The sequence below is a fragment of the Triplophysa rosa genome, linkage group LG9, assembly GCF_024868665.1.
Source record: "Triplophysa rosa linkage group LG9, Trosa_1v2, whole genome shotgun sequence".
Classification (NCBI taxonomy): Eukaryota; Metazoa; Chordata; class Actinopteri; order Cypriniformes; family Nemacheilidae; genus Triplophysa; species Triplophysa rosa.
Window position 1 is genome coordinate 11,597,882 of NC_079898.1, and position 121,896 is coordinate 11,719,777.

Consider the following 121,896-nt stretch of genomic DNA (forward strand, 5'->3'; position numbering starts at 1 on the left):
CACCATCAATTCCCTCGAGTGAACGCGTGTGTGTTTGTATTGTGTGTTTGTATGAGGTCACAACGCCAGCCTCAATCTAATCCCACCCCTGCTCTCCTCTGAGAAGCGACAGAACTTCAGAAGAAGACCAGAAGCTTTGGTGGAGAAGAGGAGCCATTTTTAATGAAACTCTATCCCGCAAAAAAAGAAAGTGGAGGGAGAGAATGACAAAAAAAGAGAAAAAAGGCAACTGCAGACTGGAAACCACAGCAGGGCTTGAGTTTTATGGGAAAATACTTCAGAAAGGCTGCTTCCATAAGAGACACACTCTCTTCTCACTCGCAAACTGAGACGACAACACAAAGACATTTGACGTTTTTTAAAACCTCGTGGGTGACACGCACGCTTAGTCATATGCATAAATGTTAATTGAGACACAGATGTTGTTAATTTAGAAATAATTGCAACTATGTTCAGTAACAAACAAACATGATCCGAATCCTGGAATGTTTGTTCTCTGAGGGGAAATGAAATCTGTGAGGATTCACACGTTTGGGATTTTGATGCTGTACATTTGTAATGTCTTCATTAAAAAAAAAACATTTTATTTAATAAAACAATCAAATTATTATTTATTTTAATGTAAATTTTAATCTAACTGTAATTTTCTTAGAGAGTTTTTCAGGGGTGGTCTTTTTTATCTTTAGTATTTTTGTCTATGCTATGTCCTCATGTAACAAATGTGTAAACAGTATGTATGTATTTTGATAATAAGGGCGCGAAAGGGAGAGCAATTCTGTGACAGTGAAGATGGGGGTGTGTATAGCTCGATGTGTGTGGTTTTAATTATCTCAACTGCAGTGCTGTGGGTATGTGACTGTATCTGTGTCAATGTGTGTGCGTGCGTACGTGCCTGTGTGTGTATATGTGCTGTGGGTATGTGACTTTGCCAGGACGTCCCATGAGGCAAAGCGCTGACGCCTCGTAGCCCTGCCAAAGCAGCCACAGACTCCCACCCTCACTTATACACACACACCCACCCACACACTAAAAAACGAGGCATGGCCCAGCCTGCCGAACTTGACTCTTTGTAACGAAGGGCAACAAGGGGCCGCATCACATCTGACAAAACAATTACTTAAGTTCATTCAAAAACATGTAGAATTGCAGATCTGACTTCAATACATCTTTACAGAGTAATTATAAAGGAGGGAAATGTGTTTATAGTGATGTCACTTTCTCTCCTGCTTTCTCACAGAGGCGGGGAGTAAAGCAGACTAAACACAGGGAGAAATACTGTATGTGCAGTATCATTAAATCTGCTGTAAATGAGGTCATTTTGAGAGATGGCCTAAGATGTAACACTCACTGGTCTTGAACTTTAACTACAGAGCATATCAGAGCAGACACACATGAGCTCTGTTCTAAAATCCAGTAAGCTAACTTCGTTCAAAGCTACATACAGTTGTAAAGCTTGAATGGGTCAACTAACAAACCAGCTAAAACAAAGCTTTACCATGTAAAGTGATATTGTTTGAAACAATCAGCTTCAGATAAATAAAATAGCCTTACAAAAAATAAGTTCGGAATACTTCAACTTTTATTTTATTACATACAGTAAGTTCCAACTTGATATCACGGGAATTCGTAACTATTTTACGAGCTGGCTTATTCGTATACGTTGTGAATCGTACAAAAACGTACGATTACTAGAAAAAAAGCCATACTGAAGCCCCACCCCTAACTCCGCCCCCAACCCTTACGCAACTGGCTCGAAAGCAAATCGTACTAAACTGTACGAATCAGATCGTACAAATTGATACAAATTAGCCAAATTTAGCCACATCGTAATGTTTTTGCTGTGAGTTGTAAGTTCAAGAATATTCTCAAGTACAGTAAATATCAATGTACTACTGTAGTAGTATACTTGTAAGTGTACTATATCAATACTACTTGGGACTAAACTGGCTCCCTTTTTGTTTAAAGTTGTATACCTTGAAGTATACTTTACGTGTAACAGTTGAGTACACAACCCCAATTTAAATTTGTACTGGAACTATACTACTAGTGAACTAAAATGCAGGCCTACTGATAATTTACTAGTACATTTATTAGTTGAATAGAAGTATTTGTATGAAAGTGCACTATGAAGGATACTGTCAGAATACCACACATTTAGTAGTTTTTATGTTTCTTTAAGTGAACTTAACATCATACTACTTGGGACTAAACTGGCTCACTTTTTTAGATTATAGAAGTATACTTAGAAGTATACTTTACATGTAACAGAAGTCAAATTTGAGCACACAACCACATTTTGAGTTTATAACAGTGTATACTGATAGTTTACTAGCTCAATACTTGTACATTTATTAGTTGAACAAAAGTATGATTAATATGCACTCTGAAGGATACTTTCAGTATACCACACATTTTGTAGTATGTATACTTGTATTAATGAACTTAAAGTCATACTTAAAGTTTATTATTATTTATGCATATTAAGCATAAAATTGTGTCCATATATTTAAGGTATTCATTTTGTTACTTAAAATATCTTTAAATGTACTAAAACTAGATTTGAAGTATATTGCAATCAAGATTGAGTACAAGTATAGGCCTGTCTAAGTTAAGTATAATAAATGTAATAATGTTTGTATAAAACGCATAATATTTCTAAGAAGTAAATAAAAGACTAAAACTATACTTTCTTATTTTTAGTTTAATAGAAATATACTAATAGCACACTTTTTCGTATATCATGCAAACACATGTTAGTTTATTTTTCGCTGCTATTTAATATGGGCTTAATTCAATTCATGGATCATCTAATCCAAGTTTTATGACACAGACCCATCCACAGAAAAAGGCAAGTTCCACCACAGCTTCTAAAACAGCTAGCCATCAGGTAACTGATTTGAAACACTCTACAGGATCCATACCATACGCATAAAAACAGAATACACATAAAATTGGGTGTTAAAGTTACTTTGCATTATCAAAAGCTATGTTTATAATAAAGTACATTTATAGCAGACATTCATCTCACCTTATCTGCCACCTTGGATCATTTTTCTCAATGAGCTTTTCTCAATGCATTGCGGGACTGCCTTATCTGTGGTGAAAACATTGCAATTGGTTATCTCAGGAGGCAGCATGAATAAGTTGCTCCAACAATGTCTTAAAACACCGTCTCTGCAGTACTGGATTGTGGAACAGACCATGATGTCCATGATATGCAATGTTAGAAGCTGTTATACATTAGGCATCTAAATGTACTGGTAAATCTATAGTAGCACCCGCCATAATTACACTTAGAGCCAAAATAAAGTTATTTTCGCACTCGCTTTGATCCCATGACGTGACTGTGTGCGTGTGTGTGGTGTTGAGTGTTCACTAATGAAAACGCTGGAGACTTTGCTATTGGAGAAGAGCGGAAAAGTATCATGCTGCAAAATGACAGTCACGTATCCCTTTATGTGTGTAAAGTTTCTCTCCATACGCACCACACGCACGCATTACAAAGAGAGAGAAATGGAATGAAGAAAAGGCCACACAAACGCATCCTTCCTGTTTGATTATATGTTTGGACAAAACGGTTTCGCAGCGCAAAGTTAATCCAGACAGTTGTGCCGTGCCGTTTCAAGTTCCTTGTACATCATTTCTGTTCGTGAGTAGCTAATCTAAACTTGGTTGTTGTTTACTTATGGTGAGTTCCAAATAAAGCCCGAAGCCGTTCGTTTGAAGTTTGCGTGTGTATAAGTGTAAATGTGTGTTTGTGCGTGAACAATTGTTTCAAGTCACTACCCAGGACGAAATACTATGTTGAGAATGTTGCTTTTGTCAACAGATACAGTGAAAAACAGTTTCTTGTCAAATGCATGAGGGTGGTCTGGGACCATGTCTGGCGGGCAGTGTGCGTGCTCCAGAGATGGACTGGAACTGAAAAAACAGCCCGGGAACTATGCGGGCCTAAGACAAATTATTGGCTGCTGTGTTACCCAGCTCATTTATATTGTTTTTCACTTTGAATACGTCTGAAATAGACATTTTAACATCGAAAGTGCAGCACAGTTAAAGTGAAAAATGGACAGTAAATCTTTATTAATGCAGAAGATGTTTAGATGGTTAAGACGAATATCACTAGCAATGCGGTTATAAAGACACGTCTTCAGATCCCCCAAAATGAAACGTACATTTACAGAAGCACATTTGATTGTGTTAAATTTGCTCTTTATCTCCGTTTGTCAACTTCATCAGAGTTAAATAAGGTAGTTTTGAAAAATATAAGGGTGTCTCCCCATTTGTTTACATTTTCTCTACACTTCATTGGTTTACCTACTTTATCGCCATCATCACAATAAACTAACTTTAATGTCATAATAAAGTGGCATACCGCACACAGACACGCATCAGTTTAGCCTCTACTTTTAAATACTTTGTATTTCATAAATTTTAATGAACAGAGAACAACTCCAGTAAAAAATGGGCAACAATAAAGTGTGTGCTGATGTTATTGTGCTCCATCATGCAGAATTTTCACATTCAGCTAGCACAGCCAATTGGAAACTTCCCACATCACACCTGGTTAGCACACGTGTGCAGGTGGGCAACCGAGAACAGGGAAAGATGGAAAGAGATGTAGAAGAGAGATGGGAATAAATGGTTTAATAGACTACAGGAGAGACTGACGGTGGGAAAGGAAGGAGAGGAGAAGAGTGAGATTGTGAAAAGAAGCAGGAGCAGAGACTGTGTTTCTCAAAAATGAGGGAACGTGGTGGGGGGAAAAGGAGCTTCCTTTGAGACGATAGTAACGTATGAAGGACAAGAATAAAGAGCTGCTATTTTATTCAGACAAGCATTAATAATTAACATCTGCCTGACAAGTCAAACACAAAGATAGAGAAGAATAAGTTGTTTCGCAAAATCTATTGAGCTGCCTCACTGTCTATTGTTTACATAGGCAACTGGTTTTTAAAACCACATCTAATTAAAATGGAAACCCATAAGTGCACAATTGGGAATGTTCTTCATAGTCAACAGTTCACAACTGATTTAAATAGATTTTGCCCTAGCCTAGCATGGTGCTAAGATAACAATACTCTAATAAAGTGTAAAATGTTACATTTTAAATGATGCTGAACTTTTTTAACATTACTTTGACAAATAAAGTAAGGGCGGAAAATGAAAAGTTGCGATTTTCTAGGCCGATATGATTAGGAACTATACTCCCATTCCGGCGTAATAATCAAGAAAGTTTGCTGCCGTAACATGGCCGCATCAGGCGCAGCGTATGTGGAAATAGAGGGTATGCATTGACGTCACGTGAACATGCTGGAACACGCTCTCTTGAGTGGTAAAACTAATGCAAAATGGCTGCATTCAATAGGAGAAACAAAAAACGCGACTAAAACACGCAATTATTTGCTGAAACTACAAGCAGTTGGACTACCTTATAACTTAAAAAGGAGTCAGGTGTTCTTAGACACTCAAATGTTGCACGGAATTGCGTTTCCTGATATTGTAGCCATTCATTTTGCCCAGTGTTTTACCACTCCAGCAGGTGCGTACTGGCGTGTTCACGTGGGAAAGTGACGACACGTGCATACCCTCTACAGGCTAACTTCCGTCAACATATCCAACGTGACCAACTGCTTGCACAAGGAGCGTGCCTTGCAACCACGGAGACATTTCAGGCGATTGCATGATATCACTGCATCTCGCGGACATGTTACGGCAGCAAACTTCCTTGATTATTACGCAGTAATTGGAGTATAGTTCCTAATCATAACAGCCTAGAAAATCACAACTTTTCATTTTCCGCCAGTCTTAGCACACGATAAAAGTACAGAAGAGTCAAGTTTTAAATAGGAAAAATATTGAAACTCTTTGGTCATTTTTGAACGCGATGCTACTGGTCTAATTGGATTCAATGATCTATGCTAAGCTATGCTAAAAGTGCTATCGCCAGACCCGGAGATCGGCTGAATAGATTCCAAAACCGTAAAACTCAAATTATTAACTCTGGAGGAGTTGGAGAATGAGCGTTTCTTTAAGTTATTTGTTTAGCCATGCGAGACTAATGACAAGTACTATGGTTAGCAAACTTAACGCTGTCAACATATTAATAGCTTAACTTAGCAACATGTTAATTCTGTTATCCATGTGCATAATAAAAAAGAAGCGCGTTTGGAAACGTTATGTCTAAATGTTAGAATACCGAGACCATACTCAATAACAAGAACTCGAACTCAAACAAACCAGCGAAAATAAAGTGTATTAATGCTGCACTATGTTGCAAACATAACTAAATGAATTAATAAGAAAGCATTTAGTGACTTACCATAGTTTAAAAGAAAATGTTCAATTGGGCAAGCTTTCCTCAGGCTCTGTGGGCCATACAGTGTAGTAGTGTTTACTAAAGTAAACTGCAGTATATATATATATATATATGTGTGTGTGTGTGTGTGTGTGTGTGTGTGTGTGTGTGTGTGTGTGAGTGTGTGTGTGTGCTTGTATTCATGGTTTACGAGGACACAAACCTGTGTAATGACGTGTATAACAAGGTAAACATGGTTTACGGGGACACTTCCTGTGCCTGTGATGATTTTTTAAAAGAAAAAAATGCCAAAGGTTTTCTGTAAGGGTTAGGTTTAGGGGAAGGGAATAGAATACAGTTTGTACCGTATAAAAACCATTACGTCTATGGAGAGTCCTCGTAAACCACATGTACAAGTACACTGTAAAAAATGATTTGTTGTTTTTTGTTGTTTCAACTTAAAAAAATAAGTTACCTTGTTGCCTTAAAATTTTAAGCTAGTTCAACTTAAATATATTAGTCAACACAACGAGTTTGCAACAAATTCATTAAGTGAACTAATATTTTTAAGTTGAACTAACTTAAAATTTTAAGGCAACAAGGTAACTTATTGTTTTAAATTGAAACAACAAAAAACAACAAATCATTTTTTACAGTGTATGTGTGTGGGTGTGTGTGTCCTGGTTCTGCCAGGACATTATCAGTTAATTTTATAGACATTTCCGTTAACACAAAAACAGCACAATGCAGTGTAAATTTTAAAATACAGGTGAAACAGCAACTTCAAATATTAATGCAGTATATTGCATATTAATGCAGTGTATTGTGTAATACGGTATATTAATACAGTATATTTTACTGATTATTTTACAGTGTGCAGTAATTTGACAAAAATGTAGTAAAACTGTCACGGAATGCGGAGGTAGAACCCAATAGCAGGCAAGGTGGGGTTGAAGGGGTTAACAGATAAGACTTTATTTTAAATAAACAAAACAAAAACCCATGAGGGGGTGTAGAACAAGAACATAACTAAGATACAAACATAAAACAAAAGACTTCCCACGTGGGGGAAAAAAACAGCAGGACAGAAATAAACTAAGAAACTAAACACGGTCAGGTAAGGCAAGGCAAGGCAAGGCAAGGCAAAACACAAGGCAGGGTAATACTAACAAGTTACAAAAACATACATACACAACGTAATCCACGAGCAACAAGACAATGACACATGAGGACTATTTAAAGGGAAGACAAACGAAGGATAACGACACACGGCAGGTGAGGGTAATCAAAAACGGCCGGGAAACAATACAGGAAATGAGAGGGGCGGGGCCAATGACGAGACACTGGAGAGAATGCATAATTATTGTCAAAAGGACAATAATATGTTTCTCTCCACACATAAGTGAAGTCAGATCTATTAGTCAGATATGGTGACCCATACCCTAAATGTGACCTCTGCATTTAACCCATCCAGTGAGTAGTGAACACACGCACAGCAAGTGGTGAACACACGTACACCCGGAGCAGTGGGCAGCTATCACTGCAGCTGCCCGGGGAGCAAGTAGGGGTAAGGTGCCTTGCTCAAGGGCACCTCAGTTGTTACCCGCCGGCCCTGGAAATCGAACCGGCAACCTTCTAGTCACGAGTCCAAGCCACTAACCATTAGGCCACGACTGCCCCCATAACCAAAGGCTTTGTCATGACTCTGCCACAGGACCAAGAAAAACATGACTAAGTGAGGCAGAGCCATGACAAAAACGTGTCATAGAGCCTACTTTAATGTTTAGTAAGCTTTAAAAACACTACAGTAGTATCTATGATTTACTGCAGTTTATTCTACACTCTTAAAAAGGATGTAACACATTACGTGTTACTTCAAACACAATTTGTGTTGAATTTGTGTGAAATAAATGAAAGGGACAACAAGTTGTGTTAAAAACAAATTGTGATGTCCTTAACTTAACACAAAATGTGTTGTTTTTAACACAACTGTTCTAAGAGCGTAGTAAATCTTATAGGCCCGGTTTCACAGACAAGGCTTAAGGCTAGTCCCAGACTAAAATGAATGTGTGACCTGTCTTAACTGAATATAACCTGCCCAGAAATATCTTAAAATATATCAGTGCCATTGTTTTGTCTCGATATGCACACCAGTAATGTATTCTTCTAAGGCACTTTTATAAAAGCGACATAAATATCTTAATTCAACTAAGGCATAGTCCTGGCTTAAGCTAAGCCGTGTGTGTGAAACTGGGCCATAGTGTTTTTTCATGTGGTACTTTTGTAAAGGACACAAGCTGCTGCCCCTGAAACTGGTCAAAATGAGGAATCTTACAGGCAGCATGATTACAAAGTCTTCTATTGGTAGAGTCTTCTCTTGATAGTAGGAGGACTGCTTCTTCACTAACTGACTACAGAAGCTTTCAGAACACAGCCATTATTTCACATTCCCTTTGTTCTTTACCAACTCCAAAGTAAGAAATAACTAAAAACCAACTGTGGGTAATTGCACAACCCACCCGGCTTCAGGTCAATGTTTTTCTCACGTTCTAGATTATTCTATGAAAAACACTTTGAATTGAAGAGGAGACCTTGGGGGGGGGGTGTGAAACTGAAGGTCAAACGGATCCTTAAATCTCAGCTAAGCACCCCAAGAAAAAAGGAGTTTTCCGAGCGGAGGCCTTTTCTCTTTCATTTCATTTCTTTTATTTTTCATATCCCCCTCACACCTGTGTACTACAGGAAACAGGATGATGTCAGCCTCTCAACCCTCCGGCAATTGGCAGTGAGGCGAGAGCGTGCGATGTGTGTGCGGAGGGTTTATTTATCAGCGATCGGGTTTTTTCCACGTCCTCCACATTCAGACAATTCCATTCGACTGTGGAAGTTTGTGCTCTCCTCTATAACATTCACCGTCTCTCTCTCTCTCTCTCTCTCTCTTCCTCCACTGCTCTCCTTTTTTTCCTCAAAGAAATGAATTTCTCCTCTTTACAATCTCTGTCTAATTACTTTGGAGAGGAAGGAGGAATAAAAGAGCCGAGTCGAGGAGAGACATTTCATACAAAAAGAGCTCGAAAAAAGAATACGCTTTACTTCTCTACACAAACGCAATAAAGAAATGGGGGGTGGGGGGGCACGCTGCTGTATAAAAAGAGTCTCATTCCATCAGGAGGGCCAGGGGAGGGGCCTCTGAATAAATTAATCAGCATGATTGGCTTTTTGGAGGCTGAAATCGAGAGCCGTGATTGGCCGAAGGGCAGGGAGTGCAAGGAGGGGCTCTGATTGGTTGGAGCAGCTGTGAGAAAGGGGAGACCCTGACTCGCCTGTGTTACTCGGAGGCTACGTGAGATGACCTTCAACACACACAAAGGCACATACTAACCACACCTCTCTCTATATGGAGAAGGGTAATTAAAACTTTAGGGGAGTGTGTGTGCGTGTGTGTGTGTGTGTGTGTGTGTGTGTGTGTGTGTGTGTGTGTGTGTGTGTGTGTGTGTGTGTGTGAGTGTGCGTGCGTGCGTGCGTGCGTGTGTGTGTGTGTGTGTCCCTGCTGTGTCAGCCCTACAGACAGACATCTGCCTCATTATCAACAGCACTTCGCTGCATGAGCTCCATTATCCTACTCTCAAGTGTCTGTGTGTGTAGTGGCTGTAAGCAAGAGAATGTTCCAGATAAATGAAAATATTTCATGCTGATTTTCATTCATAAATCTTGTGAGGGGGTCGTAATGTATTCGAAAATGTTCACGTACGGAAATAAAATCACCCAGTTCCCTGGAGCAGTTTTGTTTTATGAGGCCTTTTTGTTGAAGATTTTTTTAAATAATTAAAGTTTGACTTTATAATTGATTTACAGTAATGCATGCAGTGCACTTCTTCAATTGGAAATTACTAGAAATACAGAGATCATTTTACAGAAAAAAATAAGGAATCATTTTATTTAATAGATTTAATATTACTGAAACAAAACAAAGCACATTGGGTTACACCAATAAAGGTTATTTGTGTAAAACTACTAAGGTTGTATTGGTTAACAATGAGTTAATGCATTAGTTAACATGAACAATGAACAATATTTCTACAGCATTTATTAATTTTAGGTCATGTAAATTTCAGCATTTACTAATACAAGTTGTTCCAAATCTGTATAAATGTCTTTGATCTGATGCACACAGAGAAAGAGGAATGCTTAGAACGGTTTGCTTTCCTACATTCTTCAAAATATCTTATTTTGTGTTCAGAACAAATGCATTTATGAAGTATTTTTGCTACTATGGTAGTCAATGGTGGCCAAGAACTGTTTGGTTACAAGCATTCTTCCAAATATCTTTCTTTGTGTTTATCAAAACAAAGAAATCTATACAGATTTGAAACAACTCGAGGGTGAGTAAATGACAGAATTTTCATTTTTGGGTGAACTGTTCCTTTAATGCACCATAACATAATGCACAATTGAATGCACCAATGTTAGTTAATGCATTTAGTAATGTAAATAAATACAACCTTATTGTAAAGTGTTACCATTATTTTTAAAAGTAATTTGTAAAGGTACAGCTCGCGCAAGAATTTCAATTGTTAAACTCTATCAAGGTTAAGTAAAAAAGACAATAAAGAACATAGCTCTATCGATCACTTAAAAAAATCTGTTTTTGAAAAAGATTTGTCATCACAATTCTCCTTTTGTGTTGTGGAGAAGAAAGACTCTTGTACACGTCTGGAATAAAACGAAGGTGAGTGAATGACGTCAGTTTCATTGTTTGGAAAACAATTCCCCTAGGCATCGCATCCGTATTGAATTTGCTTCTTAAAGATATGAACAGCCCATTCACATTGTATTGTAGTATAAGGGAAGTTTAACTTCAAACCTGCAATGTAGCTTTTCTCATAGTTTTCTAATAATACGATTTATACTTATATCTCAAAAGTTAATCAAATATCGACTTCAGCCAGACAATGTGCAACAGCAACACAGAAGTAATAATCATAAAAAGAGCAAGGTTAAATTAAACTCATCTTGTGATGTTTTTCAGATCAATACCTCAGAGTCGTACCATTAAAATCAAATCGAATATATAGAATTGGATGATAGTTCTTTTTGCTCTAGCAGGTCACATTATATCTCATATAAGTGTATTGACTTTTTTAATTGCATTTCTTTGTAATGTCATTAGCATCACTGAGATTAATACAGCAGAAAGTCTGAGTAGTAGTCCGTTAGCGAGTTGTATTTTATATAATCTGCCATAAATATAACCAGAACTGAACAAATTCAGAGCCACTCAGAGAAAATAATGAATGTTTAAATGAATCTGATTTCTGGTGTCAGCAGCAACACTTTAAACGTCTGAGATCAAAGTTACTTCTTCCATTCATAGGCCTTGAAGATGCAACTAATTCAGACATCTCATCTCAAGCTGACGTCAAGGCTGCCCAACTCCTACAAAAGGCAGATTTTACGTGACCCATCAAACCGAGTGAGTGTGAACGTGTCAAGGTACACTGGGCTGCAGAATAGAAAGAGGTTTTTGTAAATATGAGCATGTGAGCGTGTGTGGTGGAATTCTTTGCCGTCAGTTGAAAAGGAGCACTGTGAAGGTAAACTGGGGAGGGGACCAATGAAAACACCCCTTTCCACATACACACATACACACACACACGCTCGGTAGTTGAGTGTCAGTAGTGTAGTGGACTCTCAGTAAGGTTCTCTGTCGAGGACTGAGTTAGTCAAAGGAACATTTCAGCGAAAAATGGAAAAAAGGAAATAGGAAAACCATGCCAAACTTCCCCTGTGGCGTCAGCTACCTTTAAAGGTGAAGTCTAGTGGCTGAAAGAGGCCAACCGTTCTTCTCTCTCAGGAACAAAATACACAAACAAATCATTTTAGATTCGTAAATCATGCCTTTTAAAAAAATGAGATACTTCGCAATAAAAGACCTGATTGTAACAACATACGGTGGCGCCACAATTGCTAGACACTTGAGCCACAGTTAAAAATGTATGAATGTCTTTGCATTGTGGAGGAAAATATCATAAAAACTGCATTTCATTAGAGCACTATAATACAGTTTTCAAGCAAAGCATTTTCCACAAGTTTGTTAGGTTTTATACGATAAAATAAGATATGTTGCTCACATTCAAGATAAACTGTGAAAATGTGTAGGGTCTAGCAAGATTTATTTGAATATTTTGTTATTTCATACAATGCAGCCACTGTAATTACTGTTTAATTTAAATCAGTTTCTCGTTTTCCTTTGAGAAAATTGATAACAGCATGAAATGCTGACCAGTGATATAATTTTTAGTGGTTGGCGATTGAAACTTATATGAGTTTGGGTTCATTTGGGAAATTCCATCTGGACCCTCTTCATACTCCTGCAGTGCTCACAGCCTGAGAGAGAGAGAGAGAGAGAGAGAGAGAGAGAGAGAGAGAGAGAGAGATGGAGCCAACACAGTACCATTAAATTCCTACCTCACAGCTTTACTTTATATTTCTGCTTTTTTGTTCTATAACACTAAAGTGTTTACTTTGAAATACGGAGTGAAAGAGGTGCAGTATAGTTTCAATTTGTCAAGGCACTAAAAATACAGCAGAGGACACTACAAATACATATTTGAAGGTGTAGTAAAGAATCTGCAGTATATACAGTATACTCTGTAATATATAACAGTACATGGGTTTTAAGTTGAGGATGGAGAATGATAGGTAATTGCTAGTAAAAGCTATGAGAAACATCTAAATTACATTTCCAGAACATTTAATTTAAAGAGCACAATGTCACTGGATAAGAACAGTGATTTATTAGTGAGAACATGATTTTGCTGTTTCCATGGTTACACGTTTATTTAACCTTCAGTAAAGGACATCACAAACAAAAACAAATAGCAAGCAAAAAAATGTAATTTAACATTTAATTTCATTAAATGTTTTTGTTACATTGAATAAACAGGAACATACATCTAGGATATATTCTTTTAAACCAAAATGTATTTCTAATTAATAATCATTCTAGATTTGGTTGGCTCATATCTGTCAGTTATCAATTAAGCCATCTATGGAATCATGATGTTGTCTATGGTATTTGCAAAGCAAATTCAATGTGTTAAATGTCTATTTCACCACAAATCATTGACATTGTTGACTCAATCTAGGTATCTGGGTCTCAACACTTTCTTGCCTAGAAGGCATCAAGCACCCCACAAGCTGTTTGTGGGGTATTGCTCAATTCTGATCAAAGCATTTGTTGTAGTGTGAGACAAGCTTCTGCCTCAGTGGTATAAACTCGTTCTCTTTCTCTCCTAACAGAGATGTATTAGAGCATCGGCGTTTTTTAGATTTATGCTTAGAGTATAATTTAAAAAAACATGTTAAACAGCCATTGTAGACTGCAAATACACAGTTTCTTTGTGATTAGAAATAGTTGTAAGTTTAGTTGTCATGGGGACAGATGTCAGTGACAATATGAACATGCAGTCTGGCTGGGATGGCTTGATGGATGATTTAATGTAATGGGGTACTGGGGCAGTGACAGATGTAGAAGCAATGAACTATCAGAAATAAACATTTTGTGGATGTATGTTGAGCAGTGTCATACTGTTTTGTCTGTTTGATATTTATTCTTCTTGCCTGGATGTCTACCCTCAGAAAATCTCTACTTGATTTAAAAAGTCAAAAAAAGATTTATATTATTTTCCACTATTATTTTGTTATGGTGTCATTGCGTTGTAACTTGTTGCCATTTGTTTCATCAATGCAATCCAAATCATAACCATTACAAATAATAAATAACATGCAGTAGATATAAACACGTCACCGTGTTCTAACCCTTGGTTCTTTTATATTGAGATGGGAGGAGCCCTTCTACACACAGAAACACACAGTAAATGGTAAAAACAGCACATTTTCACTTGTGTGGTAACTAAGTGAAAGTGTGGTTTTCTTTGGGAGGATTTCTCCAGATCTTATATTGTAGATCTAAGAGTGATACTGTGAGAACCAGAGAGACAGAAAACAGACAGCGATGGGTGTCAAGAAATAGGATCTTATTTAGATATGAGCTTACAGGAACAGTTAACACCCTAAAATAAAAATTCTGTCATCATTTACTCACCCACGAGTTCTTCCAAATCTACATATATTACTTTGTTCTGTTGAACACAGAGAAAGATATTTGGAAGAATCCTAACAGTTCTTGGCCACCATTGACTACCATAGTAGTCTTCACAATATCTTCTTTTGTGTTCAACAGAACAAAGAAATGTATAAAGTAATTATTCCTACTATGGTAGTCAATGGTGGCCAAAAACAAAACACAAAGAAATGTATACAAATTTTAACAACTTGAGGGTGAGTAAATGAACACAGAATTTTCACATTTGGGTAAACTGTCTGTCCCTTTAATGTAAACTCAAAAATTCCTCATCAAAATTTCCCTCAACCAAATTATCTGAGCTTTGCCTAAGTTTATCTGAACCCCATTCCTCCTAGAAACCATGTCATTACCACCTTTATCATCTAAGTTCAATAGTAAAAATTATTATTATATTACTCTACTCCTACTCTAATTGACTGTATTTATTGACAATTTTTGTTTGTGGGTATGCTTCCATCAGAGACAAAGCTCATCTTATAATGGGAGCGGCAGTGGGCCTCTTTCTAGATTCTCCTACACCAACAGTTTACCCCATTTTAGAGTGGACGTGGAAAAAAACAAGAGAATGAATGAGAGAGAAACAATAGATGCACACAAACCTAAAAGTGGACAACACACATGCATACATAATTCACCAACATTCCAAGCAAAAAATGCAGATTTATAACACCCTTGGGTTACCACTACGCCAGAAATGCTTCCACTGGGCGACTGGCACTGCCAGCGTGTCAACACGTACACACACACTCCCTCCTACACAATAACACAAAATGAGTACTCTTGTTTACGAGTGCGCATCTATATCTTTCTAAAATCTGTTTGCATGTGTGTCTATATATTTTTAACTCTATTTATGTGTGTGTATCTATATTTGTGTGTGTAAAATGATATCCAAAATGTATGTACCAAATTTGCCTTTGGATGTAAAAGTGTATGAGTGTGTGTCTTTGCCTTGTTAAAGTTAATGAGCTTAAGCTGAACAGCAGCCCATCCAAAGGAACAGCTGTAAAATGGAGCAAATTACATCACACAGGAGCCATAACAGCTACACTCACACTCGCTCAACACAATGGGGTTACATCTATTGCTTAGATATCTGATATATCACATATGCTGAAATGCATGATCAGCATGTCGGGTTCCAAAACGCACCAGTGCAATTCAACAAGGAACAAGGAGTGAGATGAACGTTACAATGAACCGTTACACTTCATAAGGAAAACATTAAAAACTACCATTGCGCTTCATTTTTACAGCACTTGCACTTACAGTGTACTTACCAAACAAAATAGTGTTATCTTATGTACTTACGTAATATGGTTTAGGGTTAGAGTTTATCATACAATACTTAGTACATAAATGTAGAACAGGGCTGGAAAATAAATTACAATAAAAAATACTACAAAATCATAGTAGTCTGTAAGGGTTTAAGTTTGGTATATTAGACAGAGACACTCAGATAATCTTAAAAAAAGCGCAATTCAAAGATAAAAGAAAGGCAACATTTGCTTTGCCCAGTCTACACACACACACGCACACACACACATAACTGGGCACTTCTTGTTCCAACCACTGTAAATATTTAGAGGTCAGCAGCAGTCACTGAGTGGAAAATCAAAGCACACGGTCATGTGTGTGTGTGTGTGTGTGTGCGTGTGTGTGTGTGTGTAGACTGAGTACTGCTCTCACTTTCAAAGAGTTCTCTTTAACTCACTACACTGACAGGGAAAGAAAGCAGTTATCTGTCTGGTGTGTGTGCGTGCGTGTGTGCGTGCGTGCGTGTGTGCGTGTGGTGTGTGTGTGTGTGTGTGTGTGTGCGTGCCGTTGGTGTGGCGTGGTGGTGGTAGTGTCGTTGTTGTGTGTTGTGCGTGTCGTGTGTGTGTTGTGTGTGTGTGTGTGTGTTGTGTCGTGTTGTGTGTGTGCGTGCGTGCGTGCGTGCGTGCGTGCGTGCGTGCGTGTGTGTGCGTGTGTGTGTGTGTGTGTGTGTGTGCAGTTATCTATGTGGTGCCACAGCACTCAGGGCAGCACATTAATCAAAATGTTAGAAAAACGTTTCCAGTTTAAATAAACAACACAACCCAGAGCATGACTAAGTGCACCAACGCGGACAGACACACACACACATTCACAAAGCACTAATCTCTTTAGTGTAGCCCTATCTCAGCTTGTAAGGCAGAGACAGTGTTCATACATAAGTGGCCGACATCTGCATCACCAGAAGATAGGGTGACAGCATCTGAATTCAAAAAATGTATTAGTGGTGCTTGCTAAGACTACAAAAACCTGTTACTCTAAGTTTTAAACCATATCTACTGTAGGGACTTTGTACAGGGGTTGGCTCTTTAGATTTGGCAAACCAGTTAGAGTACCATAACTTAGCAATCAGCCATTACTCAAGCAACTGCACAGGAACAGCAGGACAATTACTCATAACATCCATAACACCTTAGAAACCGCCTTGCTCCTCCTTGAATTTCAAAGTCTAAAAATTACAGCATGTAACAGCTATAGAGTACCACAGAGATGACATATTTTTATATGCAAAACCAAGAAGCGAGTTAGCATTTTTGCACTTCCAGTTCCATCGCCCCAAAGTCTATGGGTTTCTTTTATGTTTTTTTTTGTTAAATGCCTAAAATAAGGTTTGTGGTTAACAAAACCTCTTAATATTTTCATGGTTTATTGTGTGACATAAAACACCAGTTATAACCCACACATTTTTTAAGGCTTTATTATGTCTTAAAAACAGCTGTCTGTATCCTTTAACGAGGACGTTAGACGTCATTGCATATAAATCTCACAAATAATGCAAAATGGACACAAAACTCTAAAAACATGGATGGAGATTCATTCACAGAGAAATTTACTTACCAGGGAACACGTTTTTAATAAAGTTTGAAAAAAGTTGTCGGAGGTTTGGTGGTGGTGACATTGATATCGAGCAACCGTAGTGTATTCTGTTTATAGCCTCATGTTAGCTTTTTACTTCTGCCGATTGTATTTAGGCTTCAAAATGAGCAAATATTGCTATATTGTGTTCTTTTGTAAAGATCCACAGGAGCAAGCGCTGCTGTGGCAGTTAGGAAGGAAGGTAAGGCTCTTGTGGAGCAGGGTACTACTGCGGCAGTGCGGAGTATAGAAAAGGCTCCTGTGACACTACTGCGGTAGAGGTGAATAAAGATAAGGCTCTTGCGGGAGAGATGCGGTTGTGCCCTCTGACGAGAGGATTGGGCTCCTGGGGGAGCGGGTGCTGCAGCGGCAGTGGAAAATGGATGGAAAGACTCCTGCTGGAGCGGGCACTACTGCAGCAGTGCAGAGTATAGGAAAGGCCCCTGCGGGAGCGACATTACTGCGGTAGTGCTGAGTAAAGAAGAAGGCTCCTGGCCTCGGAGGAAGAGGACTAGGCTCCACTGGAGCGAGCGCTGCTGCAGCAGTTAAGAAGGACAATAGAAGGCTCCTGTGGGAGCGGGCACTACTGCGGCAATGCAGAGTATATAAAAGGCTCCTGCAGGAGCAACACTACTGCGGTAGTGCAGAGTAAAATAAGTCACCTGCGGGAGCAGGGGTAGGGGAAGCTGCAGCGGGCTCAGCGAAGAGGACTGGACTCCTGTAGGAGCGAGCGCTGCTGCCTGAGTGCGGAGTAAAGAAAAGGCTCCTGCGGGAGCAACACTACTGTGGCATTGCTGAGTAAAGACTTAAGCTCCTGAGGGGGTGAAGGTAAGAGGAGCTGCAGCATCCTCGGAGGAGATGGCTGAGCTCCTGCGGGAGCGAGCACTACTGCGGCAGTAGGGAAGGAAGATAGAAGGCTCCTGTGGGAGCGGGTACTACTGCAGCAGTGCGGAGTGAAGAAAAGGTTCCTGCGGGAGCAGGCACTACTGCGGCAGTGTGGAGTAAAGATTAACGCTCCTGAGGGAGTGAAGGTAGAGACTGCAGTCGCCTCGGAGGAGAGGACTGGGCTGATGCGGAGTGGAGCAGTAGGATAAGGCTCCTGGGGAGTGGGCACTGCTGTGGCAGAGAGAGATGGAAGCACAGGAAGGAAGGTGGCTGCTGGAGCCGTGTGCGGAGGCAGCCTCGCGCTTGGTTCGGCTTCTTGGGCGAAGACAGATGGAAAGTCAGGAGGGGAGGCTGCCAAGGCACGTGCCGCAAATGGAGGTAGCCTCATGTTTGGGTTGGCTTCTGGGGCAAAGCTGAAAGAAAAGTCAGGAGGCAAAGAAGCCAGGGCCTGCACGGCTAGCGGAGGCAGCCTCATGCTAGAGTTCAACGGAGGGGCAGTGGGCCATTGACAGGGCAAAGGATTAAAAGAGGAAGAGCTAAAGATAGGTCTGTGCCACCAGTGGAGGCATGCTCGCGCTGCTGAGGCGGCTTGAGGAGGTGTGGGCCAGCATGGCGCTGGGAAAGTTGCGGTCGGGGGCATGGCTGAGTGGAGAAGCAGTCAGGGGCTAGCAGCGGCGCAGTCTGAGGTGCGGCCTGGGCTTGCCTGGCGACCAGAGGCCCTTTCTCATGAGGGCAGGATCAGGGGTTTGATCGGGACGTGGTTGTGATCAAATGTGGTCTCATGTAGCCGGACCTTTATATTGAAGATGTGGGAATTTTGTCCGCTTTTCTGGCCAGGGACCGCCCAAGAGCTCGTATGACTTACAGGTATGCAATGATGTTTCGTTCGCACGGCAAAATGTTTATGAGTGTAGAAATGTCACTGCAATAACAAACGCTTGTGCGTTCACTAAGGTTTCAAAAGTTTACAACAACCATTTTGAGTTTATGTCGTGAACGTTGCACACTTTTAAGAATCCAGCGTTTAGTCGATCGTGATGAATTCTCATTGTCACTGATATGAACACGACAGCTTTTTTATTCAGTTGGACGGCTTTGTGTTGTTTCCGGGCGGTCCGTTAAAGAACGCAACATGAATGCCGCCCAGAAGCCTTGTTAAATTCAACCACTTACGGGAAGACTTATTTGAGTTAGCTGAAGTGTTTCCGGAAAAAATGTGCCAAATGCATCAGACATTTAACCGATGATTCGTGGGCGTGACGTCTGATGCTGAGACTAGGTCAAATGTAATTCTTGTGTAGGTGGTACCTGAGCTTTGCAGACAGAGTGCAACCAGCATGCGCATAATGCCTGACTGTATGCATCGAGCAGTGAGACGCGGAGAGTGAGCATGTCACCGTCACTCAAACGTTCTCAAGTATGCAATACAATGCTGTTGTATCTTCAAATTGCTGTGCATGTCTGAATGTGTAAAACACAGTTTACATTCAGGGAGTTGTCATTTACGTCTGGGGTCGTATGCCCGAGATGCAGTTGTGTCCGTGTTGTGCAGACAAGAGACGAAGGAGATCTTGCGCTTAAAGCACTGGTCAGATATAGGCTACTGATACTCTCCGCTGTTAACCTTCACTTAGATGTAACGACTGCGTGAGTTATTTTGAGCAAGACGTGAGTGGGAACGACACGCTATGTAGAAAACTTTTGCATGCTGAATACATGATACAGACAGGTTGTAGTTAATGAGCAGTCACTCTTGGAAGCGCCGTTTATATTTACTATTCTCCAGTAAACTTATGATCGGCTCACTGCCGCTCACTGAACAGTACAGATGCTGAGAAAAGTGTGCCCGTGCTGGAAAGAGATATCTCATGCTCGAGTGCAGGAGTGGCGATGTGGAGTGAACAGAGGATAGAGCTAAAGATACTTTCCAAAAATAGAGAGATACTCACCCGGCTTCTGCTCCTGCAGTTAATATGAATGCTTTCATATACGAAAACATTATCAGCACCCGAGTTTCACTTCACAGAACAATATATATACAGCCATTTCGTGCGAACTAACATTTACGCTACAAGTGAAAATTTATAACATGACGTTCCGCTTGCCAAATTGGGACGAATACTGCGATCTTGCGACCAGTACCAGCATTATTGTTTAGGCCAGGGGTTCCCAAAGTGGGGGTCGCAACCCCGCAGGGGGTCGCAAGGCCGCGAGGGTGGGGTCGCAAGATGATTTCCAGATTTTTTTTTTGGAATAGCGCATGTAATCATTAAGTGTAACAAAATATAAGAATATTAGTTACGTTAAAAATAAAACCAGGCAAATAAAAAGGGACCATCGTCCTCAGGTAGCCTACGAAAAGAGACACGTCCATCAGCACTCGAATCAGTTTGATGAAATTAGACCATCTGTAGTAATAGTTCATATTTTATGTATCATAACAATAAGTAAAGAGTAAATGACTATAAAATAATATTATGTTAGACTTAGGCTGACCACCCATCCCACTTTGCGTTACACCACACAGGATTTTCACCCCTTGTTCCGCACGTCGCATATTGAGAAAATCTCCTGCATTTTCATCAGGCTGTTGTTTTTAGTTGTCACATTAAAAAACACGTTCTTTAACCCGAAACGCACATGAGACGCTTGTTTGCGCCATTGTTTATTTAACTATTTAGCGCCGTGTCAAAAGCAGCAAACCGGTGCACTCCAGTGCACACCACACTCATACAAACTATTTTTTAAAGCCTGACTTTTAATCAATGTATGAGAAGACGGCAGTGATTTCAGTCATCAAGAGGCTGTGACGTCTGTCAGTAGATCGGGTGTGATCCTCACATGTCAACTTGCCGAATAAAACTTCACTAAAACATCGTAAACTGTGTGGCTTTGAAACTGTGTTTAGCCTATAGGTTGTGGTTAGCGTATTAAAATTATTTGCAAATCATTAAATTCATAATTAAAAATTATAAATTTTAAAATAGTTTGTTGGGTGGTGGTCAGTCACCCTAGTTAGACTGTGCTCTTTTGTGTTGTCATTATGCGCGTTTGGGTTGAATAGGTGCATGTGCGAGGAACATTTGTATACTTTAACCACCTCTGAGGATAGTGGGGGTCTCGAGTCACTGGCACTGTTATTTTGGGGGTCGCGGGCTGAAAAGTTTGGGAACCCCTGGTTTAGGCTACAGATGCTAGCATCTGAACACTTGTGTCCCATTCACAGTGAGCTAGCGTGCAGGCAGCAATTGCATCCAGGAACACAGGTATGCGGAAAACTCCCCGAATCTGTGGGGAAGATAAATGTGAAAATATTTAGCCTACTTTTTCGGATCGGACCTGCGGCCCTGCTGCATGGCTGCAGCACTTTAAAGTTTTCTCCCAAGCTGGTAGGATGACTGGTGAGATTAGTTATTGAAAGCCAGCCGGGTTGATTATCTGATTGGTGAGGTTAGTCATGGAAAGCCAGAAGGGTTAATTATCTGGTTGGTGAGATTAGTCATTGCAAGCCAGCCGGGTTAGTTATACGCACATTAATAACTTTGTTAATAAAACATCATGAAAAATGCATCTGCTTTTGGTCAAGGGAACCAGTGCGGCTGGGTTAGCCTACAAAAATACTTCATCCCAGCACTAGTCTATAGATATAGATTTCCCTGAAACTTCTGTATGTACACTCTTAGTTTTGGGTCATGGCATGTGATTGAAAGTGTGTGTGTGCTCTCAATTCACCAACATACCCTAGATTTAACCACACACAGTGTTGGGTGTAACTAGTTACTAAGTAATTAGTTACTGTAATTTAATTACTTTTCCCTCAAAAAAGTAAAGCAAGGGATTACTCTAATTTTTCTGTAATTTAATTACAGTTACTTCAGATGAACTAAATACTGTGTAAAATATTCAATAGTGGAAACGACATCAAAATTATACATCTAACTTTAAAATGTATGCTTTAACACTAAGCTCCTGTCACCAAGCCAAATTCCTTGTGTGTGTAAACATACTTGGCAATAAAGCTCCTTCTGATTCTGATTCTGATTAATGTATCCCTCTCACATTTGTAATACTTTGGTCCGTTAATAAGAATAATTTGTAGTTGTTTATTATTCATTTAAATGAATTAAATAAGACGCTTCATGTCTATCCTTGAATCAATTCTAATCAAGGTTGAAATAGGATATAGAAAGTAATTAGTAATAAGTAATTAAATACTTTTTGGAGACAGTAATTTTTACAGTAATCTAACTACACTATTTAATATGTAATCAGTACTAGTAATTAATTACTTTTACTTATTACTTTTACTTATTAATTAACTTACCCAACACTGACCACACATACATGTGAGTGCCAGAACCCATGCAAATCTAAATGTGGTGTGTACGTTCGTGGAGAAGAAATCAAAGCACAGTTTTATATAGGTATATGTGATGATGTTTCAGTGTGTATATATACTGTATATATATAAATCTGTGTCTTTTTTTCCTTTGCGGCGGGTCATCCTCTCTCTCGCTGGCCCACTGTCTGGAAGCCTACCATATAATTTCGTTTAAGCCAACCAGTCGCTATTTTTTTCCAACCACTAATTAATTATAATTCTGCACAGTTTCATACAGTCAGTAAAATGGCATGCAAGAACCTACCAAACGGGTTCAGAGAGAGAAAGAGAGCGGACGAGAGAGAAAGAGCTCTTGTGGTTTTGTGTTAAAGCATTTACCCTGCCTGTCGTTTTTGTGCCCCTAACACAAACTCTCTTTCAAGACTCTTCACATACTGCAAAAAGGGCTCAAAGCACATGCAAGATAACCAACTGAGACAGCAAAGAAATCAAGCAGAGAGGAGCTAAAAAAAAAGTCTGCGCTTCACTACATAGAATATATAAACAAACTGTGCCGACAAACACACAAGCAAACACTATAGTCTCAATGAAAGGGGAAGTTGTGTCAGTTTTTTTTTTAATACGCTGTTGGATTTTTTACAAAACAAACTGGTACGGATACAAGCTGACAACATTTTTAGGTGTTATTCATCTCACACCAGTTTCAGACAATATGCAGTATGTCTTCATATGATTGTCCAATGGATATACATTACAAATCTGAAATCCACAAATCTGGTTGTTGTTAATGAGATTATTAAATGGGCTTTATATTTGTGCAAGAAATGGTTCCTTCAGTGGTGTTCTTAAGTTTTCTGTCCAATGTTATAAGCACAGATTTGTTATTGAAAGACTGAAACCAAATTGAAGGCTTTCGTGGTTTTTAGGCTGTGAGCTTTGAGGTACTTACAAATAAAATAGTAAAAAAAGCAAATATATGCATTAAATATGTTAACATACATATTAACATAACAAATAACATTATAAATAATCTTGTACATAACATCTACAAAGTTGATAATGTCTTCTCATCCCAAATGATAAATACCACCCGCCTGCAGCTGTCAACTATTCATTGTTGAGCTAACACTTATATTTTATTTCCTCACTAACCGTCAGTTGTTTCTGATGGAAGTGTTCAGAATTTATGTACGCTTTAAGAGTGTTTTGTTCACTTTCATCCATGGTACAAGCTGTGGTTTTGTTGGGCTGTGTGATGTAAACCAAAGACTGTTGGCTATTTAAAAACAAGGGACAACCGTTCAATATGTCACATCCTGATTTTCTGTTTCAACACGAAATACGTCAACACAAATGAGCAGGTAAAACCGTGTTAAAACAGTTCCACGAGACTGCAGAAAAGAACTGGACGTGAGCTTAATAGGTTTCGTCATCATCAGTTTACGTAACACCCTGTGTTTTAGGTGTCACCGAAGAACCACCTCCCGAAACGAATTTACTCAGTTGCTTCCCTAAACTTTGTTTTGTCTCATTTGTCAAAGCATAGGCTGACAGATGAGACTTGGCCTAAATATTTAATATTACTGGTAAGCTGTCGTGACAAACGCCAGTGATGTTTAGATGTGAAATCGGTTGACCAAACAAATACTTGATTGGAACTGAGATTCCAAATGAAGTTGAAAAGCAAACAGCCTTCTTACGCACACAGAAAATCTCTTTACTATCCATGGACACGCATTACCTGGAGTATGAGAAAGAGTTTGTGAGATCTTCATGGTGTTGATACTATGAATTAATTTGTGTTAAAAAGAAAAACAAGGTTGTTTGGATGTTATTTTTTTACAATGGTTAAGCTACAAAGCACACTGGTATACAACTCATCATTCTATTATTGCCCAAACCCTGTCCAGATATTGTATGTTGTTCGGCTATGAGGTGTCTAAAGAAAAATAAATGACATATTGCTCGTGTCCTAGTTTGCATGTTAGAACACATTTTTTATTTGGAAGAGCAAACAGAAAACAGGGTAAACCACCCACAGATGCACCTCTGAATGCTCTCAATATTCCATGAGTGCACAAAAACCTTCAAAGTACCCAAACTCATGGGAATAAATCAAAGCGAGTACACAGAGTTTTGAGGCGGTTCAGCTGTTCTGAATACTGCCTTCAGCTTCATCACACTGCGGAGAACTGCCTGAAAACATGGAGAAGCCACACCACAAACGCACAGTCTGCGTTAACAGTCACTTCCATTTGTACCTGAGACTGGGCCGGAGGGACAGCCTGACAGGTAAGACCTGAAAAGCCCATTTCTCTATGAAGACATGACGCTCGTACATGGTTTCAACTGGTAATCTCCCAAAACGCATCTGTGCAAGGCTGTGCCTTTTTAATGGTTATAAATACACAGACCATTACACCTCAGTTAAGCACTTTTTATGGTGACATTTAACTACTCTCCATATAGCACATGAGAGAGAGAGCGAGAGAGAGGCATTTAAAACATTTATTCAGTAAATCTCTTTCCCTGACAAGCTCACATTCCCACACTGTAATCCCATATATCAGCCTGTACACACACAAAATACAATTGAACATACAGTGTGTATGCTTGTCTTCATTTTGTTACCTATGCCAACACTTCACACCATTTATTTTGACCCTATGTCTTTTTCTCTCAAGTGCTCATACTCAGACATTCTCTCCCTCCCTCAGGTCTCATACATCGCCAGTGTGTGTCTTTGTTAATGCTGCTATAAAGTAAATATGTGTTGCTGTTCTTAGAATTGTTGGGGCATATAAAGAGTGACTCATGGACTGAGGGTAGAGCTAGTGAAGGAAAGAAAGTTTTATTTGTTTGTTCAGTTTCCATTTGTTTGTTGCCAGAATGTTTAAATATAACTTAGTTGCTTCCTCAAATCTCTTATGGAAACAAAAAAGTAGTCCTTTACCATTAAGTTCTAGCAGTAGACAGTGGTATCCGAGTCTAAACTGAAAATGAATGATTCAAAAACCTATTTAATGATGGAAAAAATATAAATTAATTAAAAGGTAATGTTATATTTCGTCTATAAGTATATTTCATTATATTTCGTCTATAAGTATGATTATATAAGTCATACAGGTTTAAAGGGGTCATATGGCGCGAACACGTTTTTCTGTGTCTTTGGTGTGTTATAATTTGCCCATGCATGTGTTAGACACGTAAAATTGGATGCATTCTATCTAAAATACTCACCCAGACCTGCCTGAAACGCCTCGTGTAACCACACCCCCACAAATCTACATCAGTTGGTGGTATGATTTGACTAAGACCGCCCAAATGTATACAGGTGACATGTGCGTACCTGTCAGTACATTTGCTTTGGAACCTGATGTTCCAAATATGGTAAGAGGCGTTACATTTCTGTCACACGCTTGCAGTATTCGACCAATCACTACGCACTGGTTAACTGGCCAATCATAGCACACCTCGCTTTTCAGAGCGATGAGCTTTGTTAAAAATCTGCGCGTTTCAGAGAGGCGGGGCAAAGAGGAGATACAAACATGCACGGTATGTGGAAAATACACAGTTTTTTTACCTTAAATCGTGTATACACATTGCATTACATCTAAAACAAACGATAATATTCGTTTTAGCCATGTCATATGACCCCTTTAAAATGACGAGAAGTTGAGTAAATGATGAAAGAATCTAGATTTTTAGGTGCACTATCCCTTTAACTGCATAATAATGTTATGTCCATTTTATTTCTCCTTTCAGATCCAGAAAGCATCACAAAAACCTCCTCATGACTTTAGTTCACCCTTCATAACATTGCACAACATAACTTTGGACGTCATAAGATTACAGAGAACATTTCTGCGTTCACCAGTGAACTTTCACCTGACCTTTAACCTCTCATTTGACAGAATAGGCCATGGTTAACAGCGGAGGGTTTCTTTATGCTCTCTTGATTATTTTGAAGTGGTGAGTTATCATGTCACTGCTAATCCTTGGAGCACAGGTTTTAAAATAGTGCTTGGCACTGGATAAAAAAACCTATCAAACCGTCATCTAGTCCCCCAAAGCAAATGGAAACACCCCTTGAAAGTGTGTTTTCACCTATATTTCATTTATATATAGCTGTAATTGCCTGAAGGACAGCCGTGTTGATGTCTTTTAAATACTGCAACCTCTCACCTCTGAAAACTGCTGCTGTAATCATAATGGAATCTGTTCACCGTCATTAGTTGAGACAGTAATGTTGGGTATGAAGAGGCAGGGCTTGAGCAAAATGTTTGCGCAAGAAAAACTCAAGGAAACTATAATGTTTCAACCACCCTTAATCCTTAGAGAACATCAATTTTCACATGCATACTAAGTTTCTCTAATTGTTTTTTCCAGGGGTCAAACCGACCCTAAACAGACATTTCTAAAGATAACAGTCTCTTTATGAAAAGTCCATGTTTACTTTGTTAAAGACATATTTTACCCAAAAATGAAAATTCTGTCATCATTTACTCAGCCTCAAGTTGATTCAAATCTGTTCACATTTTATTGTTCCACTGAACACAAAAAAGATTTGTAAGAATGTTTGTAACCGAACAGTTCTAGGGCACCATTGACTTCAATAGTAGGAAACAACATTTTTCAAAATATCTTCTTATGTGTTTATCAGAATAATTTTTTTTAAAACAACATGAGAGTGAGTAAATGATGACAGAATTTTCGTTTTTGGGTGAACTGTCTTTAAGCAACACACAAATTAGCTTCAAAAATATCTGCCTGTGAATGAATTCCACATAACATTACATAAACAAATGCACATTTTAATGCATTTTAATTTTGCATGTGGCAGCACTTGAAATCCTTTGTTTTCTTTCTAACTCAAACATGCATTGCGGTGTTAACAAATACTACATAAAAGTGCTCCGTTCAGAGAATCCCAATTTAAGAGATTGCGTGGAATGGATGTTCCGATATTAAATTGCGCTCGCAGCTGCATTAAAATTGCATGCTATAAACTGTCGCGCCACACTTTTTTGCCTTTTCCAACCTCCTTTCTATTCGCTCTTCTGTGTCAAAGCGAGAGATATATGTGCCAGGCAGACATAATAAAAGTAAGGCCGGGGAGAGCTGGAAAAATGTGAGCAGGACACACTTTGACGTTCTGTTACACATTTCGACTTTCGGTATTCATGAATAAAATCCTTATTGAAGGGGCTGTCACACAAGCCAAACAGACAGGAACGTTGTCTTACCTCTGCCCTTGCAGGAAACAAACTCAGAAGTTAACACGTTTATGTTTTATAAGCAGGATTTTTAATAACGTGGTTTCAAAATCCATTTGGTACAATTATTGTTATAACTAATGGCCCAGCGACTGGATTGTATTAGTGTATTTAAGGGAATGGGTTAATATGAGTTACATGTAAACAAAGGAAGCTAATGGGGCACACTCAAGGGTGATTAGAAGGAGTGGGAGGGGGTTTGTGAACAGGAATTGAGGGCATGTTTAATTTGTCTTGGTCTACATGTTTCTTCGCATAGCGTGTTAATCGCCCAGACGCCATGCTAACCATTTTACAACAATAATGGGCCAGTTTAATTGAAATAAATTGCCATCATTACAGGGTGAACAGTGCCAATTTGATGGTGTTTGGGTCAGTCTGAGACGCTCGCTTTACCTTCACACAACAACTCTCTCACTTTCGCTCTCGTCAGAGCTATTGTTCTTGTCTTCCTCGTTTCCTTCTCTCGCCCTATTTTCTTAACAAATCCTCATCTTACCCTGTTCTCTTGGCTTATTTTCTTCCCACATGCTCTTTTTTCTTTCCTGAGGTTTGATGCGAGTTAATGCTATTTGGTATTCATTTGGTATCCATTTTCCTATTTATTGCAGTTATAAATCCTCTTTATTTAAAAAAGTCACTTCTGTTATGAAGAACCCTGCTGTAATTTAAAAATGTATTTCAATAAAAATGTACAGAATAGATTTTCATAAATATGCTCAGGTCAAAATGCATTAATGTAGTTATGGTATGACAGTGTAATGATCTTAAATGGATAGTTCACACAAAACCAATGTAAGTCAATGAGTACAGCCATTGTTCCGTTCCCAACATTCTTCAAAATATCTTCTTTTGTGTTCTGCAGAAGAAAGAAAGTCGTACAGGTTTGAAATGACAACAGGGTGAGTTAATGGTGACAGAATTTTCATTTTTGGGTGAACTATTAATGTAATGATTTTATAACGTTTTTAGCTCCTGGATGAGCAACACGTTATTGTTAGTTAAAAACTTTTAACTTGAAAGAAGAAATAAAAACATCAAAAACAAATGTGTGTTTTTTATCTTTCCTAACAGCTATAAAGATGGCAGAACTGTTTTTGTTGCCATTCAGGTATTTACCTCATTGGAACGGGCTTCTTCATCTCGTCTGTTTTGGTTTTATATGTATCAGACAAGACACAGTCTCTCACTTTGAACTAATGAACTGACAGCTAAGACTTTTCAGTAGACTGAACGACAGAAAGCTGTTAAAGAATAATTACTGTGAATACAAGCTCGTGCACGCACACACTCAGTCACGTCTCACAAAATAACAATAAACCATTTCAGCTATACGAATATGAATTCCAATTTAATTTGCAGTGAGCAGCATTCATGCTTGTCTTCAATGGTATGGAAACATCATGTCGGCAAGTGAAGTCAAGGTCAGATCTTAATAAGGCAGTAATGCAGACTGGCCTGCCAAATTCCTCAGAAAACAACGCTCGGTTTCTACTCAGCTCTTAATAAACTATGACTGCTAAAATAGAGTTTTTAGCTTTTTTATTACAAAAAAAGTACTGCTGCCTTATGGCATACAGCGATGGTATATGATGGTCCATATTATATCTCCATATTTCGTGGTTTATATTTTTGACCATAAATCATAATTATTAGTCACCCTTTATGTTTGTCACTGGGTTTTGCAAATATCCAACCAATAAAAAGTATTAAAAAGTGCTTGTACAACACAGTATTTGATCATTTAAAAAGTACAAGGTTTTTTCCAATTCCTGAAAACCAGTGAACTCGGACACCCAAAGTTTTGGATAGACAGCGACGATATATTAGACTGTATTTGCTCCATAATACTTAAAGAATTATATGGAATTACAACAGATTAAAAAATACTATGATAATTCCACATATTTTGTAACAGGGGTGTCATAAAATAACCATATTGGCAATAATCTTGTTATTAGATATCACAATTATCGAAATCGTGTTAATTATGCACATAATGTAACATCGTAAACTATTCAGCACCCGTTAAAAAATTTGTCATAACAATGGTTACAATGGTTATAAACTCTCTCTCTGCCTTCATACACTTGTGATTCTTTGACCAAATAACAGATAAACACAAAATAAAAAATAATTTCACTGATGGCATCTTTTTTTATAAACATTTGGATAAATATCTAGATAATGTGTTATCAAGATTTTTTTGCGGCGCAATAATTGTGTAGTGAAAATTGGATATTGTGACAGCCCTATTTTGTAACATTTTACTTGTATAATTTACTTAAATTATCATTATATGCTGCTCTACCTTTGGCATTAAGCCACCCCTTATATGATATTAACAGTTTATGCAGAAGAAAACAGAAAGAAGTTGCAACATTGGTTTTGTAGTATCCCCACACCTCCACCCGTGATTAGTAAGATGGTGTAATTTCTTTACAATTACGTTGGTAAATTACCCTTCCAGTTCTATACAAAGCTATAGATATTATGCAAAACAGCCCTGGGTGGGTCATCTATTAAACATACCCACTCCGTGTCCTACTTAGCTCCCTTCTCTGTGAAAAATGCACGCCGCCTCTGCTGTGATTTGTCTTGTCCTTCCGTCTCCGTGATGAATCTTGCAAGATAGAAATCTCCGCAGGCAACAAACTTATTTGCAACAAATTACCAACGAAAGTGGTCGGAATGTCATATTGTTTCTGAGACAAATTGCAAGTGTAATAAACCTCGAGAGAAAAACATGTCCATTTACAGCTCACTGAAGTGTTTAATATGTGAAACAACAGGTTATGGCAGGTTCATGAAGGCGTATAATGATACATGTCATGTCAGTGCTTTGACCAGCACTGTAGGTGGATGAATTTCAGGAATGAAGACTCTACTTTTTCACACTTATTTCCCCAGAGATATCTCTTATAAAAGGGCTTTAGTTCAGTGTAGTGCAAGGAAAGACACCCAGACTCTTCTGCGAAGCAACAAAAACACTACCGTAAAGAAAATATTGAAAAGAGAAAACAAATCACACTTTAATTAGCGAAGAGGTGAAAAGTGCAACATAAGGATCAAACAAATCCACCAGCTTATACCTCACACACAAACAACAGGCACAAGCTTGTGGCTTCATGTATTTTTATATTTTAGCTCAAAGAGAACCAACACCAAACAACAAAGAAACTGCTATTTTAATTTCTCTAGGCCATAATCTTCTCATTTTCTTGGGAAATTGTGTTTTTTATTTTAGCATAGCTTTGTGTTGTTTTAGCATTGGTGTGTTTCCCTTTTCACCCCATCCCTCCCTCAGGTGACAGGAATAGTACCAGACTAACAGTTTATCCAAAAAAGGAATAGTTTATCGTAAAATAAAAAATCTTTAATAACTCAACCTGATTTTGTAGTTTCTCATTTGGATCTTTGCATGTTAAGATATCATGATCAATCGTGAGAACTGATGGCATTTGTCATACTGAGTCACTTAAAAATGAACACAAAGCTATCATATGCATAAAAAAACGCAACGAAAGTAAAGTTCTCAAAACTGCATCAAATAAGTTCAGACAACTAACGTGGTGTTTTTCAAAACCTGCAGCAGTACCAAAACATTTTAATTACTAGTAGAACATTAATTTGTCAAATAAATTTTTTTTTTTTTACAAAAATTAACTTTCCAATACAACATTTATTGCAACTCCTTGCAAAATAACCACACAAAATTGTGTTTTACAACTGTCTTAATGTATATATCTGTTACATAACATAAAACAAGTACTAATCCATACTTTACCAACTCAATTTTGGTTGTTCTCCGACACTGCAGTTATCAGCTCAAATGTTCATGAACAACTTCTGAATGACATTAAAATAGTATTTGAAGTCTTTGGGTAGCCTATAATAAGTGCATAAAGCAATCCCATTTAATTGACAAACTCATTTAGTAGTCCATTAAGATGTCAAAGAATGATGACTTTTCAACAAGGGCCACATCACTCCAGTCACAAGAAATAGGGTCCATCCTTGATTAACATTTCTTCAGAATCTGTGTGCTGTATTAAAAACAAAGACACACTTTAAAATGTGCATTGACACATACAACCTTCACAGATTAAAAAGCAATAGTAAACTGATCTTATAACTGGGTACATCACAAAATAAACGATGTTAACAAGGAAAACTTAATTTCATTGTCTCTCATCCACTCACAATCCACGCTTTAACTGTGGGAACATGACACCTAAAGGGCTGTGTCTACCGAGGCGCTTTTACGCGCCTGAAAATGGCAGGAGCTCAGCTGAAAACGCTGTTGTGGGCGCAGCGTTCTCCATCAATTTGAGCATTTTTCAAATCTGGGTGCCCGGTCTAACGCCGGAAAACGCAGAGCGCCGGTGCTGAGCGCAGAAAAAAAACTTGATTGTGCTCTTGTAACCCATCCTACTTGTACCGCTCTGCAAGGGACTCGAACCGGCGACGGTTCGAATGGGAGACGGGCGCTCTAACGAGGAGGCTAAAGACCGCAGTCTCTAGAGTCTGTCGCTAGAGCGTCTCTGTTGGTCAGGGAGTGAGGTTTACACACTGCACAGCTCTTCACTAGCTGGCCTCCGTTACACTCTGACATCACTGTAATTCTGCGTTCGAGACATGTCGGGATTAGAATATTTTCTATCTTAAAACCAGAAATAACGCACGAGTTGTGACTTTAGTGTTATGCAAGCGCTTCTCACAGAGCTCACATCCACACACATACAGTGCACCGGTAAAGTTACCTCACGTCGCGCACGCGCTTCCCGCTGTTGTTTCAACCCTCTTTTTCATTTCTCACATAAAACACAAAATGCAGTGCATTTTTCCACATACATTTACATATTGTGATGAAATAATATAGCAAAATCGCATACGATAGCTTACATCACTGCTTGTGAAGCTATTTAGGCTAACTTTACCCACACTCAACACACACCCAAAAATCACGTAAAAAACGGATAAAGTTGGCAGAAAATTACCAGTACATTTTCCATTTGTTTTACGGGCATTTCCGTTAATGCTGAAATGTTATTTAATGCAGTGCAAAATGTAAAATACAGGTAAAACAAATGTAAAAAATGAATACGGAGAATTCCTTCATATTAATACTGTATATTGTGCCCTGTTTTTACGGATTTTTTTGAGTGCAGCCACCTGCCTTTTGAACCCCACTGAGGTAATTATGTTAAATAAATCACGATATGGATGACGCAGTAAATAAACATTTTGTTTTTAAATCAGATTTTACAAATTATTACACCAATATAAACAAATGTTCACTTACAAAATTTGATGATAGTTAAGTTCAAATCCACCTTCCGCTTGTGACCAGCTTCAGTCTGCTTGATTGTTTTTCGCTCCACAAGATCTCGCGATAAATGTTGAGATTAAGAATGTGATTTCGCAATTAAATTGACTCAACAAACCCTTTTAAGTTGAGACAACAAATTCACTGGTTAAGTCAACTTACAAACTAGTTAAAGCAGTAAAAACGTAAGATTTTAAGATGAGTGAACAAATTTAGATATTGCAAGTTGTGTCAACTTAAAAAATTACGTTGGAAGTGGAACAACTAAATGGCAAAACTTTTTTACAGTGTACCTTTAGAAGTACACAATAGGTCCTTAGGGTACAATTGTGTACTCAAAAAGGTGCAACATTGTATGTTTTGTACCTGTAGAGGTGCAAAAAGGAACCTTTAATGTTACCACGGCTATTGCACCTTAAAAGGTCCAGTTTTTTACTTTTTATGAGAGTGTACAGTATATTTAACTGGTCCCTGTCTTTTGACATTCTGCAATGTCATAACACATAAAACTGAGAGTTTTCCTTTAAGACTCAAGTTTGAGGACTTACGACAAACATAATACTTTATCAAGGCTTTGTCTCTTTTGCAATTACATGTGATTCTGACCTAACCCGATGACAGAAGAAGTTTTGCCCTGGGCGCTTTAAACTTCAACAGGTGCAGTGTTTGTGTAAATGTGTGTGAGGGGGCGAAACAGTCTGTGTCTGTGATATGACTTAAAACAACTCACATACTACCTACTCTGTCTGAAGGTCACATGCTGTATTCCAACCAGAAAATAAATCATGTCTGGAATTGTTTGATAGCAACTATTGCTACCATTTAGAAACTTTGTAGATACACCAAGCAATATTTTTTCTCACAGTTAAAACAAATCTTAACTATTGTTGATCTAAAATGTGTAATCAGCAAAATCACACTGTTAAATGTGCAGTATATGTTAAGTGTAATATTTTTTATTTATGTCAATATTTATAAACTTTTTAGGGTATATTTATGTTTATCCTTTATTCTCTATCTAGCCAGAACATCACAGACCCTAGAAGTGGAAATGGTCTTATAGCTATATTCAAGCAGTTTACATGACAGTATACTCTAACACCATTGTCCTACGTGAGACATGCTGTTGCATATCCATATAGACCTATGTACATGTTTTATGACCATTTAAACAAAAACCAAACCTTTTTTATCTTAAGCTTATACATCTTAATGCCACAGATTCTCTTGATACAGTTTATCTTGTAAATAACCTACCATATTATTTTAAACTCTGCGTTAAATTAAAATCAATCATATTCGCTTAAAATTAATCCTGATAGACAATCCTGGTGTAATGGTGCATGTTATTAGAAGAAAATTGGTTACACTTTATTTTAAGTGTCTTGTGTTACAGTGTAATTATGTTATATATTTAAGTACTGAGTAATAGTAATTAAAGGGATAGATCACCTTCAAAATGAAAATGTTCTCATCATTTACTCACCCTGTTGTCATTTTAAACCTGCGTGATTTTCTCTCTTCTGCAAAACACAAAAGTTATTTGGAAAAATGTTGGTCCCCATTGACTTATATTGTATGAACACAAAACCAATGCAAGTCAATGGGGACCAAGGGTTTTCTGTTATCGACATTTTTCAAAATATCTTCTTTTGTGTTCTGCAGAAGTAAGAAAGTCATTCAGGTCTGAAATGACAAGATGGTGGTAAATGATGACAGAATTTTCATTTGAAGGTGAACTATCCCTTTAACTACATGTTACGATAGGGTTAGTTACATCAACTTACATGTAATTATGCAAAATTTATAGTAAATACTATAGTAAATACATGTAACGTGTAACTGTCTAATAAAGTGTTACCAAATATATTTTTACACTGTAACAAAAAGTTTGAGCTTTTAACTACAAGAATAGTGCATGTTAATATTGCACTTAACCACACACCTGCAGAACACATAATATATCAAGAAACTGTTTTATTGATTTCCGATTCACATCATTTAAAAACTTTAGATCCCACTAAGGCCTACTAATTGTGTACACACACAGTGTGTGTGTTCTCTGTGGAGACCCATTTCAGGAGTAACTGGCAGACGCATATGCTACTGTATGTTACGGCCTTGGTCACGTTATACTCCCAAAGTGACATTAATCCAAGAGCACGCGCACACACAGACACACAAACCCCCGCTTCGCTAAAACAGCTCGGTAACAAGACACTCCCACAGGGACGCAAATACAGCACACACAGGTAGACACACACAAACACGCATGCAGATGCTGACAGAGGAGCTCTTTGCTGAAACCAACCCTTGAGAGATCAACCACTTCAGCGAGCTTTGTAGAAGAGTGCTTTAAGTGCGACTGCCTCCCTCTGCAGATCGGCGTACGAGGGGTTGAGTTGAGCAGTGAAAGATGGGGGGAGACCGGAGGTGTGGAAAGGGAGTAAGTGGATCTGAATTCAGCGGGACAGCAATTATTTCTCACCGCTGGTATTTGACACCTTCCAGGGAACGTCTGTTACCCAGCAGCAAGCAGAACCGGGAGATAGAGGGAGAGATAGACAGAAAGAGAGAGTCCTAGTGCTTAGGGTTTGATTGATAACTGTACTTATTCATCTCGACCCCGTACCCTCAAGCGCTGAACGAAACAATGAAACCGTTCTTCTGAGCCTGTACAAGTATCTGTGAGAAAAGGCGACAGAATCCACACATGCACGTTTGGGTAGATGTTTGCTTTTGGGACCGTAAATCACTATTACACACTGCTGTTGCAACTTTATAGCGTTACCTCGCAAATCCAACCCAGGCATTCAGTATAGTCCCATTGTGTTCTGACCGGTTATGCTGAGAATGCGATATTCACAGCCAGCGCAACACTTCTGTCCAGTGTTGCCAGATTGGGCGGGTTCGGGTTCCCGCCCAATTGGGTGGTTTTGAATTTGATTGTCCGGGTAATAATTGGCTTGGGCGGGTGGTCAAAATTTGGGCGGATTTGGGATCAGTATGGCGGGTTTGAAACATGTACATTGTATAGGCTTATTATTGAACAAAACCCAAGTGCACGTGTACTCCATCCAATTAGTAATCGTGACGTTACTAAACAGGCCCACTGACGAGGTGGCAGGCAGCTCGCAGGCTAGCCCGCGGCTTTTAGCCAATCACGAGTGATAGTTTGCCACCGCCAAAGACAGTTTTGCAACCGCCAAAAAAGAAGAAGCAGCCAGCACTCAGCGGGAAATATAAACAGTCAATATGATTCTGAAAAGTTGCGTTCAGCTGTGTTCTTCAGCATCCTGTCAAGTTACAACCGACACCCTGTTACTGTTCTGCATTTAAAGGTGGGCTTAAGATCTCCCTCTCTCTGCCTCGCTCTTACTTACACACCTGTTTATAATGTGTAAAATGTAGTAATAATAATAGTTAAAATAATAATATTTGAAGTATAAAGTATAATTTCAATACACATTGTTGAACTCGTTATTAACAAATTGGGTATGTGAATGATGTTTAAACTAAATCTACACTGTAAAAGTGCATTGTGTGTGGTGTGAGGGCGGGGCCATGGGCCATAGATGTGAACGTCTTATGTTGTCATTTTGTTACTGTGGTTCCGTTGCTGCTGGTGTATGTCGCTAGCCATAGCATGGTACATTAATTGTGGCATTTAAAATAGCAAATTTAACCAAATATTAATCAATTATTTTGGGAGGTTTTGTGTGCATTTGGGCGGGTTTTGCACCGTTTTTGGGCTGGAAACCTTCAACTCTATCTGGCAACACTGCTTCTGTCTCGTAAAGATGAGAAAGAAAACATCGCTCTTCATGTAGGAATGGTGCAGCACACTTTATGACCCAAAGAAAAAAAGCAACACTCAATTAAAGTTATTTTAAACCACATAATCCTGGTTATAATGACTATGCATGCAATTTTTCGGCATCCCAATAATTTAGATTGTTTTAATATTCTTACCACAGAACCTTTCAAATGAAATTCAAAAAAGTTAGGAAGGCAAACTTGGTGTTGGGTGTTTTGGGTGTTAAAAACATTAAAATTGTTTAACATATAGGCATGCAAAAGTATACTATTTAAAATGTTCTTAAAGTCACGTACATGTCATGTAATTTTAAACAACATGATTCAAATGATCTCCAAATCCAGTGTTAACATTCCTCACAGAAAAGCAGTGAACAAACAAACTTTCTTTTTACAATTTTTTTATTTCTCCCACTCTCCCTGGTTGATGCGTGGGCGTGCTTTTCAGGGAGAACAGTCCAATAAGGGACTAAGAAAAGTTGTTACGTAACAGATTTTCATGTTCGGAAAAAACTTTCCGAAACCTATACGGCCATTGTAAAAAAATCAGTTGTAATCTTGAAATCATGTTTTAACATAGTAAAGAAATCAGAATGCATTAAAACACCGTTGCACCACCCCTTTAATAACTCACTATTGCCAGAATATGTCAAAAGAACGTTTAATTAAACTATCTGAAAATTTCAAATGTCCCAAATGGGACATTTTCAACAACAAAAAATACACTTAAATGGACGTTACGTGAGGAATGAGGACGGGGCGGACTGAGACAAAAAAGTGGCCCTGGACTTCTACACCAGGAGCAGCCCACAACACCAGGCTGTCAACATAATACACCAGCTTATTGATGCACAAATCATTCTATAACACCACAATTTAGAAACAAGTGTTTCTAAGGACCTTTTAAAGACACATTGCAAAGCCAGTAAAACAACAAAAATGAAACAGTAGGCCAGTGCAGTCTAAGCAACAAACAGACATCAGAAATACACAAAAGCCTGCCTAAACATGTCAGTGTAATGTGGGGTAATGTATTTGAACTGTTTGTAAATGACACTTTACTGACCATGACAATGTAACACACCTGAGTCAAAGATTCAAGTTTTACCTGCGATGACTTCCTAATTACAGTATGAATAATTTCCTAGACAAGAGAATTTACTTTATTGCTGCCAAAAAGATGTGACTAGACTTTGCTAAAAACTCTTGTTTTGTTACATCAAATATAAAGTCCAAATTCAACATACAAGTCAAAACAAAAGTGAGCATTTAGAATTATAAACCGAGAAGAGAGGAGAGAAAGATTCAAGCTTTGTGCTTAATAACTTAGTAGCTTCAATAAGCATTATACAACTGAACATTAAATAGAAATTTGACCAAAAATAGTCATTTCATTACCTTCAATCTATTGAATTCTTCAATGTTAATTAAGTCCACCATATAACATACACAGTCGTATTTTATGGCTTGAATGGTACAAACCAGCAATTTTTAATCCTGGTCCTCGAGACCCCCGGCTCTGCATATTTTGCGGAGCACACCTGATTTAAAATATGAAATATTACAAAATATGCAGAGCGGGGGGTCGCTAGGACCAGGATTACGAACCGCTGCTATAAAAGGTATGTTGTCGGTTATGTTTTTAGGCATGTTAAGTCAAATGCACGTTAAACATCTAACATTATACGGAAAAAAACACCTAAGTTTTCATTTAAAACAGCAGAATTCACGAAAGTTAAGTAGTTTGCATCTATAAAATCTTAACTGGCTGAAACGTCTGTCTTCTTCAGTTTGATTGGTTTAAGTTCTGCTTGGCCTCTGTAATTTGATTGGCTAGAATCCTCTAAACCCTGTTTTGATTGGCCAACCTTTTGACATCGACGAGCGCTGTTACCGCTGTGGCTAGGGCATAGAAATCACAACTAAACTATAACAAGTGAGGAAAAGAAAATATTATTATTATTTCTTTATATTCTTACAGTGGATTGGCCCACAATGAGCAGCGGCCCATCGGGAAAACTCCCGGTGCTCCAGACAGCCAGTCCACCACTGAATGAGGATGTGGAGGGTGATAAAATAAAAGTTCGTCATATCGATTTACATGTGGCTTCGATGCATCGACGCCATATCGATGCACTGTGTTACGTTCCTATTATTGTGATTTTTTTTGCCTTGCGACTTGGAAAAAATACATACATCTTACAAGATACAAGTAAGATGTATATTTTTTCTACCTTCTGGTATTTTATTTAACATATGTGTTGTAAATATATGTTTTATTGCAATGCATTAAAAAATACATTTAGTTTGTCTGAAAGGTGCTTTTGTCTGGAGCTAAATTGGCATTTGCACACATAAACACAGACACAAAGACGTGTGTTTTCCAGACAGATTTATGTATGTACCGTATACTTAATATTCATAAATGTTTTGCTTTTACTACAGTAAATTTACTTAAGCTTCTGTCTTATATATGCTTCTCTCTCTGTGCAACATGCTTACAGTAAATCTATATTTGAGTTTTCTTGGCGTTTAGCCGTGCAGAGACGGCCGAAACAACCTCAAGTGATTTTTGATGGCTTGAGATGAAAGACATTAGTTGAAAATTAAAGGCTTTTACATTTACCCGAACAATGTTTTTCTCTTGTTGTCGTTCTATTAACGCGGCCGCACTGCAAAAAGGTCCTTTAGAAGCATATAAGCTCGTGTTTGTTTTTTCAATCAGAGTCTGTTCTGTGGCTTATTGGTTTAGTGTAATTTGGGAGTAGCGCTATTAAAAGAGATGCCTCTGTTTACACAATATTTTGACAGGCTTCTCCGGCCCCTCCCTGAACATTATGGTTACAGTGTGGGACAGAGTCTCCATATAGCTGCATGAAGACAGACTTGAGGAAACCGACCACACGACCATACCTCTGACCATACTTAGACAACCTAACAGAGAATTTATTGCAACAGAGAGTTGGTGTGTGTGTGTGTGTGTGTGTGTGTGCGTGTGTGCGTGTGTGTGTGTATACAGTAGCAGTAGTAGATTTCTTGCTTGGGTTGGCATAGACCTAGGTGAGCAAGTATTAAACATAGCACTGCTGACAGAGAGAAATGCCTTATACAAACAAGATCCACTGACAGAGACATGGGGCGAGGGAAAAAATGAAAGGGGAGAGAGAGATTAAGATGAAAAAGGACAGTAAAATTAGCGGAAACTATGGGATGTAGATATTCTCACTGTTTCTCTGCAAAAGCCTATATGCAGGCCCACATGGAGTCTGTGCCCACAGAAGACTTCCACAGTATTTAAAGTGAAAGTTCAACAAAAAAATCTGTCATCATTTACTCACTGTCTTGTCATTTTAAACCTGCATGTCTTTTTTCTGAACAACACAAAAGAAGAACCTGCTTTAGTTGTGTGTTCATTCATACAATGGAAGTCAATGGGTACCGCCGTTGTTCGGTTACCAACATTCTTCAAAATATCTTATTTTGTGTTCTGCAGAAGACAGAAAGTCATACAAGTTTGAAATGACAAGAGGGTCAGCAAATGATTACAGAAGTTTCATTTTTGGGTGAATTATCCCTTTAAAACCATTCACAACATTTGTGAATTCTCGTCTGTCCCTTTTGTGCTTGTTTATGAAATATTTTGCCTTTAATTACTAACACTACTCCTGGCATAACTGAACACACTTATGTTTAAATCGCTTTGTGTGTGTATGTGCGTGTGTGTGTGTGTGTGTGTGTGTGTGTGTGTGTGTACACACACTGAACTCAAGGAAGACACGTCTCATACACACTTACATAGCAATCATTCCTACCAACAGATCAAGTATATACTCACTTAAGCTCTGTGCCTTCTCACTCTCACTCTCTGTCACACACATATTCAAGCACATAGTCACACCTGGTTTTCATCAGTGTGTGTGCTCTACAAGGAGTGTCTAATGCCCAAGACCAGGAGAGAAAAACACAGACCTAGACAATCTGGCAACCAACAGCTTTCTCTCAGGTTGGCATAGAGGTGAAAGGTTTACGGAGGCTCAGACAGCTTCTCCCCACTGCACCTCTGGCTGTCTGTGCGTGTGCATTCCTATATATCTTGTGTGTGTGTGCATGTGTGTGTGCGTGTGAGATATAGTATGTGTATTAGGACCATGCTGTCACAGACACCAAACCAAAATATGCTGATTTAAGGTCATATTTAACTGGATATTGTTAAAATGGAATGTCTTTAGGTGTTCACTATAAAAATCATGAGATTATGTGCTAATGATTATTTTAACCTTTCAATGGCCATAATATTGTTATTCTAGTGGTCATTTCTGGCCCCGGGGAGCACATAATCCTGTTGCGAAGCATTATGTTATTCAACACGGTATGTGACTGTCTGTCCTCATTTAAGATGAGGATGCACATGCCCGCTCCGAGAGGATGTAAATTTGGTCAGTCCGATCAAATCGCTCTCTTAATCATATTGCAACCCTCATGTTATCTGAAACTTTGTTGCAGTGGAAAACAAAAGGGAGTTATTACTAAAATATCAAAAGTGCTCAAATCCTGAGTGTGAAGCCCAGCTGCAATTCAGCAATTCAGTTTATTAAAAAAGTTACAATGTACAAGGTTATGAACCGTAATTCCCCTCCTTGTTTACCAGAAGGCTGTACTAGTAGACCCATATGTCATATGGTATATAACTATTTTTGTCCAGTACTGTAACATCTTTTGTATTTAAATGCAGTTATTCAAGAAAGTCTGCTTCCCTCAGTCTTATCCACAGTACATGTAATTGAATTTCCTGTTTTCCTTATAACCTATACATAGTATATATTGTACCTTCTATAGGTGTGACCGCAATATGTATATAGTAGGTTTAAACCGATTATAATGGTGAGCTAATTGTGCGTGTTAAAACGATTAAAAGCTTAAAGAGTAAGAAAAGATGCCAGCAAGTACTTCCACAGTATATCTTGTTCATCTAATTACAATCGATTTGGCTGAAGTGTAATCGGTCCGTTGTCCACCTCTTTCCACCTCTTTCTATCAAACTCTCCTCCTTTTTTCCCTAGAGGAGGCATGCAAGATAGATGAAGAGTGAAAGAGGGTGATTTGAAGCGAACCGCTGGGAGAAGCTCCATAGGGATGAAAAAGACGTCAGCGAGGACGAGGAGAGAGGGAGCACTGGGAGATGTATAATTTGTATTTTGCCAACAAAGGCTCTAATCTCTATACAGTCCATCCACATCAAGCCTGCAGCATTCGCACCTCCTACTATTGTTGGCCTGAAAGCAAAATCCAGCTTGAGGGTGGGAGTGAGACGGCGTTAAACAGAAAGAGAGATTTGGGACTGAGGTTTCTTCAGCCTCCTACCGTTTTCTGCCTGACAGAGTTTATTTAGAGCTAATCTCTGCTCTTTCTTTCCCTCCCAACTGTCTTATTTTTTTCCTTGTCTGGCTTTCTCACACACTCTCGGCCTCGCTCTTTCTCTCGTGGTGTGGGGTTAGAGGTCGGCGGGAGGGTCTCAACGGTTGTTGGACCCGTTTAGAGTGAGCTGCTGTGAAGCTTTGTGACATTGGGCGGTCAGAATAAAGTTGCCAAAATGTGACACAAACATGTGCACCCAACAAACGGGTTCGAACAGGTTTCGAATTAATGGAGACGGTTTTCTGCACTCGGACTCGTGGCTTTGTTGACACAGGAGCAGATTATGGTGGTATATACATGGCTGTATGCATAAACTGTAGGGTGCTAGCCATTCGAATCGATTCACAAATTTCAAAATTCGTTTTTTTAAACGTTACTAAATATAATATTGTGACGTCTTTGGAACAAATAAGGCGGAAGTCAACTGCAAGACTCGGGCCTTTTACAGAGTGCACACCTCACGCGCAAACAAAGCGGAACATACAGGAGCAGTAGAAAAAGAGAGAAAACCAAATACATTCAGCCCTGTAGGACTAAACTCCAAGATAAAATAAATTAATTTTTAGGATGGTCTTTCTCTGCATCTGCTCTGTGCAGTGCAGTGCGTGAGCGGCAGGGAGAAACAGCGAATTCAATTTATTATACCGCAGCTGACTTGTCAGTAAATAGCGTTTCCCAAAACCTGTCACTGTTTAGACTTAAAGGTGTGATGAACTGGGCTTGTTTATTGTTTTATACTGTTGTATGAGGTCTACGTATGACGTTCGCATGGTTTTTACCTGGTTACGAGGTTACACATTAGCACCATTCGCAGTTTTCGCACGGTATTAGTATTACTATATCTGGAGACCTCCTGTGATTTATAAATTACCTCCCCACATCTGTATTTCATGTGACGCATTCGCACGGGATAAGTGAAGTAAAAATAGTCAAAACTGGTAAACGTCAGTGTCAAATTATAAGATTACATTAACACATGTTATACTGACCAAATGAAATTAATAAATGTGTCCTTTAATGGCTGAAAATAATAAACTAGTTAAGCTAAATGAAAATACAATCATATAAATCCATGTGTATTTCTTTAATGTGGTTGTCTGCGCCCTTCATTTAAAAATTAACGGTCGTTTCATTTTACCTCACCCACTAACACATTAGTTTAGAGGTTTATTTATTTTAATTTTTTATTTAAAAACGTACAGATTTTAGAGTAAACTTTGGATTGATTTGAAACATCTAAATCAACAGACCATGATGTAAGGACTGAAACTCAGGACTTTTGATTGTTATATGTGGTGAGACTAAAGAATATTGTTAGCCTGAAGATAATTAAATGTTTATTCTTCTGTCAATAAAAATCTGCTTTAAATATTGTGTTGAAGTCATTGGTTATTTTATTTCAATATCTATAATGTCTGATGTTGAGGTAGGCCTACACACACTGGTTTTATTAGAAATGATATCCTGTGCTGTTTAAATCGAACTTAGTTAGGGTTAGTTTATCATTGTTTATCTGGAACCGCTTTAATATTGTACTAGTTGGCGCTAAAACTGTAGAGAGAGCGCGTTTTACTCTCTTACTCAATGATGAATAAACTTACAGTTAATCAGCGGGTCACATGCGTTCCGAACCGTAGAGTACGATCCGTACGGATCATCTGCGATCCGTTTCACCACTATACCGCAGGGGAGAGGGAGAGGAAACGCGCATTGTAGAGTTGTTTGTCCGTTTAAGGCTGCTGTACAAAACATGGCGGCGAATTCAATGTAGGCCCGCTCTGTATGTAGATATAAATTGCTTATTCTAAGGTATTAGAAACATAACGGTTCATTATGTAAGGTCTTTATACACCTCTGAAGAAATAGTTTTGTATATTATATTGCATTTCTGTCAATAGATCCTCCTAAAAACCCTGTATTGTTCCTTTAATGTATGTGTGCATGATGATTTTTTCATACGATGTGGCATTCGTGGAAGTGACTGTTGTTTAACACACATCACTAATGAGTCGCGTTTAATTACTATTATGTACTTGTTTTAATGTTTTAATTCTAATAAAACAGAAATATTACTTATCAGACCAAAGACACGTGAGCAGAATATTTCGGATTATAACCTGCAAATTGAAGGCTGCACTGTTACTCCAACAAATACAGTTAAAGACCTAGGCGTTATATTAGACAGCAACCTGTCATTTAAAAATCACATCTCAAATGTCACAAAAACAGCCTTCTTCCACCTTAGTACTTTTAATTACTAATTAGTACTAATAAAGCCTTAAACGGTGTAGCCCCTACCTACATAACAGAGCTTCTACCACACTACAACCCATCACGCTCTCTAAGATCTCAAAACTAAACTAACACCTAGAATAACTAAATCCACCAAAAGGGGGAAGAGCTTTCTCATACGTAGCACCTAAACTCTGGAATAGCCTTCCTGATACTATTCGAGGGTCAGACACACTCTCCCAATTTAAATCTAGATTAAAGACACATCTTTTCAGCCAAGCATTCACTTAATGCAAAATATGCAAAATAAACCACCGGGAGACTGCTTTTATTAGATATTATTTACTAGAATAATCTTGATTGTTCTATAAACACCATGCACTGTGCTGTGTTTTACCTTTTTTGTGTTTTTCAGTTTTTCTTATTTTCTCCTGTAAAGCTGCTTTGGAACAATGCACATTGTGAAAAGCGCTATATAAATAAAATTGAATTGAATTGACTTAAATTAGTGTCTGACAGCAGAATAGGTCAATGAGAATGGCTTTACTGGGCAAATTAAAGAGTACATATAACGAGATCATGTAAATTATATTTCATGCAGTGTGTAATGTTGCTGTGTGTGAATGTAAGCAGTCTGCCAAGTTGTAAATCCGAAGGTGAATGAATAACAAAGTTATTGGCTCGGAAAAAAAAGGAGTCGACTCAGAATCACGCAAACGAGTCGTGCCCTAGTCCGATTCGCCGCGGATTTACGTCACTACATATAGTCCCCGCCTACATTTTGCTAGGACTGCCCGCAAAAACTTAACACTTCTTAACACTGTAGCTCGTGAGCCTCATTCGCGGTAGACAAATCACAGCAGACTAGACCATCTGACCAATCAGATCAGAAACATTATTCCCCCCACACTACCCCAATCCCCCAAGACAATATATATATATATATATATATATGTATATAAAGAGGAAAAAAGAGAAGAAAAAAATATATAAGATAAAATAAAATAAAAACCCTCAATACATAATTATATTTTGTCTAAACAAAGTTTAGAAAAAATCAACACATAAAAGTCATCACCTTTGTACACACTTACATCAACAAACGTGACAATACAAGTATAAAGTATGTACTTACAGTGCACATACTTGTACTATATTTTGATCAAAATCAAGTCACAATCATAATGACATCTTAAAGATCAGATTGACCGACAACAGAAGAAGAATTTACATCATCAGAAATATAACTAATAAAAGGGTCAAAGGTTTCAGAAAATATGTTGGTATTGCCCTTTATAGTGTACCTTTATAGTGTATAGTGCATTTGCATAACATCCGGGTAATCCTGTGACATTTGGAGAATGTCCAAAAAGTGCAACCAAAGGACAAGGTTCGATCTGTTTCTTTGCCACAGAAGAAAAACATTTAAAAATAGGACCAGAATAGGCTGGCGGAAAGGATGGCATTTGCAGTCAAGAAGTAAGTTAAGAAAAACTGCCTATTACAGTATAACAAAATAATAGTGTTTTTACACCTTGTATATACGTAAACTTGTTGTTGGACACTACATAAACCAAAATAGGACCCTAAAAATGAAGGAATATTTACTCTTTAAAATACATCATGTGAAAGTTCTTAGAGTAGAAGCCAAAGTACTAACAATTGTCTGACTCTAAACGCAAAAGTGATGAGATGACATCTTCAATCTTAAATATGCTAATTAGTACATCAAGAATCGATTCTGAATCAAATCGTGATCCTAAGAATCGATTTTGAATCGAATCGTGAGGGACCAAAACGATTCCCATCCCTAATAAACTGGTTATGCTTCAAGTTGTCGAATGACTGACTACCCAGCTAACAAGGAACATTCTCAAAACATTGGCTAACGTTCTCTAAAAGTTCTCGCAAAAACGTTCTTTCAGTAATGTTAAAACAGCATTTTATCATGTCAATCCTAAAGGTTAGGAACATTATAAAAATGTTATTTATTCATTACTTTAAAAACAAGTAATATTTTTATGACTTAAAGGTAAAGTTTGCTATATGTTTTAGAACATTTTTGTTCATATGTAAGATTTGAATTTTTCCTTTTGTGACATCAGTATGCTTTTGTATGAATGGGACAATCTGATAGACCTAAACTGAATGGGGGGGCTGGGACACATTGCATTACCTAAATCACATGACGTCTCAACCAATAACATCAATTAAACTCTCAGCAACATAATAGCTCCTCTTTATTACATCTTCATACGTGTGTAGGTGTGTGTGTGTGTGTGCGTGTGTGTGTGTATGTAATTGGTGCATAAATGGGAGGCAATGGAGTGATGGTAACTTTATAAGTGAAAAACCAGCGCGCAGCAGAAATGGGATATGACTCTCTGTCCGCCCGCTCAGTCATTAGTAGTAAGAGAGGAGTCCACTCTGAGCCTCTTCATTTTAATGAGTTTCATCTAACTCTCTCTTCTTTGCATCCTCTATATCTCCCTCTCCCCCGAATGCGGCAGATTGCATGTCACTTTCAAAGTCCTTCTCTCTCTCTCTCTCTCTCTCTCTCTCTCTATCTCTCCCTCTCTCATCTGTCACTGTTTCTTTCTGATGTTGGCCTGATCAGTAGAGTTTAAACTGAAAACCCAACAGCTAAAAATAGAGCTTGAACAGGCTGAAAAATGGCTTTAATCTGCTACTGTTTCATAAAGGATGTGTGTACTGTATTTGTATGTACGTGTGTGCGTGTGTATTAGGATACATTAAAAATCCTAGTGTGTAAACATGCATAATAATCATAGATTCATTCTGACTGAGAAGCAAGAACGAGGTTATGAGTTTACATAAACCTCAATAACGTTTCTCATGCCTCTGGAAGATTCTCTTTCATAACCATGAATCACTCAACATAAGCAACAGCAGAATATGTGCTACAACTAGAACCTGCATTCATAAGAATGGTATGCGGTAAGTGACATCAGAGGTGTGGAGATTTATCAGCAGAAATGTATATTCAAGAAGAATACATTAATATAAGATCAGCATACAGTATTACTGTAACAGCAGTACAAGAATGCTTTAAAGAAATTGTAAAAGAGCAGTACAACATACGACTGCACAACACTGCATTTATATTTAACTGCAGTTGGGTATTCTGTAATAAGAACAGTGTGTGCATGGGCCTAAAAGATAAAAGAAAAAACTCAATTGAACAGCTGGTAGACACACTAAGGGACAACCTAAATCAAATTCTCCACTCCTCCGCCATCCAAGCGTTTGTCATTGAAAATCACTGTGTAGTAACAGAAATGATTAAATGCTGAATTAACTGTTTAATGACAAACTGGTTCATGCATTTAGCGTATTCGCTTAGCGCAAAATTTGTTTGACAGCTTGTATGGTGTTTAGACTGTAGACACCACATTGGTCACTGAAAAGTGAGCGAACGACGCCGCCATATTGGACCGGACAAGACTGCCCGATAAAAGTGAACAAGGGAGCTTTGGTTTTCTGAATAAAAAGTACGATGACGTTTCTCGTCCGATTTCAATTGTGATTATATATTTAAGTACACGTGTGACCTGCTTAGTCTGTTTATTTATTTATTGTCAGAAATTAGTTTTTGTCATGCAAATTTAGAAAACATTAGTAATGCTGCCATCACGTATTCTCGGAAATAGTATAGTTCCCATTTCAACCAGGAAATAATGTATGGAACGGTGCTCTTTTAATGTTAACAACAGATATACTTGTAATGTTTTAATGCTACTAAATCATTAGTAACATGAATGTTTTAATGTTACTGAATACTTTTATTGTTACTGAATCCAGACGTTACTTCCGGTTGAAGTGGGTATTATCGAATTTCCGAGAGCAGCATAAATCTATAAATGTCATGGGTTTTTTCCCTAAAAAGAGACTCCCCGTTCACTAGTATGCATCAGAAGTTCACAGTCTTGCCTTTCCCATATTTTGCTCACCTGGCTGGTGATGTCACGCACCCTCCAGCGCCCCCAATGTGTCAACTTTCTGCGTTTAAACATCCATACTTGAACGTTTGTGTAAACAGACGTAAGATGATTAAATAAATAAATAGTCTAATTCAATGTGTACACAAGTCTTTTTAAGGGGTTGTTGTAAATAATGTTTGGTCAGTTGAGCATCTGATCTGAATAGGTTTAAATTGTGTTGCGTAGTGCAGTCTATCCAGTGCTATTAACCTGGATATACAAAAACTTTATGCTTGCATAAAGAAAACGTCTGCCACCCCAGAGTGGTCATTGGCGCCTCACTGTCCACCACTCTGAAATATTCCTGGCCTCACTACTGCATAACATATTGGATGTGCTTTATACTAGGGCTAGGATGGTATATTGTGTAATTTTTATGCTCAGTTTCGCAACGACTTTGTACACACCTGAACAATAATTGAGCTTGTTTATTACCAGTGTTTAACGCCTCATGACTAAACAAAGGGCGCCAATGTGAGTGTGCACACTGACGTGCAAAACGGCAGGCGTAAAAGTGTAATTAAAAAAAAAAATTCAGTATATATTGATGCGCCGCGTTAAAAACTGGCCGACCAATGAGATTGGCACTTTTGTGCACGTGCCTGGAGCTGCTGAAGTTACAGTAAAACACGACTTGGTGGTGCTCAAGCTCAAAACAATCTTACCGAGCACACATTGATACCATAGACGAAGAGGAAGTAAACAAGATTAATTCTTATGTGTGACAAGCGAGTGTCAGAAGCATAAAGTTGCGCAGCGCCACCTTGTGTACCGGGGTATTTTTGTTTTTCATTAAGTGCCATCTATGTCAGGGAGTGAATTTGCACGTTCACTCAGCTCATCGCCAGTGAAAATCGCTTGGGTACAAACGTCGAAAAGCGTCTCGAAATACGCTGGCGATAAGTGCATGTGATTATCGTTCTGGTGTGTATAAGCCTTTACGCTTAAATGCCCCCATATCCGAAAGCCAGAGGGCGCTCTCACGCAGAAACTCCGAATATGGGACACAGAAATGACAATGGGCATATTATATCGCTGTTCTTCAAACCTTTTCAGGTATTTTCATGATAATAAAGTATATTTATAATGATGATGTTTGACGAGTGTTGCTTTTTCAAATGCACGTTATAAACGATTCAATCTCGTAGTGATTTTAGATCAAGCAGTACTTCCTACTGATCAAAGAGCTGTAGTTCACAGAAGAGCTGTGCATGAAAAACAGAATCAATGCGATTCTGAACCGATTCTAGGCAGGTATAATTAGTGTGAATCGCGATACATCGTCGCCAGCCCTACTTTATACATATTGAATGTTAACATGAACATTTATCTCCTTTAAGAAGTTTTTATCTTTATCTTGACAGTCTCAATTTTTTGTTGGTTTAGTGAAAAAAGTAAATCTTCACTAAATGTTTCCATTTAATGTTACATTGGTTCAGAATCTTTGGGGTTTTGTTTTAGATTTGGATTAGTGATGTAAAAACTAAATTTGGAGCAGCTTGGTGGAAAGAGAATTTTCATAAAAGATCAGATAGAACTGAAATAACTTCAGAGAGCTGTGAAATATTTAAAAGAGTGATGTCATTGGCTTATTGGATTGGCTGTAAATTCTCACATGGCTGGCTCTTCTTCAAAGACAATCACACATACAAAAGGACATAACTATACCGCCCAGTGATTCAGCACATGATTAAAAACAGTAGTCTTGTCTTTGCTAAAATGGTTAATTATGTACTGCATTCTAGCTTTTAAAGGGATACGTAACCCAAAAATGAAAATTCTGTCATCATTTACTCACCTTCGAGTTGTTCCAAATCTGTATAAATTTCTTTTTTTCTGATGAGCAAAGAAAAATATGTTTGGAAGAATGCTTATAACCAGACAGATTTTGCCCCCCATTGACTACCATAGTAGGAAAAAATACAATGGTAGTTAAAAGTGCTCCAGAACTGTTTGCTGTCCTACATTCTTCAAAATGTCTTTGTTTGTGTTCAACAGAACAAAAAAAAAATGATAAAGTAATTTTTCCTACTATGGGAGTATAAATATAAAATTTTCATTTTTGGGTGAAGTATCCCTTTAAAAACAGAGACCTTAAATTTGTAATGCTTTGGATAGTCACACAATTTAGTATTATTTGAAGCACTAGAGACACACTTTATTGTCTGTTTAAGACATTTGCACAAGGTCATTAGAAAATAACATTGAATCTTGAATGTATGATATTTAGAACAATGACTTTAAAGTGATAGCTCACTCCAAAGTAAAAATGTTGTTTACATTTACTTATCCTTATGTTGTTTTACACCTATGTCTTTTTGTCTTTAGTGGAGCATGAAGAGAAAGTTTGAAGAATATTAAAGCTGCGCTCTTAGTCTTCTTCCAGTTATATGTGACTGACAGTCACTAACATTCTCCTTAACATCTTTGTGTCCTGTGGAAGAGGGCCATACAGGTTTGGAACAACATGAGGGTGAGTAAATGATGACAGAATTGTCATTTTGGGGGGAAAACTATTCCTATAATCTCTCTCTCTCTGTTGTGGCAGGTTTTGTGTTTGGGTCTTTTAAAGCTGAGCACTGTGTACAGTGGGATCTATAGAGACTGGGCAGTAATCCGGCTTTCTCTCAAGGCTCAGTCTGAATCTCAATAGGAATGTAGGGTGCAGATTTACTCCCAAATCCGTTAGTAAACATATCACCAGCGCTGTTCTCTGAGTACCAACAGGTCTCCTATAATTGTTCTTTGTGTATGTCGGTGTTATGTGTGTGTATACAGCGGAGGGTGTTACTTTGTTTGTTCTGGTGACTCACAGTTCTTGGCCCACTTGTATATTGAGTTAGATGCTAGGCTAAGCTAAACTCTGCTGTGCAAGAGGATCTCATGGTGAAATGGGTTATTCTAAGTTAAGGGGCAGTCGTGGCCTAATGGTTAGAGAGTTTGTACTCGTGACCAGAAGGTTGCCGGTTTGAATCCCAGGGCCGGCGGGTAACGACTGAGGTGCCCCTGAGCAAGGCACCTTACCCCTACTTGCTCCCTGGGCGCTGCAGTGATAGCCCACTGCTCCGGGTGTACGTGTGTTCACCACTTGCTGTGTGTGTGTGTGTGTGTGTGTGTGTGTGTGTTCACTACTCTCTGGATGGGTTAAAAGCAGAGGTCACATTTCTAATGTGGTCACCTAATGTTTCACTTTCTGCTTTTAACCCAATTAATGCAAAAAAGCAGCACTTTGGCAATGCCATGATACAATGATGGGAATAAATAGTACATAGTAGATAGTAATACAATGGTACTTTTATATTTGGAAAAAAATATTATATTGGAAAAAATGAAAGATCCAATATGTAATTTTTAGGAGGATCTATCGACAGAAATGCAATATAATATAGGCTACATAACTACTGTATGTCTTCAGAGGTGTATAAAGACCTTACATAATGAAGCATTATGTTTTTATTATCTTAGAATGAGCTATTTCTATTTACATACACCATGGGTCCCCTTGCATGGAATTCTCCATGTTGTTTCTACAGTAGCCCTAAACAGACAAACTGCTCTACAGAGCACGTTTCGTAAATACGTTATCTCCTTCAGCAAAGAAACGAAAACGTGACCACATCTTAGTCCTGTGTCAGCCACAATAGGGCTGTGGAGTGAGCCATTTGTTGCAATTCGCAACCTCACCGCTAGATGCCGCTAAATTTGCTGCACTGGCCCTTTAAGAGACCACTTCAAAATTATGTTCAGTTTCTATGAATTTACTATTTACTAATATATAAAAAATTAAAATGATAATGTAATGATAAATGTTAAATTTTGTTTCATTCTGTAAACAAGTGACAACATTTCTCCCAAATTCAAATAGAAAATAATAGGGGGGTTTGCATGTATTTGCAGAAAACTGAAACGGGACAAACTGGTCAATATAACGTCTTGGTTACGGATGTAACCTTCTCTAAATGGCGAGAAGCCGCCCGGCACCGTACGGGCCACTCGGTAAGCATTATTCCCCCTGGGGGAAAAATGCTGCAGAGGCCACTACCTACCGTAGGGAGGAATTAGTGGAGACACCACATGGTCTCACCATCAGGGCGAACTCATGGGAAGAAGTGCGGACAGGAGTTAACCACAAGGTGGGAGTCCACCTGGGGAGGTCATGGGTTGCCAAGGTGGGAACCATTCATGAGGATACATCAGACGGAACAGCCCACGGAGGGGGTGTTACCACGTCTGGAGCACTAGGTCCGGTTAGAGCTATGACGGAGATAACTCAACTGTTCCCCGGCCTAAGGGGGCAGGGCTGCTCTGCCCAGCCTGTCCCCTGGAAGGGTGCTTAGTGATGGATGGAATGCCTGTTCTTTACCCAAGGGGAAAGAAGTGAGGCGGGATCGCCACTGCTCCCCCCGGAGGGGGAAGGGCTTCCGCAGGCGTATGCCCTACCGGCTGCCGGTCCCACACCTTGCCACCTTGCCAGGATGCGGGCTGACACCGGTTCCGCGCATAGGTATTAGAACCTCACGGAGTTGTTAGGCATAGCCCAACCCGCAGCTCCGCAGATGTCTGCCAGAGAGGCGCCCTGAGCCAGCCACGAGGGGTGTGCCTCACCCCCAACGGGCAGGAAAAAAGATCGGTATGCCCTAACGAGGGCATCCACGATCCAGTGCGCCAGCCTCTGTTTGGAGACAGCCCTCCTGCTGACCTCCGAAACAGACAAAGAACTGCTCAGAGCTTCTGGGCTCTGCGTGCGGTCCAAGTAGAGGCGCCATGCGCGTACTGGACACAGCACAGATAGGTTGGGTCTTCCTCCCCGGTGGGGAGCACCTGCAGGTTCACCACCTGGTCTCTCGGGAGAGTGGTGGGAACCCTGGGCATGTAGCCGGGGCGGGGTCTCAAGATAACGTGAGAATCCCGGCCCCGAGTTCTAGGCAATCTGTGGACACGGAGGGTGCTTGTAGATCCCCTACCCTCTTGGAGGTGAGCGCCATGCGGAAAGCCGTCTTTATCAAGACTGAGAAAGAGCGGCAACCCCGAGAGGCTCGAAGGGGGCGGGGCCTCTTGAGGCCCGCCACCTAGGTCGCAAGAGGGTACGGAGCGCGGGTAAGGTGGTCACCCTCTCGCGCCCCTTAGGAACCTAATGACCAGGTCGTGCTGTCCCAGAGGCTACCCAGCACTTGGGTCATGATGAGCGGCCGTAGCGGCTACATACATTCCCAGTGTGGAGGGGGAGAGGTTACTCCCCCGTCTCTCTTGAGGACGGGACAGCTCGTACCCGACCGAGCAACTCCGCGGGTCTTCTCGCCGAGAAGAGCACCAGGACGAGAAGAGGCGCCACCTATGGGCGTATAGCCGCCCAGTGGCCGAAGCCCTAGCCTGAGTGACGTCCCAACCGGACTGGGGGTGGGTCACTCAGGATCTCCTCGTCCCGTCCAGACATGGAGACCAGGTTTTGCCTGGGATGCCGTAACGTGCCCCTTCCCCTGGGGAAGCTGTTCGCCAGGGGGAGCGGCCAGGGGGGAGTTGTTGTCAGAGCCTCAGCTCCGAGAACCAAGTCCTGGTTAGGCCGAAGGGGCGTAACTAGTACCACTTGATGCTCCTCTTCCCTGGCCTTGCACAGGCCCTGTGCAATGAGGCTCACTGGGGGGAAGCGTACTTCCGCTTGTCCCGCGGCCAGCTGTGCGCAAGGGCATCCGTGCCGAGGGTACCTCGGACAGGGAGTACCCAAGCGGACAATGGGAGGAGTTCGGGGAGGCAACAGGACCACCTGTGCCTGGCCAAACTGCCCCCAAATGAGCCGGCTGCGCGGGGAGGGAGTCGCCACTCTCCGCGAGGCGTCAACTGACGAGAGAGCGCATCGGCTGTCTGGTTCAGGACGCCTGGGATGTGTGTGGCTCGCAGGGAGCTGATCACCTGCTGACTCCAGAGGAGGAGGCGTCGGGCGAGTCATGTTAGCTGCTGTGAGTGAAGAATACGCCACAGCAGCTGTGCTGTCCGACCGGACCAGCACGTGCTTCCCTGCACGAGAGGAAGTCCCTCAATGCAAGTAGCACAACCCACAACTCTAGGCAGTTGAATGCCAACGCAGGCGGGGGCCCGTCCACCGCCCCGACACTGCTTGCCCGTTGCACACGGCACCCCTTAGGGTGTGTCGGCAGAAAAGCGTGTGACCAACGCCTGCTGCCGGTGTGCCACGCTCTCCAAGGAACTTGACTCTGCCGCCAGTGTTGGAGCGGTCGTATATGCATCGACCCGAGGGGGGGCCACCCCCGCCGAGGATGCCATGAATCCCAGGAGCCTCTTGTTACAGGGGGACCGCTGACTGTCTGATCTCAGGCAGTTCAACACTGACCGGGCGCGCTAGTCCTCGCGCCCCCCCCCTGGGGGTGAGCGGGGCCGCTCGTGAGGACAGAGTCGAGTTCCATACCGAGAAAGAGGATGCTCTGCACCGGGGAGAGCTTGCTCTTTTCTCAGTTGACCTGTAGCCCCACCGATCTAGGTGCCGGAGCACCAGGTCCCTGTGTGTACACCACAGATCTCGAGAGTGTGCCCAAACTTGAGCCAGTCGTCGAGATAGTTAGTACCCGTACACCTCCTTCCCAACGGGGAAGGAGGGCGGCTTCCACGACCTTCGTAAAGACTCGTGGAGACAGGGACAGACCGAAGGGGAGGACCCTGTACTGATATGCCCGTCCCTCGAACGCGAACCGTCGGAACGGCCGATGTCGAGGGAGGATCGAGACATGAAGTACGCATCCTAGGTCGATTGCCACGAACCAGTCCTGACGCCTGACGGATGCCAGGATGCGCTTCTGCGTGACCATCCTGAAAGGCAGCTAGTGTAGGTGCCTGTTCAGAACACGCAGATCCAAGATAGGGCGCAACCCTCCGCCTTTCTTGGGGACAATGAAGTACGGGCTGTAAAACCCGCTGAACACCTCGGCCGGTGGGACGGGCTCGATCGCTCCCTTCACCAGAAGGGAGGCGACCTCTGCCCGAAGTACGGGGGCATCCCTGCCTCTGACTGAGGTAAAAAAAGGGGGCCCCGGAACTTGGGCGGACGTGTAGCGAACTGAATCGCGTAGCCGAGACGGATCGTCTTCCTCAGCCAGCCTGACAGTCTGGGCAGGCTCCCAGAACTGTGACAGGGGGACTAGAGGTTGATCTGCTTCATTGCCCCCGCGGAGGGTGGTTCAATGGCTAGCAGTACGGATTCCTTGCCGGGGGAGGTCCCCCGGGGAGGAGATCGGCTCTGCCATATTTCCTGCCTGGTGACTGCGCAGCTCAACGCACTGTCTGACTGAGAGTGCTGAGGGCTGGTGTTTATACTCGACATTGCGCTTTGCCATGACGCAACGTCGAGTTTGCCGTTCACCGTCGTGCAGAGGGTGAGAGCGGCTGTGGTAACCCAGAGAGAGAGGAAACTCTCCTTTTTGAGAGTAAGTGGGCGCCAGCCCCCCGGAGGGGGCCAGCAGATGGAGAGACGGGGCAGGAACCGTCCCTATCCGACCTCCCAGTGCTGTGGCTGGGGTCGGGCCCAATGGTAGCCTCGATCCCCCTGAGGTGTTCCCATGACAGCCGCAGCCCACGGCTGCTGATGGGGCAATGGTCTCCTCTTCGCTGTCTCCGCCAGGGCCACTGGAGGGCGTTGAAGAGGACCAGGGCTGCTGGGAAGCAGACAGTGCACGGGACTCGACGGCCGAGGCGGCCGAGTTGCGGCACGGAGGACTGCTTCTTACTGTCGAGAACCCTCCGGGGAGGCCGCGTGAGGGCCTCGCACCCCCCCCGACGGGCGGGGGGTGAGCGGGGCCGCTGCGGCTCGACAGTAACACCAACCAGCCCCCCCTTGCGAGACGGGTACGTCGAGAAAGCGGACCTTCTCAGCGTTACTCATCTGCGCAAGTGTGTGGCATGAGAAACGTACGTGTGGCATGCAAATTTCATTCGCCAATTTTCATTGGGCTTTTCTAAATACTCAGAAGATGATAGGTTCTCAAGACAAACCCCATTCTGTCGGTTCGACACAACGTCGAGAGACCGACAGAAAGGGAACTTAATGATTAATATGACTTAATGAACTTAATGATAAATCCTAAAACAAAAGCTGGCAGAACTGCAGACACATTTCCCACTGTTTTTATCTTACATGCTAGTGAAAATAAAGGAATAGCAGTTAAGACATCAAATCGATGTTGCATCATAAAACCACTGTGGCTTCCGACAAAGCGTTCTAATGGTATCCAAGATGTTGATCTACAACACAAGTCACAGACACAACATAAAACACGTCTGTTACCCATCACCGCTGTGGACGTCTGATTCTTCAGAGACATGTATTAAACTCTTATCAGTGGAGAATGTGGCGTTAATTCGGGGTGTCTGAGCGGGAGATTAGAGGGGCGATGGAGCAGGGCTTTAGGGTTAGGGAGAGGAGGGGAGGAGTGCAGAGGGCAGAAATTCCAGGCATGCCTGCTGGATCAGGGATGAGAGCTGCTGTGTTTGGATATGGATCCGCAGCAATTGCACAGGCTTGGGATCAGTGTTCATGTGACTCAGTTTCAGACTACAAATCCTGCAATAGCCTTTAATTGCGACGCATCAGTGGGCATGATGTCGCACTTCTCGTGAATCCGGGGAAAATGGAATATAATTAAATCATTTGTAATTAGAGCCTTCTCTGTGACTCTTAAGAGTCATGTTGATGGGTTGGATTTTAGTCAAAGTGAAGGTGACATCATCACAATCTCCTCCCTGCATTGTGTAGACAGATTTATAGGACATCCTTGCACAAATGCATCCTTTGGAAAGACTTGAATACATACATACAAATTGACAGTGAGATGAGAGTGGTCTCTGTCGCACTGAAGGATAATGGAAAACATAGAGAAAGATGGGTGAAAAGATGCTGATGGGAAAGATGGGGGACGATGGAATGTATAGCTTAAATTGAAGGTCAGGTACACTGAAACTTATTTGTACTCATCTCAAAGTCGCTCTGAATGTTCTGAAAATTGTGATTGTTTAAGGGGATGTGCAACAGTGTTTCATGCATTCTGACTTCTTTACAATGTTAAACGTGCTGTCTTCTCATGCTTGACATGGTAAACTTGTCAAAAAATGAGTTGGGCTTATGATGCAGTATTTCTGTGCTCGATACACTCCCCCAGCGTTCGCATAGGTTTCGGAAAGTTTTTTTAGAACATGAAAATCCGTTTCAAAACAACTTTTCTTAGTCCCTTATTGGCCAATTCTCCCAGAAAAGCACGCCCACGGCAAGGTGAAAGAAATAGCCCGCCCACGCGTCAACCGACAAGCAATGGGAAGACCCGTTTACCATCAAGATTGGCTGTGCTGTGGGCCTGCAGCTGCAGCTCGTTACTCTTGCGATAGTGAGAGAAGGTGAGGTGTGTTTGTTTGTTCACGGCATTTTAGTGATGGATGTTATATAAACGGTGGATATAATGCTGGATTTGGAGATCGTTTGAAACAGATAGATTCCGCGGTCCCAGCATAAAAGATGCCGGACATGAACCGCACGCGGTAAGTGAAACTGAGTCATATGTCTGTGTTTTGTTGGCAATGGGTGCGCACGAGCTTTAGTTCTGCCCCCCATCCCCCCAACACGCATCCTATGTTTTCGGAAATAATCATACAGCTGTATCTGTCTTTTATAAATGTGATCAAAATAAAGACTCGATATTTGAAGGGTGCGATACTATTCTGTAAATTCTCAAGATTAACATGAGATATGCAGAAACTGTCTGAGTTATGGCCACTTTAATGTTCAGTATACTGTATATGATCTGCTGAAAGGCTGACAATGATAAATAGGCGATAGCTATGGTAGGACAGCCATTTACCGCTTGCATACAGCTAGCATTTTTAATGGTGGTGGTTTATGTTGCCAGTTACATTTTTCCTTTTTGCTGCAAACAAACTGTAAAAAATACAGTATTACTTCCCAAAAAGTTGGAGGAAGAGAGAGCACTCTAAAATTTGCTAGAAGTTGTGTTGGTGCTATGCCCTGCTCGTTTCTCACATCTCAGTGATAAAGCATGTATTTGATTGTTCATTACAGTACCGGCACACAGAAATAGAACCAGTGACACAGATGTGCCACTTCCCTCTCTGTATCAAACCGAAAATCAATCCAAACGGAATACCTTTACTGAGGGACATAGAGACCATTGCACACAGATCCGGGTGTGTAGGTGTGTGTGTTTGACTTTGTGTGTGTCTATAGGTCATGGTTTTAGCGAAGAAGGATATACAGTGTATCCCTTGCTGTGGGACACGCCTCATTGTACGTTCGGGAAGGTTGACACAATGTACTTCATTCTGTAGAACTGGTGTGCAGTGAACAATTAGGACAAGAATAGAAAGAAGCATGAGGTCACTGAAGTCTTCATCATCACCGCTGTTGTTAATGTATATCTGATCTTAAAGGTGTAATTTTTGGAGGATCTATTGATAGAAATGCAATATAATATACCACTACATGTATATACAGCTATGTATTCAGAGGTGTATAAAGACCTTACATAGTGAAGTGTTATGTTTTTATTACCTTAGAATGAGCTATTTCTATTTACATACTCCACGGGTCCCCCTGCATGGAATTCTCCGTGCTGTTTCTATGGTAGCCCTAATCGGACAAACTGCTCTACAGAGCGTTTCGTAAATACGTTATCTACTTCGACAAAGAAGCAAAAATGTGACGATATCTCAGTCCTGTGTCAGCCACCGTAGTGCTTCGGGAGGGTGGGTGGAGTGAACCATTGGATGCAATTCGTAACCATACCGCTAGATGGCGCTAAATTCATAAACTGGACCTTTCAAGCAAATGTCAATTTGTGAATCAAATGTGTCTACATTTCTATTAACCATGATAAAATTAAATCACTATAATACTTGGCCCTAAGTTAATTTTTTTAAAAGGTGGTGGCAATATAATAAAAGATTAACCAATAATCGATTTATTAATATTAAATATTAAAACAGTTATGCATAGGAAAATAAATCATTAGAGAAATAGCAGGCTATTAAAGTAACTTATACATGTGTTGTCATCCAATCAAAATTTGTTTTCTAGCAAAAGATTTTGCACAGGTGCTTTATAAATGGCCCATGAAGAACTCATACATTTTCAGAACTGAGTTTATCACCATTACGCACACACACTTTCAAATACTTACGGTCAATATGCGAAGGAACAAAAGAAAACAAACAAGAATGCTATCAGCTTCTTAGGTTATCAGTAGAGGTATGCACACTGACAAGAGCTCAACTGCCAAAAAGATCCAACAAACACACACTTTCTTTTTCTCTCTCCACAATTCGCACACTTTAAAAGCCCATGTGGTGAACCGATGCTTTAAATCTCCGGCTCATCCCGTGTTGCTTTAGGGATTCATCCACATCTGTAATCAATGAGAGAGTTATTGATTTGCCATTATCTCCAGCTGTTCACAAAATCACAACTCTCTGATGGTGTAAACATGGCTAGGAGGCACTCACAAAGGACCTTGTGGATCAGAGTCATCCATGAAAATTATTTTTGGGGGATAATTGTTACCCAGTTTAATATTCAACCGCTTTTGAAGGGAAGCCCTCGCCCTCACCTCTGCTCTATTGTGTGTAGTAGCCAGAGGCTGGGATAGACTGTTAATAGGGTGAAGCTGGGCAGAGAGTTCAGAGTTTGAAGGTGGGTCATCCTGTCTTTCTGTGTATCGGGTCCTGACTCTGCAGTCTGCGTGGCCCGTGGGCCTGATTCTCTTATACTGTGTGCTCCATATTCAAACTCTCTTTCTCACACACGCACACTCATTTTACTTAATCATCAATCTCTGTCCTCGGTTCCACAATGAAGTGCTGTTGGGGAGAGGTCACATGATCATACACGCCAGTCTTGAAAGACTCAGAATTAGAGTTTAGTGGATTTTAAGCAGTTATGTTCACAGGGAAGTGAACTGATTTTTATTGAAAGATCTGTAGAATGATCCTTTCTTTCTTTCTTTTTCTTTCTTTCTTTCTTTCTCTTTCTTTCTTTCTTTCTTTCTTTCTGTCAATTAATCTGTAATCTATATGTAAACTAATAAAAAAATTATAGATCTGCCACTGAAAAATAAAACTAAATTTTAACATGTAAAAATATATTGCCAAGATACATATCTTAATTTTTGTTTCACGATTTACAGCATGATACTTTGATATATTGTTACACCCCAACTCATAATATTTCGTTTCCTCTCTCACCTTCTGTATGTTGCAGCAATCATGAAGTTTTACAGTTTTAAAACTTCCAGTTTTACTGCAAATTAACCACAAAATTTCCCAATAAACACCCATTCTGGGATCGGAGGTCAGATGTCCAACTTGTCAATCAATACAATCAATCGTCTTTCCAAAGTGTCTAACAGATATGATGTAAGTAGCACTGCACTAATGTTAACATAGTTTTGTAAATAGCAGGGGTTATTATTGAATAGAGGATGTTTGTGTGTGTTTTACCCAACGTCTTTAACCCTGGTGTCAGAAGAGAGTGCTGATGTGACCGAGGGCCCGTCTCTTCGCTCCTTGTGTTTGCATGCTGATTTTACCACTCACGGGCTAACAGCCCTTAAAAGCAAACACAGATGGACAGCTACTGAAGAGGCCTCTGTCTCTCACCGTCCCTCCTCGTACACACACACGCACACACACACACACACACACACACACACACACACACACTCGTCTGGTGATTAAGAAGAGGTTTCTTCTCTTTATGGTCTCATAAAGTTCTCTCTGCAAACACGTTTGCAGCTTTAACAGTAATTGACTCTTTGTTTTACTGCGTAATCGACAGAGTTACGGCTCTCGTCGACACTTGGCAATCGTCTAATAAGCCTTCAGGCGACATGGATGACAGCTTTATGAGATGGAACAATCACAACACACACTGACAGAAGCACACATATTCACAGTACATATTCACACAGACCTGCACAAATACACAACCTGTAATTATACACACACTTGTATTTCTGGTTTGTGCTGATGAAATGAAAGCAGATTTTAGACTTGCAGGTCTGAGGAGAGAACAATCAAAGCATAAAAGAAGAAAAAAGACCTAAAGGGCTTTGTATTATAAAATGTAATAAACTGAGCAATTCCAAAACAGATATTGGGCTTTTGTAGAAATCCTCAGCTTCATATGTCTCTCAGCAGGGTGTGATTTGTAGTTCAATTATAGGCAGTGTAACTTCTGAAATGACTTACAACAAGATGAAACATTTTGTGTACATCAGATTTTTTACGTTTACTTTGACCGGCCTTGAATGCTAAATCGTTTACTGTACAATAACAGCTGAGTGGCATTCTTTGTCATAGTTTATGTTCATATGTACAAACCCCATTCAACGAAAGAAAGCGTTTAAAGGGTATGTATGAACAGCAGATTTTTGCTATTTTTAATTGTTTTTCTGCTGACTCTCTAGTTCCAAAGCGTGGTTTGGGTTCGCTGAGCGCAGCTCATTTGACAGTGAGTAAGTTGATTGAATATTCGGGTTCAGTGTGGGAGGTGCCTGCGGCTCCATCTCTCTCTCTCTCGTTCTGCCCTGAACTCGCGAGGGGGGCGGCAGGCGGCGAGCACTGCACTCGCAGCGGGGACGCGGTTTGAAATCCGATCCTGGTTAATTTTTTTCCCTCTCTCCGGAGCCCGTTGCTCCAAACTGTTAGTGGGAGTCTGTGAGCCAAGCTTTCACACACAGCACCCGCACTCCACAAGCAACCCAGCGGCGCAGCGGAGCAGTTGTGCCCGGACAGCGCAGCACAGAAGAGGGCAGCTGCTTCTTATAGAGTCCCTCTTACGACCCAAAACTACGATACGCTGCCGCATCATTATTTGATACACTTTAGTGTGATTTTTAAGCGATTGAGGACTGGACAGAGTTGGTCAGCTCACGGCTGTGTGGTGAATACCGCTTTCTTCTGAAACAGTCTGTCAGGTCAAGCTTTCCTTGACGAAGCCCGACGTTTGGATTTGGAAACTTTAAGCGTCTGGAGGATTTCAACGTAAATTACGGAACATCTGGAGGGACCTCGCAGACCAATCTTTCTCAAAGAGTCAATCACAATATTTTATTGTCATCTCGAAAGGGATTACTGTGAAGAAATAAATATTTGGTGAGATGTATTGTTTATTATTACTATTATGAGACTATATGAGATGATAAGCTCGTTGTTTCCTTGTTTCAGTTGCTACACAGTTTGTTTGGTTTTAGATTAAGGTTTGTGTTTTACCTTAAATTGGGCTAGTGATTCAATCAAAGCAATCTGCATTCTGCAGTGAAACAAAGTTTTAGTTGAGAAGTGAGCTGCGGTTTTCGGTGACATGTGGTGTGTGTCCGTATCACTTACAGGCGGACAGGTGTTGCGCGCTGTTCGTGCGTGTGTGTGTGTGTGTGTGTGTGTTTGTGTGCGTACGGATGGCTACACCGCGTGCTCGAAAGCTGCTCTACCAGTCGTGAAGAGCCGCACCTGTGTTGAAAATACATTTCAATAACACTCGATTTAAAATATTTGGCGTGTATAATTGAGCTTGTTGAGGTTTGTTTAAAAACAGCAGTAGGATGGGGACCGTCAATCTAAGATGAGAAATAAATGAGATGAGAATAAACAATTATCATTCGTTGGCATCACTTTGTTTCGTGTAGGTGTAAGGTGTTGTAAATGTGCTGAAACGTACTGTGTGATGCGAGGTGACGATGAGAAACTAGGGCGTTTTTCATCCAGTCCATTCGATGTTTTAGCGCTTTTTGTGATGCGCATCATCCATAAACTGCACAGCTGGATTTATAACATTTTAGTTTTTATATCTGTTGTAAACTCACTAACTCAGCTGGCGTGTCTTTCCGATGAGAAACTTCAAGATCACTTTACAGCTTGACGCATTTTAAAACCAAAATTACATCCATTTATTCTGTGGCCACCTTAGCAGGGCTTCATCTGTGTTATTTTTAGCTCACACTTGAACAGAACCTTGCTCGTTTTTCCTTCAATGTACCCAAAGGCCATCTGAAACCAATTGTAGCTATCAGAGTGAATTAGAGTCTCTGGAGGTGTTAACGGGGCTACTGGGGGCAATTAGCCACCTCATGTACTACTAGAGTCATTCAAACCTGACAGAACGAGGTTTAAATAATAGTTTTTCATTTAATCTGTATTGAAATAATTGATTTTGGTGTGCTATTATTTATCTAGGCACTTTTTAGGATTTTAGCGTATATGTGGCAGATGGTGGAGCTTTTAAAAACCTTGGCCATGAAAGTCAGCGGCATAGCAATAATTTCCCCCAACTTTTTGAAATTTCTGAATCCGTCTTAAAACTTTTTAGTTTTCTAGTAATGCATCCCCTGCGTCACTTTAAGTGACTTTTTAAATATTTGTTACAGCCCTGGTGTACAGTAGGAAAGATCTCTACATATCTATATACCTGATGGAGAAACTCTTCTCTCTTTTCTTTATTTTTTATTTAGATTCTGTTGATAATAATTAGCTGTTGATAATAATGAATTGAAATAATGTGCGCTCCAAAAACATTTAACTTCTTTGAACAAACAATAAACAATGAACAACAGGCAACACAACCCTGCTCTTCCTCTCTCATACTTTAAATTACTCTCATTTCTCTCTTCTCTCAAACCTTTATTAATATTTTCTCTATTTTGTGTGCATGTGTTTAAGATAAGAGCTTATTAAAAAGTATGGCTTACTCAGTTTCATTCTCACTTCTGTGCAATTGTCAATGCTAAAGCAATGCATTAACCTGCACACACACACACACTGACAGAGCTCCGAGAGAGCCACAGGAGGGCGAGTGAAGCCCTCAGAAGAGGATTACCGCCAAACTCTAATAGAGACACCTCGGGCTTCAGCTTTTCATCTGCTGTCTGGCTCTCCATCTCTGTCTTTCTAAGCATTTCTCCTTTCTTTATCGCTCTTACTCTTGTCTCCTTCCTAATCCCTGTTTTCATTGGCAGGTTAAGGCTGGGCCTGCTATTTACATGGTTGCTCAATTGCTGGAGATTACAGATATTTTTTGAGTCACAGATTTGTTGCAAGGTGTGACTAGCATGTGATATGATTCCATTAAAACCTTTCACAAACTTTATGATATTACACATATAACGCCCATGATAGAGTATGTCAGCATATTCTCATGCACGGCCTTGTTCAGCTCTGTGGATGTTTTGTTGCCATTGATACAGCTTTGGAACGGCATGATGTTCTTAATATGTGATTTTGAAAATGACAATGTGAACACAACAGTGTAAAAATGACAAGAGTAGCAGCACTGCTGAAGGTCAGTCATGTAACACACAATCCCAGTTGTATCCAAGCCCAAAACCGCATATTGTGTTACAGTTGCTTAAGCCCATCGCTTAAATACAAACAGTTACGTTAGCACAGTGGATAATCTAAAGTAAACTAGATCCAGGACATGATCATAGCAGGTTTGCCTCAGTTTAATATTCGAGACGAGTTACACCATGCATTATGTACAGTACAATCAGTCAGGGATTATCAGAAAACAGAACCCAGACAGGGCTGTCTCTCGGGTCAAGTATTATCATAAAGGGGTTATTTTGCGATAATGACTGGCAGACTATACATATTGGTTTCAAACAGTTGCCTGCCAATTAAATACATTTATGCATATACAATATTAATAAAATTGGTTGTAAGTTAGAAGTGAAGTGATATGAGAGATATGAAACAAGTACTATCTAGGAGGTAATATCTGTCAATACAGTTTTTTTGTTATTATACAAAAGTATTTTTCTCAGTTGACCAGAATCAGCTATTCCATAACATAAGATAATGTACGTTTATCTGTAAGATTATGGTAGCAGGCCCAGTGTTTGTTTCTGTTTGAGTCCTCCCCCACTTATAATACTGTTACTATAAGATAGTAAAGCTCCAGAAACATGCTCTTAAAAACACGCCAACAATACAAACTCCAGAAATACACCTCACTGATACACTCCACCAATATACCCCACAACCAGCACTGATACACTATCAGTCCACACCACAGTGGACACACTCCCGCGCTGTGCCAGCCAGAGAAAACACTGTCTTACCCAATGCACTGAGACGGCTTCACAGTTCACTCTCACTTCACTATGTGCTGACCTAGAACTGATCGTCGGGGGAAAGAAAAACACAACCGCGCAGAGTCCTTTCTTTTTCTGTGGCCGTCCCAGAAGAACGCCACCGTTTAAAGTGAACCCAAACATTTTGTGTGTCTGCGCTTGCTAAACCAAGGCTGTTCTGAAATAACAAGAAGTTCAAGATTAAAGTAACATTGTGTTCTCTCATATTCGTTTGGTGAAAATTGCTCAGTAGGGTGTCGGACCGTACAGCCTTCTGGTCTGGTCTGTACGTATGGGTGTGTGTAAATTTAAACCTCTTTACATTCCTTTTATTGTGTCTAATGTAAACTCACTATGTGGCTGGGCGCAGACACACACATAGTGTATGAGGGGAGCATATGTTTTCTTTAGAGAGATAAGTGTGTTTGCGTTAGCTTAGTGAAAGACGTGTTTCAGAGGAGCCCGATGAGAGCGAGAGAGAGAGAGAGAGAGCGAGCGCTAAAAAGAGTTTACAACAAATCCCAGCCTCATCTAAACTAGCACAAGACACATTTTATGAAATAACATTTTATGTGCCCGAGGCAGTTGTGTGTGGTCGTCTCACTTTATTTTTCAATATACTGTATACAGACGTTTGCACATCAGCACAGTTTCAGTAGACTTGGCTGAATGTTCAATTCCACGTCAGAACAACAAGTAACAGAGCTAAAATTTATTGAATATTTGTGACAGTTTTTACTCTTCACCTCTTAAAACTATATATATATTTAAAAAAGTTGCTCTTCTCTTGAACCTCTTTAGGTATGAATATTAAATGTTTTATTCTTCCTGTTATATTTCAGGTGGGGGACCAGACAGTGTTTTGGACAGGACTTGTGTTTTTGTGTGCGTGTGGCTGCGCTACATTGACAGCATGTGTGCAACGGTGGAAGATGTCTGAATCTGGTCAGTGTGGTGAGGACACTAGTCCCCGCGTCGCTCCGCACGGGATGGTGCAGCTCTCGCTCCTCTTGTACCTTACGGCCCTCATCCTTTCTCCAGTGTACAGCGCCCGTCTGCTGCCTCCAGAGCCCACAGGTCAGACATCACACCATTGATTTGTCTGTTTCTTTCTGTTTTACTGTCTAAAGTCACGTACATACTGGAAATATCAGAGATTTGTTTCATATCGTGTTTAATAATAATCTCACAAATTGCAATTACGCAAAGTCACGAATGATTGTAAAAATCATGTAAATGTATTGATCGATAAGTGTGGGAACCGTGTATCTGAGTCTCACGTTGCGCTTAAAAAATGCGATTTGTCAGCGTTTCTGTGCCTTTAAGTGTCTCTGGTTTCTCTTTCATTTGGACTGTACGAAACATGCTGAGTTTGTACAGTGGCACAGAGTGAGTATTGTTGCAGTGAACACTTGTGTAGTTGATATTATGTAAACACACTTTGTCCTTGCCATTGATTTGGAGCCCTGCGGAGTGGATTACATGACAGTTAAGTGTGTGTGTGAGAGTATTACAAGTGAATAATAGCTTATCTCTTCAGGCAGAATCCAGTGTCTGAATTTCATGCGTATGTGGGCACATATGAGAGCCCATGGCTCTGTGTTGATAGAGGTGTGGGTTGTTTCTTAACACACGTTTCTTGGACGAGTTCACCTGAGTGTCTGTTTTGTTTTGTTTGGATTGGAGATGCGTCTGCTAAACAGGCTACAGTCACTTAGAAAACAGAACGAAGCTTGATGCTTTCTTGGCTCATTGCTTGTGTGTGTGTGTGTGTGTGTGTGTGTGTGTTGGGAGAGATTGCAGAAGGATTTGATTTCTCATACTGATAGCTGGTAAATATTAGGAGACAATAAGTGTATTACACTTTGTGTTTACACATGGTCCGAAAGAAATGCAGAAAGTCTTTGGCAAAACCACAGCATAAACAAAGAGAAACTGTTATGAGAAAAGAACTTGTAATAACTTTACCACCCAGCCTTTTTTACTCTTAATCTTAACTACCAAAAACCCTATCTTTCTTTCTCTCTTTATATTTGTACTTATGTTATTTTACCATTCTAAGTCTGTGTATCCAGATGAAGGGAGTGACAGTGAGTTTAAACAGGGATTTTCACAGGTTAAATTTAGTAAAGTGGCTTAAAGCTAGAGTTCACCTAAAAAGACAATTTATGTCATTTATTCAACACAATGTTGTTTAAAACCTGTATATGACTCTTTCTTCTGTGGAACACAAATGAAGATATTTTGAGAAATGTTTTGTGTCCGTACAGTTGAAGTCAATGGGTGCCCAATGTAGTTTGGTTACCAAAAATCTTCGAAATATCTTCTTTTGTGTTCTGCTAAATAAAGAAAGTCATACAGGTTTGTAGTGACATGAGGGTTAGAAAATGATTTTTATGTTTGGGCGTTTTTTATATTACAGCAGTGACGGCTATACGGCACACTTCATCAACATTCATCATCATTAAAAAAGGTGTGTATTTATCCTTACTTCGCAACGGTTTCAAACACATTTCATCCAGCAAGGGCGTGGATGTGTAAAATTGGCATTTCGTAAATGTCACTGGAATTACGGCCTTCATTATGCTTTAAATATCCATCCCATACCAATGCCCTCTGATTACACACTGTCTATGGACTACACACATTTAGATCCTGTGCGTGCGTGCGTGCATGTGCGTGTGTGTGTGTCAGTTATATGTTATTAGTCGGGGGCCAGTCCCTACATTAATGCTCTTTGAAAGCCACTGCAGGTCAGCTGATGAGTTATTAATAAGCAAAGAAACACTTTCTACAGGAGCCACCTGTTCTCAAACACACACACACTCAAACACATACAGACATACCTAAAAATACTGTACCTGCACAGTAATGCATGCAGACAAAGGCAGAGATGTGTGAAGCACGTACACACTTGCTGACCTGTCAGCCTGTAGGATGGGTGTCTTAAATGTAATTATTAGTTCCCCTGAAGGAAATTACTTAGATACTTAGAGCATTTAAGTCAGAATGCTAGAACAAACTGAGCTGTGTGTGCGTATAGGTTTGACTAGACTTGTGAGGGCCAAATTTTGGTAAATGTGTCGAAAACCGGCTTGCGATGACATTTGGACTTAACTATTTGAAATCCTCATAAATCATACGAATCTTGTTTTGTTTCAATTTTTCATGTCAGCAGGTTTTTGTGAGGGTAGGTTTAGGGATAGGTTAAAGTAAAGATCATTATCTTCGTCTGAAAACCATTGCGTCTCTGAGAAAACCTCACTAGTCAAATAAATGTTTTTTTCACCCTAAAGGTTTTCTTTTAGGGTGTGGCTTAGGGTTAGCTTTATATAAAAATAATGGAAGTCTATTGTGTGGCCCCATTTAATAAACTTGTGTGTGTGTGTGTGTTTGCACTAGCTCTCCTATACCACTTCTGGCAGTCATGAACAGATGGCAGAAGTTATGTGTTGTAAGAAATCCAACACACACACTCACACAGACATGTACACTTCTCCTTTACCACCCATGGAATGAACCTCTGCCCTGGCAGTATTCCTGGGTCTAGCACACACACACACATACACGTATCAACAATAAACCAGTGCTTAGTGTGTCACGATCTGTCCAATCTATTCATCACATTCCTTTAGTTAGGTTAGGTCAGGTATATGTTTAAGTTAGTATCTTGTGTTCTCAGGAGCACAGTGTCCTTGTTGACGGCTGCTTTCTCTCCAGAGATGGTTATGAATACTTTATATAGCATTAATAACGCATTTATAACAGTGTAACTATGCTTATACTACAGACTGATCGATTTGCGACTGAAAGTGACCAAATGTTGGCTTTGTTTGTCATTGCGAGGGCATTATAAACTGTTATAATGTTACACAAGGACATTAGGCATCTACTTTTAGCTGTTCATTCCGTATAGTAGACTAAACAGTGTGTCAAATTTTTAGGGGGATTTGTTTTTGTTTATAATTTTGTGTTATAAATGGTATTGTTTATGCGTGATGATACACTCAGAATGTGTGTGTGTGTGTGTGCGTGTGTGTGTGTGTGTGTGTGTGTGTGTGCGTGCGTGCGTGTGTGTGTGTGTGTGTGTGTGTGTGTGCGTGCGTGCGTGCGTGCGTGCGTGCGTGTGTGTGTGCGTGTGTGTGTGATTGGGGATATTTGAAAGCAGCTGTTGCCAGTTGCTTTAGGGTATCATTGGCTAGAAGGAAGCAAGGCAGAGGATTAAGACTTTTCCTGACCAGTAATACCCATCTCCTTCTCTCTCTTTCTCTCTGTCTCTCTATTTATCTCTATCGCTCTCCCTGCTATGTTTCTATTCTCACTTAAAGACAGAGGGGGTTAGGGGGAAGGGCAGAGGCCATGCAGAGATGATGTGTTTGTGTGTGTATTTGTTAGATCAGTTGTGTTTTTCTGGAGGGCAATCTGAGGTCACAGATTTGAATGAGCAATGTCTCCTACTCATGTCTTATTCTGTCCATCTTCACGATGACGATATTCAACTTTGTTCAGAAAGGTAAGACACCTCATTTGGGCCGAAGCTGTGGACGTCTATCAATTCAGAATAGTAATAGAATATTAATTGAAATTGAAATGAAATTTTATAGTTATAATCTGCTAGTTATGCCTGCTTGGCTATTCTGCTTTTTCAAGTAATATTTTGTAGAATTTTAAGTAAAACTGAGTAAAATAGTTACAATTGCAGTCATTTTCATTCATCTAATCTACAAGCAATGTTGAATTGCAAGGATATAACCAAAAGATTGCGGTGACCAGATGTAAACGTTAAACTTTAAAAAGGCTATATTATTCACAGACTGTAAATAACATGAATGTGAAAGCCATGAAACTCCACAATTTCTTGGAAGTGATCCATTCTAATGATATTGTTAGAATAATGAATGATATCATCAGCAGTAGGCTTTTAGCCTCACTTACTTCCTCAGAAAATGACTTAAGAGAAGAAAAAGGTTCCGATAAAGACCTGTGTAACTTTAGCAAAATATTCGAATGGTCTCATTGACACAATGTAAATGTGTTTCTACAAATTAAACCGTGTTGTAATTCATTTTGCGAGCCCCTTCACTGTGTGTTTTTCAGTGTGTGTGTGTGTGTGTACAGTGTGTAGAGTTTGAAACTAGGCCAGTTCGTCTATTGAATGACAATTAAGATTGCCCAGTCCCTCCCTTATCAGAACCTGTGTGTTTTTTTCAGTGTGTGTGTGTGTGTGTGTGTGTGTGTGTGTGTGTGTGTGTGCGTGCGCGTGCGTGCGTGCGTGCGTGTGTATGCATCTGAACTATTCAAATCATTTTTACCACAAATATGTACAGATATATAAGTGTGTGTGTTTGTGTGCTGAAAGAGTTTGGCTCACACTCTGGATGGGGTCTGATTGTTCTAAACATCTTGCATCCGTTACTAATTAGTTCAGTGAGGCGGCAGTGTGTGTGTGTGTGCGTGTGTGTATACAAGGCTTTTTGGATGCAGCGGTTTTCTTAAACTTTCCTCAGGGGCATGCCGTTATACACATTCTCTCTCTCACACACACACGCTTCAACAGGACAGAATAAAAGGGGTAACACGCTGCGGACTCCCCGCCCACCTCTCTTTCTGCCTTAATCTTAATCATGGCTCTCGTCCTTTCCTCTCTGACTCACCCTCACTTTTGCTCGGCAGAGGATCCAGATTATGTTATCTAGTGGTGTTTACGTCCAACATGCCACCTACACTACAGCACACTTACTTTAGCAGCACTCAACGCAAGTATACAATGCATACGCACATGAACTACACAACTATAAATAAACCATTAATGCAACATATGGAACATAATGATTGGAGGATGATGAGGATCTGGACTGTGTGTTATATAGTCTGAAGGTCAGGTGACGGTAGGGGTTGTTGACTGAGTGTATCATGCCAAACGGCTAAAAGCAGCAGGTAACGGGAAAGAGCAGACTGGCGGAGCTCACGCTGTGTGTTTGTATGTGTGTGAGTAGATACAGGTGCAGACGAATTATCATCTATAAATCACTGAATGTTCTGTATTGATTACATGATGTCACAATAGATAATCTGCCTTCTGTCTCTCCCTTTCATTCTCCTGTTTTAACCTGTCGCTTTGTTGCGACACACAAAACAAGTGGAACTAGATCCTGTTATTTGTACACACATTTATCACATGCTGTCAGCCGTGTGTGTGGATGGTGGGGCTAACAGCACAGTAACTCACGTTTGTAGTAAACAACTCAATAAATCAAGAGGCCAAATTAACCCCCCACTCCAAACACAACACACACGTTTATCTGGCCATCTGAATGATGTCATAGATCTTGTTTTAATATAAATGTAGTTAATATTACTAGTACAAAGTACAGTACAAACTTGTACCCTCAAAGAAATCGTTTTTCATTTGTTTAATTAAAATAAGTTTCCAGCTATACCGGTTTTATTGAAATGAACAATTCCAAAATACTTAGATTAAACATTAAAATGACTGCTGTATTCTGACTTTTCCTATTAACATCCTCACACACACAAACAGTGTTGATCTGTATACACTGTGTATTTATTAACACTGAATGACTATATTCCAGTAACACTGCTTTGGTGCCTGTGGCAGTCGGCTTTAAATCACAGCTCAAATATTAGCCCGCACAACTCTGGCAAAACACAAAAAAGCTTTCATCCTTTCCGCCTGATCAAAGGAACACTGTCCTCAATACATGCGCGTGTGCTCGCTGAATATAAAATAGTCCTTGAATCCACAGGGATTATGAAAATACATGAAGCTGATTATAGACTGAATGTATGATTACAAGCATTGGAGGACGGCTGGGTCGACTGTGGTCACGAATAGCAAAAATTGATGTTCTTTTAAAACTCAACCATTGAATGCTTGACCTGTACTTAAAGGAACAGTTCACCCAAAAATGAAAATTCGTTCATCCTTTACTCACCCTGTAGTTGATTCAAACTTGTATGAATTTTGTTGTTCTGCTGAATGCAAAAAAAAGGTATTTGTAAGAATGTTTGTAATCAAACCGTTCTGGGGCACTATTGACTACCATAGTAGAAAAAAATCTGCTATGGTAGTCAATAGTGCCCCAGAACTGTGCAGTTTCCCACATTCTTCATAATATCAACTTTTGTCTTCTACAGAACAAAGACATTTATAAAGGTTTGAAACAACTTTGAGGGTGAGTAAATGATGACTTTATGATTTTATTTTTGGGTGAACTGTTCCTTTAAATCTAGTGATCAAGTTTTGTGGCATCACAACGCTTAAAGGGATAGTTCAACCAAAAAATGAAAATTCTGTGATCAATTACTCAAAATGATGACAGAATTTTCATTTTTGGGTGAACTATCACATGTCGACTTTAACTGACTTTTACTGTTTCTCCATCATGACCGTAAGACCCAACCTGACACTATAGCGCTCTCACAGCAACTCTGAGAATGAAACGTGTGCTTGGACTGCGTAAATGAACGAGCTCGCGTAGACTTACGACGTAGACGGGGTCGTAAATTTTCATAAAAGGCTAAATCTCGCCTGAGCTACAGTTCTCAGGAGGTTCCTATATCAGCTCTGTAAAACGTCAGCTTACACTGGCTCTATTCTCCACACACCTCCCGGGACGCCAGGAAATATGGAAACACAGTAGCCATTTACGATATTTATTTATAACCCATCCCCCCCGCACACATTAGTGTCTTTCACTGGGCCAAGCATACGTTACACAAACACACGCATACACTCGCTCTCTTTCACAGGTTCAAGAATAGACAGACACACAGAGGCATTGATTCAGTGCCCGGTTTGAGGAGAGGTAAAGAAATGACAAGATGAAAGGTAAGAGATGAAGGTAGAAAAGGTGGACGGAGAATCACACGGTACAAAAACATAACTCTAAAAAAAGATGATCAAAGATATATTAATTAACACTTCATGTGGACTTGGAGATGGTCTCAGATGGACTGGTGTGTTTTAACAGCGTGTGTGTGTGTGTGTGTGTGTGTGTGTGTGTGTGTGTGTGTGTGTGTGTGTGTGTGTGTGTGTGTGTGTGTGTGTGTGCATGTGTTCACATGTAGATCTATAATTCATACGGCTGATTTTGTATTCCACTCCAGAGCAGTCGCGTCTGCTAGCCGTCTGCCAACACGCTTCTGACCTCATACACACAAACGCAGCATATATCAGATACATCAGTCATTTTTAAATGACTGCTGACGCCTTTTCTTAGAGATGAATGTCACTTTATGTTGAAAGAGCCTTATAGCGTTAGACAGGGTTTGAGGGCACTGAAGGAAAAGAGAGATGGAGAAATCAAGCAAACTCTGCGAGGTGGAATATTTATTTCAGAATGTTACATTTCTTCATGTCGGTTTCCATGACGTCCAGCGTGGCTCTTGGTAAACAACATATTTGGGTGTTTATTTTTCCTGGTGCACTTCTTAGACCCATCTTTGGAAGAATGTAATCATTTATAATAAATAAATCATTTGTTACAATTAAGTAAAGTCTTTTCAATGTAGATTGCACACGTTTATAATAGATTCTAACAATAATAGTCACTGTGTTGATATTTCCTATTGAAAGAGTTTAGGCGGGATGCAACAAATAGCCCGTTACATTCTTTAAATAGCCAATGTACTTTTCGCATCACAGCATTGAATTGGATACATTTGGTAAAAGTTTGTTTTTGGTTAATTTTTGTTTATTAGATGGCATCTAAACATAGATAATGCTAAAAGACATGAACCTAAAGGGTTTAATGTGATCAGTACTTTTATCACAAAATAAGATGTTTTAAAGAATGTTGGTAACTGAACAACGGCGGTCCCCATTGACTTGCATAGGTTTTGTGTCCATACAATAGAAGTCAATGGGTACCGGCGTTGTTCAGTTACCAACGTTTGTGTTCTGCAGAAGAAAGTCTTTGAATAAAGGTTTGAAATGACATGAGAGTGAGTAAATGATGACAGAATTTTCATTTTTGAGTGAACTATCCCTTTAACATAAGTATCTCTCTATCAATATCTCTTAGACTGGGTATCTAGTGAGGTGGAGGTGTTTCTGGAGGACTACGTGGCAGGAGTCGGGGACACCGTGGATCTCGCTTGCTCCCCGCACGACTTCCTAATCCCCATCGTGTGGCAGAAAGACGGGGACGCCGTGTCTCCTAGCAACCGTACCCGGGTGGGGCAGAAAGTGCTTCGCATCATCAATGTCTCCTATGAAGACTCGGGCATATACTCCTGTAGACACGCCCACAGCAGTATGCTGCTAAGCAACTACACTGTCAGAATCACCGGTCAGTAGACATCTCTCTGTTTTGTAATGTCTTTAAGTGCAAATGTTGTTGCTCTTCTCGTAAAGTAGACGTGTGAGCGCGAGCACAGGCACGCAGGGCATTGATTGGCCGCTCGCCAGTCAAACTTGTTCCCAACAGACAAACAGGTCTTGAGACATATTCTGGCACACACCTACTGGCAAACTTCACATCATACAAGCCGAATAACATGCTCAAGTGCAGATTCACAAACTGTTTGGTTGTTTTAGAAAGCGACGAGGGCCTTACCTGAATGAAAAAAGAGCAAATTGCAAAACTCTTTGGAGAGTAGAATGGAATGTTTTGGTCACCAGTTTCAGTTTTGTGTACAAATTAACATTAAACAGTGTGATCAAATAATAAGAGAGGTTGAAAATTGTAAATGTAATTGTTTACGGTTTATTCGTCACACGGGAAATGTAATGTCAAGTCGATCACTTTGAATTGTGGGATACAATAGTGCACACAGTGTCTAATGTATTAGTTATTGTTTTGGTGGTCACTACACTTAAGAAATAGTAACTGTAGTATTTAAGTATGTTATACCAAACATATTCGCAAACATAGGCATGTTCATGCTATAGGAAGAAATATAAACTGTTAAAGTGCACCCAAAAATATCAATTCTGTCATCATTTACTCACCCTCTTGTCATTTCAAACCTGTATAACTTTTTGTCTTCCGCAGAACACAAAAGAAGATATTTTAAAGAAGGTTGCTAACCGAACAGCACTGGAACACATTCGCTTCTATTGTATAGACACAAAACCAATGCAAGTGAATGGGGTCCAGTTAACAACATTCTTCAAAATATCTTCTTTTGTGTTCTGCGGAAGAAAGAAAGTTATACAGGTTTGAAATGACAAGAAAAACGAAAATTAAAAAATCACTTTTTTTAATAGGTGTTTGAACAGTAGTGTGGGGTGATCTTTAGTCCTGTAAACTCGGGGACACAAGCTGAGTTGCTCATTGACAACTCATTAGAATGTAATGATCTGGAATCACCTCATCATTTAAAGCAGATGGACGAGGGAACATGGAGGGGAAAGGTTTCTTCTACCCACATGTGTTTGGCGTTAGGCCAGCTCAGATCAGCTCTCCTCCCTGCGTGAGTCTGGATAAAGAAAGAAAAAAAACTGAAATGGGCACATGATCTGCACCAATTACCGCATGCCGATAAAGAGTTCAGAAGACAGCAATATCCTGTTCGGCACACTTTAACACAGAACACATCTCACAGACGCACTGATAGACAGCAACATATAACACTTGAAAATGACTTCAATGAAAAATGTTTGCTAGAAAGTATTTGTGACGTGACACATCTTCAGAATATACGTTTTGGGTGTACTATTCCTTGAATAAAAACATGGACCGCCACAGGACAACAACACGCCTGAAAAAAGTCTCCACATCTCCAAAACATATAAAAGTTAAACCACAGCATCCAATGACGACCGTTAAGCCACATAAAGTGAAACTATAACAGAAAACTGTCTGCACACTCACACAGAAACCTTCAGTGTCTCAGGAACAGCGTATCTTTAGCACTAAATAGGCCCAGTGTTGGATTTCACGCTCCGCTGGTATTTTAGGAGCGTGTGCCCTACACTTGTACCTGTGTAAATGTGCACTGAGGAGGAGCTGAGGACAGAATCATCTCTTTTTCAGTGCCGTAGTGTTTTTTTCTCCTCCTGAATGAGTTCATTTAGAAGCAGGATACGGGAGTGTGTGTTTGTGTATGTGTATTTCAGGGCATGTGTGGGATTGTGCGTAAAAATACAGCTGTTGTTAGAAATCTCCAAGACTGCTAACATCTGTCATCCATTAACCGCCGTGTGTTTGTGACCGTTTGAGAGAGTGTGTGTGCCGTAATTGGTTTTGATTTGTTATCAGTTTATTTTTTTCCTTCATATGAATAGGTTCATTGTTAATAAAGAAAGGCCATAGTGTGGTGTAGTAATATAACCTCTCGCTCTCTCTCTCGCTTTCTCTCTGTCACACTGTGTCTTTTAGATTCCCTGTCCTCGGGTGATGATGAGGACTATGATGAAGATTCGGACGATGCAGGTAATGGAAATGGTGTGTTTCACCCTCTCATTTTTCATTTCAGTCATTTTTTTCATACAAACATGTCTATTGTGTAATAAGTGCTGTTTTTCCTTTAGCTGGGGTTATAGGTTGCATCTCATTTCATCAGCTACTGTCTTCCACTTGATACCGCTATGCAAATTGTCAAGAGAGGGAGAGAAGGAGAACATGAGAAATAATTTAAGTCAAGTGAAATGTGATAAAAATAATAGAGAAATCGAAAGAAAGAAAGAAAGAAAGAAAGAAAGAAAGAAAGAAAGAAAGAAAGAAAGAAAGAAAGAAAGAAAGAAAGAAAGAAAGAAAGAAAGAAAGAAAAGGAACGTCTGTCTGTTGTGGTGGGCTGGGGGAGGGCTCAGGGTTGAGGGGAGGGCATGAAACAAGGGATTAAGCAAAAACCCTTTAGAGTTTAATGACCAGTAATCCAGCTCTAATTAAGAGACAGACAGAGAGAGAGAGAGAGAGAGAGCTGAACGCTGTGAGGTCTGGGCTCTTTGGATCATTCGAGAAGAGCTGAGGTTGTGTGTGTGACATCTGATGACATCATTCTGTAATATCTTAATGATGCAGAGCTTGTTACGGCTCTCAGCTCGGCTGACTGAAGCAAGCTGTGTGTAATATCAGCTGTGTGGTGTTCTGCTTTACTTTGATGGCTTATTTTGGCTGTGGAATAAAAGTAAATGGAAATAAAGTTAGGTCATTGTAGATTTGTGGTCCTCACTTCAAAGCTCTGATTGTCTGTGTTGAACTCCATAAAGCGTGTTAGCAAGGGCAAAACACACACACAAATGCATGTATGCGCCAGGTGGACTTGATAGTTTGACTGTACAGCATCTAGTATCTGAGAATCTATTGCAAACGGGACAAATATTTGTGTGTGCGTTCGCGTGTGTGTATAGAGGCATTAGTGTATGCCAAAGGAAATGCCAGCTTGCCAATCATCCTTCACACTCATATCTGATAGCATCTATACAGCAGGCAGAGAAACAGAATTATATTGCTGCTGTGTGTTTTTTTTTTCAGCGATGGATTTTCAGCTAAATTTAGATTGCAAAATTACTGCAGCAATGGGTTTATTGTGTGTCTAATTGTATTAGATGCAGTCTTGGGGGAATGCTGTCTCCAAAAGTAAGCTAAATCTGGAACTCTTGAACTCTTAAAAATATTCATAAACGCAGTACATAGCGTTTTAATGGGTTGATTTTTAGAAATCGTATGGTCTAGGGATTTATAATTAACGTCACATAAAACTCGTGTTACTCGTTTTATGGTATGTCTCTATATAGGCAGCTAGGTTAATGTGTTTGTGCTCACAGATGTCTGGAGAGGAATGGCGTCTGTGGGTTTAATCTGCCAGTTCTCGGGTTAAAGTGATCTGGAGTTGATTGTTTGACGTAGGATAAAAGCATCCATCTCTTAAAGCCACACACACACACAAATGACTATTGTTTTAGCTGAGCGAGGTTAATGTTAGAATTTATTAACTACTATGAATGTATAAACATAGACCTGACCACGTGACAGACTTATAAACTAATTTTGTATGCGGATTAGATGAGAAATTCATCTTGTATTGTGATAGTTAATTATTATAAGGAATTCGCATTGTGCGATTATAGTTCTGTGAAGGATTAAACACTGGCATCTTTCAGACTTTTGTCTCCTTCGAGCGTAAACGCCTCACATTGGGTTTAATGTGTGTGTGTTTGCTTTTCCAAACAAGTTTTAATTCAGTCTGGGAATTAGGCAGCCACTCTGACGCTACCACAGAGCGCACGAGAAAAATCTTTCCATAAACATTCACCCACACGAAGGGAACACCCTAACCCCTAAAAAATGCTACATTTGCTACCATACTACACTATACTTTACTATAACCACAATAACACTTTATTTAATTAATTTATCAAACTTTCATAACAAAATGTTTTGTATTTTCACCATCTAATTCTTATCTCATTTTGATCTCCCTACAGAAGCGCCGTTCTGGAACCGGCCCGACCGAATGGAGAAGAAGCTATTGGCCGTCCCTGCCGCCAATACGGTGAAGTTCCGCTGTCCCGCTGGTGGCAACCCCACACCCACCATTCACTGGCTGAAAAATGGGAAGGAATTCAAGGGAGAGCAGAGAATGGGCGGCATTAAAGTAAGGAAATAGGAATATTAATTATACTTACATTTTAGATTATGCAAATGTTTTGGTTTGTGTTTGGATGGATGGCACATAACTCAAGTCTGCAGTTGTTTATAGTATACACAGATTCTCAACATCTGCTTCTTTAGGAGCTCTCTCTCTCTTTCTCTCTCTCTGGATGTGATTTGCTTGTAGTCTCTAGAGAAAACTTCCACCTGTTGCTGTTCTTCAGAAAGAGCAGAGGAGCAAAATGTTGTGTGTGTGGTCTTGATGTTATTTTTCTGTTTGTAAATTTGTGTTCTATGTGGAGTTTTCACTGATTCTTAAGTTTATGTCTTTCTTATTTGTTTAATTCCAAGAGTTACTGTATGTGAACTTTGTATGTGTTATTTGTTTCAATAATTTCTGTCACATAGTTCACTCTTTAAAAAGCGTAACTGAGAACTCTTGAGACGTGAAAGAGCAATTCTTCATTGCATTCGTGCACAATCTGCTTTTATATCTCACCCTTGCTTTAACATGTTGGCATATAACCAGTGTCCCCTAAGAGAGACATTTAGAAACAAAACATTGACCTCTCCACGGCCATAGTGACCACCCTGCCTTCACAAACACACACACACACACACATATACACACCAGGGGTCCGCACCGACCCCAGGTCATCCTTTATATCAAACCTGCACTCTGAGTCAACACAGTCGCTGCTGGCATAGAGATGTCTGACAGCATCATAATAGCTCTATTTAACGCACACATACACCGAGGCTTGACAGCTCACACCGAATGGCTTCTGTCTCTATTAAGATCAAGGCTAAAAGTCAGGGGTCTCACATTTATGCATAGGGATGTGTGTGAAATTGCGTTTGTGCAGATGACAGTCCTGATGGCTTGATAACAAACGTGGTGAAAGTGCAAAGTGCACTGACTTGAAATGATTTCCTGGGAAATCAGTGTTTTTAAATAGTTTTTCTGTGTGGCGTGAGGAACAATATGTTATTGTGTTTCTGTTGGCACCGGAGCCAGTTGCGCGTTTGACTACTTCTCTGGCCGACGCTGAAGAGCTTGTTTAATTGCAGATTAAGATGACAGAATGAGATTTAAATGCAGAAAATCAGTCACATGCTGTACTCTCGCTATCCATGGCTTTGTTTAGACGGTTGACTTTCTCACAGCTTTCCCTTTAAATGGCCACAAACATTAACACAAACATACTCACACAGTCACTTTTGCTCCCTGACTGCCAGGGTTCTAAGGTCAAAGTTCATCTCTCTATTGAGTCATCGGAAGGGGGTGGTTCCGGGAGGGTGTTGCCGTGGCGATTTGGAGAGCTTGATTGACGGAGGGGGCGTGCCTTTTGTCATGCTCACATATGGCAGCCGAAGTCGCATTGTTAGAATGCTAATCTGCGGCGCTGTGGGTTAGTCACACCTCGCGCACACATACACACCGATGCTTTTGTGAAAGCAGAGCGTGTGAGTGTTTGTGATATTGCTCAATTGACAAGTGAGCGCAGGAACGTTGTTACGTCCTCCGGAGAGATGACTCAATTTGAGGGTGCATTCTCGGCGGGGAGTACCCTCGTTTTAAATTCTGCATGCTTTGAGCGCTTTGCTAGTCACTGATGAAATGTTGAATCCCTAATCCACCGACAAATGTGCCTTTTGTCTGTATGCCACTGCGGTAGATGTCTTTATTAAAGTGATAGTTCACCCAAAAATAACATCATTTACTCACCCTTGTCATTTCAAACCTGTATGACTTTCTTTCTTCTGCAGAACAGAAAAAAAAATATTTTGAAGAATGTTGTTAAAGCAACAACAAGCCGTTTTTCGACCTTAAAATAATCTCTCTAAAATTATTTTAGTGGTAGGACCATTCTTAACTGGTCGAATTTTACTGCCGCTGTTACCTGAGGAGCCCTCTAGCAGCTGAAATCACACTTGTAACTTTGGTTTGCGGGTAGGTTTCCAAGCCCTGCCCATCACCTGCTTTACGGCACACGTCACGTTTTACTCATAGCCTGGGTGAAGTCAGCCAACATCTAACAATAAGACGAAACGATCTTGTTCAACGCAAGTCTCCAAACCATCACCATGGCAGAGCCAGCAAATAAAACAAAGAGGAAACGAGAGAGAGTGATCGGACTCGAGCCCGAACACGAATCAATATCTGACGGACTTACACTCGGTGCGGCGAGCTGCAAGAGGCAACGGGTTGCAAAACAGATGGAGACCTAACGTTAGCCTTCCTGCTACTGGGTTTGAAAGTCTTATATGTAAAAAAAATCTTACTGTTCTGTACTTTTGAGCATATTAGTAATTTGGCTGTGCTCAGGTTGTTTATTGGCGCACTAAGGTTTCTGGTTCACAATTTATAACTGTAAGGTAGACTAGAGATAATGCAATGTTGCCGGGTCTCAATAGCTTACGTAGCATGATCTTGCCTGGTCACAAATTTAGTGTTATGCTTGTAAACGATGACTACCAAACCACAATAAATGTTTTATGGTCCAAAGTTGCTGATTCCTTAGTTCATGCACGTAGACTAATGTTATCGGTATCTATAGTTACTATGCTAGGCACTATTCCCATAGCGAGTTAAGTGTAAGTTATTGATTGCACCTAGTACACAAAGCACAAGGCCTGGTCGCAAGTGTATTTCCGAAAATATAACTACAGAAAATTATTTGCATTGGTTACTAAACACATTCACGTCCATGCGTTGTGTTTTGGGTGACTGCAAATGTGTTATGTAGCTAACGTTAGCAAGTTAGCTGCTATGGAGCTAGCACGCTATGTGCTAACGGCTAACAACCAGCTGCTACCTCAGAATCTAGTTTGAGCTATTAGTATAGCCAAGTAGTATACCCCACGGGAGCCAAAATAGTGCTTTAATACATGCACAGTTTATGAAGTGAGTCGTGACATGTAACAGCGGTTTCTGCTTAGTCAACAAATTCACGTGTATTGCGCTGCCCACGTGGAAGCTTATACAGTGACAGTTTTTACGACATTGATAACAGACAATTGCGCTTATCGACCACATGGGGGAACCATACCCCAAAACGGCTCGTTGTTGCTTTAACTCACATAGAACCCACTTAGACATGTGACCAATCAAGGTTGATTTGTTTGTATTGCTATTTAAGGATGGGCTTATATGAAAAACTTTATATTGCAATAAAAGACCAATGTGAAAAACACTCCAAATAATTGTACAGCCGTGTCGGCCCTCAAACTTGAAACAGCAACGCAGAAATTACACACTTCAACTTTAGTAGTAATAGCTGTTTAGAAATGAATCCTGAATTTGTAAAAGGCAATTTTATATGCCGGTTGGCCTGAAGTAGGCTCTCTAGAGCTCTTAACAGAGTTTCATGTAAGGGTGCGTGTGTTGTGTATGATAATGGGCCATCTGTACAATATTGATGGGTTCTTTAAATAGTAAAACACAGCATTTCCAGTCAGACTTCCAGTGAGAGAAAGGGAAACGGTTTTGTCGTTTTAATGACTAGCCCTGGGGTCAGTTGTTTTTGCTTCCTGTCTCTGTGGGTCATATTAAACAGCACCACTGACAGAAAGAGACTACACCATTTTGACACAACTATAAATCGCGGACACACTCGAGAGAGACCCAAGTTTCCTCACACACATTCCAGTCTCTTTACTCTTAATATTCCCGCACTGAAATCACAACGTAGTAATGAATGAATCTGTTCTTATCTCTTAACCCCAGTATCGTGTTAAAGAGGATTTATATGGTTTATGTTATGAAGAATATCAGCTGATTATCAAAGCCCTGCTTTGGTGTCAGAATCTGCTGGTGCAGGTTGACATCACACTTTCTGCTCCTGTCTTTTAAGAAGTGATGGATAAGTACACTATCTCTTTATGTCCTCCCATTCCTAAATAAGGGCTCATGTAGATTGAAGAGCAGCTGCGAAATCTACAGGGCTTTTTCTCAGGCGACACATTGAGATAAATGTCTTACACAAAATGGCAGTGTCAAGTTAGCCCTGATTTAACTCTCTTAAAGTCCCAGTGAAATAAAAAATTACAATGCCTATTTTTCATGAAATATTGCAGCGTTTATTGTACATAGTTTATCAATGTGGGTCATTCTCTTTTTAAAAACAATAAACTTCAGTTAAAATCTGAAAAAGCACTTCCATCCTGTAATGACTATCCATCTTAAATGATGTATGTTAGATGGCTTGGGCAGAGCATCCGTTAACTCCTTCCCTTCAGCTGTCAGTCTGCTGCCGGTTCCATTTCAAAATGCAACGGCTGTTTTTATACATCCAATCAAATCGCAGAGAAAAACGAAAGCCACCCCCACTATTTTTATCATTAGAAATTCCATTTCACTTGGAAATGCGTCAAAATACGGAAGTAAAAACGATCGCAACTTCCGGTTCACGGGAATTTCAACCTTTTTACACACACTCTACACTTTCAAACATTTTACATGTGGTTTTTAAAACTTAAAACAGTTTAAAGCTATTTATCCAGCACTATTATTTTTATATATATATAGCAGAATTTGTATAAATTTACAGTAATTTAATATTAACTTGCTAATTCAAGTACATATCATTGCTGTCCTTCCAAAACCTTGGATGTCCAGATTTGCTGTTTTTCATGAAATGGAAAAACAATGTACTTTTTAAATAATTAAATATTTTATGTAAATAAATAAGTTGACAAGCACTTTTAATACTTTTTATTGGTTAGATATTTGCTAAACCATGCGACAAACATGAAGGGTGACTACCAATAATAATTTATGTCAAAAAATAAAAATCACGAAATATGGAGATATGGAGATACGAGGTTTCAGAAGGACAGCAGCGATATGATAAATATATTTGTACTGCAAGTACAGTTGATGTTTTTAAATAAGCAGCTTGTGGTGTTTGGCTCATTTAAATGTAACAACAGTTTATCGATATTATAAAAATATATTTTTGCCTTCGCCTGTACTAACAAAATATAATGAGACACCAAACTGTACAGTATTCATGGAAAGTGGCACATAGAGACTCACACACATTTCTCATGCCATGCAGCGTGTCAGTCAGCAAACCCCAAAGATTCATTGACAAGAGAGTCGAGGTGAGGAACCAGAGGACGTGGGGCGGGGGTGCAGGAGGCACAGACTCCTGTGCCAACTTTCGTAGGCATGTGTGTTTGTCTGTATGCGTGTTGCCCGCTCAGGCGGTGTTACCAAGCAACTGTTCAAAAACATGGGTCATAATATTTACACAGTTACATTTTTTTCCACTCAGACCTCCAGAGTGCGGAGAGAGTGAAAGGGGGACAGTGAGAGAGAGAGATTGAAATAGGCAGAGAGAGAGAGACATACATGTAATTAGTGTATGTGAATGAGTGTGTGTGAGAAGGTGAAGAGTTTGTGTAAACAGAAAGAGGTTTTGTGACCCATTGGCACATTTCATATGTCTGATGATGTTAAAGGTATAGTTCATCCAAGAACGAAAAGTCTGGCGTTATTAATGGCCCTCATGTCAATCTTCAGCCCATATGCTTTTATATTTTCCGTGCAAGAAAAAGTAGAAGTTTCATTGCCGATTTGGAATGCAGCACTTGACATAGAGGGACAGTTCATAAGGACCAGAAAGTGTCTAGCTCAAAAAAAACTGTGGTCCATATGACTCGTGCAATGTATTCTATAACTTTTGGTGACAATCAAACCACAATTTAACACATTTTTATGAAACTTTTATGTAAAAGCAGCAGTTAAAGGGATAATTTACCCCCCCTAAAAAATTCTGTCATCATTTTACTCACCCTCAGATTGTACCTGTATAAATGTCTTTATTCTGCTAAACACAAATGAAGATATTTGGAAGATCTCATCCCCCATTGACTCCCATAGTATTTATTTTCCCTACTATACTGTAACAGTAAATGGGGGATGAGATCTGTTTGGTTACTGGCATTCTTCCAAATATCTTTCTATTTGTGTTCATCAGAGGACAATTATACAAGTTTGCAACAATCTGAGGGTGAGTAAATGATGACAGAATTTCCTCAAACCAGATCAATGTATATTCTTTTAAATGTACTTTTTTGTATTCTATGGAAAAATACCAAAATATTCAGAAGTTTCATTTGTTGGATGAATTATCTCAGTCTTTACATATGAGTGTTGTTGGCATGGCATTCATGTGTGGTGTACATGGGTAACTATTCCATCACCAGCAAGCCAAGCCCACTGGATCTTACTCATAACATTATACTGACATGGGGAATTTAGCACCTAAGACCTGTGGAAGAACACACATTCACTCCTTGTATAATATCCCACTTCATGAATAACCCTCTCTCTGTCTGTCTCTCTCTGAAGTTGCGGCACCAGCAGTGGAGTTTGGTAATGGAGAGTGCCGTTCCATCCGACCGAGGCAACTACACGTGTGTGGTACAGAACAAATACGGGACTATCAGACACACTTACCAACTCGATGTGCTCGGTATGAACACACAACTCACACGCAGACTTTTTTGACCTATCTTTTTCTGAGTTTAACATTGATCACCTCTCTCGTCCAATCAGAGCGCTCGCCTCACCGGCCCATCCTACAGGCTGGACTCCCGGCCAATCAGACGGTGGTGGTGGGCAGTGATGTTGAGTTTCATTGTAAGGTGTACAGTGATGCTCAGCCACACATCCAGTGGCTCAAACACATCGAGGTGAATGGAAGCCAGTATGGGCCCAATGACACCCCATACGTCCACATCCTCAAGGTACAACTTACGCTCCCACTTCTTTCTGTTTTACATCAAATGCGTTATTGTACAAAAACTTATTTAGGACCGTCAAGGGGAGCACATGATCCAACTACAGCTTAAATAAATCCTCACATTAAGTCTCATTTGAGTTTTTAGTAGCTTTCAGAGCACCTCCCTCCAACTCCCAATCCCACCCATGTTAGCATCTCACTACAGACTTGAGCGACAGGAGATTTAGGGGTCTCTCGCTTTCTTTTTCCTCTGAGGAGAGAGAGAGAGGAGGCATACATCTGTTTTGGGCTAAGCTAACCGCTGCGGTGGCGTCGCGCAGGGAGACAGCCATTAGCTCTGCTGCCCCACTCACTCTTCATAGGAGAAAGAGGGAGGGAATGAGGGAAGAGGCTCCCGAAAAAGCCATGGAAAAAGTGAGTGCGGAAAGCGAGGGAAGGGCCGAGTCAGCAGGCAGAGGAGGGGAGAGCGTCGGCTGGCCAGACCGCCACGCTATTTTAGACTCCCACATAATTGAAACAGTATTTTACTGGGAGCCGCGCGACGGCTTTTCCCTTCTCCACAGTCTCATCTGCACACCCTCTGAAGCCTTCCCCTGATCCCCCCCCCCACACACACACACACACACACAGAGAATGCTGAGCGACGGATCATGTGTGGTGCAAAGGCTGCGATCAAGGAAGAGATCGGAAACAGAGAATAAAGCCAATGAGCATCTGAAAACCATTCAGAGAAGGTTGAAATTGAGTATTTGCACATTTCATTTAAAGGGATGGCTCACCCAAAAAAATAAAAATTCTGTCATTTACTCACTCATAAAAAATGTCTTCTTTTGTGTTCTGCAGAATAAAGAAAGCCATACAGTTTTGAAATGACAAGAGGGATGATGACAGAATTTTCGTTTTTGGTTGAACTATCCCTTTAAAGCGACAGTGACGCTTTACGCTTATAAAGGAATCTTTGACAAAAATTTACATAATTTCATAACGTACTTAATCTTATGTCATTCCAAACTTGTATGACTTTTATATGTGGAAGGCAAAAAGAGAAAATTTGATCCATGTATTAATGGCACTGTTTAAATACAGTGAATGGGGAGTGGAGGCTTTTAAAGGGATAGTTCACCCCAAAATGAAAATTCTGTCATCATTTACGGTGAGTAAATGAAATTTTAAACCTGTATGGCTTTCTCTTTCCTGCAGAGCACAAAAGAAGATATTCTGAAGAATGTTGGTAACCAAAAACCATTTGTCCCCATTGACTTGCATTGGTTTTGTGTCCACACAATAGACGTGAATGGGGACCAACAGTTTTTGGTTACCAACATTCTTCAAAATATCTTCTTTTGTGTTTTGCTAAAGAAATAAAGTCATACAGGTTAAAAATGACAAGAAGGTTAGTAAATGATGACAGAATTTTCATATGGAGGTGAACTACTCCTTTAAGATATAAAAGTGACAACACCACCATAAAAGTGTAGAAAAATAAAAAATAACAACAAGACATTCTTTAAAAATTCTCAATTAATCTTCCAGTTTAAAACAACTTGAGGATGAGTAAATGATAAATATACAGTATGTGCACTGTCCCTTTAGGATACAAACGCACCACACTCTTCAACATGCTAAAACAAGGTGGAGGCATCATTTAAAATCATCAGTTGTCTGTATTCATGTGTCAACGTGCTTCGCTCTGACTAAGTGTGTGTGTGTCTCTGCAGAGTTTTGTCAGTAAGGTTAAAGAGGCCTTCGATACTCTGACTCTGTGTAATGTGTCAGAGAAAGACGCAGGCCAGTACTGGTGCAGAGCCCGCAACTTTTTAGGCATGTCAGAGAATGTGTTCTGGCTCACAGTGTCCCAGCCAGGTAAAGCTCTCTCCAAACAGCCGCTGTCAGTCAAGACTTTGGTGGTGGTGTCGAGACAAACTCTCCGTTTCTCTCTGCTTTTCCCTCACAAACAGCCTGCTCTTCTCACACATTAAAAAAGGTGACCTGATCCAAGGACTTGTTATGTAAGCCGAGCATGTGTCCGCTTCATTTAAATCCTCGCTTTCTCTTCTTCTCCAATCAATGCAACAATGGCCTGTTTAATAGAAACGGAGACAGCGCCGCACACACATACGTATCGATTTCCCATATAACGTACACCGCTAGCCACAATTTAACCGCAGCTCTTTTGAGCGTTTGAACACACACGTATGCACACCACTTGGGTGAGAAACAAGGTTGAATAGGTTTATCTCATGAGATTTGAAATAAAGTTTGCTGGTAATAGTTTTCTCACCTCGGGGTGCATTTTTATGTTTTCTTTGAACCTCACACAGACATTCTGGATGAAGAGTCTAACACGACCCGCCGCCGCTGACAGACTTCACATTTTCCAAAAGGGTTTAGGGTTTTATTTTGCTCTTACGCCACGAAAATCAGTTCCCTAATCAGTCGGTCTTGTTTTCCAGTAAAAATATCTGTAATTTACTTATAAAGCTCAATTCTGTGAGACATTGAGACTAGTTTTCAGAGTATGTATGGTGAATTAACTTCATGACCTTCTTGATGCTTAAGAAACCGTAAGAAAAATATGCTTAAATCCAAGAATTGAATTCAAATGATATTCTTTGGAATCAAGTCTTTTTGTGTCACAGAATTTTGCTTCTGAAGTAAATGGGTTTTTTAGACATTTTTACTGACTAAAGTACTGAATGCTGAATTGGTTTTTGCCATGTAGGTTATCTCTCTCTTTCAGCCAGGATTGTATTTCTGGCATATTGGTGATGGGTCTAACTGATCTTTCTCTCCGGATCTAGGTGTGGTTCTCCCCTGTTCTCTTCTTAAGGCTTTTGGTTTATGGATCTGTCTCTCTCTCTTTCTCTCTGCTTTCTCAGACTGCGGGTATAAACACTACGGATAAAGAGCTGGAGATTCTCTACCTGACCAATGTGTCTTTTGAGGATGCGGGGCAGTACACTTGTCTTGCAGGAAACTCCATTGGCTATAACCATCACTCTGCCTGGCTTACAGTATTACCAGGTATACTTGTCTCTCTCTCTCTTGGGTGTCCTACGCTGCCGTTCTTCTCGTGTGTCTGTTTCCGTCCATCTTTTATTCATGGATTTGTGATTTATTGTTGTGAATTGTTTATTGTGTTTTATATTTTATAAATGTTATTCTCTTTGGATTTTTTTTACAATAATGAAAACAAGGTCTGTGAGGTGTAGCAGTGAACTGTGAATATCATACCGTGCCATGCTCAGAAAGTCAGAAACGTAAAATCCATTAAGACTAAGATAGCATGCGGTTTGTATTCATCAGGGATTATCGACTTAGATCATTTGATTTAGATGATGCAAGATGGGTAAAATCGATTTTGTCTCAATTTATAAGTCATACATTTGTTCATCTCACCTCTGTATGATTAGGCAGTGGTGCCCACTTCAAAACATGCATGAAAGGGTACTTGAAGACCCCGTCTTCAGTTTTTACACTGCAAAAAATGGCTTTCTTACTTAGTCTTTTTTTCTTAGTCACTCAATTCAAGATTAGTTTTCTTACCCCATTGGCAGATTTTTTTTTTTTGCTTGTTTTAAGCACAAATTCACTGAAATTTCATATTTTTTGACTAAAACAAGACTTCTTTTCTTAGGTCAGTTTGCTCATCAAGAAAATGCTTCTTGATTCAAGAATGTTTAGACATTTTTACTGAAAAACAAGAAAAAAAGACTAAGTAAGAAAGTCATTTTTTGCAGTGTATATAATTTTCACAATTCATCTGGTCGGGCCACTGAATATTTTCTAGAAAAATTACACTTCAATGTTTTGTCATCTTAACAAATCAACACCGAGGTACGCAATACAACCCAGACTGAATCGGAACGTAACTGACTAAGCTAATATTTTGCGTCAAATAAAATATGCCATCTGCTCTCACTGAGGTCCATTTCCTGGGAACACGAGTCCGGCAGTTAATAAGTGTTTTTAGATTTAAACATGACATATTCAGAAAACAGCATTACTCAGACATCGGAAGAACAATGAGATTTTCCCGTTGACTGTTTCCGCTGGATAACACAATTGCTCATAATGGAAGTGTTTGTCAGAGGTGTTTACTGAAGTATTTGCTGATGGTACACAGTTCCTGTAGCTGGTAGACTGGATTCATTAATTCTTATATCCTCACTGCTTAACAACGAGATAAACGACGGCAGGCTCATCCTGTTATCCCGCTCTGCATTCTGCTGGCGTAATTAAAAATCTCCTGCGCAGCCCTGTGTGCGGAGCTCATTACAGTAATGCCAAATAAGCCTCCCGGAGAGAGGGGCATTATGGGATGTTTGTACCTGCGTAGGGGTGTGATAGCATGCTAATTCGATTGTAAGGTGGCTGTAAATTAACTACAGGCTTTTCGCTTAACGAACTTCGAACAAATAAACAGCAACAACCCATTGACTTAAGATCATCTGCAATAAAATCAATTAGTGGGGTTAGTTCTTCTAAACAACCTGTAACTAAAGATATTCTCAGTTTTATTCTCGCACTAGTTTGTAAATTAAATTCTTATGGCCCTACTGAGCAGCAGGCCATTATTGGGTTCTGTGGCGATAAGCAGTTTTCATAATTAGCCAGAACATTGGGTGAATTGTGAAAATATATTAGCCGAGAATATTTTTGATAATATTTTGTTCATATATTAGCAATAATTTTTATAAATAAAAAATAAAAATATATACTACAAAATATATACAGCCACAGAAAAAAATTAAGAGACCATTTCAAAATTATTTTAAGTTATTCTGACTTTACTATTTATATCTGTTTAGATCAAATTATCATTTTTATTTCATTCTGTGAACCACTAACAATATTTCTATCAAATTAAAAAATATATATCTATTTGCATTTATTCACAGAAAATGAAAACTGTAGAAGCAGGTCAAAATAACAGTTGGGGAGAAGATAACAGGTAATTGGGGATAACAGAAAAGATGCTCCGTATTTTTGCAGACCTCAAATACTGCAAAGAAGACAAGTTCATATTCATTTTTAAGCAATACAACAGTAATATTTCTACATGTATTTAAGTCAAATTCAACAATATATTTTTTATGTGATTAAAAAACACTTTTCTCCCCAACTTTCACATTGCATATATTCATATACAGTATACAGTAACAAATAAAATGTATTATATTAATTCAAATTAACAGTTTCACTTGGCTAATCATACGCAAAACTGCACTAAACGGTTCAAAAACTCGACAACCCATCGTGATTCAGTTCTTTATACTTGTGTTGTTTTGCAAGGGGAATTCCATATATGTGTCGGCACATGGAAACCCTTTAGTGATTCTAGATAAACCTCTGAGGACAAATTTTTCCACTGAGAAAAACGTTAGAAGACGCGTGAGTTGTGACAGATGTGTGCTTTAGTCGGCGGTTTGTGTGTTTTTAAATCACTTCTGTCACTTCCAGAGAGGGTCAAGAATATCAGTGTCACAATTCGATTTAAGCCATGTATTATGTTGCAGGTCCTTATAAAAAATGTAATTACAAGCCAACTGGCACGTACAGTATTGTTTGCCCGTCAATGCAAAGCTTGCCAAATTTTGGCACTTTTGGCACTTAGTGAGTGTTCATTTGGGACCCTGCCGATAAGGAAACACAAGTGTAGGAAACTGAACTTCTCAGTCAAAGATTTATTACAGATCACGGTCTGTAGTATACAGTATAACAGCAGCACACGTGGTGACATAATCACAGTGCACATATCTAATCTTTGATCTGTTTGATCTGTCAGCGGTGGAGATGGAGAGAGAAGACGATTACGCTGACATCCTCATCTACGTGACAGGCTGCGTGCTCTTCATCCTCACCATGGTCATCATCATCCTGTGTCGCATGCGAATGAACACGCAGAAGACCCTCCCCGCCCCACCTGTGCAAAAACTGTCCAAATTCCCTCTCAAGAGACAGGTAACAGAAAGTAGATACAAGATTTGATCAATCTGTTTTCTTTTTTCTCTCATTCTGTCTCTTCTCCTCATTACTATGAATGCATCATTTACATGGTTAGAGTTTATACAACTTGTGTTAATTCAATTTGTTTATATTCTAAAAACATATAACATATAACCACAAAACTCAAAGGTTGTTTAATAGAGAGGTTTTGGGGCTGTATGCTTTTGTGAACACATCAGTAAGAAGTGTCTCATAAAGAAGAAATAGTTCTTCTCTCCTCTGATGGACAGAGTTTAGATCACGTTTCACTCCTGGTGAAACTTACTCTCAAGTTGTTTAAACATTTTAAAGCACAGCAGCTGTCACACACTCAGATTCTGTCAGTGTCTGTAATCTTTATCCCATTCTCAATCTCTCTTCTTCTTTTACACGTTTTTTCCAGCAACCAAAGTCTGACATTGTTTCATCTTACACAGGAATCTCTTTTCTTCTCATTTTCAAAAGCTTGAAGCTTGATTATGCGTGTGGATATTTTCAGCTCAGCACTGCGGGTTGATCTAATTTTAGAAAATATTGAGATATCATTGTCAGACGTTTTGATTTTCCTAACGCTGCTGACATACTTTTCTCTGCGGCTCATGAAAGACAAGATCTGTGTTTCTGAGTTGAAAAAGCAGCGTTTGCAAGAGAGAACTGTGTTGACGGTTTAGATAAGAGTAGATTTTAAGCTTTGCTTCTGCTTTGATGCTGTCACAATCACACCATATTTGCAGCGATAGACATCTGCATGGTTACATATTGTAGATGTGATGGACCATTCACAATTTAGAATGCAAATGAACTCAAAGTTATTTACAATTTACTATGCGTTTTGAAAGCTGAACATTCTATTGATACATTTCCAAACAAATAATAAAGGACCAGTGTGTAAGATTAAGGATGAACTATTGACAGAAATATAATATACATAACTATGTGTTCAGAGGTGTATAAAGACCTTACATAATAAAGCATTATGTTTTTATTACCTTAGAATGAGCTATTTCTATCTACGTACATCCTCTTACATGGAATTCACCATGTTGTTTCTACAGTAGCCCTAAACGGACAAACTGCTCTACAGAGCGCGATTTGTAAATACGTCTCCTTCAGCAAAGCAGCGAAAACGTGACGACATCTTAGTCCTGTGACAGCCACCGTAGTGCTCCGAAAGGGAGGGGTGGAGTGAGCCGTTGGTTGCAGTTCACAACCTCACCACTAGATGCTGCTAAAATGTTCACTGACTGGTCCTTTAAAGGGGTCGTATGACACGGCTAAAAAGAATATTATAGTTTGTTTTAGATGTAATGCAATGTGTATACACGATTTAAGGTTAAAAAACACTGTATTTTCCACATACCGTGCATGTTTGTATCTCCTCTTTGCCCCGCCTCTCTGAAAAGCGCAGGATTTTTAACAAAGCTAATCGCTCTGAAAAGCGAGGTGTGCTATGATTGGCCAGTTAACCAGTGCGTAGTGAATGGTAGAATACTGCAAGCGTGTGAAGGAAATGTAACACTTCTTACCATATTTGGAACATCAGGTTCCAAAGCAATTGTACTGACAGGTACGCCCACCTTACTTGCGTATACATTTGGGCGGTCTTAGTCAAATCAAACCACAAACTGAAGTAGATTTGTGGGGGTGTGGTTACACGAGGCGTTTCAGGCAGGTCTGGGTGAGCATTCGCTTTTAGATAGAATGCATCTTTTGGCCCGACACTTTAATTTTTGCAATTTTACATGTCTAAAACATGCACGGGCAACTTATAACACACCAAAGACACAGAAAAACATGTATTCGCGCCATATGACCCCTTTATAACGGGAGTAGTTGATTTTATTGTAGAATCGAGATGAAGCATAAGTAATATATGTGTACTGTAAGTAAGTAAAGATGAAAGATGAGCAAGAAGTCAGCTGGTGGCCTCTTGAACATCCCTAAAGGATACAAAACCACTCCAGATAAGAGCTGTTTGTTTGGCAGCAGTGCAATGTTGCTTTACACCCTTTTGTTTTCCATTACTCTGAGATCTGACAGATACAAACCCAGCAAACAGCCCTCAGAGGAACAGACAACATGTTTTAGTCTGTAACTCAACACATGAGAGTAGATGTTCTTCTCAAAATATTGATTCCTGTCTGTGATATTTACTGTTTCAATTCTCTCTCTCTTACTCTCTCTCTCTTTCGCTGTTACAATGGCTCTCTCGCTCTCATTGTCTTGCAGGGACAATAACATGCTCTCTTTATTTTTTACCCAAGCAGGTATCCTTAGAATCGAACTCTTCCATGAATTCAAACACCCCCTTGGTTAGGATTGCACGCCTGTCATCCAGCGATGGACCGATGCTGCCCAACGTCTCTGAGCTCGAACTGCCCTCAGACCCTAAATGGGAGTTTCCCCGTACAAAGTAAGTCGACACCAAAATAATGCGATTGCCTGTTTATCATTTTTTTAATAACTTGACAATTTCAGTTAAATGATTTGTTCATTTTATTTGTTGATTTGTTTGCAGACTGACGCTGGGTAAGCCGCTGGGAGAGGGCTGCTTTGGTCAGGTGGTGATGGCTGAAGCTATGGGGATTGATAAGGAGAAACCCAACAAACCTCTCACTGTTGCTGTAAAGATGCTCAAAGGTGTGTGTTCATATTTAATTGAATGATATTTTGCATAAAGAAAATGAGGGTCATTTTTCTGACCATTACTTGACGTTTATTTTTACGCAATGTCTCAGATGACGGCACAGATAAGGATTTGTCAGATCTTGTGTCTGAGATGGAGATGATGAAGATGATTGGAAAACACAAGAACATCATCAATCTGCTGGGAGCATGCACACAAGATGGTCAGCACACACAAATGATCGCACAGCATTATGGATTAAGACTTGAAAATAGCTTTTTTTACTTAAGTGAACCTTTGTGAATGCAGGTCCTCTGTACGTGCTGGTGGAATATGCTTCCAAAGGGAATCTTAGGGAGTATCTGCGTGCCAGAAGACCTCCTGGAATGGACTACTCATTTGACACCTGTAAGATCCCAAACGAAACGCTGACTTTTAAAGAACTGGTGTCCTGTGCCTATCAAGTCGCCAGGGGTATGGAGTACCTTGCCTCAAAGAAGGTAACATATTTTAGCACATACAGTACAGCCGCAGAAAATATTAAGAGACCATTTCAGAATTACTCTGTTTTATTGTCCAACCATTTATAGGTATGTGTTTAGGTAAAAGAATCATTTTTGTTTTCGTCTGTGAACAACTAAAGACATTTCTCCAAAATTTCAAATTAAAATATTACTTATATTTGCACATATTTGCAGAAGATGAAAACTGGTCCAAATAACAGAAAAGATGCTGTGCATTTTTTCAGACCTCAAATACCGCAAAGAAAACAAGTTCATATTCACTTTTAAGCAGTACAACAGTAATATTTGAAAAGGAAAAGTTCAAACATTTTTTATGTGATAACCTTGATTTTTATCAGAGTTTACATGTGTCTTGTCATGCTGTCAGTCTTTCACATTGCTGTTGGATGACATTATGTCACTCCTGAGGTTTGACTTTGTTGAAATTCAACAGACACTGGACTGGAATAACAACAATACATCTAGAAATGCTGATTAAATGAAACTTTAGAATGGTCTCTTCATTTTTTTCCACTTCTGTATATATGAGATGTCATGTTTGTCCACATTTATCAATGAAAGATGACCCTCTTTACGTTTGCATCCCCAGTGTATCCATAGAGACCTTGCGGCTCGGAATGTTCTGGTTACCGAGGACAACGTGATGAAGATCGCAGACTTCGGCCTGGCTAGAGACGTGCACAATATTGACTACTACAAGAAGACCACCAACGTAAGTCGACACTTACGGTCAGTCTCAGAATGCTTGAAGGATAGCCCTCCTGGGTGGCACTGGACCAAAGCAGAGAGGATGTGGTCAGATACTATATTTTTAAACGTCAGATTGGGAGGTGTTGAATGAGTATGCGTTGTTGAAGGGACGTTTATGAGTAGACTGTTATAAATAAATTGACTGTTGAATGAAACCTGGAGTCTGTAATTAGAGCATGTGAGTAATGACGCAAATTGGACAGGATCTGAGAGTACATTAGTGTACACTTGACCTGCGTTATGACATAGAATTCACTAAACTACAAACTATGCTCGTAACGTACGGGGATAGCTCACCCCGCTATTACAGTTCTGACTATTTTCACAAAAGAAGATATTTTGAGAAATGTCTCAGTGGTTTTGTGTGCATACAATGGAAGTCAATGGGGGCCAGCGTGGTTTGGTTACCAACGTTCTTCAAAATATCTTCTTTTGTGTTCTGCAGAAGAAAGAAAGTCAAACAGGTTTGGAATGACATGAAAGTGCACCTTTTTCTTAGTAGCTTCTAATGTAGCAAAACACGAACGAGTAGCTTGGCAAAATACAGTTTCACTAGATTCTCCAACACTTCTAGCATGTGTCCGTTGGAACAGTAAGGTGTAGTGACGGCATGTTTTGGGTGTGGGGTGAGGTTGGCGAACTACATGGCTATTCGATGGGACAGTTCGAGATTAAAGTGCATTAGAGAGTGGAATGCTGTTGGGTTTGTACTGACATGGGCTACTGAAGTGTATTTGTATTCGATAGGACAGTAGGAGGTTAAGCCGCAGGCCTGTTGATGTTCTCCGGCCGTCTGCTGGCTCAGCGTTATTGTTGTTCTGACTGATCTGTGTCTTTTAGGGTCGTCTGCCCGTCAAATGGATGGCACCAGAAGCACTGTTCGACCGCATCTACACGCACCAGAGCGACGTGTGAGTTTACATTGCCGTGCATATCACCTCTTTACTCCTGTCACTTCATCTTTTCACTCCTTCATACCGTCTGTTCATCGAGCGGTAAAGGAATGCGAGTGAACTGTACGATAACATCGAAGCCGGTTGAGTGAATGTGTGTGTGAAAGTTTATGAATGCTCTCGGCAGACCAAATATTTGTCACGCACACTGTACATTTCAATACACTTCAATACAATTTAATCACAGTTCGGCTGTGACTGCAATAATAAAATAATTTCATCTGTCTCGGTCTATAGGCGGTACTTATGCTATGATATATGAGTCAATAATCTCTTAATTCAGTTTGCTTGTTTTTGTGTGCGCGCACCACGCAAGTTTGCTGATGTCCGTAAATGAGATTTGACTCTGACACAAAGCTAATGAACGGATAGTGATATAATGACCAGCCAATTCAGCCCCATAAGGCTTCTAGCCGTGTATGTGTGTGCATGTGTGTGTGTTCGGCCAGCTAGCGTTAGCTGGCTCGTAGCTCCTGTTGTCTCTTAGCGTGGCTAATTTGATTAGCACTGCTCAGTGGTGGCGTGGGAGGAGCGGGTCCAAACAAAAGAGCCCTGAGTTAACAGTGCGCAGCCTGCGATAACACGCACACATATGTGCGCGCACACACTCTTTCTAGTTTAATAGACTCGCGTCTCATATCGCAGACATGTATTATAAGCTTGACTGAGAACCAACAAAACTGCTCTCTTACATCTGCCAAGTATCAACACCCCAGAGAGAAACAGGAAGAGCGAGACAGATAGATGGAGTGGGCGAGTGAGGGATTGACAGAGTATTGTTACTACACATTGGATTATTTTGAGCATAGCTGTATCGGTTTCATTTCCTGTGATTGATGTATCATATTGGCTCTGAAGTTTGACCTCTCTTGCATCTCAGGTGGTCTTACGGGGTGTTGTTGTGGGAGATTTTCACGCTGGGCGGCTCACCGTACCCGGGCATCCCAGTGGAGGAGCTGTTTAAACTGCTGAAGGAGGGCCATCGGATGGATAAACCCGCCAACTGCACGCATGAACTGTACGCCCATGATTTTTTTTGATGTTCAGAAGAAAAAAGCTTTTAAAATGTTATTAATGCATCTCTTTAAGTATAGGGAATGATGGTGTTAGATTACATAGTACATGCACAGCTTGTATAAATATGAATAATATTTTTAATTATAAATGATGTAATGTTTTTTATTGTATGAAAATATTTTAATTAATATAGAAATCATATTTAAATATAGAAATATATATTTTTTGCGCAGGTACATGATAATGCGAGAGTGTTGGCACGCTGTTCCTTCTCAAAGACCCACCTTCAGACAGCTGGTGGAGGATCATGACAGAGTTCTCTCCATGACTTCAACCGATGTAAGAGATGTTATTCAATCAAACACCTTCATGCTTATATACTTACCAGTTGCATGCAATTCTAATGTGTTTCTTTGCTCACTTTAGGAGTATTTGGACCTGTCAGTGCCGTTCGAGCAGTATTCACCTACCTGTCCAGACTCCAACAGCACTTGTTCATCCGGTGATGACTCTGTGTTTGCTCACGATTCTTTACCGGATGAGCCCTGCCTCCCCAAACATCACCACAGCAATGGGGTCATACGAACATAAGCACTCCAATAAAGAGTTCCGGTTTAGTGCCGTGAGGGTTCTGCTCTGAGACCTTCGGTGGACTGGAGAAGCGTAGCACACGAGACTCTCGGAAATCATGATGAAGCAGCTTCAGACTTTCAGCTGTTTGTGTTCCACAGCTCCACATTTTCTTCCAAATCATTATTCAGCTTTTTGAAAAGAGAATATTCCTATTTTTGTATTCGGCCAGTTTTGTTTTCCTTTACGCTACACAGTCAAGAAGGGTGAAACCATTCCGTGCCTACCAAAAAGCAAACAGACGTTGAAGAGGAAAAATGAATAAACACTGTTTGCTGCGTAACAGTGACAGTATCATCCTGACACACAAGTGAATTCTCTCTGTGCTTAAAGAGAGGACGCCAACAGGACGTTTTTTCACAGCAATATCTGACTGGAGTGAAAACTAAACCCATGGCCAGTTTCTCCTCTCCGCTCCATTGTTTTCTCACGAGGAACTTCTATCATCCCTCTCTAGATGAGAAACGAGAGTGAATTGTCTCCTAGATGTGAGATTGAATTAGAATATAACTGTGTGCTTCGTATGTATCTAAAAAAAGTTTTTATTGTAAATATATAGATTTAAATATGTATCATATTGCAGTCAGTAGCTGTATGTTAAGAAAAATCATGAAATAATAACATTTTAAGAACAATGCATTGCTAGCGAGCGTACACTGTTGAGATCATGTAAACATTTAATCTAAAAAACAAAACAAAAGTTTTATTTGAATTAACATGTATATTTGTAAAGCTATTTATAGACATAAGGTTTTTAAAGGGGTTGAGGTCTAAAATTATAGTCTGGGTTTTGGTACTGTAAACTAAAAAGTTGTTTTTTTCTTGAGATTTCAATTTTTTTAAGTTATTGACAACAAAAGTACAAGATTATTTTATTTTTGCTTTTCTTCCATCTCTTAGTTTACGGGGACGAAAATGTACGAAAATCGGCAATATCAGGACAGCGTAACGCTGAAACGTTAAAAAAATGAAATAAGGTTGCCAAATGTTGCTTTGCCCATTATCTCAGTATTGAATTTTATTGTAAAGGACCACAAGTGCTTTTTCTCGTGAGGAGGAGAGTGTGCCGGTGTTTTAAGACTCACACTTACAGCACTTTTCATAACTACACATTTTTGTATATTGTTAAATTGTCATTTCGCCATATTTTGGCTTCCATGCATGCAATTTCTATACACACACATAAATATATATGTAGACCGTTTCCCATAGTATTAGAAAAGTGGTGATCCTCGGCGAGGGCAGGCACTGTGGTCCTTTCTTCCCACCGTATTATATGAAGGAACTAAATGGTGAAACCATATTAAGAACGTTTGTTTTAAGAATGCTCTTATTTGCTCTTTTACTTAAACTAAAAAGTGTTTCTGAGGTAATCCTCTGAGTCGGTATGTTCGCAAAGTGCCAAAATCTTCAACTTCCTCTCTGCTTTGAGTCCTATGTTAATGAGTACAGAACCTTTATTGCTATTCAATTCTAGCATGCACGGCTGTCAGATGACTGTCTCTGGCCCCGCAAATCTAAGCGAAGCATTCTGGGATAGCTTGGTCGTGTCTCAGGGTGTCCTCAGACAATTGCAATCAAGCAGAAAGCTGGCAATAATATATAATGGGAGAGAAAAGGAGATTGGGATGATTCGCTTGCTGCTAAAATACGAAACTGTAGATTTGATACGAGATGGCTGTGAGAGTGTGACGTGAGTGTTTCCCTCCTCCAGCAAACCATTTAATTTTTGTACTTGTTAATAAGTGCCTGAGAGGGAGTTAAGCGGCTGAATATTGTGACGTATGGTCTGAATATACAGCCACGTTGAGTATAAGCAGGGTGTTCCTTAAAAATATTTCTAAGGCACTTCGTTACCTTAATTCTCCGAATGGATTTTCATAAATGTGGATGAAATCATTCTGTCATTTCTTTTTCCGGCTGAGGGACATCATGTTCTGTAAGGGGCCGTTCACACAGGGCGGGTTCTTGCGTTTAGGAACAAAACAGAATTTGATGCATTGCACATGCACTTGTACCACAAGCTGCTGAGACAAAGACATCCGTCTAGTGTGCATTTACATAGAAACACAACTGCGCAAGTGGACGCAAGACGACGCCATGTGTGAACAAGCCCTAAAGGTACGGTGTTTTGATGTTTGTCCGTTATGGAGTCTGTTTACCGTTTGTTGTTGGATGGCAGACTTTGGGATCTATTTGTACAACCTGTAACCTCTGGCTCACCTCTTGATGCTCTTTGCATCCTCTGCTCTACTACTGACGGCCCTTTCGCATTGTTTCAAACATAGCAAACAATGTTGCTGGTCCTTACCCCTCCTTATAAAAAAACATCAGTATTTATTTCCTCGTATTTATGTTTTATTTTGATTTTTTTGCTTATCCTTTCCTTTTTGTTTTATGACCTTCATGTTATTCAAAAGGACAGCATTCCTTAATGCTTTGTATTATAGAATGGAGGTAGAGCCAAGATGCGTTCAGCGGTTGAAGAAGGTTTTCTTTAATGTTTACATGAACTTCCGAACAGATTTATGTTACTTTCCAGCACTTTTGAAGTGGTTGGATGATTAGCAATACTAGTCTGATGTCGCCTCTTTATTTGACACACATGCATCCTCTCTTAAGCTCTATTTGATAGTGCCATTCAGCTCTTATTAGAATTAAGATATTAAATTAAGTTATAGATTTAAATTTGCAAATGATCGTTATATGTCCAGTAGATTTTATCTAGGTGTGTTTTTTCGTTTCAAAGCTTCAGTATTTTCTTATGAACGAATCGCATTGCATTCCAGGTACTTCTTTCTTAATGCAGTGAGGTCATTTATCATTCAGCCTTCATCTGCATCCCTCTCGGTTTAACAAGCCAATGGAATAGTTGACTAACAGTGTTGTTGTGTTTTGTTTTTCATTATTCTTTTCATATCGCTGTATCTCTGGAACATTCCCTTCTATTTCAGTTGTGCCCCTTACGAGCTGTTAAACCTCTTTACACTCTTATCAGTCTGTGCCTGACGGATTTATGCTGTCAATCAAAATGTTTTCAATAAACACAACAAAATGAGCACTCGCTTGTCACGTTCTCCTAAAATATGCAATGCTCGCTGCGTTCAGCTCAATTTTATATTGCAGGCATTCAGTAATTATTAGGAATTTTTGATAAGCATATTTCAAATTAAAATGAAATTGTTTTACTGTAAGATAAACACAGGGAAATGCATAACTTATGCAGAATACATCAATGACAATATACAGTCAGTACAGACTTGTGAGCCAGGGGCTTTTATCATTCTGAAGGTGCTAATTTGAATAAACATTATTTTCATTTTATGAACATTATTTCGCAATATGAGTTAATGAGTAAATATATCATATATAAGTAAATGTGTGAATATAAAATATTGATTTGAGAATAGATGATTTTATAAATTAGCATTCAGCATAGAAAACAATGTGCCAAGCAACAAGACAAACATTGCAATATTACAATTTTAAAGGGATAGGTTACCCCAACAAATATAGCATTTACTCAAGCCACCCTTTTGTATTTGCTACATTACAACCAAGAAAAAGTAGCTGGATACACTTAAAGGGACAGTTCACCCATAAATAACTTATTCCAAATCAGTTTCTTTTTATATATATATTTTGAAGAATGTTGGTAACCAAACAAACCATTTGGCACCCATTGAATTCTATTGCGTGTACACAAAACCACACAGACATTTCTCAAAAAATCTTCTTTAGTGTTCAACAGAAGAAAGAAAATCACACAGGATTTAAATGAAATGAGACACGTTTTTATTTTTGGGTAAGCTATACCTTTAATGTATCTACAATACAAGGTACATTTTAACTAGTTGTTATATAATGTGTCATGTTTTCTAAGTTTTTCTTTTGTTTTTCACTAAGAGCTCTTTTGAGCTTTTATTAAAGGTGATATGCTTACATAATGAAATAAATACTCAAGTCATTTACACCATACTGTGCATTAAATTTTAATGCATTCGGCATACAATTTTCATGTGATCCTACAATGCAATCCTCTCCCAAAACTTCTGAAATAAGAAAGTGTCACAAAAAAACTGCACTGTGGATGTTTGTTTGCTGGTGTCTTGTCGGCTCTTCAGACTCAAACATGTCCTGATGGGGAACATCCTTCCCCAGAGCTCTGAACAAACTCATTCACTCACACTTTATGTGTGTGTGTGTGTGTGAGTGTGTGTGTGCGTGTGTGTGTGCGTGTGTGTGCGTGCGTGCGTGGACATTACTTTGCAGCTGAAGAGGTCCTTTCACCAGTGTGTTTGTAAGAGCCAATTCTAAATTGGTGTGTCTGATTCAGAGCTGTGTTTGCTCATGGGGAGGCTTTGAAAACCTCATTCCTTTGCACCTCTTATTTAATTCTCTCTCTCACTCTCTCGGGGTTGATGTCTGCCATAGGCCTCGATTCTCTCATTTGGCTTCCCTCATGTCATCTTTTGCTGTCACCGTATTACCAGCTTGTCCCAATGGGCTGAGGTTTGTGTGTAATTGCACAATTCATTAAAAGCCAGTCACTTTATATTTGAGTCACACTCTTCAAAATCAGAAAGTCAGTGGCATGTGTCCGATTCGGAATATTTACAGAGTAAAATTTGTATGTTATAACGCACTTCACACACAATTTTAAGTCCTATTTGCAGCATAATTACTCTTGCTGAAGGCAAGTTCAATGAGAACCTCTGTTTATTTACAAACGCATAATATGTTCTGTCATGTAATTGATGCCAGTGATGCTGAAGTCATTTTGAAGAGTAATAAGAACAGAAAACCGTAAGGTAAAGTTTGAAAAGGCAAAGGAAAATGTGTTTACAGAACAAAATACACTGACAATAGAAGCCTATGGTGCAAGTGTCACCGAATGTTTAAAAATCAGCAACGTGAGGTTTTTGAAGACTACATTCCATTATAAAGATTCAAAAAATGAGATTCGTTTAGCCTGTGTGCGGCCATTTTGAGTGAGAAAAGTAATAATGTTATTTATATCCAAACATGACTAAATTAGCTCAAAATATTAATCGTCCTGCTCACAAATGTATGCTCACAAAAGCAAGATGTTCTTTCATAAAAACACTTTTTAAATGGCAAAAGTTCTACTTAAAAACCAGATTAGGGTACGACTACTTTTCTAGGCAAATTGAATCTCATTGGTTGTCTCGTGACCACAAGCACCAATCGTTGAGAACATTGCTGCTTCACAGCGCTACAAATCTCAAGGTTTGAATCTCATTGGTTGTCGTGTGTCTTGTAACCACTGGAACCAATGAGATTCAAAAGATGAGATTCATTAAGCCTTTGTGCAGCCATTTTGAGTGAATGAAAGAAGACAGTGGTCATATACACCTGGGATGGCTTGAGAGTGAGTAAAATAAAGGCATTTTATTTTTTGTGTGAAACGTCTTTTTAAAGAAACACTTCAACACACCACATATAGAGAAGCTCTGAAATACAGTCAAACCAAAATTTATTCAGATACCAGATATATATTTTGAATTTTTTACTAGTGGGTGCAGGACGCTGTAGTTCATTTATGTAAGTGAGGATAGCAAAATAAAAGTAAACTGTGACAAATTATAAACAAAAATTCTTCATACAGTGGAAAACAAGTAAAATTGATCAAACCTGACCATGTTTTGCTTAAGTGTTTTATTTATTTAATTAGTGATGCTTTGAAAAAGCATAACTATTGTTATTCGAACATACATACTTCTTATAATTATTCTTGTTCCGCCAAAAGTTTGGCACGCTACATGTCCCACAGCTTTTGACGTAGACCCATGAATGAATACATCACATCGACGGGCCTATTTGGGAATGGTGTGCTATGACTTTTATAAGCGATCGGGTGGGGGGGGGTTGCGATAGGGGGGCGAAAAACCACCCGAAAAATACCATTGACTTAACATTGCGCCCAACTTTGAGGGATCGTAGCTCCGAGCGAGGATATCGTAGAAACATGAAAATAATACACGATTTGAAGGGGTTATCAGGCTCTGTAAGAACATCACTCACAATGGGGTGTAAGTTGCACCCCTGGGGTGTGAGAGCCTCCCAAAATTTCCCATTCACAGGAAGCATGCCCATATAAGGCGTAAAACGTCCCGTGTTGAATATCTTAGCAGTACAACCACTTAGAGACAAGGGGGTGGGCTCATTGGACTCTCATTTGTCACATGATCATTATGAAGATATTAAGCCACGCCCATAGCAACCATTTACAGCAACCTGCAACCGATCCCATAGACTACCATTATAAAAAGTCCATATGGATATCTTTTCAGAACAGTGTCGTAGAGACGAGGGGGTGGGCTCATTTCACTCAGACAACCAATCAGTGTCACAGGATCATCTTAAATATATTAAGCCACGTCCATAGCAACCATTTACAGCAACCTAGCAACCGATCCCATTGACTCCCATTATCAAAAGTTCATATGGATATCTTTGCAGTACAGTGTCGTAGAGATGAGGGGGTGGGCACGTATTACTCAGGCAACCAATCAGTGGCCCAGGAAGTTCATTAAGCCACGAAGCCACGCCCATAGCAACAAAACATCTTAACTTAGCAACCGTTTAACAACACCTACATCTCTTCATCAGAACATCATAGAGAGATGGGGGTTGGTTTGTTTCACTTGTGGGTTGAAGCATCATCAGTTGGCATATGCTAAACCACGCCCATAGCAACCAAACAGGTTAGCCTAGCAACCATTTAGCAACACCTATATCTCTGCATCAGAACATTGTAGAGACACGGGGGTTGGTTCGTTTCACTCATAGTTTAGAGCATCATCAATTAGCACATGCTAAGCCACGCCCATAACAACCAAACAGGTTAGCCTAGCAACCGTTTAGCAAAACCTATATCTATGCATAGGAACATCGTAGAGACATGGGAGTTGGTTTGTTTCACTTGTGGCTTGAAGCATCATCAGTTGGCAGATGCCAAGCCACGCCCATAGCAACCAAACACATTAGCCTAGCAACCGTTTAGCCAGACCTATATCTCTGTATCAGAACATCTTAGAGTCATGGGGGTTGGTTAGATTCATTAGTACTTAAAGTGTCATCACCCTAGTGCCGAGTTCCACGGTTTGCCACGAAAGCATCACTCACAGTTTCTTTAGAAATCTAGTTGCTAATGCAACCTCTTTACACCACAGACTGAACAAAATTAAGCATTGCTCTGTAATTGGTTGCCCTAAATTGGTATTATCTATATAGCTGACAGCTATTCAACCTAATTTGTGAGACAGTCCAACAAAAGGATGGCCAAAACCAGTGAAAAGATTAGATATGCTTAGAGGGACAGTCTTTTCCATTGTAAAGAAATTCTGGTGTCTGAATACGTTTTGGTTTGACACAATTGCACATAACAGGGTGGATAAACAGAGAATATTACTAATGCAAAAAATATGTTTTGTTGGAGGTGGATAAGCCACAAGGTGGGTTCTCTGCACTGTAACATTCTCACTATGACTAGATTTCTTTAGATGCTTTATGGGTGTTGTGGTAGGTATTGTACATAGACCACATAGAGGGTTCATGGGAAATTGAATGTTTCTTGGTCTTTTGGACTACCGGAACTCAAACTTTCTTTCTCCGTCCAACTGTCCCACCAGTAAATAATTGTACCCATAAGGACCTATTGTGTAGTTAAAGGTAGAGTTTAGACCTTAACATTTAACTGTCCCTTTAAAGGTACACATTTCAAATAAAAAAATCAAATCAAATCCCTTAATTGTCACTCAACCATATACACAAGTGCAACAGTAGGTGAAAAACTTGGGTGCAGTTCCGACCAACATGGCATTTGTTCTTAAGGGCACAATTATGTACCCAAAAAGATACAACATTAAATGTTTTGTTCCCCCAGTAAAAGGTGCCGTTTTGTACGTTGTTCTGACCTGCTCAGTCACAGTAATAAGTAGGATGTTAGCAACTTTTATCCTTAAAAGAAGAGAAGAATGAACCATTGGAAAACACAACCCTTTCCACTACATTTTTTGCTGTTTTTGAATTAGTATCATATGTCGATTTGTTACCCATCCACTTCTAACGTTTATTAGTAATAGGTGATCTTAATTCTTAACAGTAAGACTGACACACTTTAGTACAGAAGCCATTCCCTGTTGAAAAAAACAGCATATGCTGGGTTAGGTATGTTTTGATGCTGGTTTGACCAGCTTAAACCAGCTAAGGACCAGCACATGACCATCTTAAACCAGCACAAACCACCAAACCAGCATCAAAACATACCTAACCAGAATATGCTGTTTTTTTCAACAGGGAATTTACATAGGAGTCTTAAGGTCAATTCACACTGATCCACAAAAACACCAAAAATCAAACTAGAAAATGGCCTGTTTAATTTCATGGGTCAGAGAAATAGTGGAAAATGTTCTTGAAAACAGTAAATGATCACTATTTATAGCACATAATGTATGTTCTCGACTAAAATTAAAAGTGGCCCACACAAGACCACAGGGGCAAATACTCAAAAATATGATATGATCCCCTTTAAATAATACCTCTATTAAGTTTTAAAAATAACAAATGACCTTAAAAGCCACAATGTCCCAGTAACTATGACTTGCGAGTTGTGCAGGGATGATTATGGTTCCCAGTATCCAGCATTGGTCTGGATCCTCAGTCAACACACTGAATATTTTTCTGACCAACGAAAGACTCCAAATCGGCTCGCTGTATAAACAGACTCAATAACAGAGAGCGCAGGAAATCTCCTCCTGCCTCCACTTAATTCACTTGATTTGTGTATACGCGTGTGTCGGCTGTACTCATGTCGGGCCAAACCTTTCCATAATCGTCGTGGGTTGACTGTGTGTATGGCATGAAGCGTGCACTAATGCACACATGTGCGCGCACTCATCGAGCATAATTAATACCTTCATTGCGGTTACAGAAAAGGCGGAGCCACAGACTTTATTTTTTGCTAAATTTAATAAAGTAAAAACATCTTTTATGTTCATGTGTGTCCCTGGCTGGCACTAGACTCTGACCAGACAGGCTGTTTACCGTTAGTCTGTGGCGTTGGACGGCAGTGCAGCGACATTTTTCAGCCCCTATTAAAAAGCCACTGCAGACACCAGCGCCTATGACGCACGCAGTCAAGGCACGGGAAGGGGGGTGAAGAGGCGGACAGAAAAGGCTCAAAAAAGCGAGAGGCAGAGTTGAAGGGCCGGGAGATGTGTCAAACTTAGCGTCAGCAAAGATCAATGGCTGAACTCCAGTGTGAAGCTGGCCGGGGTGAGGGACTCCCCGCTTCTATAAAAGAACAGTGTGTTTACAGTGGCCCGCCACGAAAAGCTGAACGAGTTTGAATGCCAGCACAGCAGAATGTGAACTCTGTGTTCAAAACAGTTAAAGATGAGTAAGGCACTTATGAAAACTGTTCCACGCACTGTATAGGTAGAACTTAATACCTTTCGATGTGGGTGGGAGGTGTGGACGATCTCACAAACAGACTGGAAATAGATGCATGAAGAAATGAAGCCCTGAATACAGGAAGTTATTTTTAAGTCAGATTCATAATGATTATACTTGTTTCTACCCTTTGACTATATGGAGGTTTTGTGGCGGCATTTTTTGGCATCCTGGAATGCCTCATATTCCAGATGTTTCCACAGAAAGATGCATTCTGTGTGAGAGCGTTTGGCTTCGAGCTTTGAAACGCAACACCAAAATGTTTCAGGAAAACAGGCACAGACACTTGCTTAAAAGACCGGCTTGAATGTATCTTTTTATGCTTGTCTTCAAAAGAATGTTCTGGCTTAAATACAACTTAAGCTTGAACGCCAGCATCTGTGGCATGCTGCTGATTACACCAGAAAATTACTTTGACTTGTCCTTCAGTTTGCAGCAAGCTTGTACAGTAAAGCATTTGCAATGGAAGTCTGTGGTTTTAAAGAAGAAATGTGAATTCAGTTTTATTGTTAAAGGGACAGTTCACCCAAAAAGAACAATTCTGTCATCATTTACTCACCTTCAGGTTGTTCCAAATCTGTATACAATTTTTTGTTCTGATGAACACAGAGAACAATATTTGAAAGAATGCTTGTAACCAAACAGTTCTTGGCCACCATTGACTACCATAGTACGAAAAAAAATCTTTATTTTTTTGTTCAGTTAAACACAAAAGAAGTTATTTTGAAGAATGTAGGACAGGAAACAGTTCTGGGGCACTTTTGACTACAATTGGAATTTTTTTCCTGGTAGCCAATGGTGGCCAAGAACTGTTTGGTTACAAGCATTCGTCCGAACGTCTTTCTCTGTGTTCAACTGAACAAAGACATTTATACAGATTTGGAACAAGTATAGAGAGGGTGTCGGAATTTTCATTTTGGGGTAAACTATCCCTTTAAAGGACTTATTTAATGTAAATATATTTTTTAATTGAGTCTAAAGTTAAGGCGTTTTTTTGTCTTGCTCACTATATATACTGTAAATAAAGCTGGTTTAAAGTCTAAATGATCTATTTAAGGTGCATGTGCATAAATTTCATTGTTGTCCTTCTGAAACCTCCAAATTCGATTTTTTAAGGAAATGGAAAAACGCTTTGCTTTTTAAACGTAGAAAAGCACCTTTTAATACTCTTTATTGGTTAGATATTTTCAAAACCCAGTGACAAACATAAAGGGTAACTAATAACAATGATTTATGGCAAAAAATAAAAATCACAAAATATGGAGATACAAGGTTTCAGAAGGACACCAGCGATATATTAGGGATTTTTGGTTAAGCTTTATCAATGTTATTCCTATGAGTCGAGTTTTACTCCATTAACAGTACTTTATAAATAGTTACAGTGCTTCACATAATTTTCTTGTATCCTTGTCCAGATGTTTTGATCGTGGTCAGGGCAGAATTGAAAGATTAATATACAAGATTAGTATTAGTATGCATTTAAATGTATTATATAGCACAATAAATATTCAATACTGTAAAAAATGTGTAGAAAGAGAAATTAATTTTCATTATTTTCTGGCATCTGGGGCGGCAGAAATGTTCTGTAAAATTACACCTTTTCCTGTTTTTCTTGTAAATTTCCTGTAATTTATGGTTTTTGACCATATTTCAAACATATGTGAAAAATCAGTAAAAAAATGTTTTTTTAACAGTGTAATTTTAGCTTTCTTAGCTTTTTTTATTTTCAATTAAAATATTACATTTTTAAAATAAATACAGCGCAGAATTAAACGATTAATATGCAAGATTATTAGTAATCCTATATCATTAACCTAATTTTCATTTAATAAGAATTATATAAATATCTACAGTATATATTAAATTATATCTACATGTTTTTCCTTTCTTGCCTACTTTCCTCTCTTGCTCACTACACACTTTGTTTGAAATGTGCTCTGCAACGTTTAATATTGCAATATTCTTACATTGTGAAAGATTAGAGTAAATTACTTGCTTAAGTGCAAGAGATCACTTATGCAACATTGCAATATGTGTATTTTGGCTTGCACTCATTTTATCCCCTGTAAGATATGAGTACTTTTCTTAATATATCAGCACTTTTTTTAAGTTTTATCAAAGTATTACGTATAAACATTTCGCAAGTGAGTTCATCGCTGTAACACAACAATAAAAGTTCAACACAGACACCAGGTCATTTACTAAGACTGAGAAAAGCCATAAACCCCTTAAATGACTGCATGTGTGTGTGTGTCTGTGTGTAATTGTGTAAGCTTGCGTGTGAGAGCTCTTCTCCTGCAACTGGACCTTGGAATGTTGTCAGAGTAACGCTGCCAAATCAGCGATTAGTGGGGTTGTGTGAGAGACAGCCATGGAGAGGAGTGAGCTTTGGGGACAGGTGTTTTCAAACACACACACTCAAACACACACCGTTGGCTCTTCATCTGTTGCGTATTGTGGGACAGCATGGTTTGCCTTTTGGTGGGTATTCCAGCTATGTGCAGTAGCGAGCAGAGATCCCCGTCACACGTTGGTCTAATAACACAGTGGAGCTATTATTTTACCATTATTCTAAAGTCAGCCTCCAAGCATCCTAAATGCTCCGCTCTGACGTTAGCAGCTAACATTTCCGCTCGCCCCACACAGAGAGAAACGATGAGAAAGCCAAAGGAGGGGTGAAATTAAAAAGTTATTGGTGAAATCTTGTCCAGTTTTGTCCAGGTGAATTTACATGAGGCATAAAAAGGGAGAAACAAACAAAACAAATGTTGCAAAATATGACATCCAATATGGCCTAAAATTGTGTGCCTTTAACCCAGAACCCCTGGGAATATTAAATGGAACACATGCATAACTCAAGAGGACTGCAGAAGAAACAGTCAGCATGCAAGGGGGGGCATTTCGACATTTCATCACCGTTTCTAAAAATCAACGCAATATTCCAAACTGACATGAGGCGGTTCTAAGATCTTGCTGATATAGCCATTGCATTCTTTATTCGGCAGCCAAACTCATGCAAGCGTGAAGGAATGATCTATCTGTTTAGATCTGCGTCTATCTGATGCGGAATGTGTGCAACAGTGTGTCTGCGATCCATTGAACCGCCAGACAAGAGCGAATGATAAACGCTATCACATCCACAGAGAGGCAGAACACCTTGTAGAGGTCAGAGATGAAAGACATGAAAGGGATTTGAAAGACATGAAATCTGCCATTATGTCCCACTTAATGAGTGTCCATGACTTGACATGATTAACAGGACGCTGAACGAAATCACAGTATTTAATAGGTTTAACTATGTTTAGTGTGTAATGTAAATATATTATATTTCAAAAGTACATGAAAAATCTGTAGAAAAGAACTGTTAAATTCTGTAAAATTACGTAATTTTTGCTTTCTTAGCATTTTTTATTTTAAATTAAATATTACATTTAAAAAAATGTATTTGCTGTTAAAGCAACCAAATCTTTATTAAATAAATTTCTTTATAAATATATTTGGAAGAATGCTTGTAACCAAACTGTTCTTGGCCACCATTGACTTTCATAGTAGGAAAACATTTATACATTTCTTTGTTCTGTTGAATATTAGGAAAGCAAACAGTTCGGTGGCACTTTTGACTCCATTGTCATTTTTTCTACTAGTAGTCAATGGTGGCCAATAACTGTTTGGTTACAAGCATTCTTCCAAATATTTTCTCTGTGTTCATCAGAACAAAGAAATTGATACAGATTTGGAACAACTCGAGGGTGAGAAAATGATGACAGAATTATTATCTTGGGTGAACCATAAAAAAACTGAATTAACTTTTGAAGTGTTTCTATATCGGAACCTGAGCATATAGTGCTTGCAATTCTACAGACTCTATTCCCAAGAAACAAACCTATAGCTTGAATGCACTGTAAATCACTTTGGATGAAAGCATCTGCCAAATGCATAAATGCAAATGTAAAGGTGAACTAAAGTTTACCGCACACAAATCCGCACTTATTCTTCTGTGTAGGAGTGTGTTTGTTTGCACATAGAGCACAGCGCTAAGTTCTGTTAGAACTGAAATAAAGAAAGCCAGTGTTGCATACGAGATACAGACGCATGCTGTTCAGTTTGGAGGTAAAAGATTTCACTTGGTTTACTCTACAGTTCAGTGGCAGTTCATTAGATAAGAGGAAGGTTCCAGGTTTAGTTCCAGTGACAGGAATGCTGTCTTTCATAGCCGCTCGTAAATGGTGTGTGATTCAAAGGCATCTATGTTGACTTATTTGCTGTGAAATTAGCAGTCATTATACTGAGCAGAACGCTTCCACATGCTGAACCTGACTCAGAGTCTAGTGTAGGTAAACACTCACAAACAAGAGTGAGTTTATGTGAGGCTCGAGAAGGATGTTTGTGTGTACAGTAGGTACCAATGGATGAAAAAGAAAATGGTGCACACTCACGGCATATAGAAACTCTAATGTGCGTGTGTGAGAGAGAAAGCTTTGCAAAGATGTTAAACTGGATTTTAAAAAAATCTCTTTTCATATTTTATATTTTTCAAAATTTTTATTTTTTTTAAATATCTTCTTGCTTTGCTATATTAGGCTGTTTTCACTGTGTGGAAAAAATGTGAAAGTGTCAAAACAGTGTCAAAACAACAGTTATTGAAAATGAGTAAGAAGATGTTTCTTTGTTGAGGAGAGAATTGTGCAATTCATTTTTTTAATGATTTGACTAAAGGCCTGTTCACAGCGAGAATGAAAACTATAAATATAACTACAGCAATGACTGTATTACGTCCACAACAATGGATGATAACTAGTTTATTCTGAGCTCATATTACATTTGAAATGCATAAGCACTTTAGATTTTAATTGACTTAGTTTGACTGACAATGTTTAACGTTTATTTATCACCTGGGAAAAAACTAAAAGTGATCCCAATGAAATTATTTGATATTTTTTCTCCAAGTTAATGTTATTGATGTAAACGGCCTCCATTAAAACACATTTTGCTATTCTGTTTGATACTAACAGAATGTTCCAAGAACACACACTTCACCTTTAAAAGTACATTAAATATACAGTCGTCACACAATCCCCTTATTGTTCTCCGAAATCGTATGATTGCGTTCAGTTTTAAGCACTTCCTGAACTGAGATTAGCCATTTCCTTGATCATTTCCAGCTTCACGAACAAACAAATGAAAGTGTGTAAACCTGCCCAGCTGGCCAGGCCAGTCCAAATGCATTTGTCCACGCCACATAACACTGATCTGGGTTTATTTTGGAGCCATTTTCAGTTTACTCATGATTTGTTCTGGATCGCGTTTAGTACACATTGGATCTCAGTGGGGGCGTCCATGAAGGGCTGGGGGTCCCTCACCCCGACAACTGTTGCCGAGGCACTGGACACCAGAGCAGAGCCCGTCAATAGATTTCATTCAGTCTGCATTTCCTGTAGAACAGAATGAGGGAGGAAAAGAATACAGGGAAAGAAGAAGAATGAGAGAGAGAGAGGAAACAGTAAAAGTTTTGCGTTGGCATCTTCTTCCTGTGCTGTCTCTGCCAGCTGTCTTTAAAAATCCACTGCACCACACCATGCGCTGGTCGCTCTCTCGCTTTCTTTCTCCTCTTTCCTCATTTCCCTACTGCCAAGCGAGTCCGACCGTGATCAATCAGCACATCTGGAACACACACAGCACCTGCAGACAAAGAAATCTGAACACCCAACACGCTCATTGTGAATGCATGTAATTTACACTACTGAGTCTTCCTGTCTGTTTCTGAGGCTCAAGCCAAGTGTTCATACCCGACAGAGAAGACGAGGGCAGGACACAGTGAAAAAGATGCAGGAAACAATCATGTCCTAGAATATAACCGTATTCCTTCTTTCCAAACTATCAGATTAGATCCAAGCAGGTGCATGTCAGCTTGTGCATGTGTCTGGAGCTGCAACAAGGCCAATATCACACAATGCTGGCAGGAGATGATGTTCTCTGTGCCTTTAAAATCACTTTCTCACAGTTTTAAATACCTTACATCTATCTCACACACGGCGAGGCAGTAATACCAAATAGGAAATAAGAAAAATGTAGAAAATTTCAAGAAATTTCATGTGGGACTGGTTTACAACTATTTAGCACGGCAAAAATATTGTTATGTATTGTTAGTATTATTGTCTTATCCAGTAATGTCCAATTAAAAATATAAACATCCTTAAAATCAATTAAAATAATTATAATTTAATAAATAACTATAAATATAAAAAATGTATATAAAAATATTTTTACTAATAATTTTTTACAAAATCATCAATGTTAAACTGAACCATTTTCAGAAAAAAATATTAATAGGCTACATATTATTATTAATATCATCAAAAATATTGTTTATAATATTAATGTTTTATTGTTGTTATTATTAATGTTATTATTATTCTTTTTTCTATTCTTGCTATTATTGTTATTATTTATTTTAGAAAAATCAACTTCAGCCATAATCGGTAACCTAATAAAAGCAGTTTCATTTTACATTTAGCCTTTACAAAAAAACAAGACCAACATCTATGGCTGATACAGTGTCTACATAAAGTCATTTGAAGATGGTACGTGTGTATGTTCAGACTTTGTTTTACTCTAGTAAAGCACAGCCGCTCTGGCTTATTTAAAGCAATGTAACTCATCCACTACTCCACTGCCTCTGAAATTACTTTTGAATAATTTCAGGCCTGATCTGCGATGGCTGTTAGCGCTCTCCACACTCACTGGTGCTGGTCCACAACCTTCCTGCTAAGCACAGCATGTCTGCGAGACCTCATCCACCCCATCAGGTTTGGAGAACACAAACACATGGGTGGGGGCGCACATATATTACACAACCATACACACAGGCGGATGCTAAAATCCTGCCACGAGCATTATAACTAGGTCTGCAGCAGAGAATGCGTCGAGCTACATCAGAGGGATAATAAGAGAGAGAGAGACAATGAAAAAAGAGCTGTTGCCAGGCAACCAGACTTGCTTGGCAGGTGCTTTGGATGGATGTTTTTTGGGTCTGAACTGAAAGACGGTTAGCCTTTTAATCTTTTATAAGTAATGAAATGACTTGGAAAATGTTTTCTTTTTTGCAAATTGTTATATTCACAAAAGGACAATTATTGCATATTGGGTTGAACAATATGTGTAAATTTGTTCTTCCGCTTTTAACATTTTGAAAGTTTTTAATGCATCCTGTGTGTAGAATGCAAATTTATGCTTGGTGAAAATCCACAACCTGTAATTCTTCCTGCAATCAATATCACAACACAGCATAAAGTTTCTATCCGACTGTGTTTTTAAGACAAGTGTAGTCATGCGGTACTTTAGATTGTCAACGTAGTAGCCTATCATTATGAGTCTCAGCGGTAGAGACAGGTGAGAGGTGTGTTATTGCATCTGCCCACTCAGCCCATACCATCTTCTGGCCAACAGACCTCTGGGAATGTCTGCACTAAAAATACAGGGCTAATGGGGGGTGTCATTACCGTGTGTATAAGACCCTAAAAGATGGATGCTATCATCACTTAAATTAACGGTATGCTGAACGACCTTAGGCAGAACTAACCATCCGGAAGATGTAACATGGCATGATCATTTTGTAACAGCGTAGAATATTTTCAAGCGAACTTGAGGAAAACTATGTTAAAAAAACACAAAGGTGGATAGTAGGCCTGAGGGGAAAGCGTCTGCCGTGGACTCACCCTTTAATCTCTCTATCACCTTGGGCCTGGTTTGGTGTGTGTGTGTGTGATGGGGTGACGTTATGAGTATTGAACCCTTTTGCAGCTCTTGCCCTAAAACAATAACCTACTCAGAGAGAGAGACGGATGTAAAAAGATCAGAAGACCAGAGAGAAATCAAAGAGAATGAGAGAGAACAGAGCTTTACAAACACACACGCACATACACGACTGCATAACCCAAACAATGCATCCGTTCACAATCACAATATCCTTCTGAAAGAACCTTTGGTCTGGATGTGTCTTTGGTTTATAAATATCGCGCCCCATGTTTTTGTCTTAAACCCATTTCCTGTAACTGTTACCCACTGTGCTGTGCTCTGGGTTTATGTGAGTGACTGATGTGTTCTGTGGGTCTCTGTGGTGTTGGCCAGCCCACTGATCTTTCTGCAGGACTCCTCATTAAACCAGCCAGCCCAGAATACTTCTATACATAGCAACACAACTCAAACACTCAAGAGTACTGCTATACAAAACAACCCTAGCCAAATACATAAGCTCTGTTCCAAAACTTAGTGAGCTGCGCTCCTGCCTATCACTCAAAATGATCCGCTCTTTAAAAAAGAAGGCAATCCCAGAATGCAATGCAATAAATGTCAGATAGGTCAAGATATAATGTCAATATTCATATTTGACAAAATATTCGTGTTTAATATGGATTGTTATACTTGTTTGTAGAATATTGTGTTGTTAGTTTAGCAGCACGCTAACATCGAACACTTGGAATCAATTGTGAGTTGACTTTCCTGTGCACTTCTTTTAATGAGTGCCACAGTATCTGTGTACTGCCTATGTAGAAGGTTACAGATCAGCTACTTAAAGTGACAGCTAACCCCAAAATTAAAATTCTAAAAACATTTAATCTCCCTCTTGACTTTATAAACCTGTATGACTTTCTTGCTTTTGCAGAACACAAAAGAAGATATTTTGAAAAATGTTGGTAAAAGAAAACCGTTGGTCCCCATTGACTTGTATTGGTTTTGTGTCCAAAATTGGTTTTTGGTTACCAGCATTCTTCAAAATATCTTCTTTTGTGTTCTGCGGAAGAAAGAAAGTCATAGAGATTTGAAATGACAAGAGGGTGAGAAAATGATGACAGAATTTTCATTTTGGGGTGAACTATCCCTTTCATTCATTTCATTTCAAACAAATTTAGAAGAAAGTTGCTTATATAGACAGCAGGTAAGGTAAAGTATCTTTGTATAGAGCATTTGAGCAGACAATTGTAATTACAAGAGAAGCGTTTATTTGCAAAAAGAGATAACTCCGTTTTTAAAAATGGCCAAAAGTCATGTTTTTATTATGTTATGATGTTTTTATTGTGTTTTATTGTGTTAGTTGGCTCTATTTGTTGAGTTGTTATTACTTAATCAAAACAACCCAACTGCAGTTTAAATGGTTTTACTTGGAATGCACAATAAAAAACATGATTTTTGATGAGTTATCCGTTCTTGCTAATGAACTCTTCAAGTGATTTACATATGAAAAAATAATAATAAATACGCACATTACAGTCAAGTTTTAAAAATAATGTACGAACATAAAAATGAATATGGAATAAAATAAGTTATTTTTCTAAAATGGACCGAACAAGAAACATAGAATGGAAAGACTTTGGAAATACTGTATGAAAAATTTAAATAAAAAATGGAAAAAGTTGAGCAATACATTAAATAAAAGGAAAGAAAGAAGTTTAGAAGCAAACTACAGAATATGGTAATATACAAAACTACAACAAAAAATAATACTTCTACCAGAAAAACATCTCATAATGCTTATCTAAACACGCAAAGTGAAACTCAGGACACAGATACAGAGAGAAGAGCATGAAGTAGCTTAAAACAAGATGAGGAAATAAAGCTTGAGGAAAAAGGAGAGCAGAAATTCTGTGGATCAGTGCGCTTGTGTGCTGTGGACAGCTGTCGCTCAGATCACACAAACTAGAACTGCTTAATCTGATGGAACCTTGTTACACAAAGCCGACTTTCTCCAAAAAAAGGCATTGAAATTGAAATATTAACACTGACATGCACACATACAGAATTGGACAAACAGGGACCAGTGAATGAGGTGTTCAAACTGGTAAATAGGACAGACCAGTCAAAACTGTCTGAAGACAAATATTTACACTTCCTGTAAGTTTGTCGGGTCTCGGCTGATTCAGACTACCATTACACCTCCACGTTCTATTCTTAATGAAAGAAGCTTTCACAAAACCTTTCTCAATCCAAACACACGAGACATGTTATAAAGAGTGTGAGTAGGAGAAAAAGAGCATTTCCATCACAAGCGTCCAGTGATGAGCTGGGACCATATGACCAAAGCGTCCTCTTACCATATCACTGACACTCTCATGCCAAAAATTAGACAAGCTTCAGAACAGCTGGATGTGAGGGTTACCACCGCAAACTCACAGAACATCATGTATCAGCGTCGGAGTATATGTGGAGTAAATGGAAAGGGCAAAGTAGATCTGAGACAAGCTTGAAACTGTAGATGAAGTTTCGTTTCAGTTTCATATACGGAATATGGTAGTATGGTAAGAGGTGGATGGAAATGTAGTATTTCCCATGAGAAAGACAAATAGGATTGAGAGAGAGAGAATGGATGGAGGTACTCAGCTGTTAGCCTAATGATAAAACTAATGAGACAGCTGACTGGTATCAGCTGTCATTGTTCTAAATCCGCACATACACCAACTTGTTTCCATAACTCATGGATCAACACAATCTAGTTTGGGACTGTTGCTACTAATTGCATCTAACGTGGTTATCGTGTGAGAGGACCATAGGGCTTGTCGTGATGCATCGGTGACAGCGTGGAGTGGTATTTCCTGGCAATTTGTCGTGTGTCCACAACAATGTGGAAAATGAAGACCCTCCTGTTCCCTTCACACACCGGACCACAACACAAATACATCAATCAGCCCATCCGCACCACACTTCACCCAAACATAGCTCCAGCTATGTTTGGGTGAAGTGGCTCCGCCACAAAATCCACCAAATTAAATGTGCATAAATTGAAATTCCACACAATATCATATTTTAAGATACAACTGTTAGTTTAGCCAACACATTTACCCATTTATAATAAAAGGGTTAGTTCCAGTGCTTGATTCTGATTGGTCAATAGCTGTTTTATTCAGGATAAAGCACAGCAATGGCGGCTGCACCTTAGCACAAACAAAATATTCTGTTGCTGTTCACAGTTGACCAGGGACTATTTTCTCCAGCAGAAAGATGGCTTTTAGTGATTTTACTTCATGAAAGTTTCATCGATACATATTTTTGGTTCATATCTTTAACATTTGTATTGTGGGGTAACCATTTTGCATTCTTTGGCTGGGAGTTAGCTGGGATACAGTCTCTAACAAACAATGCTTTTTCAAATATGAGATGAGGTTTTTTTTAACAAAACCATTTTAGTTCACGTTGCCCTGAATAGCTTAACAGCTTGTCTGGGCGCTTCTATCGACGGTTTTATCAAACGCATCCGCCTGGCCCAAAGTTAACTTCCGGTCTGTGTTTGTTGATTATCTGGCTAGTGGCTAATATAACTGTTTATATTTTATTTTATTTATATTAATATTAATGTATATTCATATTTGAATTGTGTTAAATTAACAATTAGTTGAATTTTATTGTATATTCATTTTATTAAATAAACAACTTGTTAAACAGGTCGTGTAACTTTAACTTTAGCCAAGTAACGGTTCTTCTACTGGTAACCCAAAATAATACTAGCTAGACATACTTTTAACTTGCTAGCAATGTCATTTACTTGTTATTTCCTAGGGGTGTTGGGAAAAATCGATTCACCTAACTATCGCAATTCTTTTTAAAACGATTTAAAAATCGATTGGTTTATCTCAGAATCGATTAATTTTTTTATTTTACTTCCCCTAAGCGGTGGTGGAGTTACCACTTTTATTCCAACAGAGGGCGTAAAGCATATGTTTGTATCTGTATTAGACGACGTCGTAGGCGCGAGGACGCAAAAATCATGGCCGAGTCAGCGGATCAAAGCTCGGAAATTATTCCGGCACCTTCACGTTTCAAATCCCAAGTGTGTAAACACTTTGGATTTTACACTTTACCGGGAAAAGCAGCGCTAGACATGACTAAAACGGTATGCAAACTCTGCCATACACTGAGTTTCATGGTACAAGGTACTTTAAAATATACACTGTGTATGTGTATGCCCCTGAAATAAAAGTTCAGAAAGATGTGATGCATTGTTTTTGTTAATATGACTCATAATATACAGCAGGGCTATTCAATTAGTTTGTCATGAGGGCCAGTTCATGAAAAGCATCCCAAATGAGGGGCCGGAGAGATATGGCTTGCAATATGAGGGATGACACAACAACAAGAAATCCGTTTGATTTTTTCCCAAATTCCGTTTTTTCTGTTTTAATTTTTATGCATTTTCCGTCCTTCACTATACAATAGTAATATATTTGCCCACATGAAAAAAATACTTCAGTATACTACAGTATTCACTTATAAACTATATTAAAAGCCTGCAGTAGATACAGTACGTTGAACCATACAGGGGAAAATAAAAATAGAAATAATAGAATCTAATACATTTGAAAGATTTTGTGCCATTCCGCGTTCTACAGCAAAATCTGTTTAATGCCTGAAATCCACGATTCAATCTTAGGGCCGTGTATGTTGTATTTTTACATTTTTGTAAAGTTTTTTCCCTACATTTAAACATGCTGATGTTGTATGTTAAACTGCACAACAACAACAACGGTGCATTGTAAGATGCTCAAGCAGGCTTTTCTACATTCAAATATGTTCATGTGTTGTATTTTAAAACTACGTAACAAAAAAGGAAACTTCAATGAGTGAAACAACATTAACCTAGACAGGCGCTGTTCTCCGACACGCTGTTCTCCGCCCTTGCCTCTGTACTTTCGAAATGGTGGTCCTATTCGCGCTAGCAAAATGTCAGAAATGAAACTAATAAAAGTTATCATCCGTCATCGTGCTGTTCACCGCGTCCCACAGGAGAGAAGGCTTGCGAGTCGCGCTACTCGCCTGACGTCACGTGACTCCTGCTTGGTGTTGCTGCAGCTCGTGCTGAATGGAACAGGCGCGCGTCACTTCAGTACTGTAGGGTCCGTTCCAGACTGAACTAAATTTATTCTAGAGATTCTTTTTCACACTATGCTACATGAAGGGCCGGAACAAATTACATCGAGGGCTATGTTCGGCCCGCGGGCCGCCAATTGAATAGCCCGGATATACAGTCTCTTCAATGGTATGATCAAGTATTTTCCTAGTCTTTAATAAGCAAACAAAAATCACAATAAATTGTAATATCGACTCGCAATAGTTATATAATCGCAATACTCAATAATCGCAATATATATTGAATCGGCACACAAGTATCGGGATAGTATTGAATCGGCAAAGTAGTGTATCGTTACACCCCTATTATTTCCTTTGCTTGTTTTCAGAAATAATCTGCAGGGACTGTTAAATTTGGATCACAAAAGCGTGCATGCTGTTTATGCTTTAAAACGGTCTATGTGGGAAAAGTAGGGTTTGGGAATTTCCAACATGTGTTGTGACAAGAATAACTCATATGCACTCTAAAAAGGCTTTATCAGCCCATGACTAAGGAAAATGTGTATAACTGATGGTTTAAGTTAACCTAGAAAATGTCCATGTCTGACCCAAACTTGGGTTGAAACAATCCAGACTAGGTTCATTTAAACCCAACAATTGGGTTGTTTGTCCATATTTTACCCAACCATGGGTCGTTTTGCTATTGCTTACTTTTGTCATCATTAAGCTTCATGTCTTATGTGTTGATGCTCAGAGCTCATCATTTCACTTCATGTGTTTATTCATTGTTCACTGTTATTGAGCTAGTAGTTAATTTGACATTAACTTAACTTAATTTGACAAAGTATACATTTTAATTAAATATGAAGAAAACCCAATTTCCCAAAACCCATATGATGACGGATGATTTATTTTGCAGAGATGTAAGCCCTAAGTAATGATACAATCTGGGGGAAATGCCGAGGTATCAGCGGGAAACGGGAGCTTATAGGGCCAGAAGTGGACACAGGCGCAGG

General features: G+C 39.5%; 1 protein-coding gene across 6 annotated transcripts; it reads left to right on the forward strand.

The window, feature by feature from the left end:
- Positions 1–62,224: 62,224 nt before the first annotated feature.
- On the forward strand, positions 62,225–101,630 carry fgfr3 (fibroblast growth factor receptor 3). Of its 6 annotated transcripts, none has more exons than XM_057341492.1 (19): positions 62,225–62,792; positions 66,607–66,841; positions 68,187–68,237; positions 74,812–75,078; positions 77,113–77,178; positions 79,161–79,330; positions 85,688–85,811; positions 85,895–86,085; positions 87,800–87,944; positions 91,870–92,045; positions 94,334–94,482; positions 94,588–94,709; positions 94,808–94,918; positions 95,005–95,195; positions 95,809–95,931; positions 96,810–96,880; positions 97,803–97,940; positions 98,173–98,278; positions 98,366–101,630. In XM_057341492.1, exons 2-19 carry the CDS (start codon positions 66,697–66,699, stop codon positions 98,528–98,530), a joined length of 2,511 nt encoding a protein of 836 aa, XP_057197475.1. In that variant the 5' UTR covers positions 62,225–62,792; positions 66,607–66,696; the 3' UTR covers positions 98,531–101,630. The 6 variants fall into 6 exon arrangements, with proteins under 6 accessions (XP_057197475.1, XP_057197474.1, XP_057197476.1 ...); XM_057341491.1 differs by lacking the exon at positions 87,800–87,944 and adding an exon at positions 88,961–89,105; XM_057341493.1 differs by lacking the exon at positions 87,800–87,944 and adding an exon at positions 88,961–89,105 and having other exon boundaries at positions 94,337–94,482.
- Positions 101,631–121,896: the final 20,266 nt, after the last annotated feature.

Coding starts and splice junctions, on each gene's coding strand:
- fgfr3 (XM_057341492.1), top strand. CDS start 66,697: ATGTCTGAATCTGGTCAGTGTGGTGAGGACACTAGTCCCCGCGTCGCT. Junction 75,079..77,112: donor CTACACTGTCAGAATCACCG/GTCAGTAGACAT, acceptor TGTGTCTTTTAG/ATTCCCTGTCCTCGGGTGAT. Junction 92,046..94,333: donor AATTCCCTCTCAAGAGACAG/GTAACAGAAAGT, acceptor TTTTTACCCAAG/CAGGTATCCTTAGAATCGAA.